We start from the raw sequence: 144,179 nt of genomic DNA, 5'->3' as shown, positions 1-144,179 counted from the left end.
CATTTGGGACAGTTCCTAGTGGAGCTGTGAGAAGGGGGATACTATTCTCCAGACCCCAGAATGGGAGATACACCAGACTTGCAACCTCAGTGTAGAAAAGCCACAAACTCTCAGCCTGCAAGAGCGACCATGGAACCTAAACCCTAAAAACCCAAAAGAGTGGAGCTGCCCAGTGCCTTGGGAGCCCACCCCTTGTACCAGCATGTCCTGGATGAGGGACATGGAAATAAAAGTGATTATAATATGTAATGACTGCCCTGCTAAGATTCAGACATGCATAGGGCCTGTATCCCCTTTTTTAAAAATCCAATTTCTTCCTTTCAGAATGAAAATGCTTACCTAATGCCAATACCCCCATTGCAATATGGAAGTAAATAGCTTGTTTTGATTTTACAGCTCATGGGTAAAAATAACTCATTTCCAGTTAAGACTTCAGATTTGGAACTTGAGACTTTTCAGCTAAGACTTTAAAGGCTATTGAGAAGGCATGATTGTGTTTTTTAAATGTGAGAAGGACATGAGATTTACGAGAGTCCAGGGCAGAATGAAAGTGTGAGGCACCTCCCTCTTCGACTCTCTTGCTTGTTTCTGCTTTCACTATGTGACATGCCTGTTCTCTCTTCACATTCTGCCATGACTGAAAGTTCCCTGAGGCTTCCCCAGAAGCCAAGCAGATGCCAGCCCCATGCTTCCTGTAAAGCCTGCAGAACTATGAGCCAATTAAACTGGTTTTTCTTTATAAATTACCTAATCTTCCCCATTTTTTTATAGCAATGCAAGAAAGGCCTAATACAAACTGTAACTAAGGTACAAGACAAATCCTCTTTACTTTTTACTGTGCTTTTCTCAATCAGATGGAGTCTTGGACCATAGCTTCCTCAGCTGGGAATGTGCTTGGTTAAAGCTACCATGCTTCAGAGCCTAAAGTCCACAGCATACTCCTTGGGTATCACTCCTGGTTATTAGGGTCTAAGGGCTCTTCAGTTAGCAGGTGATGAATGCTGGGAGGACTGGGTCCTCTCCTTGAAAGTAGTAGGTTCCCTTCTGGCCCAGGGAGCATCTAGAAATGTCATCTTGGCGGTAGGGCCTGGAATGGAGTCCTCACAACTCTGTCCAGTGCCCTGTCCTACTGTGGCTGAGCTGGTATCCAAGATGCAAGACAAAGTCCTCTTACTCTTCCCTCTCCTCTCTTAAAGCAGAAGGAAAGGGTAACTTCTTTGCTATGAGCTTCACTGCCTGGAGTTGGGGACGGGATGGAACAAGAACTCCTTCAGCTGCCTATCTGGTATCTCCCTAGGTCAAATGCCACCCGGGCTCTTAGCCCAGCTCAGCACTAGGATTTTCCTAGGAGTTGCAATCCTTGTGTCCTAGGCTATCTTTCCAGTTTACCTAGAACCCAAGAGCACTTCAGCCCACTGTGGCAAGGCTTCCTCGGAAAGTCGAGTTCTGACTGATGGGATGGGTTAGTCTCCTTTGGCTAGGTCTGATCCAAATGCTTCCTTTGTACATGGGTCCTGGCTGCATCCAGCATGGCTTTATTCTTGGCTGTGACAGAGAAGCACTGAGTTCACTGTAAAGTCCCCAGTCACTGCACTGCCCTTCCCCAAAGTGCACAGCTGATGCTGGGGGATGGGGAGGAGTGGCACCAGCAATTCAAGACTCTGTCTCCTGCCCTCCTTAATGCCTCTTACTGTGATATGGATTTAAAACTAGGTACTGTGATTGCTTCTCTGATTTTTGGTTCTCGTAATGGTGTTTTTCTACATGCAGATGGTTGTTAAAATGTTTGGCAGGGAGGATAAACAGTGTAAGCTTCTATTGCACCATGTTGCTCCACCTCTGGTTGATTTTTGATAATTCTTTATATATTCTATACGCAAGTACTTGTTGAATATATAGTTTGCAAGTATTTTCTCCCAGTTTATAGCTTGTTTTTTCATCTGCTTCAAATAAACCTTCAGGGAGAAAAATAGGCTTTTAAAAAATTTTTGTAAGTTCCAATGTATTTATTTACTATGCCTTTTATGAGCTGTACTTTTGATATCAAGCTTATTAACTATTTGCCTTCTCTTAAATCTCAAAGATTTTCTCCTAAGTTACACACACACACACACACACACACACACACACACACATTTAAATACGGTTTTGCCTGGTATATCGAAGACTGTGATCTATTGTAAGTTAAATATGTGAGGTACTGCTTAGTTAATTCTTGGGAGAGTGGTTTATGGGTGTCCAGTTACTCCAGCATCATTTGTTGAAAAGGTTTCCTCAGTTGAATTGCCCTTGCAAGTTCGTCCAAACTTTTTTGGGTATATTTGGGTTCTGTACTCTGCTCTATCGATCTATGTGTCTATCCCTCTGCCAGTCCCACACTGTCTTGGTTAATGTATGTATAAAATAATCTCTAATATGATAGACTGATTCTCAGTTTATGCTTCTTTATTAGTATAGCAATAGCTATTGGAGGGCCTATGTCTTCGCATGTTAATTTTTGAATATGCTTATATATGTCTACAACAGGAGGTGTCCAATCTTTTGGCTTCCCTGGGTGACATTGGAAGAATTCTCTTAGGCCACACATAAAATACTCTAACACTAACAATAGCTGATGAGCTAAAAAAAAAAAAAAAAAAAAAAAAAAAAAACATGAAAATTATAATGTTTTTAAAAAGTTTATGAATTTGTATTGGGCACATACAAAGCTGTCCTGGGCTGCCTGTGGCATGTGGGCTGGACAAGCTTGATCTACAGCCAACCTTGCTTTGATTTGCATAGAAATTTCATTCCGCCTTTAAGTAAATGTGGAGAAAGGTAATGTCCTTACTAAGTTATCTTCCTATGAATAAACACAGTGCACCTTTCTACTTGTTCAGGTCTTCTTTGATTCTTTTATTAACATATGTAATTTTTAGCATTAAGATGTGGATGTTTGCTAAATGTCATTGTAAAAGGCACCACGTTTTACATTTCACTTTCTAAAGATTCTTTCTTAGTATATAGAAATATGATTGATTCTTAGGTGTCGATCTTGTATCCTGCAACCCTAATGAACTAATTTTTTACATTTAGGATTTTTAAATGTTCTTTACTTTTGTTTTTGTTTTGTTTTGTAGATTCCTTGGGACTTTCTACCTTGGTAATCATGTTGTCTGTGAATAGAGATTATTTCTTTTATTCCTTCCCAATTTGTATGCCTTTTGTTTATTTTTCTTGACTTTCTTGCAGTGGCAAAGTCTTTAGAACTCTTTTTGAGGACGAGTTGTAAGAGTTGACATTTTTGCCTTGTTCCCAATTTTAAAGAGAAACTATTTACTTTCTCACCTTTAAGTATGAAGTTAGGTAGAAGTTTTTTGAAGATGGTTTTGTATCAAGTTGAGGTAATTCCTCTTTATCCCTAACTTGATGAGAGTCTTTATCATGAATGTGTGTTGGATTTTTTTCAAAATTTTTTTTCTGTGTAAACTGATATGATTATATGATTTTTCTTCTTTCACTTGTTAATGCAGATTACATTAATTTTAAAATATCTTAAATGAAACTACTTAGTCATGATCATAGTGTATAATTATTTTTGTATATTGATAGGTTTTATTTGGTAAAATTAGGTTAAGGGTTTTCGAATCCAGGTTCATGAGATTTATTGGTCTGTAGTCTTGTCTCTTTTTGTGCACTGTATTGGTCTGGATTAGATATCAAAGTAACACCGATCTCATAAAATGATTTGGGAAGAAAACTGTGGGTTTTTTTTTAAAGATGAGAAATAGCATAATCTGATCTTTGAAGTAACAATTCTGAGTGGAGACTGGAACAAAAAGGCTAGATGTTGTTAAGGAATCCAAAGGGAAAGCGCTAGATAGAAGCAATAAATGATGGTATTACATAAATAATGTAATTATTTATGCAACAAAATTAGGAAGAGAGAATTAGTTCTGTGAGGTGTGTAAATCTGGAAAATATTTATTTAAAGAAAAGGTGAAGAAAAGTAGAGCCGATGAAAAATCCTAAAATGGAAGAGTAGATGCATTAGTTATTTATTGTTAAGCAACAGTGTTACCACAAACTCTTGTAATGTTGGGATGGCACGTGGCAGAGCAGATGTGTAAGTGCCCAAGGCAAAGCCTTGCACACAGTAGGTGCTCGGTAATTATTTGACACAGAAATGGATGAAAATGAATAAGGAAATGAATAAAATTATAAAAGTCTACAGTTCAGCCAAGAAGCAGGACTGGTTGTCATCAGTAAATATGTATGAGAATCAAGCCTATGACATAGGAAAATATTTTTTATCTTCACAAAAGAATGCTTTCTTCTGAGAGAAAACTAGTCTAAGGATGAAATCTTCTTAAAAAAAAAGATATCAACTCTATATCCAGTTGGAAAAATCTTCTGAAAGTAGGAATTTCATATCCATGGGGTTGTTAATAATTTCTCATTAATTAGAGGCAATACATTGTAATTTCTTGCATAATTGCAAGAAATGAGATGAATATTTCCTATTTCCAAGTACAGGTTTATTCTTAGCTATCATCCAAACTCTTCTAATGTGCTGAGATCTGATTGGTGTTGACTTAAAGCCATTTTGTTATTGCTAATGTAAGTTTATTACCATATTTAGAGTTTGTGTCAAAAAAAGAACTCACAGATAATATTCCTGCTACCTTGTATTTTGAAGTGCAGAAAAAGCAAAACAAAACAGCATCATTATTTTTTTGACCTTTTTCCAGTGGCTTAAATATATACTACATAATGGGCATATGTGCCATATCACTGGCTAGTTAGGTTAAGTAAACTTTCATTTAATCAAATCAGCAAATATTTAGTGAGAGTCTGCCATGTGTAATGCACTGTAATAGCTTTGTGTAAATTTTTCTTCAATGTTCTAATACTCTTCTCTCTTCTAAATGGTATTCTAGTTTGTTTTGGGGAAACTTGGCAGGACAAATAAGGCTTTATGTAAATCTTTGAGTTAATTTGCATGTATCTATAACGCTGTTCCCGTGATGTGCCTCAAAAAGGATTTATAATCTCTTAAAAAAATTGGAAAAAATAAATTTCACCACATGGTATATAATGAAAACCAGATATCTAAATATAATATATATTGCTGTTACAAGTCTACATAAAGTATGCAACCAAAGAAAAACAATTCCAGATGAAAATAAGATAAATAAAGGGATAATTTTAGAATAGGGTTATTTTAGAGAATAATCCCTCAATTCAAATTGTTAGCATATTATATTTTCTTGTCTGCATATATGCACTGGCACTAACTATGTGTCCACTTTTATCAGTGAATTATATAACAAAATGAATTTTAGGTAATAAAATCATAAACATCTGGGTTTTGCAGCACATGGTCTGCATATGCTGCAGAGTTTGAATATGAAATGACCTTAATTTGATTTCCAATAATAAAAGGAAACAGGAGAGAATGAGATAATTTATGGTATTTTACTGCTTAGAAATAGTCTCATTTACACAATTGTTTACCGTCTTCTTTATGGTCACATACTGTTCCATGTCTGCAGTGCCCTTGAGAACTGAGTTATATCAGTTTCTATAGGACAGTGCTTGGCACACAATAGGCACTCAATAATATTTTATGAATGAATGAATAAATTGCACTGTGTAGCATTTCAGCATCAAATTTGAGAACCCGCTTCAGGCAGATAATGAGAATTTATCAACATTATCTTAATATCATTTTAATAGTCACAGATTTGTAAACTCAGTAAAGTGACAAAACTGCTAACAATAGTTACCCTCACCCACAGACAGGTACCAGAGCAGCCAAAGATAAAAACATACTAAATGTTTATAATTCTAGTTCCGGTGACTGAGAGTGCAGGTGGGTGAGAAGGCCCAGACCATGAATGTATAGCCTAGCTCTAGTTCATACAGCTGTGAAAGTACTGGAATAGTGGATGGCAGGATAAGAGAGATAGTATTCTTCCTCCTCCAAAGCTGCCAGCGATATTAATAAATAATTTCAAGAACCCTTCTTCTGTATATAATTTGTATGCCCTCACTGTATCATCAGTGTTTTACATGCTGTAGGCACTCAATAAAAATTTGCTAAGAAATAAGTAAATCAGAGGAGTTTGACAGGGTTATGAAGGCCAAGAACAGCAGTGACAGGAATCCTAGATTTCAAGGATGACCAAAAGAGTATGACAAAATTGATATGCAAAAACAGGTTCAGAAGTCTGTTGAAGGACAGAAGGACATGGGAAGTGGATTTCTGGCAAACAAAGGGAAAGTTTCAGAGAGGACCGAAATTGCTTCAATTACTCGAGCTCCCAGTGAGGTGAGGAGAGAATTAGGTTTGAATTGCAAAGGAATATTTAGTCCCAAATTTTGTTAGTGCGTGGTGATTTGCTCATAGATATCTACTAGGAATTCCGTGTCTATTTGCTGTCTACATGCTTAAGGCTGAATTGGTATTTTATCTTATGTTAATTAAAATTATTAAAGTAACATCATAATAAAAGTTTTTCCTACTTTACATATTGCTAGAGGTGTAAGAAATGGAAACGTAACTCCTTAATGCAATTTACCTTAGAAAATTCATGAAAATATGCACAAGAGGATATATAACATACACACATTTCTATTTTTTCTTTCTTCCATCTTAATCTAAACAGTTATTTTCTGTCTATACAGAAAATCTTTTGGGATATTTCACTTTAATTAGTAGTAACTCTAATAAGTACATCTAAGAAAATGTTTGATACTGGTCAAACCAGTAGATTTTTGACCATATAGCCAGGGTTTTAAATCTTTCATGTGCCACTTACTTTAGAAAAATGGTCCTCTGCTCTCAAGAAGCTTAAAAGCTGGTGGAGAGAAGACGTAAAGTGTACGATACATAACATCATCCACATAGTGATACATAATGATAATAAGAGTTATACTGAGTTATTGGGAAATGAGATGCTTTAAATAAAGATGGTCAAGGGAAGTTTCCATAGGAGTAAATATTTGAGTTGAGATTTGAATGGCCTGAAAGGGACAGCCCTGCTAAAGTGTGAGTAGAGCACTCCTAGTAGAGGGAAAGATAGTGCAATTGCCTTGAAACAGAAATCGTCTGTCGTATTTTAGGAACAATGAAAAAAGGGGAGCAGTGTGGTTAGAACAGAGTGAACAATGGGTATAGTACAGGATGACATGGGGAAGAAACACTGACAGGGAAAAAAAGAAAAAAACCTTGTGGAGCCATTGTAGGCCGGAGTTAGTGCTTCCAATTTTGTTCTACGTGTAGAAAAAGTCATTGAGGAGTGAGATGTTATGATTTTTGTTTATAAAAGATTACTCTGTTTATTCTGTAGATATCACTAGAAAAAGGAAACATGAATGGTGGAGAGGAGAGCAGTGGATGCATTGAGCTTTCATTTGGAAATAGAGTTCAAATAACTTGCTTATGGATTGGATATGTCTGTTAGTCAAGGTGACACAAATGAAAGATTCCAGAATGACTTCTAATTTTTCTGACATCAATAACAATAATGTTGATGCCATTTACTGCAACTGGGAAAGTGGGTAGGAAATTTGTTAGTAGATTGTGAGGTAGAGAGAGAATAAAAGTCTTCTTTGGAAATAACTCCCACAGCAGACATGATGGAGATCTGTAAAAGGAGCAAGAAAATTAAAAAAAAATAATAAGGAAGACAGCATATGGTATTTAAGAGGATTTGTAAAACATGTTAAAACATGCTAATAACTCCAAAAATGGTGGGAGGTTTCTTTTGTATGTGAAAAGCTGTAGTCTCATAATAGTGGGTAATAGACATACCTCTCCCCATTTCTGGTCCCCCCAAAAATTGTTACTGAGATTGTGAATTACTTTTTACACCCAAGCTAGTAGATCATATGTTGTTTAAATAATATATACATACATACATAACATGTATATATAGTTTTTGAAACAGCGTCTCCCTCTGTCACCCAGGCCGAAGTGCAGTGTTACAATCATGGCTCACTGCAGCCTCAACTTCCATGGGTTCAGGTGATTCTCCCACCTCAGCCTCCCAAGTAGCTGGGAATACAGCCATGTGTTGCCACACCTGCCTAATATTTTGCGTTTTTTATTGTGTGTGTGTATAGAGGGGTTTCACAATGTTGTCCAAGCTGGCCTTGTACTCCTGAACCCAAGTGATCCTCCTGCGTCGACCTCTCAAAGTCCTGGGATTACAGGTATGAGCCACCACACCCTGCAGAATTAATATTTGAAATCGTAGTAGCAGACAAATGAAGTAAAAAAATTTTACACAGGTATATACATGGAGACAATAAAAAGTAGGACAGGTTTAACGAATATAGACAATATGTATTCTGTGTCCTTTACAGGCATAACTAATCAAAAAAGTACCTTTTTGAAGTCATTATATGAAAAAGACACTTGCACACATATGTTGATAGCAGAACAATTCACAATTGCTCACATGTGGAACCAACATAAGTGTCCATCAACTAATGAGTAAAGAAAACGTGGTGTATATATATCATGGAATGCTACTTATCCTTTAAAAGAAAAAAAAATAATGTATTTTTGTAGCAACTTGAATGGAGCTGAAGGCGATTATTTTAAGAGAAGTAATACAGGAGTGTAAAACAAAAAGCTGTAGTTTGTCACTTAAAAGTGGGATTTAAGCTGTGAGTATGCTAAGGCATACAGAATGATACACTGGACTTTGGAGACTCAGAGGGGATGGGAGGAGGGAGTCTTTGGATAAAAAAACAACACATTATATACAACGTGTACCACTCAGGTGACAGGTACACTAAAATCTCAGAATTCCCCACTATAGAATTCATTGATAACAAAAATCCACTTGTACCCCAAATGCTATTGAAATAATTTTAAAAATAAAAACAAAAAATACCTTTTTTTCTTCTAAGTTTGGAAACATTATCAGATATTTTTAACCAAACATTGCAGAGAAGCATTTTTAAATAACTGGGGGACTTGGCAGTAAACAGTTGTAGTGGAACTGTGTGGCAATAAACCTGATTGACGTCAGTAGTTTTGAATAAAATGGAGACAGCAAATATAGACAATGTTTTCAAGAAGTTTGGCTATCAAGGCTGGGAGAAATATAAACATATACCAGAAGATGACTTGGGTTTTTTTTTTCTAATTTGGTATTAAGGTCTCTCTCTGCAAAGGGAGTATACATTCTAGCCCTTCCTTGCCAGGGCTCCAGAGGATTTGGTCATAGATGCTTACACTGGGACTTTCATGGGATAATTCTTTATCCTGTTATATCGTCTAAGGCTTAAGTGTCTAACATGTTTTCCTCTTAAAGGCAACTTGTTTACACTGACAGATGCTCTTGTGCCTCTTGTCTGACACATGTCCAGGTTAATCCTGACAAGATAGGCACTCTCTAGGACATCCTGGCCTGGGAGAAAAGTTAGGTCTGGGCATGTCAGTTGAGTAAGTCACAAACCAGACAATATAATAAAAACACAGGAAATACCAGGAACACTTTATTACTCATAGATCCAAGACAGGCGGGCACCGATGAGGGTTGATATGAAGGTTGCGGGGGCTATGTGCTTAACCCACAGGTGGGGAGCCAGAAAAAGGGATGGTCCTGTGGGCTCAGGCTTTGATTGGGGTCCAGGACGTTACCCAAACAGGTTTCCCATGGGGAATTCTTTTTTTTTTTTTTTTTTTTTGAGACGGAGTTTCACTCTTGTTACCCAGGCTGGAGTGCAATGGCGCGATCTCTGCTCACCGCAACCTCCGCCTCCTGGGTTCAGGCAATTCTCCTGCCTCAGCCTCCCGAGTAGCTGGGATTACAGACAGGTGCCACCATGCCCAGCTAATTTTTTGTATCTTTAGTAGAGATAGGGTTTCACCATGTTGACCAGGATGGTCTTGATATCTTGACCTCGTGATCCACCTGCCTCGGCCTCCCAAAGTGCTGGGATTACAGGCTTGAGCCACCGCGCCCGGCCTCCCATGGGGAATTCTAATTGATGGGGTAGAGGAAGCAGGTATGACTTCTGTGGGATCACTCTGTGACTTAGAGGTGGTCGCTGTGGCATATCTCTGCCATGCCCGCATCATCCATGCAGGATGAGGGGTCACTGGGTGTGTCAAGTAGGTTGTATCTATATGTTCTGAAGAGAGCTCGTCATCTGAATGCAATTTTATAAGGCAGATATCTGGATTGAGAAACTGGGAGGAGATGGAGAACTGGAAACCGGGGCAATGGTAACTAAACCTTGCTTCTGATATTGGAAAGTTGAACTTGTATTCAAAGAGAATGCTGAGACAACATAAAATTATAAGAATCACTACATTAGATCAATAAATTTTTTTATGCAGGAAATTAGACCATACAGGTTTTCAGAAATGAGTCATTAAAACATATAACAATTATTGAATGTTCACTCGGTGATTAGCACTGACCTTCGTGGTTTATATATATGTGCTACTAGTTCAACTCGTAATAAGGGTATGAGCATCTTATGTCAGATAAGAAAAATAAGGAAGTTGGAACAAGACAAGAGGGTTATAGAATTTGTCCAAAATTATTCGGCTGGTAAATAGCTGAATGTGTGCAAATTTGTGAGTCCATCCTCTCAGTCATTGCACTGTCATACTGCTTCTTACCAAGCATTAAGCTAAAGGGTGAAAATAGTGGAAAGAGAAAAGAGCATGTATAGCATGCAGTAGCTGGGAACCGAGGTGGATTCTGAATGATCTCTGATCATGACAGCTTTAGAGCATGGGAGAAAAAGTGGTTTCCACTGTAAGAGATACAGGGGTAAGATGATAATCCTTGGAGGAAAGCCAGGGGTTAGTTATTGTGGGAATAAGAGGCAGCATGTGGTAAAATGGAACAGGATCTAGAGATTTTTACTGCTAACAGAGAAGCTACAGAGGGCACACGCAGAGTTTAGCAGAGAGATGATAATCATTGGTTCGGTACAAGGAAGGGAATTATAGATAAAGATACTAAAAAAAATGTGCAAAAGGAAAGATAACCAAAGTAATGTACTTGGACCTGAATGTTAGAACATGTGGCTTTCAGGCATGGTTAGATTAATGAGTGGTAAGTTGGTGGGGACTTACTTCTTAAATTAAGATACCAGCCATAAGACTGGGAGGTGGTACAGAGAAGTAGGTTTCAAGGTGGTGTAAATAATGCCCAAAACGTCTCCCAGAAGCTAGTTGCTGGAGAATGTCCTCATTCTGTATTTCTTTTGATTCTGATTCTCTGTTTTCTTTACCTTACCTGTATCTCTATAGTGACCATAATTTATTGAGGCCATACTAGGTATCAACTCTATACCAGGCAGTTTACATCTTATTAATCCTGTATATTCTTTCTTGAAATAATTATTTCCTGTATATTATGAGATATATTATTTTCTTTTTCAGGAAGGGTCTGTTTCTTTTATGTTTATTGCAATAAAAATACAAAAGTTATTTCATAAATTCTACCATGCTATATTATTGTTTCATATTAATATAATATAAATGGTCATGATTTAAAGAGCTACAATTATTCCCTCCTTCTTGACAAGTACTTTCCCTTTTCATTTGAATTAGAAATCTCTAGCTTTATTGAAAGTCATCAGAATTAAACACAGAGAAAGCTGTCATTCACTGGCTTCTTTGATTTTTACTGTTTGGCAGACATTGTGATAGGATCTAGAAACACAGCAGTGAACAAAATTGAGCCACTGCCATCATGAGATTTACACTGTGCACACTGTGAAATATTTCAGTAGAAAGCAGCTCATCCACTCAAATCTTGGTGGCAAAGGCTTTCATGAAACATGCAAAAGTGTCCTATTTTATACATAATTCTTTTCAGAAGACTGTGTTCTAATATTTTGTTTTAATTACTTTCCTATCAGTATATTAATAATTATTTAAGAACCTAACTCAGTTTACTCAGAAAGGTAAAACAGTCATATAAAATATAGCTCTGGTAAACAAATGATTTCATAAACCTTTGAAATGATAGCATTACATATAATTTTACATAAAAATCATTGAAGAAGCATTTGAATTTCCATTTTTCTTGAGTGTATGAGTTCAAAGTCAGGTAAACACCATGCTTAGCTTTCAACGCCCCCTAAGTCTATACATACTGATAAATGCCAGTAATTTTTATTTAACTGAATTATACTGAAGGTCAAAAACATACTACTTCTGACTAAAAGTTAGTGAAAGGCTTAGAAAGTAAAAAGTATGTGTAAAGCAATGTCTATAAGGTATGTTTATAAGGCATGAGGTTAACAGTAAGTTTATATTTTCATCAAATGGGTGTGGTGGCATGTGCCTGTAATCCCAGCTGCTCGGGAGGCTGAGGCAGGAGAATCACTTGAACCCAGGAGGCAGAGGTTGCAGTGAGCCGAGATCGTAACACTGCACTCCAGCCTGGGCGACAGAGTGAGACTCCATTTCAAAAATAAATAAATACATACATAAAAAATAAATGTAATCAATGAGTGCAGATATCCTTACTTTCTCTCAAGTACTAAGGAAGAGAGCATTTTTTTCTACCAGAAATTATGATATTTGTATTGTTTTGTTGTAGTTGTTAATTTTGTTTTTTGCTGTTTTCTATCAGGAAGAAGTTACCTTTTATTCACAGCTTACTGAGGAATTGGTCATTCATAGGGGCTGATTTTTTCAAGTACTTTTCAGTATGATTCAAGATGATTATCTGGCTTTTGTCATTTTTTACATGAGTTAAATTGCATTAGTATTTGGATTTTATACCTGCCCTACATCCCTGGAACAAGCCTCACTGGGCTCTAATCATTATCCTTTTATATATTGCTTGATTAGTTTGCTAAAAGTTGTTTTTTAAAAATATGTGTGCTGGTGTTTATGGAAAATACCAATTTGTGGTTCACTTTCCTTCTGAGTCACTTGTCTAGTTTCAGAACCAAGATAACAGCAGCTTCAAAAATGAGTTGAAAATGTTTTCTCTTTATTTTCTATAAGAAATTGAGTAGATTTGCTATTATTGCTTTAATGTATGGTAGGATATGCTAGTGGAGCTGTATGGGTCCTGTAGGGCATATATAATAATAGAACTGTTTCAGGGAGTATAAGTAGGATGTGTGAGTGCGTGTGTGTGTGAAGATATTTATTGCAAAGAATTGACTTAAGTGATTGTTGGAGATAACTAGACAAGTCCGAAATTCATAGGCCAAGTCATCAGGAAAGGCTTGCTGTAACCCTTGAACTCAAGCTGAAGTTGATATCCACAGGTAGAATTTCTTCTTCTCCATGCAATCATTAGCTCTTCTGTTAAAAAATTCTATTGATGAATGAAGTTCATCCAGATTACCTAGGATAATCTCCCTTACCTAAAGTCAACTCATATAAACTTTAGTCACATCTACAAAATATTTTCAAACCAACGCCTAGATAGCATATGAATATCTGAAAACTGTAACCTTGCCAAGTTTATACATCAAAAAGACCATCATAGGCAAAAAATTTGTTTCATTGGAAGGGTACCTTTTTCCCACAGACTCTATATCTTTAATTAAAAGGAGCTATTCAGATTATCTTTTTTTCCTGATCTTTAGTAGTTTTTGTAATTCAAAGAATTTATATATTTTATGCAAGATGTCAAATTTATTGGCATCCAATATTCATAAAATCATTGTATCATCTTTTTAAATAAAAATATGCTAACCCATGTACACACAGGTATCTATAGGTTGTTTACAATAGATTTTTAGATTTTCTTATGAAGTTTCAAATCAGATTGGTGATATATACAAAATAGTTTCTATATGTAATTATCTGTTTCCATGTTAAGCTAAACACAAGTTCATATCTGGATATATGGAGAATGGATACCAACACTGAGATGAATCATGTTGCCCAAGGGTCAATGGCTACTATGTATAATTTTACATAATGTTATATCTGCTCTCATATATCTGGTATTACTTTATTTTTTAAAAATTTATCTTTACTTTGTGCTTTACTTTATTACTTGAATCTCCAGGCTTCGTTAATAATTCATTAGATCAGATATTTCCTAGTCAAATGACTGTGTTGTTTCTCTCCTTTTTCCTATTAAAGAAGGAAAATTTCAAGACTTTCAGGCATTGAGATGACTTTCTTTAGTATTCATTGTTGTTTCAATAAAAACTTATACACTAGGGATGATGTTTCTCCAACTTTCCCACTCCTGTATTTAAAAATACTTTCAGCCTGTGGCTGCTAAGTTCTTAAAAGTCCAATCTAAGACTGTGATTCTTCTTACTTGAATTTCCTTCTAACCCCTTAAGGCCATGTAATTAGCATGTAAATACATATGCAGGTACACAGTAATGTAATTAACATGCATAATACAATATGTGTTTAACATACGCAATGCATATGTATAAACAATGTATATGCAATTACATGTGTAATTAATATGCACAATACATATGCACATACATAATGTATATGCAATTACATGTATGTAATTAGTATGCATAATACATAGGCATATACATAATGCAGCTTCTTTTTAGTGCACACTTCTGTGAGTTTAGAGGAATATGAAATTTATAAAACAAAATTCAATTTTTAATACAAAAGGCCTTTAGGAATTGTTGGAGTCAAAACTTCTTTCAATCCTTGGACTCTAGAAATATTTGTTCTTCTATATTTTGTTGTACCAGGTTCAGTATTCCTAGGGAAATGCAGGTATCAAATAGCATGTGTGTTAGATAAAAAATGCAAAAACATGCTCTAAAACAACCTTACTCCAGGAAAAGACCAAGAATATTCATGAGCTGTGAGTTATATAAGGGCGTCTCTAGACCACAAGCTCATATCTATCTTGTAGATCACTTCCAGTGAGTAAAATGGGCTTCTTTTTACTCTGGAATCCAAGGAAGAAAATAAATTTCTACTGTCTCCACCACGGCAATCACAGATGATTTTCCTTCTTTTTGCTTTCAGGATCTTGTGTGCTTTCACCACTTACTTCGTGGCTCTAGAGTATAGGTAGGTAACTTAGGTAAAGGGCCTCAGATCTTTTAAGACTGGAGTTAAGCGTTTTCTCCTTAACCGTTGGAACTGAGACTGCAAACTGCTGATTCATTGCAAGAAAAGCATGCAAGGATGTTTCTTTCATGAGCAAGAGAACCTAGACAAAAAGGCTTAATGGTTCTGAGTTCTAAAAAGTGTCATGTAAAACCCATGACACATGAGGGAATAGCACTCAAGAGGGATGAATGAAGAGACAAGCGGAGTGAGTATGCATAGGTTATTTAGACAACTGTCAGCGGCTACTCACTGCCTGAAAACACTGAGTGGTTGTTTCAAAAGTGCACAAACGGATGCTTAGGGAGGGCTTCTGTCCTTAGACAAGTTGTCTGTGGTATCCTACTCCAAAGAGTGTCAGTCATATGTAATTCAATTTGATTGACACTTTTGTGAGTAGAGTAATGTGACAAGTATGACATAGACAATGGCACTGTGAGTGCATTGGGAGTGTTTTATTGCACACACAGGGAAGCTTTCTCTAAAGTGCAGGTATAACAACTCTTCAAAACCATAGTGCTAGCCTCCCTCACGGGAAGCCTCTTAAGTGCCTTTCAGAGGCAAGTCCTAGAAACTCCCATAGTTCTTCTGTGAGTCATATGCCTTTCCCCAAGTTGCTTGATGGAAATGAGAAAAAGACTTTCAGTGTGATGACAGTGTGCCTCTTTGCCTCTGTGGTAGCTTTTTTCTTCTTTTTGTAAAAACTTTCGCCTATGTTATCCCTCAAACCTTTAACCTGTTCCCCCATAACCATTCCCCTCACGGTTTTCAAGGCTTCTCCTTTAGCCCTCCCCAAATGCCCTCCCACTTTTAAGTTATCTACTCTGTTGAAGCTCAGATTTTTTGACTTTCTGATATTGAATCTGCTTCTTTCTTCGTGGGCCCAAAAGATTGTAGTTCTTTTGGAAAATATATTTGCATCCTCTACAAGTCATCAGTTTATTAAGGCTTATTCATAGTACCCAAGTAATTTTACTGATTGATATAATTTTGTTTCTTCACAAAAAGTTATATATCTTTTGGTTTTGTACAGAGGAGAGAGTTGGGGATGGTAAGCACCATAGGCTTGGGTGCTATCAGCTGGAATGGAAAAGTGTCTAAAGAGCAAGACACAACTCTTCTTCGTGTTGGACAAAAGGAAATAAGCTGGTGCCTCTTTCCTTTCATTCTGATCAGGGAGTTGAGTTGGAAATGGCTCTTTGTGATATTTTGTCTTCATCGATAAGGCATATGTATCACCATACTTCAATCCATTGTCAAAATTTACTTACCAAGACAGGAGAAATTTCTCTTTTATTTCTTACCATTGTGGCCACACTGCAAATATCTTCTGATTGCTGTTTGTTAATTATTCAGATTTTGTGGTAGTGGTGTTTTTTTTCATTTATTTTTTGCTGTGTGTTATTGAGGACGCTGAGGTTTTTGGATGTTTTGTGTACGGATTCTGGTGAAATATTTAAATTGCGTTTTCCTACTTAGTTGTTGTTGATTTCTCTGATCTTTAAAACATCTAGGACATAAAATGTCCCATGCCCTGGTACTTTCCCTGAATTCCAGAGAGTGTCAGAGACAGAATTCTGTTCTTGTGACACTGATTGTGAGAAATAAGCATTTAAAAAATTAAGAAGATTATTCAATTGTGGTGCAGTATACTATGGGTTTAAAAAAATTATAGTTCTGTATCTATTACCATGATCATAATATAGAAAAGTTACATTGCTCCCAAATTTACATCATTCTGCCTTTTAGGTAGTAAATCCCAAGCCCAGCCTAACATCTGGTAACCATTGCTCTATTTTCCACCTTTACAGTCTGTCTTTTCCAGACTGTATAGTTGGAGTCACACAACATGTTGTTCTTTGGTCTGATTCCCTTCACTTAAAATGCATTCAAAATTCGTCCATGTTTCTATAGGAACTAATATTCTCTTGTAATTGCTAAGTAGTATTACAGTCAAATGTGAATGAAATGAGTTATTTCCAGTTGTTGGTGATTATGCATAAAGCTACTGTAAATTTTGCATAAAGACATATGCGAGAAGACAAGTTTCATTTCACAGTTATAAATAGTTATAGTGGGATTGCTAGGTCTGTGAAAAGTTTGTTTAAATTGAATTTTTTAAAAAGCTTAAGACTGTATTCCAGAATGGCTTTACCATTTTGTGTTTCTATGAACAACGCATCATAGTTCCAGTTGCCTAAATCATCACCAAAACTTGGTATTGACAAATATTCTTAACCATTCTCTCTTGATTTATTATATTTTTGTTCCAACTTGCATTTTTAATTGCCTAATGATGTCGATCATTTTTTCATGTACTTATTGGCCATCCACAGTCTTCTATGATGAAGTGTCTATTGAGATTTGTTTTTTATTTTATTGGATTTTTTAATTTCTCATTGTGGAATTTTTTGTTTATTATGTATTCTAATTACGAATCCTTTAGCTGAAATGTGATTTGTATATATTTTCTCTCAGTCTCTATTGTTTTAATTCTCTCAACTTTGTCTTTATTTACAGAGCTCCTATTTTCAATCCTGATAGTGAAATGCTGTGTATGGCACCTTGCTCCAGACAGTGATAATCATGTATAATTAAATATGATTGACACCTCTACAAGTGGAGTAACACATATCATGTACAACATACGTGATGACACTACTGGGGGTATTTAGTTGCATGCAGAGAGATGGTTTCCCTAGAGTACATATATGCCAGCCCGTACACTTCTTTGTACCTCTTGCTGGTTTACTTTAGAGAACCCAATTAAGTGAATTCTCTGAGGCACACCTAAGGAATACAAGCAACAGAGAAAATATTCTCCTATGGAGAATTTCTTTTTTATTTCTTTTTTTTATTCCACCACCCTCCCCACAGATTCATAGACAGTTTTCCAAAATGGACTGACCAGAATAGGAACAGTGTTTCAGTGTGGTACGCAGTTCTTCTCTTCATAAAGAGTATGATTAATTTTGCAGAACCTATTTCCCGCCCCTACATCCAGATCTGTTAACCCATTCTCACTTTTCAGTTGCTCCCATTATCTTCAAAGCTTCTCCATGGTTCTTCCTAAATTCCTTTCTGTTTCCCAGGTCGTAATCTGCTTGAAGCCCAATGTCTTTTATTTCTATAGTATTAGAACTCCTTTTTCAGGGACCTGGAAAATGCTCATTCTTTTGAAAGCATGCTTGAATATAATGATAATTATCAATTTATTACAGTTTGTGTATCATACTGAGAAATTTATATTCTTTGATATGATTTTGTCACTTTTTAAAAAAAAAAGAAGTATGTAGTTTGACTCTTATTTTCCTTTTGGTGTCCCTTCCTAATGCAATGAAGTGAAAGAGAGAGAGAGAGTTGAACAGAGACATACATAGACCGACAAGGACAAAGAGAGAGACAGAGAAACAGAGGGAGGAGTCAGGAAGAGAATCAACAGCCTGCTTACTTTTATTACTGAGTAGAATATTAGTCATAAGTGAAGGCTATCTGGGTTCTTTCCAATGGTTAGTGATTATGAATAATGCTACAGTATATGTTTGCCTTCGGATATGTGTGTAAACACAAGTTTTATTTTGTGTTAATACCTCAACATGGGATTTATGTTAAGTATGTTATCTCTAAGTTAAATTTAAGAGAAATAGAAGAAAATACTCTTCAAGAATGGCATTAATTACTATGTTATACTGTTATGAACAATATTTCAGTGATCCACTTACCCAAATACTTATCTGCACTTGGTATCAGCATGGTTTTTGAGTGTGTTTACTTTTATAAATTAACGTGTGTTAATTTTTGTCAATATAGTTTCAGCTTGCATCTCTTTATTGACTGAAAATCTTAAGCCTCGTTTCTATAGTTATTTGCTATTCATAGATCTGCTTTTTTGAATTGTCTGTTGAGGTTTCTTTCCCATATTTATTGAGTTTGGGGAGTTTTCATGCATTCTGAATTCAATTTATTTGTCAGATATGTGATTTTCAAATATTTTTTTCTTAGTCTGTGGTTTACTTGTTCACTCACTTAACCATATATTGCACAGAGCAAACTTTTTATTTTCATAAAGGATGTTTCACCATTATTTTATGGATTATACTTTAATGCCATATCTTAGAGTGTCTAAATTTAGAAATATGATTCTTGGTTGACTATCTTGTCCTTTTAGCACTATAAATGTTATTCCAGTGTTTTCTGGCCTCTATGGTTTCTGATGGAAAGTCAGCAAAATATCTTGTAGAGAATCCTTTGTATGTATTGAGTTTCTTTTTTTCAGTAGATTTCAATATTCTCTCTTTTTTTTTTTTTTTGCTTTGTCACCGAAAAATAAATATGTGTCTCAGCTTGAGTTTATTTTGTTCATGCTACCTGTAGTGTTTTGCACTTCTTAGGTATAATGAAAAATGTTTTTCATCAAATTTAGATGTTTACAGCCATTAAAAAAAATACTTTTCTGCTCCTTTCTGTCTTTCACTTCTGCTACACTATTATGCATATTTTGGTGTGCATGCTAGTGTTTTGCCTTTCTCTGAGGCACTGTTCAATTTCTTTACTCATTTTATTCTTTTATTCTTATAGAATAATTATTATCAAGCTATCTTAAAGTTCACTGACCCTTTTTTCTCCTACTTGGTTTTTACTCTTGAGCCCCTGTAGAGAATTTTTCACTTCAATTATTTTGCTTGTGTACTCCATAAATTCCTTTTCCGTGAATATTTCTACCTCTTTACTGATAGACTCTTTTGATGAGCCATTGTCAACATAGCTGCCTTTACTCTTAAGCACCATTTGTTTACTGTTTTGAAAATACTTACAGTGGATGCATTAAAGAGTTGTTGTTTATTAAGTATAACTTTAGGCCCTGTTCCAAGCATTTTCTGTAATCTATTTGTCCTGTGTGTTATATTTTTATTTTTGCTGTATGTCTCAGAATGTCCAGTTGAGAACTGGATATTTTATTAATATAGAAATTTTGGATGTAGATCTTGCTTCTGGGGATTGTTGTTGTCTGATACATTTTTTTGTTGATTCAGTTGGCTGTGCTATTTTAGTAAAATCTGCTTTCTTTTTATTGTGAAAACCTAATATTGTTCCTTGCAGGGCATAGCTTTGGATGTGTACACAGTCACTCTAAACTGTCAGTCATTTTAGTAGAGTTCCTTGTTCTTTTGCTGATGTGTCTGTTAAGCTGCCTGACTCTGCGGTATCACACATAGGTAATAAGCTTCAGTGCTTGCAGGTCGATTATTTTATAGCTTTTGAGAATACCATGGGCAAAAATTGCTCCAGAATTTGATCCAAATACTTTGCACAGATAGGTTTTGGGGCAGGTGTCTAAAGACAAGTTCTCCTACCAGAAGGGCTCTTATTAACTGCCAATTTCCTGATTCCAGTTCCATCCTAATTACTTGGCACCACAACCTACATTGTTTGTAAGATCTTTCCCATCTTCCACTAGAGCTAAGTCATTTTTTGAGAAGGAAAGCTTTGATGCTTTTTCTCTTAGGGCTAGCCTCTCCCAATGGACAAATCCCTGAGCAATTGCGCCAAAATGAGAATAAGGCACCACCTTGCTTCTTATACATTGACACCCCTGGCTTTACAACCAGGTTGATGAGTGATAGCAGTGGATTCTGGTATTCTGGTTTGTGTCTCCCAATGTGGAAGCTCCCCTGATTGGGCTGGGATGAGGAGTATTACCTACTCAATACTCTCAGCCAGCTGCACCTGGTATAGAGACTAAACTCTATGATGAGGAATGGCTATAGTAGCAGGGCCCCTGACCTCTAGCCTCACATGCCTGGTATATAGCCTCTGAAACACTAAACTAGGTTTGTGGAGTGGATGAGAAATTATGGAGGCTTCTTACACTCACAGGTATATTATTGCTTTTGATTAGGAAATAGGGGGACAGGTAATTTTTCTTTTTTCTTTTTACTTTTTTTTTGAGACAGAGTCTTACTCAGTCGTCAGGTGCCAGGCTGGAGTGCAGTGGCACAATCTCAGCTCACTGCAACCTCTGCCTCCCGGATTCAAGCAATTCTCCTGCCTCAGCCCCCCGAGTAGCTGGGACTACAGGCGTGTGCCACCACGCGCGCTAATTTTTCTATTTTTAGTAGAGACAGGGTTTCACCATGTTGACCAGGATGGTCTCGATCTGTTGACCTTGTGATCCACCTGTCTCGGCCTCCCAAAGTGCTGGGATTACAGGCTTGAGCCACTGCGCCCAGCCTCTTCAGGGATTCTTTAATGAAATGCCAGTGGCCACTCATGGAGTGAAAACATTTAAGGGGTTGTTCGAAAAGTGCGTGATTGAATATTTAGGCTGTGTTCCCACTCTCAGGCATGCTATATGTGTGTGGTGCTCTACTCCAGAGAGTAGCAATCATGTATAATTAAGGGTGATTGAAACCTCTGAGAGTAGAGTAACGCAAGACACATACTACACATGCAGTGACATTGCAGGTATTTAGTTGCATGCAGAGACATGCTTTCCATAGAGCATCGATAGTCCACCTGGGACCCTCCCCGGTACTGAACTAGCCTGGGGGCTTCTGGATTAACTTCCAAAGACAAGACATACAAAATAAAGGTCTTGGAAAAAAGCATTTCATTGAGTTCTTATGGTCTTCCTATCCTTCTTTACAAAGGATAGGAAACCCATAAGAACTCAATGGTGTTCCTATCTGCCTGTGAACTTTTTTTTTTTGTATAACACTTACCTTACCCTAAACTCCAAATGTGATAAAATGTTCTCACATATTAGCTCCTCTCACCATTTTTAAGGCTTCTTCGTTAGGCCTTCTCAAATACTCTCCTGAATCGCTTACCATAATGAATTTCAAATGTTTTACTCTCATTTACTGAAGGCCTTTCTTTTATTCATTGGCCTAGAAGCATTCATTCGTTAGGAAAATAGTTTTCTCATTCTGCAGTTGTGTTTTCGCTCTGTTGATTGTTTCCTTTGCTGTGCAGAAACTTATTTTGATTTAATCTTATTTGTCTATTTCTACTTTCCCTGCCTGTGCTTTTGAGCTGATATCTAAAAATACTTTTGCCCAACACAATGTAATGGAGCTTTCCCTCTATGCTTTCTTCTAGTAGTTTCATAGTTGGCGGGGTGACCTTTAAGCCTTTAATCCATTTTGACTTGATTTTTGAATATGGCATGAGGTAAGGGTCCAATTTCATTCTCCTGCATATAGGTAGTTTTCCTACTATAATTGAAGAGTCTGTCTTTAACCCATTGTGTCTTCTTGACACCTTTGTCAGAAATCAGTTGGGTATAGATATGTGGATTTATTTCTGGTCTCTCTATTCTGTTTCACTAGTCTATATTTCTGTTTTTATTCCAGTACCATGCTATTTTAATTCCTATTGCTTTGTAGTGTATTTTGTAATGAGGTATGCCTCCAGTTACTTTCTCTTTACTCAAGTTTTCTCTGTGGGGTCATTTGTATTTCCATAAGAATTTAAAGATTGTTTTTTCAATTTCCTTTTGTTTTAGAATGAGGTAGGGTCTCACTCTGTCATCCAGGATGGAGTGCAGTGGTGCAATCATGGTTCACTGAAGGCTTGATCTCCTGGGCTCAAGTGATCCTCCTACCTCTGCCTCACGAATAGCTGGGGCTACAGGCATGAGCCAGCATGGCTGGCTAATATTCTGATGATGATGATGATTATTATTTTTGTAAAGCAGAAGTCTCCTAATTTTGCCCAGGCTAGTCTCAAACTTCTGGGCTCAAGCAATCCTCCAGCCTCTGCCTCCCAAAGTGCTAGGATTACAAGTGTGATCCACCTGTTTTTTCTATTTATATGAAGAATGTCATTGGTGTTTTGATAAGGATTGCATGGAACCTGTAAATTGCTTTGAGAAGCATGGAAATGTTAAATATATATTTATTCAGACAGTCTGGTTCTGCTGCCGAAGCTGTAATATACAGTGGGGCAATCTTGGCTTACTGCAACCTCTGCCTGCCAGGCCCAAGCCATCCTCCCACTTCAGCCTCATGAGTAGCTGGGACTATAGGTACATGCCATCACATGCAGCTAATTTTTGTATTAATATCTTTTGTAGTGATGGGGTCTCACTTTGTTGCCCAGGCTGGTCTCCTCATACTTGTGAATGCAAGCAGTTAACCCACCTCGGCCTTCCAAAGTGCTGGGATCACAGGCATGAGCCACCCCACGCAAAAACAAGGTACTTTTATAAATTCATGAATATGGGATGTCTTTGCATTTGTTTCTGTCTTTTCAATTTCTTTCATCAGTGTTTCATGGTCTCACTCATATGTGGAATCTGAAAATGTTGATCTCATAAAAATAGAGAGTAGAATGGGGGTTACCAGAGGCATGGTGTTCAGTGTGAATGAAAGGATAAGGAAATGTTAGTCAAATAATATATAGAGATAGATAGTAATAGTAAGTTCGTGAGATCTATTGCACAGCATGGTGATTATAATTAATGATGATATATTGTATTCTTGAAAAATCCAAAGATGGTGAATGTTTAGTGTTCTCACTACTTAAAAAAAGGTAACTCTATGAGGTAACACATTTGATAATTAGCTAGATTTAATTATTGCACTATGGATATATTCTTCAAAGCATCATATCATACATGATAACTACATACCATTTTATCTATTAGTTTTAAGAGACATGTAAGTACAAAAGAAAGGAAAGAAGACATTTAGAAAAACTGTTTTCCAGGATGTCTTTAATATTTTATGATGCTGTGAACAGTATGGCCGAGTTCCAGTTAACCAAATCCCTACCAGCACTTGCTGTCAGCAGTTTCGCGGCTTATTTTTTATTAGACGTTTTAGTACCTGTCATTGTGGTTTTAGTTTGCATCTCCTCATTGTCTGAAAATGTTGGAAATTGCCTCATATACTTATTTGCCATTCACATATCTTCTCTGGCAAACTGTGGAGATGTGGATACTTTTTCCATTTTTATTGAGTTCTTTGATTTACTGTTATTGAGTTTAAGAGTTTTTATTATAATCATACTTTAAATTATTTTTACAGAAATGTCATTTGCATATATTTTCAGTCTGTCTTTGTTTTTCACTCTTATTACCACTGTGCTATGCAGAACAAAGGTTATTATATTTATTCTGATATATTGTAATTGGTAATTCTTTTTTATTTCTGAATTGTGCCCCCCACCTAAGAGCTTTTAGTCTTAGATATAAGAACCTTGGTTAACATGTTATTTTTTCAGCACTTTGAATATGTCATCCCACTGTCTTATGGCCTGTATGGTTTCTGATGAAACGTTCACTGTTAATCTTAGTGAGGATTTACTTTATGCAATGAACTTTTTCTGTTACAGCTTTCTAAATCCCCTTTTTATCATCTCCAACAGATTCAATATAATTAAATATCTGTCCATTTGCATCTCCTCATGTTAGTTCTACTTTGTATTTGTTGCATATCTTTGATGTGCAGGTTACTGTTTTTTTTTTATTACATTTGGGATATTTTTAACCATTATTTTGAAGATTTTTCACTGCTCTTTTCCTGTTCTCTCTCCTTCTGTTACTCCTACTATGTATTTTATTGTGTCTTGTCCTGTTCCACTTTTATCTGAGGCTCTGCTTTTTACTCTCATTCATTTTAATGTATATTCTCTGTAAAGGATTGTCATTGTCAATCTGTTTTCTAGTCTTTCTTCTGCTAGTTCGAATCTACTGTTTATCACATTTGTTGATTTTTTTCATTTCAGATATTGTGCTTTTAAATTCCAGAATATTCTATTTAAAACATTTTCTACCTCTTTTTTGATATATGTGTCTGATAAGACATTGTCACAATAACTTCCTTTACTTCTCAAAAAATGATTTATTTCTTTGTAAATATTTATATTTGGATTAAAGTATGTATCCATTACTGTGATATTTGGACCTTTTCACAGGAATACTTTGGATTCTATTGTCTGTTTTTCTCCTGTGTTTCAGATACATTTTTCCTTTTATTTTCATGTCTTAGAATTTTTACTGAAAGCTAGACATTTTAGATGATTTACTCTAGCAATTCCAGATAATGGTCTCCCTTCCTAGAGATTGTTTTGTCTGTCTTTTGTTTATTGAATTTAAAATACCATACTAGTAAAGATTTGTCTCCAGTATGAAGTCTCTTACATTGTTTTCTGTAGAGCATAGCCTTCAGTATGCACTTAGTCATTCTAAGAAGACAGCAGGATTTTTTGTTGTTGTTTGCTTTTTGTGTGTTTGGTTTTAGTTTGTAGAGATGGGGCTTCACTGTGTTGCCCAGGCTGGTCTTCAATGCCTAGCCTTAAGCAATCCTCTGACTTCAGCCTCTCAATATGCTGGGATTATAGGTGAGAGCAGCCAGCATGCCCAGCAGTTTTGTTGGTGTTCTCTTTGATCAAGCTTTTGTTTCTGCTCTCTTTGTCAAGCTGTCTGGCTAAGGGTGTATTTATACATAGCCTGTAGGCTCCCTAATTTTAGGTAATTATTATATATTTCTTAAATGCCATGGAGAAAACTGTTCCAGAGTTTTATTCAAATAACTTTGATGCTTTTCCACAGCTAGCTTTTGAGGAATGTTTTTAAGGTTTGTGCAGATACAAATAGGGCTTTCATTATTTATCTCTTTCCCTGGTTCATTCTGGTTTCTTGCTCTCAGGGAGCATCATCTTACTTACTAATTACCAAAATCTACATTGTTTTTGAGAAGGCCTTAGTATTGATCTTTCCCATACTCTGTTACAAATAAAGTCAGATTCTTTAGGGCAGTGGTTCCCAGCCTTTTTGGCATCAGGAACTGGTTTCATGGAAGACAATTTTTCCACAGACCAAGTTAGAGGGGATGGTTTTGGGATGAAAGTGTTCTATCGCAGATCATCAGGCATTAGATTCTCATAAGGAATATGCAACCTAGATCTTTTACATGAGTAGTTCACCGTAGGGTGCTTGCTTCTATGAGAATCTAATGCTACTGCTGATCTAAGAGTAGCTGGAGCTCAGGCAGTAATACTCGCTTGCTTGCACACCACTCACCTCCTGCTGTGTGGCCTGGTTCATAACAGGTCACGGACCTGTACTGGTTCACAGCCTAGGGGATAGGGACCCCTGCTGTAAGGCGAGCTTTAATATTCTATATTAGTCAGGCCAGCATCTCACCCTAGGCAAAATTTTAGAATCACTGATCTGGAGCTGGCATTAAGGGAAGTAGCTTGCTTCCCTCACAGTGACACTCTGCTTTATGAATATGTTGCTAATCAATGGTGTTAGAACATGTTTTCATAAGCCACATCTGCAGTGTATAGTAGTGGTCTAAGCATTGGAACAGTGCCCCTAACTTCTTACCACATAGACATGGTGTTTTTTTCTCCAAACCATTAAGCTGGGTGTGTGGGATGGTTGAGAAATGCTGAAGGCCTATAACTTCAATGAATATGCCATAGCACTTATTGGATGCTAGAGAGAAAATTCCTTTTGTAGGCCACGGTCACCTAAAATTCTCAATCCTCATCCTCTGGCATTTATTCACCATATTTGTATGCCTATAGCTTGACGTACCAGGTTCAGTTTTTCCAGGGAGATGCATACACCATATAGTATATCTCAGAATGGAAAAATACAATAGCATGCTCAAAACAAACTGGTTCCAAGAAAAGACCCTGAAAACCTAGAAAACCTAGGCAAGAATTTGAGGGCATCCTTAGGCAATAGGTACAGTTTTAATCTTATAGATTACTTCTGATAAGTAAAATGGGATTTTTACATACTAGTGGCTGAGGAAGAAAGGACATTTCTGCTCTCTTTATCTCATCATTCACTGATTATTCTCCTATTCTTTAATTCCAGGATTATGTATGTTTTTCTTGTTTATTCTATGTCTCAGGACTTGAGGTATATAACTCAAGACTTAGAGGGACTCATATCTTCAGGTGACAAGTATGGTGTATTAGTTAGTTTTCATGCTGCTAATAAAGATGTACCCAAGACTAGACAATTTACAAAGGAAAGAGGTTTAATGGAAAACTCACAGTTCCATGTGGCTGGGGAAACTTCACAATCATGGCAGAAGGCAAGGAGGAGCAAGTACCATCCTACATGGATAGCAGCAGGCCAAGAGAGAGAGCTTGCGCCAGAAAACTCCCATTTTTAAACTATCAGATCTTGTGAGACGTAGTCACAAGAACAGCACAGGAAACACCTGCCCCCATGATTCAATCATCTTCCAGTGGGTTCCTCCAACAACACATGAGAATCATGGGAGCTACAAGATGAGATTTGGATGGGGACACAAAGCCAAACCATATCATTCCACCCCGGCCCCTCCCAAATCTCATCTTCTCATAGTTTGAAACACAATCATGCCCTCCCAACACTCCCCCAAAGTCTTCACTCATTTCAGCATTAACTAAAGAGTCCACAGTCTGAGGTCTTACCTGAGACAAGGCAAGTCCCTTCCACCTATGAGCCTGTAAAATCAAAAACAGGTTAGTTACTTCCTAGATACAGCGGGGGTAAAGGCATTGGGTAAATACAGTCAATCCAAATTGGATAAATTAGCCAAAACAAAGGGGCTACAGTGCCCATGCAAGTCCAAAATCCAGCAGGGCAGTCAAATCTTAAAGCTCCAAAATGATCTCCTTTGACTGAATGTCTCACATCCAGGTCACACTGACACAAGAGGTGGGTTCCCATGGTCTTGAGCATCTCCGCTTCTGTGATTTTTCAGGATACAGCCTCCTTCCTGGCTGTTTTCATGCTCCAATGTTGAGTGTCTGTGTCTCTGATCCCACATTTCCCTTCTGCACTGCCCTAACAGAGGTTCTCCATGAGAGTCCTGCCTGTGCAGCAAACTTTTGCCTGGACATCTAGGCATTTCTACACATCCTCTAAAATCTAAGTGGAGGTTCCCAAACCTCAGTTATTGACTTCTCTGCACCCACGTTCTCAACACCTTATGGAAGCTGCCAGGGCTTGGGGCTTGCACCCTCCAAAGCCATGGCCTAAGCTGTACCTTGACCCCTTTTAGCCATGGTTGGAGTGGATAGGATGCAGGGCACCAAGTCCCTAGACTGCACACAGCATGGGGTCTGGGCCTGGCCCACAAAACCACTTTCCCCTCCTAGGCCCCCAGGCCTGTGATGGAAGGGGCTTCCATGAAGACTTCTTACATGCCCTGGAGATACTTTCCCTGTTGTCTTGGGGATTCACATTCGGTGCCTCATTACTTATGCAAATTTCTGTAGCCAGCTTGGATTTCTCCTCAGAAAATGAGTTTTTCCTTTCTATTGCATTGTCAGGCTGCAAATTTTCTAAATTTTTATGTTCTGCCTCCTTTATAAAATGGAATTCCTTTAACAGCACCCAAGTCACCTCTTGAATGCTATGCTGCTTAGAAATGTCTTCCACCGGACACCCTAAATCATCTCTCTCAACTTCAAAGTTCCATAAGTCTCTAGGGCAAGGCCAAGATGCCACCAGTCTCTTTGCTAAAACATATCAATAGTCGCATTTGCTCTTGTTTCCAACAAGTTCCTTATCTCCATCTGAGACCGCATCAACCTGGATTTCATTGTCCATATCATTATCAGCATTTTGGGCAAAGCTATTTCACAAGTCTCTAGGGAGTTCCAAACTTTCCCACATTATCCTGTCTTCTTCTGAGCTCTCTGACATATTCTAACCCCTGCCTGTTACCCAGTTCCAAAGTCAATTCCACATTTTCAGGTATCTTTTCAGCAGCATCCCACTCCACTGGTATCAATTTACTGTACTAGTCCATTTTCATCTTGCTGATAAAGACATACCCAAGACTGGTATTTTCAGTTTACAAAGGAAAGAGGTTTAATGCAGGTTTTCAATTTATGGGTTATGCTTTTACAAAGGAAAGAGGTTTACTTTACAGAGGAAAGAGCCACAGTTCCTTGTGACTGGGGAAGCCTCACAATCTGGTAGAAGGCAAGGAGGAGCATGTCACAACTTATATGGATGGTGGCAGGCAAAAAGAGAGAGCTTGTACAGGAAAACTCCCATATTTAAAACCAACAGATCTCATGAGATTTAGTCACTATTACCAGAACAGCACAGGAAAACCCTGCCCCCATGATTCAGTCGTCTGCCACTGGGTCCCTTCCATAACACATGGGAATCATGGAAGCTACATGATGAAATTTGGGTGTGGCCACAGAGCTAAACCATGTCATATGAGATTGATGAGATGGAGGATTATTTACTACTGAATTAATGGATCTGGAGAATGCAAACTGGTTGTTAATGCTTCACATGTAGCAATGTGAAAAGGAACAGGATAGGACATGCAAGGATATTTCTTCTGTGAGCAACAGAACCTAACAGAAATGTTTAGTATTTCTCTGAAGACTGTCATGTGAAAGCTGCAACATGTGAGTGGACAGCACTCAGAGAGGGAAATGTAAGGAAAGATAGTGGATTGTATTTTATAGAAATCCTTTGTCCAAATTTCAATGGCCACTCACAGCTTGTAAATATTGAATGGTTGTTTCAGAGGTGAATGGGTGGGTGTTAAGGCAAAGTTGCCATCCTCAGACATGCTGTGTGTGGTACCCTGCTGCAGAGAGTGGCAATCATTTATAATAAAAAATGATTGACACGTCTGCAGGTAGAGTAATGCATGACACATGCAACATACATGATGGCACTGTGTGTGTTGGAAGTATTTAGTTGCATGCAGTGGGATGCTTTTCTTATAGTGCAGGTATTTTACCCTCGCAAACCCTCCACTTCCGTGCTGGACTACTTCAGCGAACTCCCTTAGGTGCCTGATCAGAGGCACAATCTAGGAATGTAAGGTCCTAGAAAAAAACCTCCCATTGAGTTCTTCTGAGATTAATAGTCATTCCTATAATGTTGCCTCATTAAAACAAGGTTTATTTTGCCATTATACAGTTCTTTTTGCCTTAAGAGTATTATTTGTATTGAAATTTGTATTGTGTTTTTTTTTTTTTTTTTTTTGCATTTACCCCAAAACATTTTTGTATCTCTAGTTTTTCATTTACTTCCTTTATGGTGTTTCTTTCTCATTTAGTGATGAGGGAGGGTGGTTGGAAGTGGGAAAGGGGAAAACAGAAGAGAGTGGGAATGAGAGCAAGATGAAGAGTAAGAATAATCTGGTATTTTTTTAATTATCAAATAGGGTACAAGTCACAGGTGGACATCTAGGTTTTATTCCAGTTATTCATGGCTATAAGTAAAGCTACTTTGTATATTTGCATAGAGATGAATATGTGAACAGAAGCTTCATTTTCCTATTATAAATTGCTAGGAGTAGAATGCTGTGTGTGGTACCCTGCTGCAGAGTGGGCAATCATTTATAATAAAAAATGATTGACACATCTGCAGGTAGAGTACTGCATGACACATGCAGCATACATGATGGCACCGTGTGTGTCGGAGGCATTTAGTTGCATGCAGTGGGATGCTTTTCTAACAGTGCAGGTATTTTACCCTCACAAACTGAAATTTAAACTTAAGTTTAAATTTAAAATTAATTAAAATGTAATTTCCAGAATGGTTTTACAATTTTTTGCTGCCATAAGCAATGTATTTGTGATCCAATTACCCAAATCCTCATCAGCACTTTGTCTTGAAAGGTTTTTGTTTTGTTTCTATTAGCAATTCTAATATGTATATAGTTCCCTGTGAGTTGTGGTTTTAATTTACATCACCTTATTGACTGAAAATATTGAGCACCTGTGCATGTACTTACTTGTCAATCATGTATCTTCTTTGGTGAAGTGCCTTTGGGATTTTTCTCACCTTTATTGAGTTGTTCATTTGTTATTGTTGAGGTTCAAGATAACAGATATAGATAGAGATATATAGGTATACTGCATACAATTCCTTGGCCAGAAATATGATTTGCAAATACTATCTCAGTCCGTTTTTTTTTTTCATTTTTCAACTGTGTTTAATGCAGAGCAAATGTTTTCAATTTTGGTAAAGTACAACTTACTAGTTTTTCAATTTATGGATTATGCTTTCAATGCTATTTCTAACAACATTTAGCCTCAGATGTGAGATTCATGTTTTTCTTTCAGCATTTTGAATATGTTCTTCAACTGATTCTAGCTTCCATGGTTTCTCATGAAAAGTCATAGTCAATCTTGTAAGAATCCCTTGTACGAAATATGCTCCCTTTCTTTTGCAGTTATAAAGGTATTTTTTTCTTGTACAAATTCTGTCTCTCTCCTCTTTCTCTCCATTAACAGATTGAATACAATGTCTTTAACTCTGGATATCTTCATGTGTATCTCACTTTGAGTTTGTCTTATTTTTGATGTATAAATTAATGTTTTTTATAAAATTTGAAATTTTTAGCATTATTTCTTTCAACACTATTTTTTCTGGTTTTCTCTCTCCTGTCCTAATGGTATTTCCATTAGGCATATTTTGGTATGACTCTGGTGTTTCACTTTTCTGAGGCCCTGCTTATGCCATGTTACTCAATGGAAAAGTGTAAAAAAAAAGCTTTAAACTATTTTGTTCTGGGAAAATGCTCAGAAAACTCAGGAACAAAAAGTGTATAAGAATGTCCCAAGATGCCAAGACCATTTCATGTTTTGTTGATCACTCCTGGTAAGTAAAATGGGCTTTTTCCATTTCAGGGTCTGGAAAGAAAAATGAGTTTCTACTCTTTCCATTTCACTACCTACTGATTATCTTGTTATTTACTTAGTTGATCTGGTCTTTATCTGCTTATTCTGTGATTCAGAAATTGAGGAACATATCTCAGAGGGACTCAGATCTTTGGGTGACAAGGCAAGAGTGGTGAGGTGGAGTGTATTTACTGCTTAAGTATTGGATCTAAAGAAGATAAATGATTTGTTAATGGTTTATATATAATAATGGGGGGAAAAAAGGACAAGGAACTCAGGGATACCTCTTATATATGCAAGAGAACATTGATGATCCCAGCACCTTGTGAAGCCGAGACAGGCTGAGGTCATGAGTTTGAGACCAGCCTGGCCAACATAGTGAAACCCCATCTCTACTAAAAATACAAAAATTAGCTGGGCATGGTGGCAGGCACCTTTAATCCCAGCTACTCAGGAGGCTGAGGCTGGAGGATCACTTGAACCTGAGAGGCAGAGGTTGCAGTGAGCCGAGATTGTGCCACTACACTCCAGCCTGGGCAACAGAGTGATACTCTGTTTCAAAAAAAAATCAAAAAGAGAGAGAGAAAGGTTTAATGGACAACACTTCAGAGAAGAAGGGATGAGAAAAAAACAGTGGAGTGTTCACTGTAGAGGTATTTTGAACCAATGCTGATAGCCACTCATAGCCTGAAAACATTGAGTGGCTTTTTAAAAGGTCCATGAATGGGTGTTTAAGCAGGGCTTCCATCGTTAGACATGATGTCTGTGGTATATTACTCGAGAGAGTAGCAATCACATATGGTAATTACATATGATTGAAACCTCTGTGAGTAGCATGACACATGACATATACAGCATATGCAGTACAACTATGGGTGCACTTGAGGGAAGGTTAGTTGCATGCAGAGAGCTGTTTTCCATCGAGTACATCTATGCTGTTCACACACCTCCCCCACCTTGCTGCACTATCTCATGGAATCATCTTATGTAAATTTGCAGAGGCAAGTCCTAGGAACTAAAGGTCCTAGAAAAAAGCCTTTTCTTGTTTTAATTTTTTCCTGGGATTTATATCTATTTTTACAAAGTTGCCTGACAAAAATGAAAACCAGGTTTTCAGTGTGGCTACGTTTTTATTCTCTGCTGTAGAGTGTTAAGCTGTTAAAGATCTTTCTTGATGCTCAAATCAGTTTACAAATTCTTACATACTACTTCCCATCCTCACTTTCAAGCCTTGTTTTTAGGCCTTTCCAAATCCCCTTCTACTACTCAGATCCCAACTTGCTGACAACATATTTTCTGTCTCAAATATAAAAGCTCATTGTTTTCTTCATTAGCTGAAGAGGTAATCATTATTTGAAAAGCATTTGAATCCTTTATCAGCCACCAATTTATAAGAGGTTGTACATAGCACACAGAAACTTGTACTCTATTTTATTTCATTTTGTTTTGCTATTACTATTTATTTTTACTTACATATCTTAGTTTTCCTTTCATTTTTCACGATGTCATTTCCTAACACTGTGATGAGAGTGAGGGTGAGAGGAAAAAAAAGACAGAGAGAGAGGGAGAAACAGAGAGGCAGGGAGAGGGAATGCAAGAAAAGGTGACAAGACTCAATTGCTTCCGTGTTTTTATTAATGAGTTGGGTACAAGTCAGGCGATGGGTGATCTTGTTTTTGTTAAAGTCACTGGACATTACAAATTATTGTACCGTGCACAGTTGCATACAGATATGTGTATAAACATGTTTCATTTTACTTGTGGAACTAGCTAGCAGTGCAATTTATGAGTTTTATGGCAAATGTAAATGTAAATTTAAAAGCAATATAAAAAAACTTATTCCATAACTTTTAAAATTTTTTGCTGCCATGAAAAACGTCTAACATCTCTAGTTACTCATATTCTTACCAGTGTATTTTAATGACAATTTTTGTGTTGTTTTGTTTTTATTAGCCATTGTAAAATTTGTATAGATTTTTTTATTGTAGTTTTAATTTGCACACTCATATTGACAAGTACTGAGTGTCTCTTAATATTTTATTTGCCATGTATACATTTTCCCAGTGAAGTATCTGCTGAGGAATTTTTACAAATTTTACTGCACTGAGTTATTAATGATATTTAAGAGTTCTTATATGTTCTGAATACAACTCCCTTAAAAATGTGATTTGCATGTATATCTCAACAATCTATTTTTTCATTTTCTTAACTGTGTTTCATACAAAACAAGTGTTTTTAATTTTAATAAAGAATAATTTATTGATTTTTTTTAAGTTGTGTTTTTAGTGCCATAGTGAACAGCTGTTAGCCTTAAATATATTATTCTTGCTTGACTATATTTTTGTTTTAGCTCATTGAATATACCCTCCCACTGCTTTCTGGCCTGCATACTTTCTTATGAAAAGTCAGCTGTTAACCTTACCAAAATCCCTTGTGTGCAGTGAGTTGCTTTTCTCCTGCATCTATTGATATTAACTATTTTTCATAGGTATCAACTGATTGCATATGATGTCTGTTAATACAAGTTTCTTGTATTTGTCCTACTTGAAGTTTGTTTTACTTCTTGGATGTGTAACATTTTTCATCAAATTTAGGAAGTGTTCATTCCTCAGGTTTCTTGTTTCCTTCTCTCTCTCTCCTTCTGGTGATTCCATAATGCAGATCTCCAGCCCTTTCTGGTGTTTTACTTCCTTGATGTTTTGTTCATTTTCCTCATTCATTTTACTTTGAGTTCTTCATAAGGCATTACTACTATTAATATACAATTTATTATTTATTCTGATAGTTGAAATCTACTGTTGAGACACTCTATTGATTTCTTTATATAAGTTATACTTTTAAAATCTCTATTTTCCTTTTTAATAAGCACTTTGGTAGACCAAGGCAGGCAGATCACCTGAGGTCAGGAGTTCAAGACCAGCCTGGCCAATGTGGTAAAACTCTGTCTCTACAAAATACAAAAATTAGCTAGGCATGATGGCAGGTGCCTCTAATCCCAGCTACTTGGGAGGCTGAGGTGGAAGAATCACTTGAACCCAGGAGGTGAAGATTGCAGTGAGCCAAGATTGTGCCATTGCACTCCAGCCTGGGTGACAGAAGAAACTGTCTCAAAAACAAAAAACTGTTTTCTTCCTTTTTATTATTATAAACTTAAGATGAGATACTGCCATCATTACTTCCTTTGTATCTAAAATATTTTTTATTTCTTTGAAGTCTTTAATTGTCGTGGTAAAGTCTTTATCTGTTAGTATGACTTCTGTGCCCTCTCGTGGGTATTTTCTGTTCTATATTTTTGTTATCTCTAAAGGCTACATTATCTTTTCTTTGCATATATTATGATTTTCTGTAAAACAGGTCATTTAAGATCAAGTATTGTATTCTGGATAATAACCACTTCCTTTGAGGAATTATATTGTTGTTGTCTGTTTTTTATTTGTTTATTGAATTGGCTGGAGTTTGTTTATTTGCTGTGAATTTTCTAATACAGTTCTTTAGAGAACAAAGCCTATGTATGCACATAGTAACTCTAAGATGACAGTGGTTTTAGTAGCAATCTTTTTGTTTCTTTTCCTAATCTCTCTATCCAGCTGGCGTTCTCTGTGTATCACACAGACATGTTCGGTTTTCTCATTTAATGCTGATTTTTCTCTATTTTTTTTTTAATTTCAAGGGAAAAATACATCAGAGTTTGATCAAAATAATTTGAACCACTTTGAACGTGTTTTTAAGGCAAGTCTTTCTGGTTTGCTCTGATACAAGGAAGGCTCTTATTAGCTATCAGTTTATCGGATACTCTCTGGTAAATAAGCTGGCCTGCGGTTTAGCATGTTGCTTTCATATAGCTACCAAATCCATCTTATTTACTTACCTCAAAACTCCGTGTTGTTATCTGGAGCACCAGTAAGCCTGAGCTTTTCCTGAATCCGTTATAAATAAAGTCATATATTTTTAGGAGAGCTATAATGCCATCTTTTATTCAAATTCACTTCTCACCCTGGGGAAAAAAAATCTCTGATTCACTGCTCTGAAGTTTTGGGTAGGTGCCGTGACCTGCTTCTCTGACAACACATCTGCTTTATGTATAGGGTGAAGATTGGTAGTCATAGATTCTGGTCTTCTCAGCCTGCTTGTACCAGTGTTGAAACTCTGTGGTATAATCATTCTGGGGTGAAGATGATCAGAGATCCCATATTCTCAACCTGCCAAAACCAGAGGAAGGCCTCCACCCTACCAAAGTGAGTGGAGTGTAGGAACAGTGCCCCTGACATACGCACCTGTGGGTTAGCCACAGGAACACAAAATTAGGGGCAGGGTATATGACAAATGCTGGGAACTCGCTTCTTCCATTAGGATATAATTTTGATGGCTAACAACCTCACATTTTAGGCTACTTACAATCACCTCTTTCTTCAGTCCCAATTCGTTGATATCCATTTACCATATTTGTGTTCTGATATTTTGGTGTCCCAGATTTAGTTTGTCCAGGAAAATGAAGACACATAGTTGCATGTATCCAAATGGAGAAAAATGCAAACAAAAATGCGTGAAAAGACCATGCTCAAGGGAAAGACTCAGATATCTCACAAACTGGAAGCGGTATTAATGGCAGTTTTGCAATTCGTTCCTGGTAAGCAACATGTTTTTTTTTTTTTTTCTCCAGGATTTAAGGAAAAACAGATATTTCTACTCTCCATCACACTAATCAGTGATTACCATCCTAGCCTAGAATCTTGTGTTTTTTCCTCTGCTTATTCAGTTTTTCAGGAGTTGAGTGATATAACTCAGGTAGGGCGACTCATCTTCAGGTGACAAGCATGGATGACATAGAGTAAAATTTCCTGTTAACTATTATATCTGAGGAATGTAAACTGCTAACACTTTATGACAATGGAAAAATAAACAGGGTAAGACATGCAAGGATTTTTCTTCCATTCATAAGAGAATCTAGCAGCAAAGCTTAATGGTTCAAGTTCTGAAAACTGCCGTGTCATAACTCCATAACTGTTTTATGATTGGACAACACAGGAAAGGATGGATGAAGAAAATGGTGGTGTGCATGCTACAGAGCCCCTTTGTACCAACAGCAGTCACCATTCACATTGAAAACATTGACATATTTTTGAAAGATGCACGTTGGTCAGAGTATTATGTTATAAATAAGCTCTGGCTATCTAATGTATAGCATGGTGATTATATTTAATAATGCTGTATTGTTCACTGGAAATTTGATAAGAGCAGATTTTAAGGGTCCTCACCACACCTCCATAACACACACACAAATGGTAACTAAAGGTGGTGAATGATACGTTAATTTTACTATGGTAATCAGTACATGTGTGTGTGTGCGTGTGTGTGTGTATATATATATGTGTGTATATATGTATATATATACACACACACACACACACATATATACCAAATCATCACATTGCACACCTTGAATGTATACAAATTTAATTTGTCAATTACATATTTTAAAATATAAAAAGAAAGGTACGTGAGTTGATGATTAGGCTGGGCTGCTATCCTTGAATGTTCTATTCTTCGTGTGGTACTCTACTCAAGAGGGGGCAATCATGTGTAATTAGTTATGATTGACACCTCTGTGAGTGGAGTAACACATGATATATACATCAAAGGACATGGCATGGTGGATACATGGGGGGTGTTAGATTGCAAGCAGTATAATACTTTCCCTAGAGTGCAGACATTTCTACTGACACCCTCCCTGGACTGGACTAGCTCAGGTAATTCTCTAAATTAATTATCAGATGTGAGTCCTAGAAACTGAAAGTCTGCGGAATACCTCCCCATTGAGTTTCTTCTGAGATTCAGATTCCTTTTGCCAAAGTTGCTTGACCAAAATGGTACAGGCCTTTCAAGAGTCTTCATGGTGTTCCTGTCACCTATGAAGTATTTTTCCTTTTGTAAGAACCTATTCATAACCATAATCTGCAAATCTCTTATCACTGATTGACATTCCTCTTCATTTTCAAGATTTTACCCTTCCATTTCCCTCCCTCCTCAGTTCCTTCCCTTCTTTCATTCATCAGTTCCCTCCCTTCTTACCCTACTGAAGATCAAAGTAGTTTTTACTCCCATGTATTAAAGCTCCCTTTTTTTGTAATTATTTCTAGTCTTTCTTTTTTCTCATTTTTTTTAACTTTTATTTTCAGTTGTGGATGTGCAGGTTTGTTACATAGGTAAACATGTGTCATGTGGGTTTGCTGTACAGATTATTTCATCATCCAGGTATCAAGCCTAGTATCCATTAGTTATTTTGCTGGATCCTGCCCTTCCTCCACCTTCCACCCTTCGATAGGCCCCAGTTTGTGTTGTTCCCTTCTATGTGTCCATGTGGTCTCATCATTTAGTGCCCACTTATGAATGAGACCATGCCATATTTGGTTTTCTGCTCCTGTGCTAGTTTGCTGAGGATAATGGTCTCCAGCTCTATCTATGTCTCTCTAAAGGACATGATCTCATTCTTTTTTATGGCTGCATAGTATTTCATGATGCATATAAACATTTTCTTTATGCAGTCTAATTTGTGGACATTTAGGTGAATTCCATGTCTTTGCCATTGTGACTAGTGTTGCAGTGAACATACTTGTGCATGTGTCTTTATAATAGAATAATTTATATTCCTTTGGGTATATACCCAGTAATGGGATGGCTTGGTTGAATGGTATTTGTCTTTAGGTCTTTGAGGAATCATCACACTGTCTTCCACCAATGGTTGAACTAAAATTTATACTCCCACCTACAGAGTATAAGCGTTCATGTTGTTTTTGTTTTTATTTTGTTTATGTGATGAATTCTAATCTCTGAATGTACAGGAATTTAGTGAATCTTTAGAAGAACCTTACGAAGTAGGAGTTATTATATCCACTCTAATTTTACTAATGAGAAAAGAGAAGAAAAATTATTTTAATAAATGCCTTAGGATCACACAGCTGTCCAGAAGCAGAGCTTGTATTTGAACCCAAGAAGTCACTCTCCAGTGTCCCTTCTTTACATCAACTCACTGCCCTACATTAGTTTCTTCCAAATTCAGTACTAGAACATATTAAACATTTGAGTCAGCTGATAGGTCACAGTTCCTTATGTAGGGCTTTGATAATGGCCCTGCTCACAAAACGAAGGGGCTCTGAGAAAACTCACAGAAGTACTCACATCAGAAGGGTGAAAGGGATCTGGATTGGAATGGACTACACTTGCATCCAGTATCTTCAGCCCTCATCAGAGGACACCAGGATGTCTGGTTATGTCTGTCTACTAATATCTCATTCAGGTTGAGCCATTGGGTATGATAAAGTTAGATAGCAGGTTTAATTTTTGAACAAACACATAGATACTTAAATTATTTTTGTTTACTGGTCCACATCCAGGTTTCAGGCTAAAGTATATCCCAACTTTTACATGGTTATGTTATTGTGAGGGTTAAAACCAGAATAATGTTCTAGTTGTTGGTTGACATTAAGACAGGAGCAGTCCTTACCTCAAAACATAGGAAAAACTCACCTTTCTCTGTCTTGCTAGAGAGGGAGGCCAGCCTTCAACCCTGCCTTCCTTCCTGTTACAGTGGGTGATGAAAGCTATAAATAGGTATTAATTGTTGAAACTACCATCATCTCATTACTTATGTATTTAATGATGGCTAAAGATAAATCCACAGTTTTTGCTTTATCTTTTCATTGTATATGTCTATTCCTGTTCCTAATGAATTAGATGAATAAACTACATTTAAATGTAGAATGTAAAGAAGAGTGGAGTGGCAGTGGGTGGGAGAAGCTGATAACAAATTCTCTACCAACCAGCCCTTTCAGATCTGAAGTGTCAATAGATACTAGAGCAATTTCTTGTCTACTCCTTTTTGTTGTTGTTAATATTCCTACTGGAAATTAAAGGATAAGTGACTATGACCACAAATGGGAGTTAATTTGCAGACCAAAGATGATTTGGTGAATGTAAATATTTTGAGTCTTCTTTATTTCTGGATGTGAGACTTCGTACAGTTCCGTGAGATGCAAACTTGACTCATATTCTAGGTTATGAAAGGCAAGATAGGACCCTGAATTCTGGAGAACTTATGGAAGTCCAGTTTCAGTGCCACTGACCTCTTAAACATTCTTCACAGTGAGTAACTTGGAGAGGTATATATTTTTCCAGATTTCCCAACTTCACAATTCACAACATTTTTCATAATCTGGTTTTTGTGCTATTAAACAAAAAATGTTTTTTAGTCTTGGAATCAATTTACCTTCTTCCTTCCATGTTATCTGGGGGCATTTGAGAAGGGCAGAAAAATACAAACACATGGAGTCCTGTGACTCAGAATGGAAAGTTGGATAGATTCTCTCTACAACCAGAGCTCTAAAGAAAGACTGAAAATTTCAGGGTGAGAGGAGAAACAGGACACCTCTAGGCTCTGAGCCTATTTTTTCTTTTGAAGATCAATTCAAGTAAACTTTATATTTTGTTTCCTTTCTAGAGAAGGAAGAGGTAAAGGGGTCTCTGCCCTTGACCTGTTGGCAACTCTTGACTTCTCTCCCTCGAGATTCCTGCATGTTTTCTATGCTTCTTCGCAGTTTGCTTTTTCATTAAGGTATGTAACTCCAGACAAGGGTGTATTGATTTTCAATATATGCATAACAAATTACTCGAAATTTAAGCAGCTTAAAAGAGTTCACATTTATCATACCACAGTCGCTATGAGTCAGGAGTCTGCACGCAGTTTAGCAGGGTCCTTGGCTTAGAGTCTTAAAAGACTGACATCAAGATTTCAACTAGGGTTGTGATCTCATCTGGAGCTCAAGGACTTCTTTCAAAATTGGCACAAAGGTATTTCCTTGCACCTATAAGACTGAGGCGCTCAGCTCCAAGAATGCCACTTGACATTACTTACCATGTCACACGATCCACAGTATGGCAGTTTGATTCTTCAAGGCTGCTCTTTCTTGTCTCTGGTCTCTTTATCCTCTTTTAAACAGCTTATTTGATTAGTTCAGGGCCACTCAAGATACTCTGTCTTTGATTAAATCAAATTCAGCAGATCAGTGACCTTAATTACATCTGTAACATTCCACTGGTTCTACAACATAATATAATCATGGGAGTGATTCTGTGAAAGTCAAAGCTGCTGCTCTCACTAAATGGGAGATTTTATAGGGCATATACATGGGAGCTCATCTTCAGGACTATCTTAGAACTCTGCCTTTCACAAAAGGGCTTGGAAATTTCAGGTGGAAGTTTGGACTAGAGAAGGATGAGGTGGGTATGTTGATGAGTCCTTTCATCTTTGGAGGAAAGTAAGTAATACATAAATATCTCTTAAGATGAAATTCAACAGATTAACACAGATGGGAATATACCTGATGTGAGTGAGAAAAGAAAAAATTATTATTCTCTCTCAACATGAAAATCTGCAAATCATGCATGCAGCAGGTAAAGAGATACTAATGCAGGGAGGGATGAGAGAGTGAGGGTAACAGGAGTGTGTGTTTCATAGGTCTTTTATATAATTGGAAGGGCCACATATGCACTGGGAGAATAAAGCAACTGCATGAAAGTAATATGACTTGGGAGCATTTGGGCAGGGCTGCATTTCATCCTGCTTTGTGTAGTACTTGACTCCAAAAGGTGTCATTCAGGTATGCTAAAATATGATTGGAACTTCTTTGAACATGGTAATTCATATCATGTACAACCACATGTGGTGGCCCTGTGGGGAGGCAGTGTGGCTGTCCACACATAGATGTACTCACTTTGGACAAATTGCTATCCTTGAAGAGGACTCTTAAGTGCTTCTAGAGAGTCTAGACCTAGGATCTGAGGGCTCCTCTAATCCCTCGAGGTATTTGAGGATTCACAGTTTTTTTGTCCAAAATGGATCTGTATACCTTGGGTAAAGATGTGGGTTGGATCTCCCTCTTTTGACTTTTCCCTCACATGCACTAATGCCACTTCTTTTTATAGGAACCAAGGAGGAATTTCTTCCTTAATATCTTACCTGATATCATTCCATCAGCAGCAATTCATATGGTTTCCCAAAATTTTAATTCATTTAATCTCTTTACACATTTAATCTTAACTTTTAAAAAACAATCTAGGTAAAATGCAACCTTTATTTTCACTGGCATGAGTATTATTTATTTTTCTTCACCTTCTATTTGAAATTCCAGGGTACATGTGCAGTATGTGCAGGTTACATAGGTGAACGAGTGGCATGGAGGTTTGCTGCACAGATCGCCCCGTCACAAAGGTATTAAGCCCAGCATCCATTAGCTATTCTTCCTGATGATCTACCTCCTCTGTCCTCTGACATGCCCCCGTGTGTTATTCCCTCCATGTGTCCATGTTGTTCTTATCATTCCGCTCCTAAGTGAGAACATGCAGTGTTTCGTTTTCTTTTCCTGTGTTAGTTTGCATGGTGTATATGTACCGTATTTTCTTTATCCAGTCTGTCATTGATAGGCATTTAGGTTGATTCCATGTCTTTGCTATTGTGATTAGTACTGGAGTGAACATACAAGTGCATGTGTCTTGATAATATAATGAGTTATATGATTATATTCCTTTGGCATATACCCAGTAATGGGATTGCTGGGTCAAATGGTATTTCTGCTTCTAGATCTTTGAGGAATCACCACACCGTCTTCCACAGTGGTTGAACTAATTTACACACTCACCTAGAAGCATTCCTTTTTCTCCACAACCTTGCCAGCATTTATTTTTTGACTTTTTAATAATAGCCTTTCTGACTGGTGTGAAATGGTATCTCATTGTGGTTTGCATTTTTTGAATGGTGATGTTAAGCTTTTATTCATATGTCTGTTTGCCACATGTATGTCCTCTTTTGGGAAGTGTCTGCTCATGTCCTTTGTCCACTTCTTAATGGGGCTGTTTTTTTCTGGTGAATTTGTTTAAATTCATTGTAGACTCTGGATATTAGACCTTTGTCAGGTGTATAGATTGCAAAAACTTTCTTCCATTCTGTAGCCTATCTGTTCACTCTGGCGATAGTTTCTTTTGCTGTGTCAAAGCTCTTCCATTTAATTAGATCCCATTTGTTAATTTTTGCTTTTGTTGCAATTGCTTTTGGCATCTTCATCATGAAATCTTTGCCTGTGTCTACGTCCTGAATGGTGTTGCCTAAATTTTCTTCTTGAGTTTTTAGTTTTAGAGTTCACATTTAAGGTTTTAATCTATCTTAATTTTTGTATATGGTATAAAGCAGGAGTCCAGCTTCAGTTTTCTGTATATGGCTAGCCAGTTCTCCCAGCACCATTTATTGACTACAGAATTCTTTCCCCATTGCCGTTTTTGTCAGGTTTGTCAAAGATTAGATGGTTGTAGGTGTGTAGACTTATTTTTGAGTTCTCTATTGTGTTAACTTTTTTGAGGACATTTTGTGTCAAACATAATTTGTTGAAGTGATGAGAGATTTTACTTCTCACACCTTTGGAACTGTATAAATATTTCTTTTTTTAAATTGAATTTTAGGTTTTGGGGTACATATGCAGAACATGCAAGACAGTTGCATAGGTACACACATGGCAGTGTGTTTTGCTGCCTTCCTCTCCTTCACCCACATTTGGCATTTCTCCCCAGGCTATTTCTCCCCAGCTCCCCACCCCCGCTGTCCCTCCCCATACCCCCGAATAGACTCCAGTGTGTAGTACTCCCTTCCCTGTGTCCATATGTTCTCATGTTTCATCACCCGCCTATGAGTGAGAATATGCGGTATTTCATTTTCTGTTCTTGTGTCAGTTTGCTGAGAATGATGTTCTCCAGATTCATCCATGTCCCTACAAAGGACACGAACTCATCATTTTTGATTGCTGCATAATATTCAATGGTGTATATGTGCCACATTTTCCCAGTCCAGTCTATTATCGATGGGCATTTGGGTTGGTTCCAGGTCTTTGCTATTGTAAACAGTGCTGCAATGAACATTCGTGTGCATGTGTCCTTATAGTAGAATGATTTATAGTCCTTTGGATATATACCCAGTAATGGGATTGCTGGGTCAAATGGAATTTCTATTTCTAAGGCCTTGAGGAATCGCCACACTGTCTTCCACAATGGTTGAACTAGTTTATACTCCCACCAACAGTGTAAAAGTGTTCCTATTTCTCCACAGCCTTTCCAGCATCTGTTGTCTCCAGATTTTTTAATGATCGCCATTCTAACTGGCATGAGATGGTATCTCAATGTGATTTTGATTTGCATCTCTCTAATGACCAATTATTATAATTTTTTAATGATGAGCATTAAAAATTCTATTGAGGCTGGGTGCGGTGGCTCAAGCCTATTATCCCAGCACTTTGGGAGGCCGAGGCGGGTGGATCACGAGGTCAAGAGATTGAGTCCATCCTGGTCAAAATGGTGAAACCCCATCTTTACTAAGGATACAAAAAATTAGCTGGGCATGGTGGCGCGTACCTGTAATCCCAGCTACTTTGGAGGTTGAGGCAGGAGAATTGCCTGAACCCAGGAGGCGGAGGTTGCAGTGAGCCGAGATCGCGCCATTGCACTCCAGCCTGGGTAACAAGAGCGAGACTCCGTCTGAAAAAAAAATCATTCTATTGAATCTCCAGGTTGAAGCCACTTCTTTCTTCATGGACCTACAAGTATTCAATTCCTTTGGCTATACTTTGGATTTTATATGACATTACCAAATAATTCAATTTTCCTAAAACTTTTATTCTTTTCTGACACTTGTGCTTTTATTTTTTTCCCTCAAGTATATATGTGAAGAGAGTAATGTCAAGGTAGGATCAATCCTTAGAGTGCCTTATAATGATGAAGTGCTAAGTTAGTTTTTGTATCATATTTTCTGTCTGGTGTCTCTTCTTAACCTCGTGGAGGGGAGAGACAGGAGAAGAGTGAGAGAGAGAGAGGATGAAGAGCACAAAAGAGAGCTATGAGCTTTAAGCGTAAGGGGCCTGGTGACAACAAGCAAGATAGGAATCTAGTCTGGGAATCGGTATGTATTTTACCTTCCTGTGTCGGGGAATGGGGCTTTCTAATGCATCTTTTCTTTTAATCTATATGAGGGGGTTTACTTGATAACCTTTTGTTAAAGGAAATTTGTTGCCTACCTTAAATGAGAATTTAGGTAAATATCAAGAAGAGGAAATGTCTTCTATTTTATTTACTAGTGTTGCTAATACTGTACAACATGTGTCTACTTAGAGTGGTTTTATTTTGCTTTATGGTTGCATTTTATTATTATAATTATTGCTTTGTTGCTGATTGTTTTAGTTTTGGTATCTGTTTTGCAGCTGGGTGCTTATAGTTTCAGAGGTATTTGGAATTATTTGGAGGTGAATTCTTTTTATTTTAAAATGTATATAACATAAAATTTACCATTTAATGATTTTTTAAATGTACAATTCAGTGGAATTAAGTAAATTCACAGTGGTATGAAATGATCACCAGAGTTCATCTCTAGAAATAATTCATTATCCTAAATTAAAATTCTGTAACCATTAAACACTGACCTCCCCATCCCCAGCTTTTGGTAACCTCTATTCTAATTTCTGTCTCTACTAGTTTACCTATTCCAGGTACCAAATAGAAGTAAAATCATACAGTATTTGTCCTTTTGTGACTGGTTTATTTTACTCAGCATAATGTCTTCAAGGTTAATCTATGTTATAGCATGTGTCAGAATTTTATTTTTAAGTTGGACATGGGGACACATGCCCGTAGTCCCAGCTACTCAGAAGGCTGAGGCGGGAGGATTGCTTGGGTCCAAGAGTTAGATTCTAGCCTGAACAACATAAGACCAAGTTTAAAAGAAAATTATTTCCTTTTGGAGGGCAAGAAAATATTATTTGCCATACAAAAGGAAATAATTTTCTTTTATGCATATACCACAATTTGCATATCACTTTATCTATTGAAGAACACTTGTATTGCTTCCACCTTTTGTCTATTATAAATAATGCTGTGTTGAACATGGGGCACATATGTGCCTTTGAAATACTGATTTCAGTTCTTTTTGGTATATACCCAGAATTGCAATTGCTGAAATATGGTAATTCTATCTTTAATTTTTTGAAGAAACATCATACTCTTTTCTATTGTGACTGCACCATTTTACTTTCCTACCAGCATGGGATTACAATTTCTCCACTTGTCAACACTTGTTTTCTGTTTGTTTGTTGATGAGAATGATTCGAATGAATGTGACATGGTATCACGTTGTCATTTTGATTGCATTTCTCTAATGGTTAGTGATATTGAGGCTTGTTTCGTGTACTTATGAGGTTGAACTGATTTTAAAATATTTTTGTTTAGTGATACTGAGCCATGTTTTGTGTACTTATGAGGTTGAACTGATTTTAAAATATTATTATTTAAGTTTTGATTTATTGCTGTTTAGATGTAGACTTGGGTCACTTTGGACTATTGATACTGGTGGAGGTTCCTGAATGCTGGGAGACTTGGACACTTCCAGATTAAATGTCCCACACCATATTCTCCCTTTCTCTTGTTCCATGGTAAGTAATTTAGCTAGCTAATCCTTTAATGATTCAGTACACCTCCATCTCTCTTTACAGATGTTTAACTTGGCTTCCTAGCAATTAAAACAACTGGTTGCTTCCACCTTTCTTCAGTCTCAGTATTTGAAAAAAAAAAAAGATTCCTGGAAGGTCTGTGTCTCCAAATGAAAATTTTGAAAGAGACTCTCTTGACAAGAACATTAGGAAATGTTGAGAAAGCCCAGGGCTGAGAAGGAAGAATAAGATAGATATATCTAGGTTCTAAAGCCAATTGCCATCTTGGAAATGATTCTAGGCAAGGTAAACGATCTGTATAATCTCCAGGAATGGTGGAAAAAATGAGATTTTTGCCTTGTGAATCCTGGCACTACCTCAATGATCTACCTCTTTTGCTTGAGTTCTCTGCTTGTTAACCTTGCTCTCTCTGATTTTTTGGTGTTGTTAGGTTATATAACTCTGAACCAAAGGGCTAGGAAGTTTGGGGCACAGAGGATGGGGAGACCTTTAACACTGGTGGAAAGCAAATAATTTTTTAATATGCTATTCCTAATGACTTGAAAATAAACAAGAAAATGGTGACATTATTTGTTACCAACCGAAAAGAAAAAGACCTCAACATCAGCACATTAAATATGCAGCAAGCAAGAGTACACTCACTCAAGCATGGTTAGAGAGTGGCAGTGGAGTAGCAAACATATGCTAGAAATTCTTCATTGTATCATCTAAACTTCATATGTGTATTTGAGCAGAGCTACCACCTTCATCTGAGTGTAGGGCCCTACTCCAGAGGGTGTCGATCACATAAACTAAAACACGATTGTCAGCTTTTTGAGTAGAGTAATACACATCACATACAACATATTTGGTGGCCATGGGTGTGAGTGTGTATAGCTGCATGCAGAGAGCGGCCCTCCCTTGTGCCCAAGCACCACCCCCTTCTTGTTGGGCTACCTCAATTGACTCCCATAGGCAGGTCTTGAAAGGCAAATACCAGGGATTGAGGGCTCCCAGGAATAATCGCCTATGTAGGCTTTTGAGAGATTCATATACCTTTGTCCAAAGGAGGCATGCCCACACAGGTAAGAAAATTTGTGGTGAGAATGTGGCTTTTTCTCTGTGTATATTCACAGCTTCCACTGCTACAGAACCTAACTATTCATATTGCCTCAAAAACTCTCCAACCTATTTTTTACACACAACATTTCTTTTACTTTCCAATACTTCATTTCCCAGTGGGCTCTTCAAGTTCCCTCCTGCCTCAAAAGCATCCTTCTGCATCACAAAGCTCTTGCTCTTTCAGTATTGAAGACAAGTCTTTCCTTAAGAGTTTGCATGTTCTTCCCTTACTTGGTAAAAAGCATTATTTCCAAAAGCATTTGTATGTGAAAAATATAAATATACACATATATTTTAAGTATTTAGTGAAAAATACGGGTATATAAATCCTTTCTAAATTCACCATAACCATAATGGTTAAGAAGATGCCTAGAATATTTGTTTTGTTAGTTTTCTGTTAATTCTTTTTAACGCTTTATTTTAAAAATTATGTGAAGGAGTAAAAAGAAATGAAGGTATTCACCTCAGATTATTGAGAAGAATAACATGTATATTTGTCTCTTCCCTTCCACTTTCCTTAAGTTGCTCCTTCTTAACCTAAGGTCTTCACAAAGAAAACTCGAGAATCACAGACAAAAGATGGCCAGCACTGGGTTCCTGGAGACCATCATCAGGACTGCAACAGTGACTAGGAAGCAGGTTGTATATACACTATAGTGCTGGAAAATGGAGGTAGAGTGGGGTTGGAGGGTAGTCATCCTGGTAACCCCTTCGGATTAACTCCTGCAAAACACCTTGAGTGAGCAACTTGAAGTTTATGGAATTTTGTTGTCATCTCAAATCGGTGACATGTCTCACTCCATTCCAAATTGCGGCAAAAATGTAGATGGTAATCACCTATGTACAGGCGGTGTCTACTGCTCATGGTGTCTGCCCCCCTACTGCATGAGCTCTAAGAGTTCCTAGGCAGAAAGTCTCACCACTGTAGATGTGTCTGGAGCACTGACGGTGGCATCATTGCAAGTTGTTCTCAAATTTGTGTGCTTATTTTTGTGAAGGTGTGAGAGTTTACGTGTATGTGTGTGTTGGTTTTTATAAGTTAATTTAGTTAGTTGACTGGTTCATGTGCATATTGTGTTTTGGGTTTGGTGGGACCTTTCAAATTATTTATCTAGACATTGGTACCGTATTGTGGTTTTGATTTTTTGTGATACTCTTTTGTCTATAATTGTGCTTTCATCTCCAAAGTCTGTGTGCATTTATTGTTTACATTTGGTTTTTGCTTTTTTAGGTTCATTTTCTTTGCTTGTTTATTTTTAACTGACACATCATATGTATTTGAGTACAGTGTGATATTTGTATTGTTTGCATTTCACTGTGCATGGCACTGCTGTTTGGTGTTTCCTTGCACACTTGAAGTTTGGTTTTTTAAGTTAGAATTGTGGTTTGTGTTTCAGTGCATGTTTTACTCCTGTTTGGGGGGGCTGTCATGATTGAATTATTAGGTTTTGGTTCATATCTGAGTTTTCTTCTTTGGTTTTGATTTGGTTTTATGTGTTTGGTTTGATTTGTACTGAGAGGTGCTTAGGAGTTTTAGTTGTAGTTTCATTCGTGTGTTTAGACATGTTTGCTTCCTTCCTGTTGTTTTGCCATATTTTTGTTGTTTTCTCTAGTATATGTTTTTCAGCTTGCCTTTTTTTGTGTGTGTATATGTGAGTGGGTGGGTGGGTGGATGGATGTGGGTGTGTATGCATGTATTTCTGTGACTATGTTTTATTTCTGAATGGTGTTGACATTTTAAAAAGTCTTTTGTTATTTTCCATGTATTTTCGGTTTGTGTTGATTCTTTTGTGTATGTATCTTCATTTTCCTTGTGTTTGGGATATTTACATTTGTACTTTTTTCCCTTTTAACATTTGTGGGGCTCATAAAGTTTTGTTTTGCATATCTATGTGCATTTTATTGGGGATATGGCTTTTTTGTAAGTAAGTTGTGCAAGTTTGCTTGGATTTAGCATAATTATATTGAAATTCATCTACATTGTTATTTGCATCAATCGTTCATTTGTTTTTATGGCTGAGTAGTCCATTGATAGCTATTCCACAGTTTTTAAAAAAATGCATTCACCTGTTAATGGCCATTTGTCTCCAGTTTGTATCTATTTTGGCTTTGACTACTAGAAATAAAGTAGCTATGAACCTTGATATAAAAATATCTGTATGGAAGGGAAGAGGGAGGGGGAGAGGGTAGAAGAGAGAAATAGAGAGATGGGGGGCGGGGGGAGAAGAAAGTAGATGGGTAGGGAGACCCAATTCCCAGAGCCCATAGGAAGCACAACCTAGGAAGCAAGGTATAAATGTTACATGTCCATATCAGAGGATGGGACAGAATTTGATAATCTGCTCTTTTAAATCATGTCTTTGTGTTTAGTTGGCAACTGATGTGTATGGATTTTGTTTTCCAAGTGGCCAAATACCTCATCTCACCCAAAGCCATGCTTTGGGTGAGGTGAGTTTGAGAGAAGCCTGGCCAACATAGTGATACCCCACCTCTACTGAAAATACAAAAAATTAGCTGGGTGTGGTGGCATGTGCCTGTAATCCAAGCTACTTGGGAGGCTGAAGCAGGAGAATCACTTGAACCTGGGAGGCAGAGGTTGCAGTGAGCCAAGATTGCGCCACTGCATTCCAGCCTGGGTGACAGAGCAAGACTCCGTCTGAAAAAAAAATTGTTACTCCTTTATTTCTTTTTTTAATTGACGCATAATTGCAAATATTGATGGAATATAGTGGATATAGTGAGATATGTTGATACATATATGCATAATCTAATAATCAAATCAGAGATTTAGCATTTTCATTACCTCAAACATCCATCGTTTCTTTGTGGGGAGAAGATTCAAAATCCTCTCTTCTAGTGATTTTGAAATATACCGTAAAATATTGGTAACTGTTATCACTGTTCTGCTCAATAACACATTGGAACTTAGCCCTCCTAACTGTGACCCTCTACACATAAACCAATTTTTTTTCAAGCCCCCTTTCCCTTCCCTTCCTCAGACTCGTAACCTCATTCTACTCTCTACTCTTATGAGATCAAGTTTCTTAGACTCTACCTATGAGTAAGATTATGCAGTATTTGTCTCTGTGTTTGCATTTCACTATTTTGTGCACATTAGTTATTGGGTTGTTTCATTGTTTACATATGTATTTGCATGCATTGCATATATTTCTTGGTGTAAACATTTATTTGCAAGTGCATGACTGTGGTGACTTCTGTTGCTGCAGGCCTTCATCTCTGAACAGAGGATGCCAAGCCAAGGCCCACAGGATATAAGGAAGTTTCAAATTGGAAAGAAGGTAACTCTCTCCAGCATTGTTTCAACTGAGCTCTATCTGGCCTGCAATAGATAGATATGATGAGTCACTTGAGTGGTCTTTTCTATCTAAGGAGTGACCTTTGAGGCATACAAAGTAGTTGTTCATGTGCCAACTATATTAAATTGAAAATTAGCAGAACAATTCAGTCAAGTATGCTGTCTGAGGAGGAGGGAAAAAGGACAATGGTTATTCTCTCTGTCCTGAAATCTGTCTCATTAAATGTGCAGCAGGTAAAGTAATTAGCAGTCAGGGAAACACACAGGAGGCAGAAGGGAGAGGGAAGAGGGTTTTGTTTCTTTTTTAATCTACTGAGTGTATATTCTGCCTATTCCTAATGGACTGAGAGCATTGGGATTCTGACTGAAATGGCATAGTGAGGTGGAGTGATGGATATTTCAGCGGTGCTGTGTGTAGTGCTTCACTTCAATAAGTGCCATACATGTGTCTAAAAATTTGTTTGGCACTTCTTTGAGTGAAATAATGCACAACAGGTACAACCTCAGTGCTTGCCCTGGGGACAGGAACATGGCTACCTGCACACAGGTGCCATTTCCTAAGTGTCACAACTACCCACTCAGTGATGGGTCAACTCATAAAAACCCCTTTAAGAGCATTCTGTGGGGTAAAACCTAGAAAAGGAGCTTCTCTGGGAATAGCCTCATCTGTAGCTTCCTTAGGGCTTCATATCACTGTTAAGATGGTCAGGGCCACCAGCATCAGCCATGCTCTGCATAGTGCCTTGTTCAGGAAGGTGTTTTTCATACAGATGAATGTTTGAATGGCACCCTTCTGAGCAGAGTAATGTGCAACATGGACGACATTTGTGGTGGCATTGGTAATGATGAGTGGAATTTCAGTCACAATACTGCACTGCCTTGTGCCTTGGTGCCCAGGCTTTAGTGATGAACCATTTCCAGTTACTTTCTGAAGTACCTCTCGAGCAATCTGATCCAGACTGAGGGTGCCTGGGAAAAGTCTCTCATGAGATTTTTCAATTATTTATTGCTTTTTCTCCACAAAATAACAGACTACACAGGAAATAAGATTTGAGGGAGGAACATGATACTTTTTCTCTTGTACCTCTTAATCTTTACTCTCTATACAGCAAAAATACACTTCTTGCCTTAAAAACCTGTGAAACGTTTACACTGATCTTCTTTTCTCATAATATTTAAGCCTTCATTTTAGGTAGTGCAAATAACATTCTGCTGAACTCCAAACTACATAAACCATCTTACCAAGTGATCTCCTCAGGGCTTAGATATCTCAAATTCCCTCTAATATTCCTGTGTATTCATGATGATATTATCGTATCAGTAGAGTTTGATATCATACCCCAAATTTGCTTTCATTTGAACTATTTACATTTTTTAGGGGGTCTTTTTGTTAAGTATTATGTGAACGGATGAAGTGATGATATATAGATATGTATGAACATGTGTGTATATATAATTATGGAAACTTTACATATGCAAAAGTTATATGTATATATACAGACATGTTGATACATAGTCTCATCACTTTATCTGTTCACATAATACTTAAAAAGACCAACTGAAAAACATAAATAGTATCTGTATGTATATTATATATATGACATTCACAGAAAAAGGAAAACAACCATGTTCCTGTCACAAATCTTGTTCCTAGTGTAGTAGTTCTTTTGTGGAGAAAAAGCAATAAATGCTCAAAAAACCTACATGAGATACTTTTCACAGGCACCCCAGGCACCCTCAGATTCTGGATCAAGTCTTATAAGACCTTCAAAGACACACCCAGAATAATGATTGATGAAATATGGAAGTCTATGTAAAACATAAATGTCTTAAGATATTTATTATAAGGATACTGTAAGGAATTACCTTAGGCAATTATGGAGGCTGGCGAGTTCCAGGATCTGCAGGGGATGAATCAGCAAGCTGGGGACCCAGGAGAGCTGATGGTATCATTGCATTTCAAGTCCCGAGATCAAAGAATCAGGGGAACCATTTTGTAGATCAAGTCCAAAGGCCAGCAGGCTTGAGACCAAGGAAGAGCCAAGGTTTTAATTTGGGTACAGTGATTAAAAAAAAAGGAGATGCCCCAGTTTAAAGGCAGTCAGGGAGGAGGAATTCTCTCTAACTCAGGGGAGAGTCAGCCCTTTTGTTCCATTTAGACCTTCATCTGATTGGTGCAGGCCTACTCACGTTAGGGAGGGCAATCTGCTTTACTCTTTCTACTGATTGATTTAAATGCTAATCTCATTCAAAAAGACCTTCATGGAAACACCCAGAATAATGACTGACCAAATGTCTGGGTACTCCATGACTCAGTGAGGTTGAAACATAGAATTAATCATCACAAGTTTACCCCATGTCATACTGACACTTCTACACATCTCCTTAAATTATATTTAATCATCACACGATAAAAATACCAAGGTCATAATTTCATTTAATGTGATAAAACTACCATTTGTACAACCCAGAATTCACTAACCACTTCGCCAGAAGAGGACATAAAGTCCTGGAGTGATGTTTACTCTTCTCTGTGACATTCCATAACATAAATACTGTGATTTAAAGTTAACAATGTTTAATAACTATGATATTATATTGGTACATCTTACGTTACATGATGAGGAGATAAGAGAGACAAGAAAACAAATAGAGAAATATATTAATAAAAATATAAGTAGAAAATGCTCATGAGAACTACAGTTCTCATTTATGTAACTGTCATTTGGTGGTAGCTGGTATTTGCAACTCCTTTTCTTTACCACCTGTTTTGCATTCCCTTTGTCTTCAGCAAGTATCTCAGACAGCCATGATTTTGTACCTGGTGGAGTAACCTAAACTTTCCTTTCTGAAGGGTCTGGGCCATGAGTAGTCCTGCCAGGATTGGGTTGTCATCATTTTCTATTGACTTTAATCACAAGGCATAGTAATGCTAAGAGCCATCTGATGTATTTCAGACATACTCTCCCTTACCTCCATTGTAGAGTACTACTCCCCATTTTCCCTTGGTAGTCAGGATCACCTGCTCCAGGCCACACGCTAACTCCCTTCTCAGACCTCTTAAAAATTCGGAAATTTTATATTGACTTTTCTCTTTCCATGTTTTCAGGGTATCTTTTCTTAAACTATAGCTGTTATGAGAGAAAGAGAAAGACAAAGAGACAGGACTGGAGCAGTACCTCTTTTACACTTCTGTGCTGAAAAATGAGAGACAGCCTGATGCCCCCTTTCAGGTAAACTACATTAAATTACAATCAAGTGTTGGCAAATGTGGATTGTAAAGTTTTAATTTGTTTCCCATCTCAAAACAACCATATGCCCCCTCCCTGACTCAAGAACTTGACGGGAAATGTAGGTTATAATGAAACAGAAGAAAACTACTCTGTTTCCTTTCTTAACAGTATTACCATTCAACGTCATGTGGCTACTCATCATTGTAAGTATTTCTGTCCTTCTTGCACTCATAGGATTTCCTTGGTCACTGAGAGTCCCAGATACTCCTGGTATATTTGTTGGCCACTGTGACTTTTTAAAATTTGTCTTAGCACATTTGTTGGTGTTTATATCGTGATGGGGGGAGTGATATATGTATTCGTGTGTGCCTTGGTTTATGTGCCCATACATTTTTGTGTGCATGTAGTGTGGGGATTTTGTGGTTTTTATTGTTTGAGGTTTGATCTGTGTTTTTGTCTTGCTTTTGCTATTCTCACCAGTTTGCTTCATGTGTACGGTTTTGCTTTGTTTGCCTTTGGCTCCTTCGGGATTATATGTGTTTGAATTTGTTTACAGATTTGGTGTACATTTTGTTATTAGTGTTTTGATTGGTATTTCTTTATGTACATTGCTTGGAATTCTGAATTTTCTTTTTGTTATTTGCATATTAATTTGTGCATATGTTGTTGGAACTTTGCATTATATGTTGCTAGAGTTCTTTTAGATGGCTTAATATTGTTTATAGTTAGTTTTATGTTTTTTTTTTTTGTATTTTAGTTCTTTTTAATCTTGTTTACTTTGGTCTGTGTCTGTGTGTGTGGTTTCATGGAGCAGTGGGTCTTAGACTCTCTTGCTATGTGCTAGGTTGTTGTAAAGACTACTTTGAAGCTACTGAGGAATGGGTGATGCAAAGGAACCAAAGTAGTACTTGTACTAATGTTTCAGGGGGAGAGTATTGTTTTCGGCCTATTTTTTTTCCCTTGAGAACTTTGGGGAGCTACATCAAGGGCCCAAATATTTAAGAGAAAAGGTAAGTGGACAAAGGGAAAATTGATGTGTGTAAATATTTCTATAGAATCTAACTTTGGTTGCTTTTCATGGATTTCAAACAATTCAGTAAAAGGGCTGAGATATTTAGAATCATTTTATTCACTGAACAAAAGAAACACTTGTGACAGAATATTCATTATTATCCATTACAAACTCAAAAGAAGTACAGGGCTACTGTGTAAGATGGCTCCGATAATTTACTCTTACTAAACTAAATGCAGAGTGATTAAGCCCAGGGCCACATGGTAGCATACATCTGGAAGAAGGAATTTCTAACTCTGCCAGCACAGCTTCATTACATCTATAGTGTCTATACTGGATGGAGTTCTTCTCTATTTTGTCAAATTTTTTATATTAGAAAGCCTGTGAAAAATGAGGACAAAAGTCCTCTATAGAATTGGGACTGGGAAGAAAGAAGACAGTGTTTAGATGGCCAGTTTGTCTTGAGAGCACATCTTTAGGGGCACAGGCTATCATAAGTCTTCCTGTAATGCACAGAAATATTAAGGAATATGCGATGTTCTCTGCATTTAATGGAGAGGACAAACTTCCTTCTGGACAGTTGCAAGCAAGGGAACATGAGCAGAAGTCTCAGATATCCAAATCTCAGATAACTGGCAGAATTGTTATCTTCAAATTAGATTGCTGGGAGTGGTGGCTCACGCCTGTAAACCCAGCACTTTGGGAGGTGAAGGCAGGTGGATACCTTGAGATCAGGAGTTCAAGACCAGCCTGGGGCAACATGGTGAAACCTTGTCTCTACTAAAAATACAAAAAATTAGTCAGATGTGGTGGCAGGAGAGGCTGAGGCAGGAGAATCGCTTGAACAAGGTGGTGGAGGATGCAGTAAGCCAAGTTCTCACCACTGCACTCCAGCCTGGGTAAAAGAGCCAGTCTCCATCTCAAAAAAAAAAAAAAAAAAAAAAAAAAAAACTCTAGATTAATTACCTTAGATCCGTAGTAAACGAGATTATGAGATGGGAGTCAAGAGAGATAACAACATAGCAATGTGGGACATCAGGGATTGTTGGTGAGTAATCCTGAAGTACTGAAATTTATCATTTGCTCATTGTGAAAGGAACCTACCTTGTTCTCATCAATCAGTTTTGCTTATAGTATTTAAGTATCCTTTAAGAGAATTGCTCAAATTCTGTCCCTACACAAATACCTTTCCATCTGAACCCCAAATACCTTTACCCTTTCACTCATTGATAGTACTGTCCTTTCTCAAAGCCTATTACTTTGCCAGTGCTCAGAAAATCTTCTCTCATGTCAACATGTAATTAGAAATGAAGACAGTGCTGAAAACTTTTTTTTCAGTTGGTCTCCTTACCTTTTTAATGTGAACATTTTTACATTATATGTGAATGAATGATGTGACTAAAGAATCACTTGAGAATGAATAAATGTTGCAAGCCTTTTGAGTAGGACTAAATACTGCGTTTGCTTTTTTCCCTAATTTTTCTTGGGTTCTTATTAACATATGACTTAATGAGAGAGACGATGTCAAGAGCCACTCTCTTTTGGACTTAATCAATCATAGCACTGGGCCAGTGCCTGAGGAGTAAATTGTAAATTTTACATTCTTCTGTTGAGAAATGATGTAGAAACTGGTGTCATTTCTGATACAAGCTCCTTTAAATCATTTTAGGATTTGTTGAGTTGACAACTTGTATTTGTGAATTTCTTTGCCTAAAGCTAGTAACTGTATATCATATGTCAACCTAAGCTGTGTCAGAAAATTTAGGTTGTAATATAAATTAGAGACATTGCTGTTCTCTGTCACCTAACATAGTAGTTAGAATGGTACGGAGTGCAGGCTGGTACCATTATCTTCCCCATTCCTTCCTGTACTCTAGCATTTCCCATAGACTTGTCTATGTAACTACTCTGAGTTTCTCTTCACTTTTGCATGTTTATATGGTAGTGGTCAGAGTAATCTATGTGTACGGTTGGTGTGGAATTGTAATTGGATGTGCATGTGCTTATGTTGTATGGATATTATTGTTGGGTTAGTGTTAATATTTAGTTGAAATATTCTTTAGCCTCTCTTGTATTATGTTGCATATATAAATTTGGTTTTAATATGTTATTGGATTCAGTTTGCTGGTATTTTGTGGAGGTTTAGTTTAGAACTCTTGAGAAAGAGATTTTACATGGGCTTAATTTACTTTTATATTTTCCTTTGAGTTTCCCTACTCATACCAAAGACCCCACAGAGACTGAAACGTTATATGTTTTATATACCTACATTAGAAAGTACAATATTATTTCCTGTTGTCTGCTAACCCCATCTCCACCAGGTGATTATTCTTAATCTACATAATATGTTTGCCTTGGATACTGCTAATTGTTATGCTTTTGTTTTCAGAAGATAAGGTATGTACTCTTTTGGCTAGCTTCTTTAATCATATTTTTTATGGTTGTATATTATATACCATGAATTGTTCATCTGTATACCTGCTGATGACATTTCAGCTGTGTGAAATTTTTGGCTACCGTGAATGCTGCCGCTGTGAACACTCATGTAGAAGGTACTGTTTTGACATTTTCCTTGGAATGGCAAGATAATATGGTGGATTTATGATTAACTTAAAAAAAAAAAAAAAACTAAAATCTGCTTTCCAAAGTTTTACAGTTCCAGATTTCCAGTTTCTCATCTTTAGCAGCACTTAGTGTATTTAACCTTTCAAAAATTTTGGCTCCTAGTGGGAGTAACGTATTACCTGATTATGGTTTTAATGTGTACTTCCATAATAACTAATGATGCTAAGCCTTGTTATGTGCTTAATTTCCATTCATATATGTTATTTAGAAGGCAAAAACACCATAAACAACTCAAATTTCCTTCAATGGGTATGGTACATCCATTCACTGGAATACTATTTCATAACAACTTGATTCATCTCAAAGATTTTGCTGAGTGCAAGAAACCAGTCTGAAAAATGTGCCATGTTGCATGATTCCATTTATATGAGATCCCTTAAATGATGACTTATATTAATAGAAAATAGTTTACTTACTGTCAGGGCTTAAGGGTAGCTTCACTACAAAGTGACAGCAGAAGGAAACTATTTACTGTGATGTAACTGTTTTCTATCTTGAAAGTGGTGATGTTTATACATGTGTTAAAATTCATAGGAGTATATGCATACAAAAAACTTTAATTTTACTGTGCATGTTTAAAGAATATCCTATGACTACTAATAATTTCTGTTGCAAATCCTTTCACCACATTCCAGTCTTAGCCAAGGTAAATAGCTTCTGGAATATAAAGACGGCAAAGTATTATTTTAAATATCATACCTCAAATATTAGCTTTTATACTTCATTCTCTAATAAAAGAAACCTAGAATTGTTAGAAAGATTGGTGATTCTAGGTCTAGAGCAGGAAAATTACAAGAGAATTACAAACTTGAGGAATCTGAAGTACCAGAAAATAAGAGAGTATTCTAAAAATAAGGATAAAATGATGCACTCTAAAAGAGCTTCCAGTTTGCCAAAGCTGAATAATTAGTAACAACAGTATTTGATTAAAATGCAAATAATAAAATTAATACCTAGCAGTACATAGTACATAAATAAACTATTGAATAATTGCATGTGGGATAAGGTAGTGTTATAGATTGTTTATATCCTTCCCAGATTTATATGTTCAAATCCTAATTTTCAATGTGAATGCTATTAGGAGGTGGTACTTTGGGAGGTGATTAGGTCATGAGGGTGGAGCTTTCACCATTGGGATTGGTGCCCTTACAAAAAAGGCTCCCAGAGAGTTCTGTCACCTCTTTTCTGCTGTGTGAGGACATAACAAGAAGTCTGTAGTAGTTTGAACCCCAGAAAAGGACCCTAACCAAATCTTGATCCAGTTGGCACCCTAATCTCAGACTTCCAGAAACCAGAACTGTGAAAAATAAATTTTTGTTGTTTATGTGCCAACAGATTTATGGTAACCTGAATTGACTAAGTTACAAAACTACCTTACAAAATAATTCTGAATTATATGTGTAGATACTCTCCTTATTTCCCAAGAGGTGGAATGTATTGCCTCTCTACTTGAATGTAGGCTGGGCTCTATGACTCATTTCCAAAGAATTATGTGAGTAAAGGGAAAAAAGTAGTGATGTTACAGTATAGAAACTGGAAAACATACCACCTTAACCAAATATTTATAGGTTAACACCACTGGTGTTAAGTCATGTTGACTTACTGTCTGATATGATACAGTGAGAAGGCCACTTCATTTTCATGGTATTCCACCCCAAAAATCTCAGAACCATAATGAAATCAAAAGAAAATATCAGAAAAACTCAATCTGAGGGGCATTCTAGAATATGGCTGAACGGACAGATTTGACTCTTCAAAACTGTCATGGACATTAAAACCAAAGGAAAACTGATATATTTCACTACTTAAGGAAACAATAAAATCACATTTGTGGGAAAAAGGGTGGAAATGTAAATGTCTATAGTTCTGTTAATGTTATTGTGCCACTCTGAGTTTTCACAGATGTATCATTGTTATGTAAGATGATAACCTTAGGGGAAGATGGGTGATGCTATATGGGAACTCTCGGTAATGTGTTTACAACTTTTACATGAACCTAAAATTATTCTAAAATAAACAAAAGAGGAGCAAAGAATGAAAGGAAAGAAACAAAAACAAAACATAAATCCAGTTCCTCTTCTGCCTAGTGTGTATGAAAGAGGAAGGAATGTGAATTTCAACTTAACAACGCATATACATATTGCATGTGTGAAAAATTCAGATGAACACCAAATTCATGATTTTTCTTCAACAACTCAGTACTACAGGTTAAAGATCTATTAGTCAGCTTGATCTTAAGGAAGAGCATGCCCTGCCAATGAGAAATGGCATACAGAGACTGGCTCATCTATGACAAAGAAAGTAAGGTAATTTGCAGTGGCCTAGCAAGCCCTAAGGAGTAAGCAAGGAAAGTCTACCACTGGGGAAAGAGATGCAACATGGAGACATATTCCGATGTGCTTTCCATGTGCGCAGATGTCAAAGATCAATGCGTAAGCCCGGAAGACAGAGAAAATGTCTCTGGAACCTAAATTATCACCCTATGCACAAAGCAATGCTGGAGAAATTTGAAGACTGTATTACTCTTAAGGTAATTAACAGAACAACAAAACCCAATACCAAGTTAATAACTGACAAGATTGATTCAAATGCCACTATCACATAATCAGAGCCTGAGGGGGAAAAAAAGACATGTTTCTTTCCAGGTGAAATTATTTACTACTTTCTTTACTATTATATAAACAATGTTCAGCATCAAATGCAAATTTCAAAATGCATTTACAAAGAAACATGAGAAAACTTACTATCAAGAGACAAATAAAATCAGACCGAGAGATGATCCAGTTGTCAGGATGGTTAGAAAGAGAGACTTTACCATAGCTATAATTAATATATTTAGTTATTTAGTTGTATTACTCTGTTTTCCACTGCTACAAAGAAATAACTGAGATGGGGTCATTTATTAAAATAAGAGGTATAACTGGCTCAAGGTTTTACAGGCTGTATAGGAAGAGGAGGGAAAGCTCATAAAGCTTATAATTATGGCAGAAGGCAGAGATGCGTGAGCACCTCACATGGCCAGAACAGGAGGAAAAGAGAGATGGGGGAGGTACTACACACTTTTAAACAGACTACTGTGAGAACTCACTATCGTGAGAACAGCACCAAAGGGACGGGGTTAGACCATTCATGAGAATTTCACCCCGATGATCCAATCACCTCCCACCAGGACCCACGTCCAACATTGGGGATTACAATTTAACCTGAGATTTAGGTGGGGACACACATCCAAGCCATAAAATTCTGCCCTGCCCCCTCCCAAATCTCATGTCCTTCTCATTAAAAATACAATCATGTCTTCCCTATAGTCCCTACAGCTTAACCAGTGGCTCAAGCTGTACCGGGGCCATTTAGGCCGAGGTTGGTACTGGAGCAGCGTCCAGATACTTCACAGGGCAGTGGGGATGCTAGGTATAGCCCAGGAAAGCATTCTCCCCTCCTAGGCTTCTTGCCCTGTGATGGGAGAAGGGATTACTACAGAGGTCTCTGAGGCCTTCCCATTGTCTTGGTTATTAACATTCAGCTCTGCTTTACTTATGCAGATTTCTGCAGTTGGTCTGAATTTTTCGCCAGAAAATGGGTTTTTCTTTTCTACCTTGTGGCCAGGCTTCACATTTTCAAAACCTTTATACTTGCTTTCCTTCTTTTAAATATAAGATCCAGTTTTACATCATTTTTTTGTTGGTGCATATGAGCATAAGCTATTAGAAATGACCTGGATCCATATTGAATGCTATGCTGCTTAGGATTTTCCTCTACTAGAAACCCTAAATCATCACTGTCAAGTTAAAAAATTCCACAGATTGCTAGGGCAGGGCCACAATGCCACCAATTTCTTGGCTAATTCATAACAAAGGTGACCTTTACCCCACTTCCCAATAAGTTCCTCATTTCCATCTGAGACCTCCTCAACTTTGCCTTAAGTGTCCATATCACTATCAGCAATGTAGTGACAAGCATTTAACAAGACTTTGGGAAAATTGAACTTTGCCTTCATCTTTCAGTCTTCCCCTGAGTCCTCCAAAATATTTTAACTTCTGCCTGTTATCCAATGCAAAAGCTTTTTCAACATTTTTAGGTATCTTTATTTGGCTCATAGTTCTGTAGGCTATACAGGAAACATGGCTGGGAGACCCCAGGAAACTTTCATCTGTGGCAAAGGAGGAACTAGCACCTCACATGGTTGGAAAAGAAGGGAGAGAGAGATTGGGGAGATTCTACACACTTTACCAACCAGATCTTGTAAGAACTAACTACTCACTATATTGAAAACAGTATCAAAGGGATGGTGCTAGACAGTTCATGAGAATTTCACTCCCATGTTACAAACACCTTCACCAGGCCCCACCTCCAACATTACTCATTACAGTTCAATCTCAGATTTGGGTAGGAGCACAGATCCAAACCACATCAGTAGTGGAAAAAGCAGACATCATGGATGAGCAAATGAGGAATTTTAGCACAGAGATAGGAAGAGTAGATATCTTAGAAATTTACAGTTAGGAAAAAGCAAACTATTTTGAGAGAGAAATATTTCTTTTGTTGGGTCACAATTATCTGTAATAAACACAAAAATGACATTTTTTTTTCAAAGAACATTTAGGTTATTCACTACAGTAGAAATGCATTACAAGACATGTTAACACATTTTTGTCAGGCAGAAAAAATAGGCAGAATTGTGAATCTACACAAATTAAAAACTGAGAAAGTAATAAAGATGAAGATATGGTTGGTTGTAAACGGGAAAGATCACAGCCCCCAAATCACTAAGTTAAAGGGAAAAGTCAGGCTGGGAAGTGCTCAGGGCAAACCTGCCTCCCATTCTGTTCACAGTCAGCCCTCTGCTCACTGAGATAGATGCTTATCTGACTGCCTCCTTTGCAAAGGTTAATCAGTAACTCAAAAAAAAATCCAACCTTTTGTCTGTCACCTACCTGTGACCTTAAAGTCTCCTCCCCACTTTGAGGTGTCCCACTTTTGCTTAGGGTTGTCCCTCCTTTCCAGACGAGACTGAACAAATGTTCATCTTACATAAGTTGACCTATGTCTTATTTCTCCTTAAAATGTATAAAACCAAGCTGTGCTCTGACCACCTTGGGCACCTGTCACCAGGACCTCCTGAGGCTGTGTCGTGGGTGCACATCCTCACCCTTGGCAAAATTCACTTTCTAAATTACCTGAGACCTGTCTTAAATTTTTGGGGTTCACATAGAGGACATTTTATTAATCAGTCAATAAAAGTAATTAACAAAAATATGACAAAGGATGGGGTGAATTGTAAGCGTACTATCAAAGTTTTCAAACTATACACGAACTAGTAAAATATTCCTTGAAGATAGACTGTGATGAATTAAATATGAACTTTGTAAACCCTAGAGCAACTGCTATTTTTTTAGAGGGACCTAATTAATAAGCCAAGAGTGGAGAAAATATAACCGAATGATATAAATACTAAGAAAAAAACTAGAAAGCCAACCAGTTTCAATGCATGTATATAATCATACTAACAAATGATCTAAATGCTTCCATTAAGACAGAAATTATCAAATTATATAGAAATAAGAAACAACTATATACTTTCTAAAACAAACATTTTAAATATAAAGACCTATGTGCAAGTTAGGTAAAAGTAAAAGCATGGAAAATATATTAATGCAAACAGTAAATCTTAGAGCTCAAAAGCTTAGAGCTGTATTTAACTGTTAATAACACCCATACACAGAGAGAGAGTTCCCCCAAATAAATGAACTATAAAGCAGCATGAAGCTACGAGAAATAAAGTAGCATGTCTTATCTTCCAGCCCATCATCTGTCTTGTCTGTCTCTCGTATTAATTTCTATGGGTTCTTTACACTCCATACCCTGAAGAATAAATGAAATTTCTGCTCTCTCCAACCTGGCACCCTCTGACTCTTCTCTGCTTCTTTACATCCAGGTTGTTGTATTCTGTGGTTTTTCTGTTGGAAACTGGGTCTGTGCAGCACAGCTGGAGTTTTAGGACAACAGAAACTTTGGTGGCTGGTTCGTCCTGTATATTTAACCAGTAATTTTAAGGGGTTTTTTTTGTTTTTGTTTTTATGAGACAGGGTGTCACTTTGAAATTCAGGCTGGAGTACAGTGGCGCAATCTTTGCTCACTATAACATCTGTCTCCCAGATTCAAGGGGGTCTCCTGCATCAAACTCCTGAGTAGCTGGGATTACAGGCACAAGCCACCATACCTGGCCAATTTCGTACTTTTAGTAGAGACAGGGTTTTACCATGTTGGCCAGGCTGATTTCGAACTCCTGACCTCACTTGATCTGCCTGCCTCGGCCTCCCAAAGTGCTGGGAACAGAGGCATAAGCCACTGCCCCTGGCCCATGAAGATGTTTAATGAGACAAGTAAAATAACGTGAAAACCAATGGGATAATCCAGACAAGGATTACTCTCCTCTAAGGAAAAGAAGTGAAAAGCTCTATTCTTGCTAACACTAAAAATGTGCATGTTAATTATCTGTTCATGGTGTTGTATGCCTTTAATCCCAGCTACTCGGGAGGCTGAGGCAGTAGAATCGCTTCAACGTGGGAGGTGGAACTTGCAGTGAGCCGATATTGCAACAATGCATGCAGGTCTAGGTGACAGAGCCAGACTCTGTCTCAAAACAATAACAAAAATAAAAAACAAACGTCTGCATGTAAAAATCTCACTCAGGGCAGGATGAAAAGGGGAGTGCTGGGGGCTAGAAGTGTCATAGTTCACTGGCAGAAATCTTGGTGGCCATGCAAAGCCATAATACACCTATAGGGACTCGAATAAAAGCTGTATGAATGGGGAGCATTTGGTCTGGGATGCCACATTCAGCCATTCAGCGTGCAGTGCCCTTCGCAGGGAGGTGTCATTCATGTGGACTAAATCATGAATGTCGCCTTCTTGAGAAGAGCAATGTACAGCATGTACTGCGCACGTGGTGTCCCTGGGGATGGGGCTGTAGCTGCAAGCACAGCAATGCCTGTTTTGGGTCCTGTGCACCCTCTCTTCAGTGCGGGGCTACTTCAAGGAACTTTTTGTGCCTTCTAGGAGACTATACATAGGAACAGTGGACTCCTGAGAAAACACATCCACTCAGGTTCTTCAAGAATTTCTCTCTTTTTGCCAAATGAGGCTTGGCTCAAATGAGAAAGACACTGTATAGAGGCCACAGCCATTGTTCGTCACCTGAGAGGTTTTACTCCAGATGCCCAAATTCTCTAAACTTTTCTCACCTATCAACTAGTCATCATTTGCAAGGCTCCTCCTTTAGAGCTCCCAAAAGACTCTCCTGCTCTCAGGTTCCTTCATTGCTGATACACAGTGTCCATTTTTTCACAAAAACTAAAACATTTTCTGATTGACTTAAAATACCTTTCAAATTGTATGTCACCAATTTGTGAAGAGGTAAGCATAGTCCACTCAAGAGTATTTCACTCTTTTTCTTTTTTCCCCATTTTTTAAGGGTATATTTGAAGATAGGAAGGGTATGATAGAATTGATACTCAAGAGATATCTCCTAGGCTTCTTTCCCCATTTCCTTGTGGTGACATTTCTTAACTCTTAACCTAATAGAGAGACAGAGGAAAACACACACACACAGAGAGCAAGAGAAAGACAAGCAGCAGATTGTGAGGCCATCTGCAGCATGAAACTAGAATGCATGTTTGGGAAGTAGGTTATAAATAAGCTACTTATATTGTGGAAATGTGTAAAAAAAATTATAAATAGTAAGTGATTAATACAATTTTTATTCCAACTGAAATAGAGGCTACAGCATAAAAACCGAAAGGGAAAAGCTAGAAAAAAAATTACTATATAGTTACAGGCAGGATTTTTATTTTTTAGATTCAGAATGTATGGATACATACAAGACCATTAATGTTTGAAACTAAAAAAAATCTGTTGAAGTATCTTTTCTGTAATGAAAACAATTGTACTAATACAATACATAGAATCTTTGAGGGGGGCGGCGGCGGCATTCAACTGTCAAAAAATTCTTTCAGTTGGAACTACTGTATGTACACAGAATCTTCCAATTTTTAGTATATAATTTCTAAAACTGTATCATAGTGAATGCATGTTTACTTATATAGCTTTAAATGATATCCTAAAATGAAAGAAAAGGGACTTTAGTTGTTATCGTATCTCTTTATGAATTCTCAAAAAGAGCAGTATTCACTGGTATTTATGGTTTTTCTAATAGTGAAATACTTTTTTGTATTCAGCATTTTTTTCTTCCAACTTATTAAGGTTTATGTGTTATAAATATTGTATCTAATTAAGGTGTACAACATGAAGTATTGATATATGCATACATAATGCAATGATTAAATCAAGCTAATTAAAACATAAAATAATCTAAAAGTAAAATGCTTAGGTAAAACTCTACAGAAAATGTACAAGATCTCTGTGGTAGGCAGAATGATAGCCCCCCCACCCCGCACCCTGCCAAACGATGTTTACAGAGTACCCCTGAATTCAAAAACAACACGTTTTATGATAGAAAGAACCTGGCAGATATGATTAAATTAAATATTTTGAGATTGGAATTATCCTAGATTATCTAAGGTGACCCCAAGAGAATCACAAGGACTGTTAGAAAGAGGAGGAAGCTGGGCAGAATGACAGAAACATTGGAAAATGCTATAGTATTGACTAGAGGTGAAGGTAAATGCCATGAGCAAAAGAATGGAGAAAGGAACTAGAATCCAAAAATTGCAATCAACTAGATTCTCCTGTAGAGCCAACAGAAGGAACAATGCCCTGCCAATGCCTTAATTTTAGCCAAGATAGACCTATTTTAGATTTCTGATCTTTAGGCTCTAGTATAATAATGTTATGTTGTAAACACCCAAATTTATGTGAATTTGTTACAGTATCAATAGGAAACCAAAAACATCTGTATGATAAGAGTGTAAATACCCTAAGAAAATAATTACTAGTTAAGTGGACTATCATATTTATGGATTGAAGGATTCAAATCTATGGATTTACAGAGTTCTACTGATCTATAGAGTTAATGCAATTCCAACCAATGTCCCCCCCAAAAATCTGCAGATGTTAGCATGATGATTCTAAAATTGATCTAAAGGGAAATAAAATAAAATATCCAAAGCAACCTGAAAGAGAATCACAAAGTTGGAGAATTTACAGTTGTAATTTCTAGAATTACTGTCAAACTAGATTAGCCAATATAGTGTGGTACTGAAAAAGGATGGAGAAGTGGAATAGAAGGACCAGGAATATCCATACATGTCACCAGTTGATTTTGACTCAGCTATAAAGTCAATCTAATGAAGTAATAATAGTATTTACACAATAAGATGCAGGCAAATGTTATATACATATATGAACCTTGGTCCATATTTCAAACCACATGCAGAAATTAACACAATCTTAGACCAAAATGGCAAACTATCAAATTTCATAAAACAGAAAATGTTTGACCATTATTATATGATATCAAAGTATAAAAATAAAATTGACTCATAAGTTGATAAAATAGACTTTGAAAACATTAAAATTTGTCTTCAAATAAGACCACTAAGACAATAAAATGGCAAACTAGAGAATACTTAAAATATATGTAATTTTATAAAGTGATAAATATTTCCAGCATAAATAACTACATATAATTCAGCACTTCTGTGTATACTAAAAATTTTACTAGTTACCATATTGTAGTCCTAGCACATGAAAAAAACTGGTTTAATTGTTACATACTCATTCTAGACCTTTCTTCCTATTGTATAATTTTGTCCCATTGTTAATGTGAATCAATTAGTTTATCCTCAATAATTTAAAATAAGTTTACATTTATAAGGGTTAGGAGTCAGGAACATGGAAAGGCAAGAACTCTAACTGTACAGAGCTCAAAAGAGGAAAAATAACTGCCAAAAACAAATTTTATACTTTTCCTAGTTATTATTACATCAGAATTCTGTCAAAGAAAAATATATTTTTGTTGATCCCTTTTTTTTCTTACCATGAGCATATTTCCTATGTATTCCAGAACAACTTGCAAAACACATAAAAGGTATGAAACATATGAACTACAGTAATTAAATGTTATCATAACACTAACATCATGATGTGGATACAATATTTGATAAAATTTAGATATGGAACTTTCCACACACTTATCTGTGTTTATACTTAGATTTTAGGTCTGGGTCAACAATTTTGTGCCATTCTCCTATAAACGATTTCAAATAATGCATCATCAATATTTTACAAAAACACTGAGTAGCCTAGTAAATGATTCTGAAACATGATTTGATGTGCCATCTTTCACTCTATCATACAATTGTTTTAATTGATTTTTGACTTGCTTTTATAGCATTTTCAGTATTTTAAATGTTTTCTAAGTCTTTTCTAGTTTCTCTCAAATTTGCTAAAATATTCCATTTTAAATAATGGTTTATTTCCACTTTTTAATTCCACCAGAATTCTACCCCAATGATCCAATCGCCTCTCACCAGGCCCCCACCACCAACATTGGGGGTTACAAGGCAACCTGATATTTGGGTGGGGACACAGATCCCACCCTTACAATTCTGCCCTGGCCCCTCTCAAATCTCATGTCCTTCTCACTTTGCAAAATACAATCCCATCAGTCCCCCAAAGTTTTACCTCACTAAAGCATTAACTCAGAAGTCCACAATCCAAAGTCTCATCTGATTCAATTCTAATCCCTTCTACCTATCAGCCTATAAAATAAAAACAAGTTAATTAGTTAAATGGAGGTAGAAGCACTAGGTAAATACTCATGAGAAATCAGCCAATAGAAAGGCTACAAGTCCTGTACACATCTGAAACCCAGCAGAGAAGTCTTTAACTCTTAAATCACCAAAATGATCTCCTTTGATTCCAATGTACCACATCCAGGGCACACTGGGGCAAGTGTTGGGCTCCCAAAGCCTTCGGGAGCTCCAACCCTGTAGCTTTGTAGGGTCCAGTCCACAGTGGGCTGGCACTGAATACATATGCCTTTTCCAGGCTCAAATTACAAGCTGTCAGTAGATCGAGGGGCTAGAGGATAGTGGCCCACTTCTCACACCTGCACTAGGCAATGCTCCAGTGTAGACTCTGTGTGGGAGCTCCAACCCCACATTTCCACTCTGCACTGCCCTAGTAAAGGTTCTCCAAGAGGACTTCATCCTTACAGCAGGCTTCCACCTGGATAGCCATGCTTCTCCATACATCCTCAGAAATCTAGGTGAAGCTCAGAAGCCTCAACTCTTTCTCTGTGCACCCACAGGCTTAACACAAAGTGGAAGCCACCAAAGATCAGTTTGTTCCAACTGAACCAGCGGCTAAAGCTGTATGGGAGACACTTTCGGCCAAGGCTGGCACTGGAGCAGCCACAATATTGAGAGGTGTGTTCACAGTACAAGGCACTGGGTCCCTGGGTGTAGCACACGAAAACACTGTCCCCTCCAAGGCTTCTTGGCTTGTAATGGGAGGAGGGGCTACTGCAGAGGTCTCTGAAATGCCTTTGATGCCTCCCCATTGTCTTGGCTATTACCATTCAGCTCCTTGTTACTTAAACAGATTTTCGCAGCTAGCTTGAATTCCTCCCCAGAAAATGGGTTGTTATTTTCTACCATGTGGCCAGCCTGCAAATATTTAAAACCTTTACACCCTGCTTTCCTTTTAAATATAAGTGCCAGTTTTACATCTTTTTTGTTGACACACATGAGCATAGGCTGTTAGAAGCAACCAGGCACCACCTTGAATGCTGTGCTGCTTAGGAATTTCTTCTATCAGAAACCCTACATCAACACTGCCGGGTTGAAAAGTTCCACGGATCCCGAGCGCAGGACCACAATGCCGCAGTTGTTTGCTAATCTAGAACAAAGGTGACATTTACTCCACTTCCCAATAAGTTCCTCATTTCCATATGAGACCTCAGTCTGGTGTTTAGTGTCCATATGACTATCAGCCATCACAAGTCTTTAGGAAATTTCAACTTTTCCTTCATCTTTCTGTCTTCCTCTGAGGCCTCCAAACTCTTTCAACCTCTGCCTGTTACCCAATGCAAAAGCTGGTTCCACATTTTTGGTATCCGTAATTGGCTCATGGTTCTGTAGGCTGTAGAGGAAGCCTGGCTGGGAAGGCCTCAGGAAACTTTCAGATATCCAAGAGGCAAGGGAGGACCTAGCTCCTCACATGGCCAGAAAAGAAAGAAGAGAAATGTGGGAGGTGCTACACACTTTTAAACAACCACATTTCCTGACAACTCACTATCATATGAACAGCACCAAAGAGATGGTGCTAGAACATTCATGGGAATTCCATCCCCATGATCCAATCAAGTCCCCCCAGGCCCCACCTCCAACATTGGGGATTGCTACTTAGCATGAGATGTGGGTGGGAACACAGACCCAAACAATATCACTATTGAAAAAGGTAGACTTCACGTTGAGCAAATGAGGAGTTTCAGCACAGGGATAGGAACTATGAGAAATGGCTATGTTAGAAAAAAGCAAACAAACAATTTTGAGACAAATATTTTTTTTGATGGGCTCATAGTTATCTCTATTATAAACACAAAAATGACATAATTTTTTTCAGATAAAGAACATTTCGATTATTCACCCCAGTAGAAATGCATTACAAGACATGTTAACACATTTCCTCAGGCAGAAAACATACCAGGCATAAACATGAATCTACAAAAACAAAAACTCAGAAAATAATCAAGATGAAGATTTGGTTGTAAAAGGGAAATATCACAGCCCCAAAATCACTAAGTTAAAGGGGAAAGTCAAGCTGGGAAGTGCTCAGGGCAAACCTGCCTCCCATTCTGTTCACAGTCAGCCCTCTGCTCACTGAGATAGATGCTTATCTGACTGCCTCCTTTGCAAAGGTTAATCAGTAACTCAAAAGGATGTGACCTTTTGTCTGTCACCTACCTATGACATGAAAGCCTCCCCATCACACTGAGGTGTTCCACTTTTGCTTTCAGTTGTCCCTCCTTTCTGGACCAGACTGAACAAATATTCATCTTACATATGTTGATTGATGTCTCGTGTCTGCCTAAAATATATTAAACCAAGCTGTGCTGGCCAGAAGTGGTGGCTCATGCCTGTAATCCCAGCACCCTGGGAGGCCAATGCAGGCAGATCACCTGAAGACAGGATTTTGAGATCAGCCTGGCCACCATGGCGAAACCCCATCTCTACTAAAATCAGAAAAACTAGTCTGGCGTGGTGGTGGGTGCCTGTAATCCCAGCTACTTGGGAAATAGAGGTGGGAGAAATGCTTGAACCTAGAAGGCAGATGTTGCAGTGAGCCCAGATCATGCTGCTGCACTCCAGCCTGTATGACAGAGCAAGACTCCACCAAAAACAAATACAATAAAGAACAAATCCAAGCTGTGCTCTGACCACCTTGGGCACATGTCACCAGGACCTCCTGAGGCCGCGTCATGGGAGTATATCCTCAACCTTGGTAAAATTATCTTTCTAAATTAACTGAGGCCCATCTCAGATTTTGGGGGTTCACACAGAGGCATTTTATTACTCTTCTATTAATCACTCAATAATTAACAGTGAAATTAACTGTACATCAACTAGTACAATATTCTTTGAGGACAGACTGATAAATTAAATATGAACTTTGTAAACACTAGAGCAACTGCTATTTTTTTTAAAGTGACCTAACTAATAAGCCAAGAATAGAAAAAATGTAACTAAATGATAAATACTAAATCCATCATCAGGCAGAAAAACAAGAAAATTAGGAATAAGAAAAAGATGAAACATAGAAAAAAACTAGACAGCCAGTAGATTTAAATGTATGTATATAAATAACTATACTATTATAATGATCTAAATTGCTTCAATTAAGACAAATTGTCAAATTACATAAAAATAAGAAAGTACATACTTTCTAAAACAAACACTTTTAAATATGAAGACCTATGTCAAAGTTGGTAAAAGTCAATGGATGGAAAACATATTAATGCAAATTCTAAATCTTAGAGTTAAAAAATCTTAGAGCTATTAACACACACACACACAGCGCAAACACACACTAAAATAAATGAACTATAAAGAAGCATGGAGCTAAGAGAAATAAAATAGCATTTCTTGTTTTCCAGCCCATCGTCTGTCTTGTGGGTCTCTTGTATTAATTTCTATGAGTTCTTCCCCATGAATAGCCTCAAGAAGAAATGAAATTTCTGCTCTCTCCAACCTGGTATCCTCTGACTCTTCTCCACTTATTCGCATCTAGGTTATTGTATTCTGTGATTTTTCCATTGGAATTCAGGTTTCTGCAGCACAGCTGGAGCTTTCGGACAACAGAAGGATTTGCTGAGTGGTTGGTTCTTTCTACTTAACCAGTAAGTTTAAGTTTTTTCTGTTTGATTTTTTTTTTTTTTTGAGACAAGTCTCACTTTGTAATTCAGGCTGCAGTACAGTGGCAAGATCTCTGCTGACCAAACCTCTGCCTCCCAGGTTCAAGGGATTCTCCTGCCTCAGCCTCCTGATTAGGTGAGATTACAACAAACCAAAACAAAAATCTACATGTTAAAATCTCACTCCAGGCAGAATGAAAAGGGGAATGCCGGGGGCTAGAAGTTGCCTAGTTCCTGGGCATAAATCTTGGTGGCCATGCAAACACATAATACTCCTATAAGGACGTCAATAAAAACTGCATGAATGGGGAACATTTGGTCTGGGATGCCACATTCAGCCATTCAGCGTGCAGTGCCTTTCTCAAGAAGGTGGCATTCATGTGAGCTAAAACATGAATGTCGCCTTTTTGAGAAGAGTAATGTACAGCATGTACTGCGCATGTGGTGTCCCTGGGGATGGGGCTGTAGCTGCAAGCACAGCGATGCCTGTTTTGGATCCTGTGCACCCTCTCTTCAGTGTGGGGCTACTTCAAGGAACTTTTTGTGCCTTCTAGGAGGCTATACATAGGAACAGTGGACTCCTGAGAAAACACACCCACTCAGGTTCTTTAAGAATTTATCTCTCTCTGCTAAATGTGGCTTGAATCAAATAACAGATTGCATTGAGGCCACAGCCATTGTTTGTCACCTAAGGTTTCACTCCAGATTCCCAGATTCTCTAAATTTTTCCACTTATCAACTAGTCATCATTTGTAAGGCTCCTCCTTTAGAGCTCCCAGTAGACTCTCCAGCCTCTTAGGTCTCTTCATTGTTGATCCAGTGTCCATTTTCTCTCAAATATAAAAATATTTTCTGATTGACTTTTAAAATACCTTTCAAAGCTTTAAGTCATTCATTAATGAAGGGTTAAGCATAGTCCACCCAAGAGTATTTCACTCTTTTTAATTAACTTTTTTCTCGATTTCTTAGGAATATATTTGAAGAATGGAAAACTAAGAATTGATACTCTTCAATTATTATTGAGATATCTCCTAGGTTTCTCTCCCCATTTGATTGTGGTGACACTTCTTAACTCTTAACCTTATGGAGACAGACATGGGGAAACACACACACACAGAGTGGGAGACGGGGAGAGGAAGACAGAGGGAGCAGGGAGAGGGAGAGGGGAGAGAGAGAGAGAGAATGAGAGAACACGCAAGCAAGAAAAAGACAAGCACCAGACTGTGTGAGGAGATCTGCAGTATAAAACTAGTACCCATGTTTGGGTAGTAGGTTATAAATAAGCTGCTTATATTGTGGAAATGTGTAAAAAAATTTTTACAAATAGTAAATGATTAATACAATTTTGATTCCAGCTGAAATAGAGGCTATAGCAGATACACCAAAAGGGAAAAACTATAAACAACACTTGCTATATGGTTACAGGCAGGATTTTTGTTAATTTGTTTTAGATTCAGCATGTATGAATATGTATAAGACCATTAATGTCTTCACATAAAAAAAGTTGAAATATCTTTTCCATTATGAAAACAATTTTTTGTGGGGTGTGTGGCATTCTGAACAGTAGAAAACGTCTGTCAGTTGGAAGTACTCTATGTAGATAGAATTTTCCAAAGTGATAACTATATGTAGTATATAATTTCTAAATCTCTATTAAAATTTAGATGTAGATCTTTCCACACATTTATCTGTATTTATACTTACATTTTAGGATGGGGTAAAAAATTCGTGCCATTCTCTTATAAATGATTTTAAATAATACATCATGAATATTTTATGAAAACACTGAGTATCCGAGTGGATAATTTTGAAACATGATTTTATGCACCATCTTTAATTCTATCATACAATTGTTTTCTGATTGATTTTTGACTTGCTTTTATACCATTTTCAGTATTTTAAATATTTTCTAAGTCTTTTCTTCTTTCTCTCAGATTTACTAAAATATTCCATTTTAAGTAGTAGTTTGTTTCCACTATTAAATTCCATCAGAATTCCACTCATGATTCAGTCATCTCCCGAGAGGCCCCACCTCCAACACTGGGGCTTACAATTCAACCTAAGATTTGGGTGGGGACAGAGATCCAAATTTTATCATTCTGCCCTGGCCCCTCCCAAATCTCATGTCCTTCACACTTTGCAAAATAAAATCCCAACAGCCCTCCGAGGTCTTAACTCATTGAAGAATTAACTAAAAAATCCCCAAACCAAAGTCCCATCTGGGACAAGGCTATTGCTTTCTACCTATCAGCCTATAAAATAAAATCAAGTTACTTCTAAGGTACAATGGAGCCATAAGCATTGGGTAAATACTTGTGAGAAATCAGCCAATAGAAAGGGGCTGCAGGTCCTGTGAAAGTCTGAAACCCAGCAGGGAAGTCTTTAATCTTAAATCTCCAAAATGACCTCCTTTGATTTCATATCCAACATCCAGAGCACACTGGTGCAAGGGTTGGGCTCCCAAAGCCATGGGCAGCTCTAATCCTATGGGTTTGCAGGGTCCAGCTCCCAATGGGCTGGCATTGAGTACCTATGCCTTTTCTAGGCTCAATTACAAGCTGTCAATGGATCTAGCATTCCAGGGTCTGGAGGATGTTGGTCCTCCTCTCACAGCTCCAATAGGCAGTGCTCCAGTGTGGTCTCTCTGGCAGCTCCAACATTACATTTCCCCTCTGCACTGTCCTGCTAAAGGTTCTCCATGAGGACTACACACCTGCATTAGGATTCTGTCTGGACATCCATGGTTTTCCACACATCCTCTGAAATCTAGGCTGAGGCTCCCAAGCCTCAACCCTTGCTCTGTGCACCCACAGGATTATCACCAAGTAGAAGCCACCAAGTATCATGGTTTGTACCATCTGAACCTGTCACTGAAGCTGTATCGGGCAAACTTTGGGCCAAGGCAGGTGCTGGAGCAGCCAGGATATTAGGAGCAGTGTCCAGACACTGTACAGGGCAGTGCAAGCCTGGGTGTGGCCCATAAAAACATTCTCCCCTCCTAGGCTTCTTGGCCTGTGATGGGAGGTGGGGCTACTGCAGAGGTCTCTGAAATGCCTTTGAGGCCTCCTCATTGTTGTGGCTATTACCATTCAGCTCCTTGTTACTTAATCAGATTTCTATAGCTAGCTTGAATTCCTCCCCATAAAATGGGTTGTTCTTTTCTACCATGTGGCCAGGCTGCAAATTTTCAAAACCTTTACACTCTGCTTTCCTTTTAAATGTAACTGCCTGTTTTACATCATATTTTTGTTTTTGTTGACACACATGAGCATAGGCTATTAGAAGCAACAGGGCCCCATCTTGAATGCTGTGCTACTTAGGAAATTCTTTTACCAGAAACCCTAAGTCACCACTCTCAAAATCAATAGTTCCACAGATCCCTAGGGCAGGGCCACAATGCCACCAGTTTTTTGCTAATCCATAACATAGGTGACCTTACTCCACTTCCTGATAAGTTCCTCATTTCTATCTGAGACCTCCTCAGCCTGGTCTTCAGTGTCCATATCACTATCAACCAACAAGTTTTTAGGAAATTTCAACTTTTCCTTCATCTTTCTGTCTTCCTCTGAGCCCTTCACACTGTTTTGGCCTCTGCCTGATACTGAGTGCAAATGCTGGTTCCACATTTTTGGTATCTGTAATTGGCTCATGGTTCTCTAGGCTGTACAGGAAGCACGGCTGGGAGGCCCCAGGAAATTTTCAATCATCGAAGAGGCAAGGGAGGAGCTTCCCCCTCACATGGCCAGAAAACAAGGAAGAGAGATGGGGAGATGCTACACACTTTTTAACAACCACTTTTCGTGAGATCTCACTATCATGAGAACAGCACCATAGGGACATGGTAGACCATTCCTGAGATTTTCACCCCCAAGATCCAATCACCTCCCACCAGGTGTCACCTCCAATATTGGGGATTACAATTCATCATGAGATGTGGGTGGGAACACAGATGCAAACAATGTCACTATTGGACAAAGTAGACATCACAGATGAGCAGATAAGGAATTTAGAAACAGATAGGAACTATGAGAAATGTTTATGTTAGAAAAAAGCAAACTATTCTGAGAGAGAAGTATTTCTTTTGATGAACTTACAATTATCACTATAATAAACACAAAAAGACATGATAATTTTTTTAGACAAAGAACATTTTGATTCAGTAGAAAATGCATTACCAGACATGTTAACACATTTTCTCAAGCAGAAAAAATAACAGGCAGAAACGTGAATCTACACAAACAAATTATAAACCCAGAAAATTGTAAAGATGTAGATATGGAAGTGAAAGAGAAATATCATGGCCTCCAAATCACTAAGTTAAGGGACAATGCAAGCTGGCATCTGCTTAGGGTAAACAGGTTTCCCAAACTATTCATTGTCATCCCTCTGCTCACTGAGGTAAATGCATATCTGATTGCCTCCTTCAGAAGGGTTAATCAGTAAGTCAAAAGAATGCAATGATTGGTCACCTACCTATGACCTGGAAGCCTCCTATCTAATTTGAGATGTTCCACTTTTGCTTCGAGTTATTCCTCCTCCCCTAACTAGACTGAACAAATGTTCATTTTACATATGTTGTTCCATGTCTCAAGTCTCCCAAAATGTAAAAAATCAAGCTGTGCTCTGACCACCTTGGGCACATGTCACCGGTATCACCTGAGGCCTTGTCATGGCTGTGCATCTTTACCATTGGCAAAAATAACTTTCTAAATTGGCTGAGACCTATATCAAATTTTGGGGGGTTCACATGGAGGACATTTTTTTATTTTATTGATCAGGCACTAATAATTCATAGTATAAACAAATATGTGTGTGGGGATTACAACTTTAAAAGTAATAAGAATACGATAAAGAATGGGGTGAAGTGTAAGCATAATATAAGATTTTTAAACTGTACATAAACTAGTATATTCTTTAAAGATAGAGTGTGATGAATCAAATATGAACTTTTAAACCGTGGAGCAACCACTATTTTTTGAAAGTGACCTAACTAATAAGCCAAGAGTAGAGAAAATGTAAATGACTGATAAAAATACTAAATCCACCACTAGGCAGAACAACAGGAAAATTAGGAATAAGAAAAGGATGAAACATCGAAAACATCTAGAAAGCCAGTTGACTTAAAGGCATGTATATAAAAAATTATATTAATGATGAAAATGCTTCAATTAAGACAAATTGTCAAATTACATAAAAAACAACAGTATACTTTCTAAAACAAATCCATTTTAAATTTGAAGACCTTTGTGAAAGTTGGGTAAAAAGATAGAAAATACACTAATACAGTCACTAAATCTTATAGCTACAACATCTTAGAGCTATTACTTGTTAATAACACACACACACACACACACACACAGAAAAAGAGAGACCAAATGAAGTATAAAATAAGCACAAAATCTTAGAGCTATTACTTGTGAACACACACACACACACACACACACACACACACACACAGTGTGATCAAGTAAATGAAGTATAAAGAACAATGGATGTAAGAGAAATAAAATAGCATTTCATGTCTTCTAGCCAATTATCTTTCTTGATTTTCTTAATTTCTATGGGTTTTTGGAACTCCATAGCCTGAAAAATAAATGAAATTTCGACTCCCTCCAACCTGGTACCCTCTGACTCTTCGCCATTTCTTTGCACCCAGGTTGTTGTATTCTGTGTCTGTGCGTCACAACTGGAGATTTAGGACAACAAAAAGCTTTGCTGAGTGGTTGGTCCTTTCTACTTAATTAGCAATTAAATTTTTTTTTTCTGATGATTTGGTTTTTGTTTTCTTGAGATAGGGTCCCACTTTGAAATTCATGCTGGATTACAGTGGCACAATCTCCACTCACTGAAACACCAGCCTCTCAGATTCAAGGGAGTCTCCTGCATCAGCCTCCTGAGTGGCCAGGATTACAACAAAACAAAACCAAAATCTGCATGTTCACATCTCACTGAGGGCAGGATGTAAAGGTGAGTGCTGGGGGCTAGAAGCTGCATAGTTTCTTGGCATATGTCTTGGTGGCCATGCAAAGGCATACACCTATACGGACTTGAATAAAAGCTACATGAATGGGGAGCATTTGGTCTGGGATGCCACATCCAGCTATCAAGCGTGCAGTGCCCTTCACAAGGAGCTGTCATTCATGTGGACTAAAACCTGAATGCCGCCTTCTTGAGAAGAGTAATGTACAGCATGTACTGTGCACGTGGTGTCCCTGGGGATGGGGCTGTAGCTGCAAGCACAGTGATGCCTGTTTTGGGTCCTGTGCACCCACTCTTCAGTGCAGGGCTACTTCAAGGAACTAGTCATCATTTTCAAGGCTCCTCCTTTAGAATCTTTTAGGAAAAAGACTCTCTGCCTCTAAGGTCCCTTCATTGCTAATCTACAGTGTCCATTTTCTCTCAAAGACAAATTTTCTGATTGACTTTTAAAATACATTTCAAAGCTTTATGTCACCAATTTAGGAAGGGGTAAGCATAGTCCACCCAAGAATATTTGCCTCTTTTTAATTATCTTTCTGTCTACATTTTTTAAAAATATATTTGAAGAATGGAAGGGTAGGAGAATTGATGCTCACGAGATAGCTCCTAAGCTTCCCTCCCCATTTGCTTGTAGTGACACTTCTTAACTCTTAAACTAATGGAACTAGATAGAGGGACATACACACCCACACCCACCCATACTCATACCCTGAGAGAGAGAGACAGAGTGAGAGAGAGAATGAAAAAGCATAGAAGAGAAAGATAAGTGCCAGACTGTGTGAGGCCATATCCAGCATGAAACTAGTACACATGTTTGGGAAGTAGGTTATAAATAAGCTGCTTATATTGTAGAAACGTGTAAAGAATGTTATACATAGTACATGATTAATACAATTTTGATTCCGACTGAATTAGAGGCTACAGCAGATATACCAAAAGGAAGAAACTAAAAAAACATTTGCAATATGGCTACAAGTAGGATTTTAGTTTAAGTTTTTTTAGATTACGAATGTGTGAATATCTATGAGACCATTAGCACGCCTGTGTATACTAAGAAAGTTACTAGTTACATTTTAAAAATTATGTGTTTTTAATAAAACGTCAGTTCTATGAGCATGTTTTGAGGCTGTTCTGAGCCCTGTTGTAGTCCTAGCACAGGAAAACCCTGGATTAATGGTTACGTATTCATTCTGCACCTTCCTTGCTGTAGTATAATTCTGTCACATCGTTAATGTGAATATATCAGTTTATCCTGATAATTGATAATAAATTAGCATTTATTACGGTTAGGAGTCAGGAACATGGAAAGGCAAGAACTCTAATGAACAGGCTGACTATACATAGATCTAAAAACCTCAGAAGAGGAAAAATACTGTCAAAAACAAATTTTACACTTTTCCAAGTTATTCTGCTATCAGAATTCTGTCAATGAAAAACACATTTTTGTTGGTATCTTTTTCTGACCACGAGCATAATTCATATTTACTGCAGAACAACTTGGAAAACACATAAAGGTATGAAAACATGAATGACAGTATTCAAATACCAACTTCATACCAGCAATATCATAGTGTAGATACAGTGTTTGATAAAATGTAGATGTGGGTATTTCCACACATTTATCTGCATTTATACTTAGGTTTTAGGTTGGGGTCAACAATTTTCTACCTTTCTCTTATAAATGATTTCAAATAATGAAACATGAGTGTTTTATAAAAACACTGAGTACCCTAGTAAATACTTTTGGAAACATAATTTTATGTGCCATCCTTCATTCTAACATACAATTTTTTGGTTGATTTTTGACTTGATTTTATAGCATTTTCAATATTTTAACTGTTTTCTAAGTCTTTGCTTCTTTCTCTCAGATGTACTAAAATATTCCACTTTAAGTAGTGGCTTGTTTCCACTATTTAATTCCACCAGAATTCCACCCCCATGATACTGTCACCTCTCACCAGGCCCCACCTCCAACATTAGGGATTATTACTCAAACATGAGGTGTGGGTGGGAATAAAGATCCAAACACTATCATCACTACTGGAAAAAGTAGACATCACGGATGAGCAAATGAAGGGTTTCAGCACAGAGACAGGAACTGTAACAAATGGTTATGTTAGAAAAAAGCAAAGTTTTTTGAGAGATCAATATTTCTTTGATGGGCTTATAATTATCTCTGTAATTAACACAAAAATAACATGATAATATTTTCAGACAAAGAATATTTCCATTATTCGCCCCAGTAGAAATGCATTACCAGACACATTAGCACATTTTCTCAGGCAGAGAAAATACCAGGCAGAAACCCAGAATGGTAAAGATTAGGATATGAATGTGATAGGGAAGTATCTGGAGCCCCCAAATCACTACATTAATGGGAAATTCAAGCTGGGAACTGCTTAGGGCAAACAGGTCTCCCAGTCCATTCATAGCCATCCCTCTGCTCACTGTAATTAATACATATCTGATTGCCTCCTTTTGAAAGGTTAATCATAACTCAAAGGAATGCAATTGTTTCTCTGTCACCTACCTGTGACCTGGAGGCCTCCTCCCCTCTTTCATATGTACCACTTCTGCTTCAAGTTGTCCCTGCTTTCCAGGGACCAGACTGAACAAATGTTCATCTTACATAAGTTGATCTATGCCTCATGTCTCCCAAAATGTATAAAACCAAGCTGTGCTCTGACCACCTTGGGCACCTGTCACCAGGACCTCCTGAGGCCGTGACATGGGTGTGCGTCCTCACCCTTGGCAAAATTCACTTTTTAAATTGCTCGAGACCTGTCTCAAATATTGGGTGTTCACACAGAGGACAATTTAATATTTTATTAATCAGTCTGTAATAATTCATAGTGTAAACAAATATGTGTGTGGGGAGTAGAGCTTTAATAAAACTTTTAAAAATATGACAAAGGATGGGTAAATTACATGCATTCTTTGTTTTCAGTGTCTATAAACTAGTGTAATATTGTTTCAAGATAGAGTATGATTAACTAAATAAGAACTTTGTAAACTCTAGAGAAACTGCAGTTTTTTTTTTTTAAAGTGACCTAGGTAATAAGTCAAGAGTAGAGAAAATATAACTGAATGATAAAAATACTATATTCACCATCAGGCAGAAAAACAGGAAAATTAAGAATAAGAAAAGGATGAAACATGGAAAACAACTAGAAAGCTAGTTGACTTTAATGCATGTATATCAAATTATTCTAATATACTTGATCTAAATGCTTCAGTTAAGACAGAAATTGTCAAATTACATAAAAATAGGAAATGACATTATACATTGTAAAACAACCCATTTTAAATATGAAGACCTACATGAAAGTTGGGTAAAAGTATGGAAATATATTAATGTAATCACTAAATCTTACAACTGTGAAATCTTAAAGCTATTATTAATTGTTAATAACACAGAGAGAAACAGAGAGCAACAGATTGAGAGAGAGAGAGAGAGAAACAAGTGAGTAACTGAAACATAAAGAACCTTGGAGGTAAGAGAAATAAAATGGCACTTCTTGTCTTCCAGACCATTACCTGTCTTGATTTTCTCTCCTATTAATTTCTATGGGTTCTTGTAACTCCATAGCCTGAGAAATAAAGGAAATTTCTGCTCTCTCCAACCTGGTACCCTCTGACTTCTCTACTTCTTTGCATCCAGGTCATTGTATTGTGTGATTTTTCCATTGGAATTTAGGTCTGTGCATAATAGCTGGAGATTTATGACAACAGAAAGCTTGGCTGAGTGGTTGGTCCTTTCTACTTAACCAGTAATTAAATTTTTTTTTTTCTGTTTGATTTTGTTTTTACTTTTGTTTCTTTGAGAGAGGGTCTCACTATGAAATTCAGGCTGGAATACAGTGGTGCAATCTCTTCTCCCTGAAACATCGGCCTCTCAGATTCCAGGGAGTCTCCTGCATCAGCCTCCTGAGTGGCCAGGATTACAACAAAACAAAACAAACCAAAATCTGCATGTTCACATCTCACCGAGGGCAGGATGTAAAGGTGAGTGCTGGGGGCTAGAAGCTGCATAGTTTCTCGGCATACATTTTGGTGGCCATACAAAGGCATACACCTATACGGACTTGAATGAAAACTCCATGAATGGGGAGCATTTGGTCTGGGATGCCAAATCCAGCCATCCAGCGTGCAGTGCCCTTCGCAGGGAGGTGTCATTCATGTGGACTAAATCATGAATGTCGCCTTCTTGAGAAGAGTAATGTACAGCATGTACTGCGCACGTGGTGTCCCTGGGGATGGGGCTGTAGCTGCAAGCACAGTTATGCCTGTTTTGGGTCCTGTGCACCCTCTCTTCAGTGCGGGGCTACTTCAAGGAACATTTTGTGCCTTTTAGGAGACTATACATAGGAAAAGTGGACTTCTGAGAAAACACATCCACTCAGGTTCTTCAAGAATTTATTTCTTTTTGCAAAATGAGGCTTGGCTTAAATGAGAAAGACACTGTACAGAGGCCACAGCCATTTCTGTCAGCTGAGAGATTTTACTCCAGATTCCCAAATTCTCTAAACTTTTCTCAATTATCAACTAGTCATCATTTGCAAGGCTCCTCCTTTAGAGCTCCCAGAAGACTCTCCTGCTCTCAGGTTCCTTCACTGCTGATACACAGTGTCCATTTTCTCTCAAAGACTGAAACATTCTTTTAAAATACCTTTCAAAGCTTTATATTACCAATTAATAAAGAGTTAAGCATAGTCTTCCCAAGAATATTTCCCTGTTTTTCATTACCTGTTTTCCTCATTTTGAAAAGAATATATTTGAAGATTAGAGGGGTATGACTTAATTGATAGTGAAGAGAGACCTCCTAGACTTCTTAACTCTTAACCTAATAGGGACAGATATAGGGAAACACACACACACACACACACACACACACACACACACACACACACACAGTGTGTGTGCAGCAGAAAGATGAGCACCAGGCTGTGTGAGGCCATCCACAGCATGAAACTAGTGTGCATGTTTGGGAAGCAGGTTATAAGTAAGCTACTTATATTGTGAAAATGTGTAGAAAATATTATAAATAGGAAGTGATTAATACACTGATAGGAAAAACTATAAAAAACAATTTCTGTATAAGGACAGGCAAGATTAGAGTTTCTGTTTTTTTTTTTTAGTTTCAGTATGTCTGAATATCTATAAGACCATTAATGTCTGAAAGTAAAACCCAAATGAGTGGAAGTATCTTTTCCATAATGAAAGCAATTGTACTAATAGAATACATAAAATCTTTGTTTTTTAAGGTGGGGTATGGTATTCTGAACAGTAAAAAATTGTCATTGCATATATTGTATGTACATAGAATTAGAAGTATATAATTTCTAAAACTGTATTATAGTGAATGCATGTTTACTTATATAAATTTAAGTGACATCCTAAACTGAAAGAAAGAAAGGTAAGAGAATGTAGTTGATATAGCTCTTTTATGATTTCTCAAAAAGAGTAGTATATTTATGGCATTTATGGTTTTCCTTTAAGTGAAATAGGGTTTTGTATCACCTAATTTTCTTCCAGTTTATTAAGGTTTACCTGATGTATAAATTCTATATATTTAATATATACAACATGATGTTTTGTTATAATTATATATCATTCAATGATTAAGCTAATTGAAGCATAAAATAATATAAACAGGAAATATTTAGGTGAAACTCTATGGAAAAATGACAAGATCTCTGTGGTACGCAGAATCATAGCCCCCCTCCAAAAGATGTTACAGAATAACTCCTGAACTCAAAAACATCACATTTTATGAAAGAAATTAGCAGATATGATTAAATTAAATATTTTTAGATTGAGATTATGCTAGGTAATCTAGGTGAGCCCAACAGAATCAGAAGGCTGGTTTAAGTAGGAGGAATGTGGTTAGAATAAGAGAAACACTGGAAAATGCTATAGTATTGACTACAAGTGGAGGTAAAGGCCATGAGCCAAACTGGAATCTAATAAAGGCAAGTAGATTTTCATCTAGAGCCAGCAGAAGGAACAAAGCCCTGACAAGTCTTTAATTTTAGCTGAGATACACCTAGTTTAGATCTCTGACATTTACAGTCTAATGTAATACATTTGTGTTGTAGTAAACAACTAAATTTGTGGCAATTTGTTACAGTATCAATAGAAAACAAAAACATGTATATGCTCAAAGTATAAATCCACTAAGAAAATCAAGTAATTACTAATTAAGTGGAGAAGAGTATCATCTTTATGGATTTAAGAATTCAAATCTATAGATTTATAGGGTTCTGTTGATCTATAGAGTTAATGCAATTCCAACCAAAGTCTCAGGAAAACATTTGCAGATATTAGCATGATGATTCAAAAGCTGATATAAAAGGCAATTAAACTAGAATATGCAAAACCATCTGAAAGAGAATCACAAAGCTGGAGAATTTACACTTGTTTTTTCTGATTTACTGTGTATCTAGTTCAGCCAATGTAATATGGTTCTGAAGAAAGGATAGAAGAATTGAAGGAACAGAAATAATCATGTGTCCCCAATTCTTTTTGACTAAGCTGTAAGTCTAATGAAGAAATAATAGTATTTAAACAATAAGATGTTGTAAAATGTGACATACATATGAAAAAATATGACCCTGATCTGTCTTTCAAACCATATACAGAAATTGACACAATCTTGGGCCAAAAGATACTATCGTAAGATATTTAAACTATACTTAAAGTAGTATAATGGTCTTTGTAGACTGTGATGAGTTAAACGTGAGCTTTGTAAACCCTAGAACAATGCTAGTTTTTTTCAAGTGATGTCACTAATAAGCCAAAAGTGGAGAAAATATCACTGAATGATACAAATACTAAATCCACCATCAGGTAGAAAAACAGGTAATTTAGGAATAAGAAAAGGATGAAACACAGAAAACAACTAGAAAGCCAATAGATTTAAATGCATGTATATAATTATATTAAGTAAATGCTTCAATTAAGACAGATTGTCTAATTAAATAAAAATGAACTATATACATTCTAAGACAAACATTTTAAATATGAAGACCTATGTGAAATTTGGGTAAAAGGATGGAAAATATATTAATGCAAACAGTAAATCTTAGAGTTAAAAAATCTTAGCAGTATTAATTGTTAATACACACACACACACACACACACACACACACACACACACACACACAGCCTAAATAAATGAACTACAAAGAGGCATGTAGCTAAGAGAAATTAAATAGCATTTCTCATCTTCCAGTCCATTATCTGTCTTGTCTGTCTCTCCCATTAATTTCTATGGGTCCTTTCCATTCCATAGCCTGAAGAAATAATGAAATTTCTGCTCTCTCCAGCCTGGTACCCTCTGCCTCTTCTCCACTTCTTTGCCTCCAGGTTAATGTATTCTTTGGTTTTTCTGTTGGAATTTAGGTTTCTGCAGCACAGCTGGACTTTCAGGACAACAGAACGCTTTGGTGAGTGGTTGGTTTCATCTACTTAACCAGTAATTTTAAGTTGTTTTCTGTTTGATTTTGTTTTTTTGAGACAGGGTCTCAAATTGTAATTGAGGCTGGAGTACAGTGGCATGACCTATATGGAATGAAACCTCCTCCTCCCAGGTTCAAGGGCTTCTTCTGCCTCAGCCTCCTCAGTAGCTGGGATTACAACAAAATGAAACAAAAATCTACATGTTAACATCTCACTCAGGGCTGGACGAAAAGGTGAGCGCTCGGGCTACAAGTTACCTAGTTCCCTGGCATAAATCTTGGCGGCAATGTGAAGGCAAACACTTATAAGGACTTAAATAAAAACTGCATGAATAAGGAGCATTTGGTCTGGGATGCCATACTCAGCCATTTAGCGAGAAGTGCCCTTCACAAGGAGGTGTCATTTATGTGAACTAAAATATGATGTCACTTTTTTGAGAAGAGTAATGTACAGCCTGTACTGTGCACATGGTGTCCCTGGGGATGGGGCTGTAGCTGCAAGCACAGCGATGCCTGTTTTGGATCCTGTGCACCCTCTCTTCAGTGCGGGGCTACTTCAAGGAACTTTTTGTGCCTTCTAGGAGACTATACATAGGAACAGTGGACGCCTTAGAAAACACATCCACTCAGGTTCTTGAAGAATTTATCTATTTTTGCCAAATGAGTCTTGGATTAAATAAGAAAGACATTACATTGAGGCCACAGCCATTGTTCATCACCTAAGGTTTCACTCCAGATTCCCAGATGCTCTAAATTTTCTCACTTATCAACTAGTCATCATTTGCAAGGCTCCTCCTTTACAGCTCCCAACAGACTCTCCTGCTCTCAGGTCCCTTCATTGCTGATCCACAGTGTCCATTTTCTCTCAAAGACAAAAACATTATCTGATTGACTTTTAAAATACCTTTCAAAGCTTTATGTCACCAATTAAAGAAGAGTTAAGCATAGTCCACCCAAGAGTATTCCTCCTCGGCTTCTCTCCCCATTTTCTTGTGGTGACACTTCTTAACTCTTAACCTAATGGACAGAGGTGGATGTACGGAAATACAGACACACACACACACACACACACACACACACACACACACACACACACACACACAGAGAGAGAAAGAGAGAGAGAGAGAGAGAGAGAGAGAAGCGCTTGACTGGGTGAGGCCATCTGCAGCATGAAACTAGTTACGTGTGTTTGGAAAGTAGGTTGTAAATAAGCTACTTATATTGTGGAAATGTGTAAAAAAATGTTATAAATAGTAAGTGATTAATACAATTTTGATTCCAACTGAAATAGAAGCTGCTGCATATACACCAAAAGGGAGAAACTGTAAGAAAACAATTACTGTTTGGTTGCAGGCAGGATTTTAGTCAGTTTTTTCTAGATTCAGAATGTATGAATATCCATAAGACCATTAATGTCTGTAAGTAAAAAAAAAAAATCAGTTGAAGTATCTTTTCTACTATGATAACAATTGTACTAATAGAATACACAGATCTTTTTCCAGGGGACATGGGGTAGGTGTAGGCATTCTAAACAGTAAAAAAATTCTGTCAGTTGGAAATGCTGTATATACATAGAATTTTCCAAAGTGGTAACTCTTTTTCGTTTATTATTTCAAAAACTGTATTATAGTGAATGCATGTTCTTATATACCTATAAGTGATATCCTATAATGAAAGAAAAGAGAATTTAATTGTTAATCATATCCCTTTTAGATTTCTCCAAAAGAGTAGTATATTCACTGGCATTTATGATTTTTCTTTCAGTGAAACCCTGTTTTGTATTATTCAGGCTTTGCTCTTCCCATTTATTAAGGTGTACAACATAATGTTTTGTATATGTATTTATATGCAATGATTAAATTAAGCTAATTGAAAAACAAAATATTTAAGTGAAACTCTATGGAAAAATTACAAGATTTCTGTGGTAGGCAAAATACAGCTACCCCACCCCCCAGAAACTGTTTACAGAGTAACCCTTCAACTGGTAAATATCACATTTTACCATAGAAAGAAATTAGCAGGTATGATTAAATTATATATTTTCAGATTGGGATTATCCTGGATTATCTAGGTGAACCCAACATAATCACAAGGAAACTTAATAAGTAGGAGCAAGGTGGTTAGAATAAGAAACATTCAAAATGCTATAGTGTTAACTAGAGGTGGAGATAAAGTCCATGAGCCAAAGAATGGAGAAAGCAACTAGAATCTAAAATACACAATCAAGTAGATTCTCCTCTAGATCCACAGGAAAGAACAAAGCTGTGCCAAGGCCTTAATTTTAGTCAAGATAAACCTAATTTACATTTCTGACCTTTGGACTCTAATAGAGTAAATTTATGTTGTTGTAAACAATTAAGTGTGTGGCAATAATACGTTACAGTATCATTAGAAAATCAAAAACATCTGTATGCTAAAGAGTGTAAATACACTAAGAAAATCAAATGATTATTAAGTGGAGAGGAGTACTATATTTATGTATTTAAGGATTGAAATCTATAGATTTATAAAGTTCTACTGATCTATAGAGATCATACAATTCCAACCAATGTCTCAGAAAAATATTTGCAGATATTAGCATGACGATTCTAAAGCTGATATAAAAGGCAAATAAACTAGAATATGCAAAACCATCTGAAAGAGAATCACAAAGTTGGAGAATTCACACTTCTATTTTCTATATTTACTGTGTAACTAGATTAGCCAATGTACTGTGCTTCTGAAGAAAGGATGGACCAATACAATAGAAGGACCAGAAATATCCATATATGTCCTCCATTCACTTTGGCTAAGCTGTAATGAAGACAATAGTATATGATCAACAAGATGCTGGGAAATGTGATATTGGTATGAAAAATATGAACCTTGATCCATATTTCAAACCATATACCGAAATTAACACAATCTTAGGTCAAAATGTCAAACTACCAAATTTTATGCAAAGAAAGGAGACAAAATATTTTGGGCCATTAAATTATTATATCTGGGCCGGGCGCGGTGGCTCATGCCTGTAATCCCAGCACTTTGGGAGGCCGAGGCGGGTGGATCACGAGGTCAAGAGATCAAGACCATCCTGGTCAACACGGTGAAACCCCATCTCTACTAAAAATACAAAAAATTAGCTGAGCATGGTGGCATGTGCCTGTAATCCCAGCTACTCAGGAGGCTGAGGCAGGAGAATTGCCTGAACCCAGGAGGCGGAGGTTGCGGTGAGCCGAGATTGCGCCATTGCACTCCAGCCTGGGTAACAGGAGTGAAACTCCGTCTCAAAAAAAAGTATTATATGTTGTATCAAAATATAAAATAAAATTAAATATAAGATAGATACTGAAAAAAAATTTGTTGTCAAATAAGACCACTGAAATAAAAGGCAAGCTACAGAATACTAAAAATATATGTCATTTAATAATGTGATAAATAACATATATCCAGTATCAATAACTACGTATAATTTAGCATTCCCCACATACACTAAGAATTTTACTAGTTACTTTTTAAAAATAATCTGTGTTTCTTAATAAAATGTCAGTTATATGGGCATGTCTTGAGTCTCTTTTGATCTATGTTGTGGTCCTAGCACATGGATAAACCTGGTTTAATAGTTATGTATTCATTCTGGACCTTCTGTGCTATGGTATAATTTTGTCACATTGTTAATGTGAATGTATTAGTTTATTCTCATAATTTATAATAAATTAATATTTATTAGGATTAGAAGTCAGGAACATGGAAAGGGAAGAACTCTAACTGAACAAGCTGACTATATATAGATTTAGGGAGCTCAAAGGAAGACAATTAACTGCCAAAAACAAATCTTTTACTTTTCCAAGTTATTCTTATATCAGAATTCTGTTAAAGAAAAATATATTTAGTTGATAACTTTATTACTCTGACCATGAGCGTAATTCCTATTTATTATAGAACAACTTGGAAAACACATAAAAGGTATGAAACACATGAACAGCAGTAATGAAATAATACCATAATACCAGTAAGATCACAGTGTGGACACAGTATTTGATAAGATTTAAATGCAGATCTTTCCATGCATTTATCTGTATTTCTACTTAGGTTGTAGGTCAACAATTTTGTGCCATTCTCTTATAAACGATTTCAAATAATGCATCATGAATATTCTATAAAAACTGAGTAGCCTAGTAAATAATTTTGAAACATGCTTTTGGTGCCATCTTTCATTCTATCATGTAATCTTTTTTTCTGATCAATATTTGACTTGATTTTATAGCACTAAATATTTTAAATGTTTTCTAAGACTTTTGTACCTCCTCTCAGATTTACTAAAATATATGATTTTAAATAGTGGTTTTCCCCGGTATTTAATTCCACCAGAATTCCACCCCTATGATCCAATAACTTCCCACCAGGCCCTACCTCCAACATTGAGAATTACAGTGCAACCTGAGATTTGGATAGGGACACAGATCCAAACCTTGTATTTCTGCCCTTGCCCCTCCCAAATCTCACGTCCTTCTCACTTTGCAAAATAAAACCCAAGAATGCCCCAAAGTTGCAACTCATTGACGCATTAATGCAAGAGTCCCAAATCAAGGTCCCATCTGAGACAAGGCTAAACCCTTTTGCCTATCAGCCTATAAAATAAAAAACAAGTTAATTACTTCTAAGATACAATGGAGGTAGAAGCACTGGGTATATTCTCTGGAGAAATCAGCCAATAGAAAGGAGCTCAAGGTCCTGTGCAAGTTTGAAACCCAGAAGGAAAATCATTGAATATTAAAGCTCCAAAATGACCTCCTTCAATTTAATGTTTCATATCCAGGGCACCCTTTGCAGGGTTCATTCCCCAGTTGGCTGGCATTGAGTACCTATGCCTTTTCCAGGCACAATCAAAATCTGTCAGTGGATCTACCTTTCTGTGGTCTGGAGGATGGTGGCCATCTTCTCAAAACTCCACTGGAAATTTCTCCAGTGTGGATTCTGTGTTGGTGCTCTAACCCCACATTTCCCCTCTACACTGCCCTAGACAAGATTCTCCATTAGGACTCCACCTCTGTAGCAGGATTCTGCTTGGACATCCATGCTTCTCCATATATCCTCAGAAATCTAGGCTGAGGCTCCCAAGCCTCAACACTTTCCCTGTGTACCCACAGGCTTAACACAAAGTGGAAGCCACCAAGGATCATGGTTTGTACCTTATGAACCCACAGCTGAAGCTGTATTGGAGACACTTTGGAATGAGGCTGTTGCTAGAGTGACCAGGATATCAAGAGCAGTGTCTAAACACTGCACAGGGCAATGGGGCCCTGGGTATGGCCCAAGAAAACATTCTCCCTTCCTAGGCTTCTCAGCCTGTGATGGGAGGAGGGGCTACTGCAGAGCTCTCTGAAATGCCTTTGAAGCCTCCACATAGTCTTGGCGATTAACATTCAGCACCTTATACTTAAGCAGATTTCTGTAGCTGGCTTGAATTCCTCCCCAGAAAGTGAGGTTTTCTGTTCTACCATGTGGCCAGGCAGCAACTTTTCATAACATTTACAGTGTGCTTTCCTTTTAAATATAAGTACCAGTTTTACATCATTATTTTGTTGACACACATGATCATGGGCCATTAGAAGCAACCAGGTTCCATCTTGAATGCTATACTGCTTTGGAATTTCTTCTACCAGAAACACTAAACCATGACTGTCAAGTTCAAAAGTTCCCAAAATCCCTAGGGCAGGGGCATAATGCCATCAGTTTTTTGCTAATCCATAACAAAGGTGACTTTTATTCCACTTCCCAATAAGTTCATCATTTATATCTAAGACCTCCTCAGGCTGCTGTTCAGTGTCCATATCGCTATCAGCCACCTAGTGGCAACCCATTTAACAAGTATTTAGGAAATTTCAACTTTTCCTTCATTTTTCTGTCTTCCTCTGAGTCCTCCAAACTCTTTCAACCTGTGCCTACTACCCAATGCAAAAGTTGGTTCCACATTTTTAGGTATCTGTAAATGGCTCAGGTTTTGTAGGCTGTACAGGAAGCATGGCTGGGAAGGCCTCAGGTAACTTTCAAATATCCAAGAGGCAAGGGAGGACCTAGCTTCTCACATGGCCAGAAAAGGATGAAATGATGGGGGAGGTGCTACACACTTTTTAACAGCCATATCTCATGAGAACAGCACCATAGAGATGGTGGCTAGACCATTCATGAGAATTCCGCCCCCATGATTCAACCAACTCCCATCAAGCCCCACCTCCAACATTGGGGATTACTACTCAACATGAGATGTGGGTGGGAACACAGACCCAAATAGCATCACTATCAGAAAAAGTAGACTTCATGATGAGCAAATGAGGAATTTCAGCACAGAGACAGAAACTGTGAGAAATGGTTATGTTTGAAAAAAGCAAACCAACTATTTTGAGATTTTTTTTTGATGGGCTCACAATTATGTCTCTAATAATCACAAAAATGACATTTTTTTTTCAGATAAAGAACATTTTGATTATTCACCCCAGTAGAAATGCATCACAAGACATTTTAACACATGTCCTCAGGCAGAATACATACCAGGTAGAAACATGAATCTACACAAACAAAAACCCAGAAAATAATCAAGATGAAGATTTGGATGTAAAAGGGAAATATCTCAGACCCCAAAGTCACTAACTTAAAGGGAAAAGTCAAGCTGGGAAGTGCTCAGGGCAAACCTGCCTCCCATTCTGTTCACAGTCAGCCCTCTGCTCACTGAGATAGATGCTTATCTGATTGCATCTTTTGCAAAGGTTAATCAGTAACTCAAAAGGATGTGACCTTTTCTCTGTCACCTACCTATGACATGAAAGCCTCCCCATCACACTGAGGTGTTCCACTTTTGCTCTGAGTTGTCCCTCCTTTCCAGACCAGACTGAACAAATATTCATCTTACATATGTTAACCGATGTCTCATGTCTCCCTAAAATATATAAAACCAAGCTGTGCTGGCCAAACGTGGTGGCTCATGCCTGAAATCCCTTCTATTTGGGAGGCTGATGGACGCAGATCACCTGAGGTCAGGATTTTGAGACCAGCCTTGCCAACATAGTGATACCCCATCTCTACTAAAAACAGAAATCTTAGCCTGGCATGGTGATGGGTGCCTATAACCCCAGCTATTTGGGAACCTGAGGTGGCAGAATCACTTGAATCTGGAAGCCAGAGGTTGCAGTGAGCCCAGATCATGGCCCTGGCACTCCAGTCTGTGCACAGAACGAGACTGTACCGCCACCACCACCAAAAAAACCCAAACCAAGCTGTGCTCTGAGTACCTTGGGCACATGTCACCGGGACCTCCTGAGGTGGTCATGCTTCCATATCCTCAGCATTGGCAAAAGTAACTTTCTAAATCAAGTGAGATCTGTCTCAAATTTTGGGGGTTCCCACAGAGGACATTTTATTACTATTGTATTAGTAATTAATAGTGTAAACAAACAATGTGTGTGTGGATTAGAACTTTCATAAAATTAATTAACAGTATGACAAAGTATAGGGTAAATTGTAAGCGTACCATTATAAGATTTTTTAACCTGTATATAAACTAGTATAATATTATTTGAAGACAGACTGTGATGAATTAAATACGAACTTTGTAAACCCTGGAGAAACCACTACATTTTTAAAGTGATGTAACTAGTAAGCCAAGAGTGGAGAAAATATAGCTGAATGATAAAAACACTAAATCCACTATAAGGTAGAAAAACAGAAAAATTAGGAATAAGAAAAAGATGAAACATAGAAAACAACTTGTAATGCAGATTTAAATGCATGTATATAAATCATTATGCTAATATAAATGATCTAAGTGCTTCAATTAACATATAAATTGTGAAATTCCATAATAATAATAAACAACCATATGCTTTCTAAAAGAAACCCATGTTAAATATGAAGACTGATGTGAAAGTTGGGTAAAAGCCAAAAAGGATGGAAAATAAACTAATGCAATCACCAAATCTTAGAGTTAAAAAACTATTAGGGCCATTATTCACACACACACACACACACACACACACACACACAGAGAGAGAGAGAGAGAGAGAGAGAGAGAGAGAGAGAGAGAGAGAGAGAGAGAGAGAGAGAGAGAGCGCATGAGCCCAATTAAATGAACTAAAAGGAAGCATGGAGCTAAGAGAAATAAAATAGCATTTCTTATCTTCCAGCCCATCGTCTGTCTTGTGGGTCTCTTGTATTAATTTCTATGAGTTCTTCCCCATGAATAGCTTTAAGAAGAAATGAAATTTCTGCTCTCTCCAACCTGGTATCCTCCGACTTTTCTCCACTTATTGCTTCTAGGTTATTGTATTCTGTGATTTTTCCATTGGAATTTAGGTTTCTGCAGCACAGCTAGAGCTTTCGGACACAAAAGGATTTGCTGAGTGGTTGGTTCTTTCTATTTAACCAGTAATTTTAAGTTTTTTTTTCTATTTGATTTTGTTTTTGTTTTTTTGAGACAAGTCTCACTTTGTAATTCAGGCTGCAGTACAGTGGCAAGATCTCTGCTGACCAAACCTCTGCCTCCCAGGTTCAAGGGATTGTCCTGCCTCAGCCTCCTGATTAGGTGAGATTACAACAAACCAAAACAAAAATCTACATGTTAAAATCTCACTCCAGGCAGGATGAAAAGGGGAATGCTGGGGGCTAGAAGCTGCAGAGTTCCTTGGCATAAATCTTGGTGGCCAGGCAAACGTATAATACTCCTATAAGGACATCAATAAAAACTGCATGAATGGGGAGCATTTAGTCTGGGATGCCACATTCAGCCATTCAGCGTGCAGTGCCTTTCTCAAGAAGGTGGCATTCATGTGAGCTAAAATATGATGTCACCTTCTTGAGAGGAGTAATGTACAGCATGTACTGCGCATGTGGTGTCCCTGGGGATGGGACTGTAGCTGCAAGCACAGCGATGCCTGTTTTGGATCCTGTGCACCCTCTCTTCAGTGTGGGGCTACTTCAAGGAGCTTTTTGTGCCTTCTAGGAGACTATACATAGGAACAGTGGATGCCTTAGAAAACACATCCTCTCAGGTTCTTGAAGAATTTATCTATTTTTGCCAAATGAGTCTTGGATTAAATAAGAAAGACATTGCATTGAGGCCACAGCCATTGTTCATCACCTAAGGTTTCACTCCAGATTCCCAGATTCTCTAAATTTTCTCACTTATCAACTAGTCATCATTTGCAAGGCTCCTCCTTTACAGCTCCCAACAGACTCTCCTGCTCTCAGGTCCCTTCATTGCTGATCCACAGTGTCCATTTTCTCTCAAAGACAAAAACATTATCTGATTGACTTTTAAAATACTTTTCAAAGCTTTATGTCACTCATTAATGAAAGGTTATGCACAGTTCACCCAAAGTATTTCACTTTTTAATTATCATTTTTCCTCATTTTTTAAGGAATATATTTGAAGAATGGAAGACTATGATAGAATTGATACTCTTCAGTATTATTGAGATAGCTCCTAGGCTTCTCTCCCCATTTGTTTCTGGCAACACTTCTTAACTCTTAACCTAATAGAGAGGGACACAGGGAAATACACACACACACACACACAGAGGGGAGGGTGGGAGTTGGGGAGAAAAAGGGAGAGAGAAAGAGACAAGAGCCAGACTGGCGTGAGGCAGTCTGCAGCAGGAAACTAGTTACGCATATATGGGAAGCAGGTTATCAATAAGCTGCTTATATTGTGGAAATGTGTAAAAAAATGTTAGTAGTAGTAAGTGATTCAAACAATTTTGATTCCAGCTGAAATGGAGGCTACCGCATATACACCAAAAGAAAGTATAAAAAAAAATTGCTATATGGTTACAGGTGGATTTTTGTTAATTTTCTTTAGATTCAGAATGTTTGAATATGTGTAAGACCATTAATGTCTTCACATTAAAAAATCACTTGATGTATCTTTTCCCCAATGAAAAAAATAGGACTAATAGAATACACAGAATCTTTATTTTTGGAGGGGTGGCATTCTGAACAGTAAAACAAAATCTGTCACTTGGAAATACTGTATGTACGTAGAATTTTCCAAAGTGATAACTCTTTGTATTATATAATTTCTAAAATTCTATTATAGTGAATTTGTTTACTTATATACTTTTAAGTAATATCCAGAAATGAAAGGAAAGAGAATTTAGTTGTTATCATATATCTTTTATGATTTCTCCAAAAGAGTAGTATATTCACTAGTATTTATGGTTCTTCTTTCAGTGAAATACTTTTTTGTATTATTTAGCCTTTTTACTTCCAATTTATTCAGGTTTACGTGATATAACAATTATATATACTTAAGGGGTACAACATGTTTGGAAGTATGTATATATTATAAAATGATTAAATCAAGGTAATTGAAACATAAATAATATACATATAAAATATTTAGGTGAAACTCTGTAGAAAAATGACAAGATCTCTGTGGTAGGCAGAATAATAGTTCCCCTCCAAAACATGTTTACAGAGTAACCCCTGAACTCAAACACATCATAATTTATGGTAGAAAGAAATTAGCAGGTGTGATTAAATATTTTGAGATTGGAATTATCCTAGATTATCTAGGTGAGCCCAAAAGAATCACAAATGCCCTTATAAGAAGGAGGAAGGTGGACAGAGTAAGAGAAACATTGGAAAATGTTACAGTGTTGACTCCAAAGAATACAGAAAGGAACTAGAATCTAAAAAACACAATCAAGTAGATTCTCCCCTAGAGCCAACAGGAGGAACAAAGCCCTGCCAATGCCTTAGTTTTAGTGGAGATAAACCCAATTTAGATTTTCTGAACTTTAGACGCTATTATAATAAATGTGTGTTGTTGTAAACAACTAAATTTGTGGCAATTTGTTCTAGTATCAGTAGGAAATCATTTATAAAACATTTATATAAGAGTGTAAAGACACTAAGGTAATCAAATAATTACTAAGTGTATTGAAGTATATTTATGGATTGAAGGATTCAAATCTATAGATTTAAGGAGGTCTACTGATCTATAGAGTTAATGCAATTCCAACCATTGTCCCAGAATAATATTTGCAGATATTAGCAGGATGATCCTAAAACTGATATAAAGGCAAATAAACTAGAATATTCAAAACAATATGAAAGAGAATCCCAAAGTGGAGAATTCACACTTGTAATTTCCAGAATCAGTGCCTAACTCGATTAGCCAGTGTAGTGTGTTACTGAAAAAGAATGGAAAAGTAGAATAGAAGGACCAGAAATATCCATACCTGTCACTAATTCATTCTGCCTAAGCTGTAAAGTCAATCTAATGAGGAAATAGTAGTATTTCAACAAGATGACGCTGGGAAATGTCATATATATTTAAAAATACGAACCTTAGTCCATATTTCACACCACATACAGAAATTAACACAATCTTAAGCCAAAATGTCAAGCTATCAAATTTCATAACAAAAAATGTTTGACCATTAATTATATATCAAAATATTAAAAATTCATTAAAAATAAGATAAAATAGACTCTGAAAAAATTAAAATTTGTCTTCAAATAAGACCACTGAGATAATAAGAAGGCAAACTACAGAATACTAAAAATGTATGTAATTTAATAATGTGATAACTAACATATATCCAGCAAAGATAACTACATACAATTTAGCACTCCTGTGTATTCTAAGAATTTTACTACTTACCTTTTAAAAATCACTTGTGTTTTTAAATAAAACATTAGTTCTAGGAGCATAATTTTAATCTGTTTTGATCTGTGTTGTAGTCTTGGCACATGAAAAATCCTGGTGAAATGGTTACATATTCATTCTGGGCATTCCTCGCTATAGAATAATTTTGTCACTTCATTAATGTGAATATATTAGATTATACTCCATAATTTATAATAAGCTTACATTTATTAGGGTTAGGAGTCAGGAACATGGAAAGGCAAGAACTCTAACTCAACTGGCTGAGGATTCGTAAATTAAGGGAGCTCAAAAGAGGAACAATAACTGCCCCAAACAAATTTTGCACTTTTCCTAATTATTCTTATATCAGAATTTTGTCAAATAAAAATACATTTTTGTTGATATCTTTTTTTTTCTGACCATGAGCATAATCCCTATTTATCGCAGAATAGCCTGGAAAACACAGAAGGTATAACCTATGTGAATAGGAGTAATTAAAGAACACCATCATAACAGTAACATCATAATGTGGATACAGTATTTGATAAAATTTAGATGGGATCTTTCCACACATTTATCTGTACTCAGACTTAGATTTTAGGTTGGGATAAAAAATTTGTGCCATTCTCTTCTAAATGATTATAAATAATGCATCATGGATATTTTATAAAAACACTGAGTAGCCTAGTAATTTTAAAATATGATTTTATGTGCCATCGTTTATTCTATCATACAGTTGTTTTCTGATTCAGTTGACTTGCTTTTATAGCATTTTCAATATTTTAAATATTTTCTAAGTCTTTTCTTCTTTCTCTCAGATTTACTAAAATATTCAATTTTAAATAGTGGTTTTTTCCAATACTTAATTTTGCCATTATTCCACCCCCATGATTCATTCACCTCCTGAGAGTCCCCACCTCCAACACTGGGGATTACAATTCAACCTGAGATTTAGGTCAGGACAGAGATCCAAACTTTATAATTCCACCCTGGCCCCTCTCATATCTCATGTCCTTCATATTTTGCAAAGTACATTCCCCAACTTCTCTAAACTCTTAACTAGTTGAAGCATTAACTCAAAAGTTCCCATTCCAATGTCTCATCTGAGACAAGGTTAATCCCTTCTGCTTGTCAGTCCATAAAATAAAATCAAGTTACTTACTTCTAAGATACAATGGAGGCATAAACATTGGGTAAATACTTGTGAGAAATCAGCCAATAGAAAGGGGCTGTAGGTGCTGTGCAAGTCTGAAACTAAGCGGGAAGTCTTTAAATCTTAAATCTCCAAAGTGATCTCCTATGATTTCATATCCAACATCCAGAGCACACTGGTGCAAGGGTTGGGCTCCCAAAGCCTTGGGCAGCTCTAACCCTGTGGCGTTGCAGGGTCCAGCCCTCACTGGGCTGGCATTGAGTACCTATGCCTTTACCAGACTCAATTACAAGCTGTCAATGGATCTAGCATTCTAGGATCTAGAGGATGTTGGCTCTCTTCTCACAGGTGCACTAGCTCCAGTGTGGACTCTGTGTGGCAGCTCTAAAACATTTCTCCTCTGCATTGCCCTAGTAAAGATTCTCCATGAGGACTACGCCACTGCATTAGGCTTCTGCCTGGACATCCATGGTTTTCCATATATCCTCTGAAATCTAGTTTGAGGATTCCAAGCCTCAATTCTTGCTCTGTCCATCCACAGGCTTAACACCTAATGGAAGCCACCAAGAATCATGGTTCACACCATAGAAACCTGCAGCTAAAGCTGTATGGGGGACACATTGGGCCAATTCAGGTGCTGCAGCAGCTAGGATATCAGGAGCAGTGTACAGGGCAGTAGGGCCCTGGGTGTGGCCCATGAAAGCATTCTCCCATCCTAGGCTTCTGAGCCTCTGATAGGAGGAGAGGCTACTGCAGAGGTCTCTGAAATGCCTTTTAGGCCTCCCCATTATCTCGGCTATTACCATTCAGTCACTTGTTACTTAAGCAGATTTTTGCAGCTAGCTTGAATTCCTCCTCAGAAAATACGTTGTTATTTTCCATCATGTGGCCAGGCTGAAAATTTTCAAAACCTTTACACTCTGCTTTCCTTTTAAATACAAGTGACAGTTTTATATCATTTTTTTTTTTTTTTTTTTTTTTTTTGTCAACACACATGAGCGTAGGCTGTTAGAAGCAACCAGGTCCCATCTTGAATGCTATGCTACTTAGGAATTTCTTCTACCCGAAATCCTAAATAATCACTCTCAAGTTTAAAAGTTCTACAGATCCCTAGGGCAGGGGCACAAGGCCACCATTATGGCTAATTCATAAGAAAAGTGACCTTTACTCCACTTTCATATAAGTTCCAAATTTCCATCTGAGACCTCTTCAGCCTGGTGTTCAGTGTCCATCTGACTATCAGCCACCTAGTGGTAACCTAAACAAGACTTTAGGAAACTTCAATGTTTCCTTCATTTTTCTGTCTTCTTCTGAGCCCTCCAGACTGTTTCAGCCTCTGCCTGATACCCAATGCAAAAGTTGCTTCCACATTTTTAGGTGTCTGTAATTGGCTCATGGTTCTGTAGGCTGTACAGGAAGCATGGCTGGGAGGCCTCAGGAAACTTTCAATCATAGAAGAGGCAAGGGAAGAGCTTCCCCCTCACATGGCCAGAAACGAAGAAGAGAGAGTGGGGTGGTGCTACACACTTTTTAGTAAGCACTTTTCATAAGAACTTACTATCATGAGAACAGCTCGACAGGGATGGTGCTAGACCATTCCTGAGAATTCCACCCCATTGATCCAGTCACCTCCCACCAGGCACCACCTCCAACATTGGGGTTACATTTAATCATGAGATGTGGGTGGGAATACAGATCGAAACAATATCACTATTTGACAAAGTAGACATCAAGGATGAGTAAATAAGGAATTTCAGCACTGAGATAGAAACTGTAACAAATAGTTATGTTAGAAAATAGAAAACTATTGTGAGAGAGAAATATTTCTTTCAGTGGGCTTAAAATTATCACTCTAATAAACACAAAATGACATAATTTTTTCAGACAAATAACGTTTCAATTATTCACCCCAGTAGAAATGCATTACCAGACATGTTAACACATTTTCTCAGGCAGAAACGTCAATCTACACAAAAAAATTACAAACCCAGAAAATTGTAAAGATATAGATATGGATGTGAAAGGGATATATCTAGGCCCCTAAATCACTAAGTTAAGGGAAAATTCAAGCTGGGAACTGCTTAGGTTAAACCAGTTTCCCAATCTATTCACTGTCATTCCTCTGCTCACTGAAATAAATGCTTATCTGATTGGCTCCTTTAGAAGTATTAATCAGTAAGTCAAAATAATACAATTGTTTGTCTGTCACCAACCTGTGACTGGAAAACCTCCAATCTAATGTGAGATGTTCCACTTTTGCTTCAAGTTGACCCTCCTTTTTAGAACAGATTGAAGAAATGTTCATCTTACATATGTTGCTCCATGTCTGGTGTCACCCAAAATGTGATAAACCAAGTTGTACTCAGACCACCTTGGGCACATGTCACCAGTACCTTCTGGGGCCATGTCATGGGTGTGCATCCTCACCCTTGGAAAAATAACTTTCTAAATTGCCTGAGACCTGTATCCAATTTTGGGGTCCACACAGAGGATATTTTATTATTTTATTGATCAGTCACTAATAATTCATAGTGTAAACAAAGATGTGTTTGGGGATTACAACTTTAATAAAAGTAATAACCATATGATAAAGAATGGGGTGAAATGTAAGCATATAATAAGATGTTTTAACTGTACATAAAGTACTATAATATTCTTTGAGGACAGAGTGTGATGAATTAAATATGAACTTTGTTAACCCTGGAGCAATCACTATTTTTTTTAAAGTGACTTAACTAATAAGCCAAGAGTAGAGAAAATATAAATGAATGATAATAATACTAAATCCACCATCAGGCAGGAAAACAGGAAAATTAGGAATAAGGATGAAACATGGAAAACAACTAGAAAGCCAGTTGACTTAAATGAATGTATATAAAATTAGTTTAATATACATGATCTAAATGCTTCAGTTAAGACAGAAATTGTCAAATTACATAAGAATACCAAACAAAATTATATTTTGTAAAACAATCCCATTTTAAAAATGAAAATCTTTGTGAAAGTTGGGTAAAAGTTAAAGGATGGAAAATATATTGATGCAATTACTAAATCTTACAGCTACAAAATCTTAGAGCTATTATTATTTGTTAATAACACACACAAACAGAGAGACAGAGACAGAGACAGAGAGAGAGGCCAACCAAATAAATGAAGTATAAGGAACCATGGAGGTAAGAGAAATAAAATAGCATTGCTTGTCTTCCAGCCCATTATCTGTCCTGATTTTCTCTCATATTAATTTCTACAGGTTCTTGTAACTCCATAGCCTGAGAGATAAATGAAATTTCTGCTCTCTCCACCCTGGTACCCTCTGACTCTTCTCCACCTCTTCGCATCCAGGTTGTTGTATTGTGTGATTTTCCATTGGAATTTAGGTCTGTGCATAATAGCTGGAGATTTATGACAACAGAAAGCTTGGCTGAGTGGATGGTCCTTTGTACTTAACCAATAATTAAATTTTTTTTTCTGTTTAAATTTATTTTCAGTTTTTTTCTTTGAGACAGAGTCTCAGTTATAAATTCAGGCAGGAAAACAGTGGCACAATCTACGCTCCTGGAAACATCAGCCTCCTAGATTGAAGGGAGTCTCCTGCATCAGCCTCCTGAGTGGCCAGGATTATAACAAAATAAAACCAAAATCTGCATGTTAATATCTCACTGAGGGCAGGATGTAAAGGTGAGTGCTGGGTCTAGAAGCTGCAAAGTTTCTTGGCATAAGTCTTGGTGGCCATGAGAAGGCATACACCTATATGGACTTGAATAAAAGCTGCATAAATGGGGACCATTTGGTCTGGGATGCCACATTCAGCCATCCAGCGTGCAGTGCCCTTCACAAGGTGGTGTCATTCATGTGGACTAAAATGTGAATGCCACCTTTTTGAGAAGAGTAATGTACAGCATGTACTGCGCAGGTGGTGTCCCTGGGGATGGGGATGTAGCTACAAGCATAGCGATGCCTGTTTTGGGTCCTGTGCACCCTCTCTTCAGTGCGGGGCTACTTCAAGGAACTTTTTATGCCTTCTAGGAGATTATACATAGGAACAGTGGACTCCTGAGAAAACAGATCCACTCAGGTTCTTCAAGAATTATCTCTTTTTGGCAAATGAGGCTTGGCTTAAATCAGAAAGACACTGTATAGAGGCCACAGCCATTTTTGTCAGCTGAGAGGTTTTACTCCAGATTCCCAAATTCTCTAAATTTTTCTCACTTATCAACTAGTCATCATTTGCAAGGCTCCTCCTTTAGAGCTCTTGAGAGACTCTCCTTCTTAGATCCCTTCATTGCTGATCCCACAGTGTTCGTTTTCTCTCAAATACTAAATGATATTCTGGGTAACCTTTAAAATACGTATCTAAGCTTTATGCCACCAATTCATGAAGGGCTAAGCATAGTCCACCCAAGAATATTTCCCTCTTTAATTATGTTTTCGTTCTCATTTTTAAAGAATATATTGGAAGGGTATGATAGAATTGATATTCAAGAGATAGCTCCTAGGCTTCTCTCCCCATTTGCTTATGGTGACACTTCTTAACTGTTAACCTCATGGGGAGAGAGAGAGGGAAATGCACACATGCACACACATCCACAGAGAGAGAGAGGGGGGAGAGAAAGAGAGAGACAGAGACAGAGAGAGAGAGAGAAGGAGAGAAAGAGAGAGAGAGAGAGAGAGAGACGGCATGCGCAAGAGAAAGACAAGGGCCAGACTGGGTGAGACCCTCTGCAGCATGAAACTAGTATACATGTTTGGGAAGTAAGTAATAAATAAGGTACTTATACTATGGAAATGTGTCAAAAATGTTATAAACAGTAAGTGATTACTACAATTTTGATTGCAACTGAATTAGAGGCTACAACAAATACTCCAAAAGTAAAAAACTATAAAAAACAATTTCTATATAATTACAGGCAGGATTTTACTTTATGTTTTTTTTAGATTCAGAACGTATGAATAAGTATAAGACGATTAGTATTTTAACATAAAAAATCTGTTGAAATCTCTTTTCCATAGTGAAAACAACTATAGTAACAGAATACATACAATATTTGCTTTTTGGGGTGTGGGGCTGCATTTTAAACAGTAAAAAAATTCTGGCAGTTGGGAATACTGTATATATACACAGAATTTTTCTAAGTGATAACTTTTTAGTATATAATTTCTAAAAATGTATTACAGTGAATACATGTTTACTTACATAACTTGAAGTGATAGCCTAAAATCAAAGAAAAGTAAGAATTTGTTGATACAGCTAGTTTATGATTTCTCTAAAGTAATAGTGTATTCACTGGTACTTATGGTTTTTCTTTGAAAGACTTTTTTGTATTACTCATCCAATTTTCTTCCTATTTCTAAAGGTTTACCTGATATAACAATTGTATATTTTTATAGTGTACAACATGAGGTTTTGATATATGTATACATTATGCAATAATTAAATCAGCTAATTGAAACATAAAATAATATAAACATAAACTATTTAAGTGTAACTCTACAGAAAAATTACCAGATCTCTGTGGTAGGCAGAATAATAAACCCCCTCCAAAAGATGTTTACAGAGTAAACCATGAACTCAAAAATATCACGTTTTACATTGGGGAAAATATTGGCAGATATTATTAAATTAAAGATTTTTAGATTGGGATTATCCTACTTTGTATAAGTGCACCCACCATATTCGCAAGGGCTATTATAAGTTGGAGGAAGGTGGTTAGACTAAGAGAAACATTGGCAAATGCTATAGTGTTGACTAGAGGTGGAGGTAAAGGCCATGAGCCATGAATGGAGAAAGGAACTAGAATCTAAAAAACACAATCAAGTAGATTCTCCCCTACAGCCAACAGGAGGAACAAAGCCCTGCCAATGCCTTCATTTCAGGCAAGATCAATCGATTTTAGATGTCTGACATTTAGACTCTAATACAATAAATTTGGGTTGTTGTAAATAACTAAATTGGTGGCAATTTGTTACGGTATCAATAGAAAACCAAAATACCTGTATACTAAAAGTGTAAATACACTACTGAAATCGAGTAATTATTAAGTGGAGAGGAGTATCACATTTATGAATTGAAGGATTCAAATCTATAGATTTAAAGACGTCTATTATCTACAGATTTAGTGCAATTCCAACCAATGTCTTAGATAATAATTGTGTATATTAGCGTGATGATTCTAAAGGTGATATAAATGCAAATAAACTAGAATATGCAAAACCATCTGAGAGAGCATCACAAAGTTGGAAAATTCACAATTGTATTTCCTAAGTTTACTGTGTAACTAGATTAGCCAATGCACTGTGGTTCTGAAGAAAGGATGAATGAACACAGTAGAAGGACCAGAAATATTCATGCCTGTCCCCAGTTCATTTTGACTAAGCCTTAACGTCAGTGTAATGAAGTCATAACAGAATTTAAACAGTAAGATGTGCAAAATGTGACATCAATATGAAAAGCATGAACCTTGATCCATATTTCCAATAATATACAGAAATTAACACAACCTTAGGCCAAAAGTCAAACTACAAAATTTTATGAACAAAATTACAGAAAATATTTTTGACCATTAAATTATTATATGTATTAAAATACAAAAATAAAATTAAAAGTTGATAAAATAGACTTTCAAAAACTTAAAATTGGTCTTCAAATAAGACCTTTGAGATCATAAAAGGCAAACTACAGAATACTTAAACTCTATGTAATTTAATATTGTAATACATAACATATATCCAGCATAAATAACTACATATAATTGAGCACTCCTGTGTTTACTGAGAATTTTACTAGTTACTTTTTAAAACTTACGTGTTTTTCAATAAAACGTCAGTTCTATGAGCATGTTTTGAGTCTGTTCTGATCCCTGCTGTAGTCCTAGCACAGGAAAACCCTGGATTAATGGTTACATATTCATTCTGCACCTTCCTTGCTATAGTATAATTTTGTCACATCGTTAATGTGAATGTATCAGTTTATCCTCATAATTGATAATAAATTAGCATTTATTACGGTTAGGAGTCAGGAACATGGAAAGGCAAGAACTCTAATGAACAGGCTGACTATACATAGATCTAAAAACCTCAGAAGAGGAAAAATACTGTCAAAAACAAATTTTACACTTTTCCAAGTTATTCTGCTATCAAAATTCTGTCAATGAAAAACATATTTTTGTTGGTATCTTTTTCTGACCACGAGCATAATTCATATTTATTGCAGAACAACTTGGAAAACACATAAAGGTATGAAAACTCGAATGACAGTATTCAAATACCAACTTCATACCAGCAATATCATAGTGTAGATACAGTGTTTGATAAAATGTAGATGTGGGTATTTCCACACATTTATCTGCATTTATACTTAGGTTTTAGGTTGGGGTCAACAATTTTCTACCTTTCTCTTATAAATGATTTCAAATAATGAAACATGAGTGTTTTATAAAAACACTGAGTAGCCTAGTAAATAATATTGAAACATAATTTTATGTGCCATCCTTCATTCTAACATACAATTTTTTGGTTGATTTTTGACTTGATTTTATAGCATTTTCGATATTTTAACTGTTTTCTAAGTCTTCTCTTCTTTCTCTTAGATGTACTAAAATATTCCAGTTTAAGTAGTGGCTTGTTTCCACTATTTAATTCCACCAGAATTCCACCCCCATGATGCAGTCACCTCTCACCAGGCCCCACCTCCAACATTAGGGATTATTACTCAAACATGAGGTGTGGGTGGGAAAACAGATCTAAACACTATCACTACTGGAGAAAGTAGACATCACGGATGAGGAAATGAGGAGTTTCAGCACAGAGACAGGAACTGTAACAAATGGTTATGTTAGAAAAAAGCAAAGTTTTTTGAGAGATAAATATTTCATCAGATGGGCTTACAATTATCTCTGTAATTAACACAAAAATAACATGATACTTTTTTCAAAGAATATTTTGATTATTCACTCCAGTAGAAATGCATTACCAGATACATTAGCACATTTTCTCAGGCAGAGAAAATACCAGGCAGAAAGTTGAATCTACAAAAACAAATTAAAAACCCAGAAAATGGTAAAGATGAAGATACGAATGTGAAAGGGAAGTATCTGGAGCCCCCAAAGTCACTATGTTAATGGGAAATTCAAGCTGGGAACTGCTTAGGGCAAACAGGTCTCCCAGTCCATTCATAGCCATCCCTCTGCTCACTGTAATTAATACATATCTGATTGCCTCCTTTTGAAAGGTTAATCATAACTCAAAGGAATGCAATTGTTTCTCTGTCACCTACCTGTGACCTGGAGGCCTCCTCCCCACTTTCATATGTACCACTTCTGCTTCAAGTTGTCCCTGCTTTCCAGGGACCAGACTGAACAAATGTTCATCTTACATAAGTTGATCTATGCCTCACGTCTCCCAAAATGTATAAAACCAAGCTGTGCTCTGACCACCTTGGGCACCTGTCACCAGGACCTCCTGAGGCCGTGTCATGGGTGTGCGTCCTCACCCTTGGCAAAATTCACTTTTTAAATTGCTCGAGACCTGTCTCAAATATTGGGTGTTCACACAGAGGACAATTTAATATTTTATTAATCAGTCTGTAATAATTCATAGTGTAAACAAATATGTGTGTGGGGAGTAGACCTTCAATAAAATTTAAAAATATATATGACAAAGGATGGGTAAATTGTACACATTCTATGTTTTCACTGTACATAAACTAGTATAATATTCTTTGAACACAGACTGTGATGAATTAAATAAGAACTTTGTAAACCCTGGAGGAACGACAATTTTTTTTAAAGTGACCTAACTAATAAGTCAAGAGTTGAGAAAATATCACTGAATCATAAAAATACTAAATCCACCATCAGGCAGAAAAACAGGAAAAGTAGGAATAAGAAAAGATGAGACATGGAAAACAAGTAGAAAGCCGGTAAATTTAATGCATGTATATAAAAAAATTATATTAATATATATGATCTAAATGCCTCAAGACACAAATTGTCGAATTACATAAAAATAAGAAACAACAGTGTGCTTTCTAAAACAAACCCATTTTAAATATGAAAACCTATGTGAAAGTTGGGTAAAAGTATGGAAAACATATTAATGTAGTCACTAAATTTTAAAGCTACAAAATCTTAGAGCTACTATTAATTGTTAAAAATATAGAGAGCCAGAGAGAGAGAGAGACAGAGAGAGCGCAAGTGAGTAAATGAAACATAAAGAACCATGGAGGTAAGAGAAATAAAATGGCACTTCTTGTCTTCCAGCCCATTATCTGTCCTGATTGTCTCTCATATTAATGTCTATGGGTCATGTAGCTCCATAGCCTGAGAAATAAATGAAATTTCTGCTCTCTCCAACCTGGTACCCTCTGACTCTTCTCTACTTCTTTGCATCCAGGTTGTTGTATTTTGTCATTTTTCCGTTGGAATTTATTTCTTTGCATCATAGCTGGAGATTTAGGACAACAGAAAGCTTGGCTGAGTGGTTGGTCCTTTCTACTTCGCCAATAATTTAAATGTTTTTTCCTGTTTGATTTTGTTTTTACTTTTGTTTCTTTGAGACAGGGTCTCCCTGTGAATTTCAGGCTGGAATACAGTGGTGCAATCTCTGCTCCCTGAAACATCGGCCTCTCAGAGTCAAGGGAGTCTCCTGCATCAGCCTCCTGAGTGGCCAGGATTACAACAAAACAAAACAAACCAAAATCTGCATGTTCACATCTCACCGAGGGCAGGATGTAAAGGTGAGTGCTGGGGGCTAGAAGCTGCATAGTTTCTTGGCATACATTTTGGTGGCCATGCAAAGGCATACACCTATAGGGACTCGAATAAAAGCTGCATGAATGGGGACCATTTGGTCTGGGATGCCACATTCAGCCATCCAGCGTGCAGTGCCCTTCGCAGGGAGGTGTCATTCATGTGGACTAAATCATGAACGTCACCTTCTTGAGAAGAGTAATGTACAGCATGTACTGCGCAGGTGGTGTCCCTGGGGATGGGGCTATAGCAGCAAGCACAGCGATGCCTGTTTTGGATCCTGTGCACCCTCTCTTCAGTGCGGGGCTACTTCAAGGAACTTTTTGTGCCTTCTAGGAGACTATACATAGGAACAGTGGACTCCTGAGAAAACACATCCACTCAGGTTCTTCAAGAATTTATCTATTTTTGCCAAATGAGGCTTCGCTTAAATGAGAAAGACATTGTATCGAGGCCACAGCCATTTTTGTCAGCTGAGAGGTTTTACTCCAGATTCCCAAATTCTCTAAACTTTTCTCAATTATCAACTAGTCATCATTTGCAAGGCTCCTCCTTTAGAGCTCCCGAGAGACTCTCCAGCCTCTCATTGCTGATTCAGTGACCATTTTCTCTCAAAGACTAAAAGATTTTCTCACTGACTTTTAAAATCCGTTCAAAGTTGTACATCACCAATTAATAAATGGTTAAGCATAGTCCACCCAGTAATATTTCACTCTTTTTCATTACCTGTTTTTTCTCCTTTTTAACAGAATGTATTTTAAGATTGGAAAGGTATGATAGAGTTGACACTCAAGAGGTATCTCCTAGACTTCTCTTCCCATTTGCTTGTGGAGACACTTCTTAACTCTTAATCTAATTAAGTGAGATATTGTGGAATTGTGCAAAAAAGCTATAAATAGTAAGTTTTTAATACAATTTCAATTCCAGCTGAAATAGAAGCTACAGTATATACACCAAAAGGGAGAAACTATAAAAAACAATTACTGTTTGGTTGCAGGCAGGATTTTAGTCCATTTTGTTTTTTAGATTCAGAATGTATGAATATGTATAAGACAATTAATGTCTGTAAGTAAAAAAACAATCAGTTGAAATATCTTTCCCATGATGAAAACAACTGTACTAATAGAATACATAAAATATTGTGTTTTCTGGGGGGAGGGCAGCATTCTGAACAGCAAAAAAAGTCTGTCAGTTGGAAATACTGTATATACATAAAATTTTCCAAAGTGATAACTCTTTTTAGTATATAATTTCTGAAACTGTATTGTAGTGAATGCATGTTTATGGACATACCTTTAAGTGGTATCCTAAAATGAAAAATAAGAGAATTTAATTGTTATCATATCCCTTTTAAGATTTCTCCAAAAGAGTAGGATATTCACCAGCGTTTATGGTTTTTCCTTTAGTGAAATACTGCATTATTTAGCCTCTTTTCTTTCCATTTATTAAGGTTTACATGATATAAAAATTGTATCTATTTAAGGTGTACACCACGAGGTTTTGTGTGTATATATTATACACTATGACTAAATTAAGCTAAGAGAAACGTAAAATAATTTAAGCATAAAATATTTAGGTGAAACTATGGAAAAATTACAAGATCTCTGTGGTAGGCAGAATAAAACCCCACCCCCACCCCCACCCCCACCACAAACAGTGTTTACAGAGTAACCCCTCAACTCATAAATACAGCATTTCATCATACAAGGAAACTAGTACGTATGATTAAATTATGTATTTTTAGATTTGGATTAACCTGATTATCTAGGTGAGCCCAACGTAATCACAAGGGCACTTATAAGTAGGAGCAAGGTGGTTAGAATAAGAGAAGCAGTGGAAAATGCAATAGTGTTGACGAGACGTGGGGATAAAGTCCATGAGCCGAAGAATGGAGAAAGCTACGAGAATCTAAAATACACAATCAAGTAGATTCTCCTCTAGATCCACAGGAAAGAACAAAGCCCTGCCAATGCCTTAATTTTAGTCAAGATAAGCCTAATTTACATTTCTGACCTTTAGACTCTAATACAGTAAATTTGTGTTGTTGTAAACAACTAAATTTGAAGCAATACCTTATAATACCATTAGAAAATAAAAACATCTGTATGCTAAGAGTGTAAATACACTCAGAAAATCAAATGACTACTAAGTAAGTGGAGAGGAGTATTATATTTATATATTTAAGGATTGAAATCTATAGATTTATAAAGTTCTATTGATCTATAGAGATCATACAATTCCAACCAATGTCTCAGAAAAATATTTGCAGATATTAGCATGATGATTCTAAAGCTGATATAAAAGGCAAATAAACTAGAAAATGCAAAGCCATCTGAAAGAGAATCACAAAGTTGGAGAATTTACCCTTCTATTTTCTATATTTACTGTGTAACTAGATTAGCCAATGTACTGTGCTTCTGAAGAAAGGATGGACCAAATAGAATAGAAGAACAGAAATATCCATACATGTCCTCAATTCATTTTAACTAAGCTGTAAGTCAATCTAATGAAGTAATAGTATTTAAACAAGATGCTGGGAAATGTGAAATTCATATGAAAAATATAAATGGTGATCCATATTTCAAACCAGATACAGAAATTAACACAACCTTAGGCCAAAATGTCAAACTATCAAATTTTATGCAAAAACAAATTTTTGACCATTAAATTATTATATATGGCATCAAAATATAAAATAAAATTGATTAAATATAAGTTGATAAGATAGACTTTGAAAAAATTAAAATGTGCCTTCAAATAAGATCACTCAGAAAAAAAAGGCAAACTACAGAATACTAAAAAGCCATGTAATTTAATGTGATAAATAACATATATCAAGTAACTACATATAATTTAGTACTCCTGTGTACACTAAGATGTTTACTAGTCACTTTTTAAAGTCATCTTTATTTTTTAATAAGATGTCAGTTCTGTCAGTGTGTTATGAGTCTGTTTTGATCTGCGTTGTGGTCCTAGCAGATGGATAAACCTAGTTTAATGGTTACGTATTCATTCTGGACCTTCCTTGCTATAGTATAATTTTGTCACACAGTTAATGTGAATGTCTAGTTTATCCTCATAATTTAAAACAAATCAACATTTATTATGGTTAGGGGTCAGGAACATGGAAAGGCAAAAACTCTAACTGAACAGGCTGACTCTATATAGATATAGGGAGCTCAAAGAAGGAAAAATAACTGCTGAAAACAAATTATACACTTTTCCAAGTTATTCTAATATCAGAATTCTGTCAAACAAAAATAAATTGTTGTTGATATGTCTTTTATTCTGACCAAGAGTCTAATTCCTATGTATTATAGAACAACTTGGAAAACACATAAAATGTATGAAACATATGAATAGCAGTAATTAAATAATACCATAATACCAGTAAGATCACAATGTGGACACAGTATTTCATAAGATTTAGATGTAGATCTTTCTACACATTTATCTGTGTTTCTACTTACTTAGGTTTCAGGTTGGGGTCAAAAATTTTGTACCACTCTTCTATAAACAATTTCAAATAATAATGCATTATGGATATTTTATAAAAACATTGAGTAGCCTAGTAAATAATTCTGAAACATAATTTTCAGTGCCGTCTTTCATTCTATCATACAATTCTTTACTGATTCATATTTAACTTGTTTTTATAGCATTTTAAATATTTTAAATGTTTTCTAAGGCTTTTATACTTTCTCTCATATTTACTAAAATATATGACTTTAAATAGTGGTTTTTCCCAGGATTTAATTCCACCAGAATTCCACCTCTATGATCCAATAACTTACCAGGCCCTACCTCCAACATTGAGGATTACAATGCAACCTGAGATTTGGGTAGGGACACAGATCCAAACCTTCTAATTCTGCCCTTGCCCCTTCCAAATCTCACATCCTTCTCACTTTGCAAAATGTAACCCAGCAGTCCCCCAAAGTCGCAACTTATTGAAGCATTAACTCGAAAGTCCCAAATCAAGGTCTCAGCTGAACAAGGCTAATCCCTTCTGCTTATCAGCCTATAAAATAAAAAACAAGTTAATTACTTCTAAGATACAATGGAGATAGAAGCATTGGGTATATTCTCCGGATATATCAGCCAATATAAAGGGGCTAATGGTCCTGTGCAAGTTTGAAACCCAGTAGGAAAGTCATTGAATCTTATTGCTCCAAAATGACCTCCTTCAATTCAATGTTTCACATCCAGGGCACACTGGTGCAAGTGGTGGGCTCACAAAGCCTTGGGCAGCTGTAACCCTGTGACTTTGCAGGGTTCAGTCCCCAGTTGGCTGGCACTGAGTACCTATGCCTTTTCCAGGCACAATTAAAAGCTGTCAGTGGATCTCCTATTCTGGGGTCTGGAGGATGGTGGCCTTCTCACAACCCCACTGGGAAGTTCTCCAGTGTGGACTCTGTGTTGGTGCTCTAAACCCATATTTCCCCTCTGCACTGCCCTAGTCAACATTCTCCATTAGGACTTCACCCCTGTAGCAGGATTCTGCTTGGACATCCATGCTTCTCCATACATCCTCAGAAATCTAGGTTGAGGCTCCCAAGCCTCAACTCTTTCTCTGTATACCCATGGGCTTAACACAAAGTAGAAGCCACCAAGGATCATGGTTTGTAGCTTCTGAACCAGCAGCTGAAGCTGTATTGGAGGCACTGGACTGGCCAGGGTATGAGGAGCAGTATCCAGACACTGTACAGGGCACTGGGACTCTGAGTGTCGCCCATGAAATCATTCTCCCCTCCTAGGCTTCATGTCCTGTGATGGAAGGAGGGGCTACTGCAGAGGTCTCTGAAATGCCTTTGAGACTTCTCCATTGTCTTGGATGTTAACATTCAGCTCCTCGTTACTTAAGCAGATTTCTGCAACTGGCTTGAATTCCTCCCCAGAAAACAGGATTTTGTTTTCTGTGGCCAGGCTGCAAATTTTCAAAACCTTTACACAGTGCTTTCCTTTTAAATATAAGTGCCAGTTTTCATCATTTTGTTGTTGTTGACACACATGAGCATGGGCTATTAGAAGCAACCAGGCTCCATCTTGAATGCTGTGCTGCTTAGGAATTTCTTCTACTAGAAACACGAAACCATCACTCTCAAGTTCAAAGTTCCCAAATCCCTAGGGCAGAGCCACAATGCCACCAGAGTTTTGCTAATGTATAACAAAGGTGACCTTTACTCCACTTCCCAGTGAGTTCCTCATTTCCATCTGACACCTCCTGAGCCTGGTGTTCAGTGTTCATATCAGTATCAGCCACCTAGTGACAACCCATTAAACAAGTATTTAGGAAGTTTCAACTTTTCCTTCATCTTTCTGCCTTCCTATGACCCCTCCAAACTCTTTCAACCTCTGCCTACTATCCATGGAAAAGCAGCTTCCATATTTTTAGATATTTGTAAATGGCTGCGGTTATATAGGCTGTACAGGATGCATGGCAAGGAGGGCCTCATTTAACTTTGAAATATTCAAGAGGTGAGGGAGGACCTAGCTCCTCACATGGCCAGAATAGGATGAAGATATGAGGGAGGTGCTACACACTGTTTAACAACCACTTTTCATAGAACTCACGGTAATTAGAACAGCACCACAGGGATAGTGCTAGACCATTCCTGAGAATTCTACTCCCATGATCTAAACACCTCCCACCAGGTTCCACCTCCAACAATGGGGATTACAATTCAAAGGAGATGTGGGTGGGAACACAGATGCAAATCGTATCACTATTAGAAAAAGTAGACATCACGGATGAGCAAATAAGGAATTTCAGCACTGAGATAGAAACTGTAACAAATGTTTATGTTAGAAAATAGAAAACTATTTTAAGAGAGAAATATTTCTTTCAGTGGGCTTAAAATTATCACTCTAATAAACACAAAATGACATGATAATTTTTTCAGACAAATAACGTTTCAATTATTCACCCCAGTAGAAATGCATTACCAAGCATGTTAACACATTTTCTCAGGCAGAAAAAATAACAGGCAGAAACATGAATCTACACAAATGAATTACAAACCCAGAAAATGGTGAAGACATAGATATGGATGTGAACGGGAAATATCTCTGCCCCCAAATCACTAAGTTAAGAGAAAATTCAAGCTGGGAACTGCTTAGGGTAAACCAGGCTCCCAATCTATTCATCATCATTCCTCTGCTCACTGAGATAAATGTGTATCTGATTGCCTCCTTTGGAAGGGTTATTCAGTAAGTCAAAAAATGCAATGGTCTGTTTGTCACCTACCTGTGACCTGGAAGCCTCCTATTTACTGTGAGATGGTCCACTTTTGCTTTGAGTTGTCCCTACTTTCCAGAACAGACTGAAGAAATGTTGATCTTACATATGTTGCTCCATGTCTGGTGTCTCCCAAAATATAAAAACCAAGCTGTGCTCGGACCACCTTGGGCACATGTCACCAGTACCTCCTGAGGCCATGTCATGGGTGCGCATCCTCACCCTTGGCTAAAATAACTTTCTAAATTGCCTGAGACCTGTATCCAATTTTTGGGGTCCACACAGAGGACATTTTTTTTTAATTTTATTGATCAGTCACTAATAATTCACAGTGTAAACAAATATGTGTGTGGAGATTACAACTTTAATAAAAGTAATAATATGATAAAGAATGTAGTGAATTGTAAGCATACTATAATAAAATTTTTTATCTGTACATAAACTACTATAATATTCTTTGAGGACAGAGTATGATGAATTACCTATGAACTTTGTAAAGCCTAGAGCAAGCAGTATTTTTTAAAAAATGACCTAACTAATAAGCCAAGAGTAGAGAAAATATAACTGAATGATAAATATACTAAATCCACCATCAGGCAGAAAAACAGGAAAATTAAGAATAAGAAAAGGATGAAACATGGAAAACAACTAGACAGCCAGTTGACTTAAATGCATGTATATCAAATTATTCTAATATACTTGATCTGAATGCGTCAGTTAAGACAGAAATTGTCAAATTACATAAAAATAGGAAACGACATTATACATTGTAAAACAACCCCATTTTAAAAATGAAGACCTTTGTGAAAGTTGGGTAAAAGTTAAAGGGTGGAAAATATATTAATGTAATCAGTAAACCTTACAGCTACAAAATCTTAGAGCTATTATTGTTAATAACACATACAAACTGAGAGAGGGAGGGGGAGAGAGAGAGAGAAGCCAACCAAATAAATGAAGTATAAAGAATCACAGAGGTAAGAGAAATAAAATAGCATTTCTTGTCTTCCAGCCCGTTATCTGTCTTGATTTTCTCTCGTATTAATTTCTATGGGTTCTCGTAACTCTATAGCCTGAGAAACAAATGCAATTTCTGCTCTCTCCAACCTGGTACCCTCTGACTCTTCTCCACCTCTTTGCATCCAGGTTGTTGTATTCTGTGATTTTTCCATTGGAATTTAGGTCTGTGCGTAATAGCTGGAGATTTAGGACAACAGAAAGCTTTGCTGAGTGGATGGTCTCTCTACTTAACCACCAATTAAAAATTTTTTTCTCTGTTTGATTTTGTTTTTACTTTTGTTTCTTTGAGACAGGGTCTCAGTTTGAAATTCAGGCAGGAAAACAGTGGCACAATCTATGCTCCCGGAAACATCAGCCTCCTAGATGGAAGGGAGTCTCCTGCATCAGCCTCCTGAGTGGCCAGGATTACAACAAAACAAAACCAAAATCTGCACGTTCACATCTCACTGAGGGTAGGATGTAAAGGTGAGTGCTGGGGGCTAGAAGCTGCAAAGTTTCTTGGCATAAGTCTTGGTGGCCATGCGAAGGCATACACCTATATGGACTTGAATAAAAGCTGCATGAATGGGGACCATTTGGTCTGGGATGCCACATTCAGCCATCCAGCGTGCAGTGCCCTTCACAAGGAGGTGTCATTCATGTGGACTAAAACCTGAATGCTGCCTTCTTGAGAAGAGTAATGTACAGCATGTACTGCGCACGTGGTGTCCCTGGGGATGGGGCTGTAGCTACAAGCACAGTGATGCCTATTTTGGGTCCTGTGCACCCTCTCTTCAGTGTGGGGCTACTTCAAGGAACTTTGCTGCCTTGTAGGAGACTATACATGGGAACAGTGGACTCCTGAGAAAACACATCCACTCAGGTTCTTCAAGAATTTATCTATTTTTGCCAAATGAGTCTTGGTTCGAGCAATAGAGACATTTTGTTGAGGCCACTGCCATTGTTCGTCAGCTGAGAAGTTTTACTCCAGATTCCCAATTTCTCTAAACTTTTCTTACCTATCAACTAGTCATCATTTGCAAGGCTCCTCCTTTAGAGCTCCCAACAGACTCTCCTGCTTCTCAGATCCCTTCATTACTCATCAACAGTGTTTGTTTTCTCTGAAGTACTAAAAGATTTTCTGGTTAACCTTTAAAATACATTTCTAAGCTGTATGTCACCAATTCATGAAGGGGTAAGCATAGTCCACCCAAGAATATTTCCCTCTTTTTAATTATCTTTTTGTCCCTACTTTTTAAGAATACATTTGAAGCATGGAAGGGTATGATAGAATCGATACTCAAGAGATAGCTGCTAGGCTTCTCTCCCCATTTGCTTGTGGTGACACTTCTTAACCTCATGGGGAGAGATAGAGGGCAATGCATATACGCGCACGTGCACACACACACACACACACACACACACACACAGATAGAAACAGAAATGGTTATGTTAGAAAAAGCAAACAAATTATTTTGAGACATTTTTTTTTATGGGCTCACAATGATCTCTATAATAACCACAAAAATGACACAATTTTTTCAGATAAAGAACATTTTGATTATTCACCCCAGTAGAAATGCATTTCAAGACATGTTAACACATTTCCTCAGGCAGAAAACATACCAGGTAGAAACGTGAATCTACACAAATAAAAACCCAGAAAATAATCAAGATGAAGATTTGGATGTAAATGGGAAATATCACAGCCCCAAAATCACTAAGTTAAAGGGAAAAGTCAAGCTGGGAAGTGCTCAGGGCAAACCTGCCTCCCATTCCATTCACAGTCAGCCCTCTGCTCACTGAGATAGATGCTTATCTGACTGCCTCCTTTGCAAAGCTTAATCAGTAACTCAAAAGGATGTGACATTTTGTCTGTCACCTACCTATGACATGAAAGCCTCCCCATCACACTGAGGTGTTCCACTTTTGCTCTGAGTTGTCCCTCCTTTCCGGTCCAGACTGAACAAATATTCATCTTACATATGTTGATTGATGTCTCCTGTCTGCCTAAAATGTATTAAACCAAGCTGTGCTGGCCAGAAGCGGTGGCTCATGCCTGTAATTCCAGCACCCTGGGAGGCCAATGCAGGCAGATCACCTGAAGACAGGATTTTGAGACCAGCCTGGCCAACATGGTGATACCCGATCTCTACTAAAAACAGAAACCTTAGCCTGGCATGGAGGTACGTGCCTATAACCCCAGCTATTTGGGAACCTGAGGTGGCAGAATCACTTGAATCTGGAAGCCAGAGGTTGCAGTGAGCTCAGATCATGCCCCTGGCACTCCAGCCTGTGCACAGAACAAGATTCTACCACCACCACCACCACCACCACCACCACCACCAAAAAAACCCAAACCAAGCTGTGCTCTGAGCACCTTGGGCACATGTCACTGGGACCTCCTGAGGTTGTCATGCTTCCATATTCTCACCATTGGCAAAAGTAACTTTCTAAATCAAGTGAGACCTGTCTCAAGTTTTGGGGGTTCCCACAGAGGACATTTTATTACTACTGTATTAGTCAATAATTAATAGCGTAAACAATGTATGTGTGGATTAGAACTTTCATAAAATTAATTAACAACAATATGACAAAGGATGGGGTGAATTGTAAGCGTACTATCATAAGATTTTTAAACTGTACATAAACTAGTATAATATTCTTTGAAGACAGACTGTGATGAATTAAATATGAACTTTGTAAACCCTGGAGAAACCACTACATTTTTAAAGTGACCTACCTAATAAGCAAAGAGTGGAGAAAATATAACTGAAGCGTATAAACACCAACTCCACTGTAAGGCCGAAAAACAGGAAAATTAGGAATAAGAAAAATAAGAAACACAGAAAACAACTTGAAATGCAGTAGATTTAAATGCATGTATATAAATCATTATGCTAATATAAATGGTCTAAGTGCTTCAATTAACATAGAGATTGTCAAATTCCATCATAATAACAAACAACCATATACTTTGTAAAATAAACCCATGTTAAATATGAAGACCTATATGAAAGTTGGGTAAAAGCAAAAAAGGATGGAAAATGTATTAATGCAAACACTAAATCTTAAAGTTAAAAAAAATCATAGAGCTATTCTTGTTAACATACACAAAGTGGGGGGAGAGAGGGAGAGAGGGAGGGGGAGGGGGGGAGAGAGAGAAAAAAAAAGAGAGAGAGAGAGAGACAGAGAGAAACACCAAATAAATGAACTATAAAGAAGCATGGAGCTAAGAGAAATTAAATAGCATTTCTTGTCTTCTAGCCCATCGTCTGTCTTGTGGGTCTCTCATATTAATTTCTGTGGGTTCTTCACCCTGAATAGCCTGAAGAACAAATGAAATTTCTGCTCTCTCCAACCTGGTATCCTCTGACTCTTCACTTATTTGCATCTAGATTATTGTATTCTGTGGTTCTTTCATTGGAATTTAGGTTTCTGCAGCACAGCTGGAATTTTAGGATGACAGGGGGATTTGCTGAGTGGCTGGTTCTTTCTACTTAACCAGTACTTTTAAGGTTTTTTCTGTTTAATTTTGTTTCTGTTTTTGTTTTGAGACAGAGTCTCACTTTGTAATTCAGGCTGCAGTACAGTGGCAGGATCTCTGCTGACCAAACCTCTGCCTTCCAGGTTCAAGGGATTCTCCTGCCTCAGCCTTCTCAGTAGCTGAGATTAAAACAACCCAAAACAGAAATCTACATGTTAAAATCTCACTCCAGGCAGGATGAAAAGGAGAGCACTAGGGGCTGGAATTTCCCTAGTTCCTTGACATAAATCTTGGTGGCCAGGCAAACACATAATAATACTCCTATAAGGACATCAATAAAACTGCACGAATGGGGAGCATTTGGTCTGGGATGCCACATTCAGCCATTCAGCGTGCAGTGCCTTTCTCAAGAAGGTGGTATTCATGTGTACTAAACTATGATATCACCTTTTTGAGAAGAGTAATGTACAGCCTGTACTGCGCACGTGGTGTCCCTGGGGATGGGCCTGTAGCTGCAAGCACAGCGATGCCTGTTTTGGATCCTGTGCACCCTCTCTTCAGTGTGGGGCTACTTCAAGGAACTTTTTGTGCCTTCTAGGAGACTATACATAGGAACAGTGGACGCCTTAGAAAACACATCCACTCAGGTTCTTGAAGAATTTATCTACTTTTTTCAAATGAGGCTTGAATCAAATAAGAAAGACATTCCATGGAGGCCACAGCCATTGTTCATCACCTAAGGTTTCACTCCAGATTCCCAGATTCTCTGTATTTTCTCACTTATCAACTAGTCATCATTTGCAAGGCTCCTTCTTTACAGCTCCTAACAGACTCTCCTGCCTCTTAGGTACTTTCATTTCTGATCCACCATGTCTGTTTTCTCTCAAAAACAAATACATTTTCTGATTGACTTTTAAAATACCTTTCAAAGCTTTATGTACCTATGCTTTTCCAGACTCAATTACAAGCTGTCAGTGGATCTAGTATTCTAGGGGCTGGAGGATGTTGGTCCTCCTCTCACAGCTCCACTAGGCAGTGCTCCAGTGTGGACTCTGTATGGTGGCTCCAACACCACATTTCTCCTCTGCATTGCCCTAGTAAAGGTTCTCCATAAGGACTACACCCCCTACATTGAGCTTCTGCCTGGACATTCATGGTTTTCCATATATCCTCTGAAATCTAGGCCAAGGATTCCAAGTCTCAGCTCTTGCTCTGTGCACCCGCTGGCTTAACACCTAGTGGAAGCCATCAAGTGTCATCATTTGCACCAACTAAACCTGCAATGAAAGCTTTTTGGGAGACACTTTGTGCTCATTCAGGCAATGCAGCAGCTAGGATATTAGGAGGAGTATATAGGGCAGTAGGGCCCTGGGTGTCCCCATGAAAGCATGCTCCCATCCTAGGCTTCTCAGCCTGTGATAGGAGGAGGGGCTACTGCAGAGGTCTCTGAAATGCCTTTTAGGCCTCCCCATTGTATTGGCTGTTAACATTCAGCTCCTTGTTACTTAAGCAGATTTTTGCAGCTAGCTTCAATTCCTCCCCAGAAAATAGGTTGTTCTTTTCTACCACATGGCCAGGCTGCAGATTTTCAAAACCTTTACACTCTGCTTTCCTTTTAAATACAAGTGACAGTTTTCCATCATTTTTTTGCCAAAACACATGAGCATAGGCTGTTAGAAGCAACCAGGCCCCATGTTGAATGCTATGGTGCTTAGGAATTTCTTCTACCCGAAACCCTACATCACCAGTCTCAAGCTCAAAAGTTCCCCAAATCCCTAGGGCAGGGGCAAAATGCCACCAGTTTATAGCTATTCCATAAGAAAAGTAACCTTTACTCCACTTCCATATAAGTTCCAAATTTCCATCTGAGACCTCCTCATTCTAGTCTTCAGTGTCCATATGACTATCAGCCACTTAGGGACAACCCATTAAACAAGACTTTAAGAAACTTCACTCTTCCTTTATTTTTCTGTCTTCTTCTGAGCGCTCCATACTGTTTCAGCCTCTGCCTGTTACCCAATGCAAAAACTGCTTTCACATTTTTAGATATCTATAATTGACTCATGGTTCTGTAGACTGTACAGGAAGCATGGCTGGGAGGCCTCAGGAAACTTTCAATCATAGAAGAGGCAAGGGAAGAGCTTCCCCCTCACATGGCCAGAAACGAAGAAGAGAGACGGTGGAGGGGGGGCGGTGCTACACACTTTTTAACAAGCACGTTTCATGAGAACAGCACGAAAGGGATAGTGCTAGACCATTCCTGAGAATTCCACCCCCTTGACCAAATCACATCCCACCAGGTGCCACCTCCATCATTGGGGATTACAATTCAACATGAGATGTGGGTGGGAACACAGATAACAAACCATATCACTATTGGAAAAAGTAGACATCACGGATTAGAAAATAAGGAATTTCAGCACTGAGATAGGAACTGTAACAAATAGTTATGTCAGAAAACAAATAACTTTTGAGAGAGAAATATTTCTATCAGTAGGCTTACAATTATCACTCTAATAAACACAAAATGACATAATTTTTTCAGACAAGTAACATTTTGATTATTCACCCCAATAGAAATGCATTACCAGACATGTTAACACATTTCCTCAGGCAGAAAAAATAACAGGCAGAAACGTGAATCTACACAAACGAATTACAAACCCGGAAAATGGTGAAGATACAGATGTGGATGTGAAAGGGAAATATCTCGGCCGCCAAATCACTAAGTTAAGGGGAAATTCAGGGTGGGAACTGCTTAGGGTAATCCAGGCTCCCAATCTATTGATCATCACTCCTCTGCTCACTGAGATAAATGCATATCTGATTGCCTCCTTTGGAAGGGTTAATCAGTAAGTCATAAGAATATAGTTGTTTGTTATCTACCTGTGACCTGGAAGCCTCCTATTTACTGTGAGATGTTCCACTTTTGCTTCGAGTTGTCCCTCCTTTCCAGACCAGACTGAAGAAGGGTTCATCTTATATGTGTTGCTCCATGTCTTATGTCTCCCAAAATGTAAAAACCAAGCTGTGCTCGGACCAACTTGGGCACATGTCACCAGTACCCCCTGAGGCCTTGCAAGGGGTGCGCATCCTCAGCCTTGGCAAAAGTATTCTAAATTGCCTGAGACCTGTATCCAATTTTGGGGTCCACACAGAGGACATGTTATTATTATCATATTGATCAGTCAGTAATAATTCGTAGTGTAAACAAAGATGTGTGTGGGGATTACAATTTTAATAAAAGTAATAACAATATGATAAAGAATGTAGTGAAGTGTAAGCATACTCTCATAAGATGTTTAACCTGTACATAAACTACTATAATATTCTTTGAGGACAGAGTGTGATGAATTAAATATGAACTTTGTTAACCCTAGAGCAACCACTATTTTTTTTAAAGTGACCTAACTAATAAGCCAAGAGTAAATAATCACACTGCCACGTGTGTACCTATGCAGCTATCTTGCATGTTCTGCACATGTACCCCAAAACCTAAAATGCAAATTAAAAAAAAGAAAAGAAAATATAACTGAATGATAAATATACTAAATCCACCATCAGGCAGAAAAACAGGAAAATTAAGAATAAGAAAAGGATGAAACATGGAAAACAACTAACATGTCTCAGGCTGTGGAGTTACAAGACCCATAGAAATTAATACGAAAATCAAGACAGGTAAGGGGCTGGAAGACAAGAAGTGCCATTTTATTTCATGGAAAGCCAGTTGACTTAAATGCATATATATCAAAATTATTTTAATATACATGATCTAAATGCATCAGTTAAGAAAGAAATTGTCAAATTACTTAAAAATACCAAACAACATTATACTTTGTAAAATAATCTCATTTTAAAAATGAAGACCTTTGTGAGAGTTAGGTAAAAGTTAAAGGATGGAAAATATATTAATGTAATCACTAAATCTTACAGCTACAAAATCGTAGAGCTATTATTACCTGTTAATAACACACACAAACAGAGAGAGAGAGAGACAGAGACAGAGAGAGAGGCCAACCAAATAAATGAAGTATAAAGAACCATGGAGGTAAGAGAAATAAAATCGCATTTCTTGTCTTCCAGCCCCTTATCTGTCTTGATTTTCTCTCGTATTAATTTCTATGGGTCTTGTAACTGCACAGCCTGAAAAATAAATGAAATTTCTGCTCTCTCCACCCTGGTACTCTCTGACTCTTCTGCACTTCTTTCCATCCAGGTTGTTGTATCCTGTGATTTTTCCATTGAAATTCAGTTCTGTGCATCATAGCTGTAGATTTAGGACAACAGAGACCTTGGCTGAGTGTTAAATTTATTTTTTCTGTTTGATTTTGTTTTTACTTTCGTTTCTCTGAGACAGGGTCTCAGTTTGAAATTCAGGTGGGAATACAGTGCTGCATTCTCCACTCCCTGAAACACCAGCCTCTCAGATTCCAGGGAATCTCCTGCATCAGCCTCCTGAGTGGCCAGGATTATAACGAAACAAAACCAAAATCTGCATGTTAACGTCTCACTGAGGGCAGGATGTAAAGGTGAGTGCTGGGGGCTAGAAGCTGCAAAGTTTCTTGGCATAAGTTTTACTGGCCATGAGAAGGCATACACCTATATGGACTTGAATAAAAGCTGCATGAATGGGGACCATTTGGTCTGGGATGCCACATTCAGCCATTCAGCGTGCAGTGCCCTTCACAAGGAGGTGTCATTCATGTGGACGAAATCATGAATCCCACCTTCTTGAGAAGAGTAATGTACAGCATATACTGCCCACGTGGTGTCCCTGGGGATGGGGCTGTAGCTGCAAGCACAGTGATGCCTGATGTGGATCCTGTGCACCCTCTCTTCAGTGCGGGGCTACTTCAAGGAACTTTTTGTGCCTTCTAGGACACTATACATAGGAACAGTGGACTCTGAGAAAACACGTCTACTCAGGTTCTTCAAGAATTTATCTCTTTTTGCTAAGACTCAAATGAGAAAGACACTGTATAGAGGCCACAGCCATTGTTCGTCAGCTGAGAGGTTTTACTCCAGATGCCCAAATTTCCTAAAACTTTCCTCACCTATCCACTAGTCATCATTTGCGAGGCTCCTCCTTTAGAGCTCCCAAAAGACTCTCCTGCTTCTTAGATCCCTTCATTGCTGATCCACAGTGTTCATTCTCTAACAAATTCTAAAAGATTTTCTGATTAACATTTAAAATATGTTTTCTAAGCTTTACCAATCATAAAGTGGTAAGCATAGACCACCCAAGAATATTTTCCTCCTTTTAATTATCTTTTTTCCCCATTTTTTAAGAATATATTTGAAGAATGGAAGGGTATGTAGAATTGATACTTAAGAGATAGCTCTTAGGGTTCTCTCTTCATTTGCTTGTCGTGACACTTCTTAACTCGTAACCTCCTGGGTAGAGAGAGAGGGAAATGTACACACAGACAGAAACACACACACACACACACACACACACAGAGAGAGAGAGAGAGGGAGACAGAGACAGAGAGAGACAGAGATTCAGAGAAAGACAAGTGCCACAGTGTGTGAGGCAATCTGCAGAATGAAACTAGTATGCATGTTCGGGAAGCAAGTTATAAACAAGCTGCTTATATTGTGGAAATGTGTAAAGAATGTTACAAGTAGTAAGTGATTAATACAATTTTGATTCCAACTGAAATAGAGGCTACTGCATATACACCAAAAGACAGAAAGTATTAAAAAATAATTGCTATATGGTTACATTCAGGATTTTTGTTGTTTTAGATTCAAAATTTATGAGTATGTATAAGACCATTAATGTCTTCACATTAAAAAAAAATCAGTTGAAGTATCCTTTTCATAATGAAAACAATTCTACTAATAGAATACATAGAATCTTTATATTTGGAGGGGTGGCATTCCGAAAAGTAAAACAGTTCTGTCAGCTGGAAGTCTTGTATGTACATAAAATTTTCCAAAGTGATAACTCTCTGTACTATATAATTTCTAAAACTCTATTATAGTGAATTTATGTTTACTTATATAACTTTAAGTGATATCCAGAAATGAAAGAAAAGAGAATTTAGTTGTTATCATATGTCCTTAATGATTTCACCAGAAGAGTAGTATATTCACTGCTATTTATGGTTTTTCCTTCAGTGAAACACTGTTTTATACTATTCAGCCTTTATCTTGCAAATTATTAAGGTTTATGTGATATAACAACTGTATATATTTAAGGGGTACAACATTTTTTGAAATATGTGTACATTATGAAATGATTAAATCAAGCTAATTGAAACATAAACTAATATACACATAAAATATTTTGGTGAAACTTTATAGAAAAACGACAAGATCTCTGTGGTAGGCAGAATAATAGTTCCCCTCCAAAAGATGTTTACAGAGAAACCCCTGAACTCAAACACATCACATTTTATGGTAGAAAGAAATTAGCAGGTATGATTAAATATTTTGAGATTGGAATTATCCTAGATTATCTAGGTGAGCCCAAAAGAATCACAAGGGCCCTTATAAGTAGGAGGAAGGTGGACAGAGTAAGAGAAACATTGGAAAATGTTATAGTGTTGACTAGAGGTGAAGGTAAAGGCCATGAGCCAAAGAATAGAAAAAGGAACTAGAATCTAAAAAACACAATCAAGTAGATTCTCCCCTAGAGCCAACAGGAGGAACAAAGCCCTGCCAACACCTTAGTTTTAGTGGAGATAAACCCAATTTAGATTTTCAGAACTTTAGATGCTATTATAATAAATGTGTGTTGTTGTAAACAACTAAATTTGTGGCAATTTGTTCTAGTATCAGTAGGAAATCATTTATAAAACATTTATATAAGAGTGTAAAGACACTAAGGTAATCAAATAATCACTAAGTGTATTGGAGTATATTTATGGATTGAAGGATTCAAATCTATAGATTTAAGGAGGTCTACTGATCTATAGAGTTAATGCAATTCCAACCATTGTCCCAGAATAATATTTGCAGATATTAGCAGGATGATCCTAAAACTCATATAAAGGCAAATAAACTAGAATATTCAAAACAATATGAAAGAGAATCACAAAGTTGGAGAATTCACACTTGTAATTTCCAGAATCAGTGCCTAACTCGATTAGCCAGTGTAGTGTGTTACTGAAAAAGAATGGAAAAGTAGAATAGAAGGACCAGAAATATCCATACCTGTCACTAATTCATTCTGCCTAAGCTGTAAAGTCAATCTAATGAGGAAATAGTAGTATTTCAACAAGATGACGCTGGGAAATGTCATATATATACAAAAAATATGAACCTTGCTCCATATTTCATACCACATAGGGAAATTAACACAATCTTAGGTCAAAATGTCAAACTATCAAATTTCATAACAAAGAAAATATGTTTGACCATTATTATATATGATATCAAAATATAAAAATAAAATTTATTAAAAATAAGTTGATAAAATAGATTGAAAAGATTAAAATTTGTCTTCAAATAAGACCAGAGATAACAAAAAAGCAAACTACAGAATACTAAAAACGTATATAATTTAATGTTATAACAAAAACATATCCAGCATAAATAACTACATACAATTTAGCACTCCGGTGTATACTAAGAATTTTACTACTTTTTAAAAATCATCTGTTTTTTAATAAAATGTTAGCTCTATGAGCATGATTTGAATCTGTTTTGATCTGTGTTGTAGTCCTAGCACATGAAAAACCTGGTGAAATGGTTATTCTTTCTGGGCCTTCCTTGCCATAGAATAATTTCGTCACTTCATTAACGTGAATATATTAGTTTATCCTCCATAATTTATAATAAGTTAACATTTATTAGGGTTAGGAGTCAGGAACATGAAACTCAAGAACACTTACCGAACAGGCTGAGGACATATAAATTTAGGGATTTCCAAAGAGGAAAAATAATGGTCAAAAACAAATCTTACACTTTTCCTAATTATTCTTTTATCAGAATTTTGTCAAAGAAAAACATATTTTTGTTGATATCTTTTTTCTAACCATGAGCATAATTCCTATTTATTTCAGAACAACATGGAAGACACATAAAAGGTATGAAACCTGTGAACGGGAATAATGAAATAACACCATCATAGCAGTAACATCAAAATGTGGATATAATATTTGATAAAATTTAGATGTGGATCTTTCCACACATGTTTCTGTATTTAGACTTAGATTTTAGGTTGGTGTCAAAAATTTGTGCAATTCTCTTATAAATGATTTTAAATAATGCATATTTTATAAAAACATTGAGTAGCCTAGATGATTTTGAAACATGATTTTTATGTGTCATCTTTTGTTCTATCATGTAATGTTCTTCTGATTTTTACATGATTTTATAGCATTTTAAATATTTTCAATGTTTTCTAAGCCTTTTCTTCTTTCTCTCAGATTTACTAAAATATTCCATTTTTAGTAGTAGTTTATTTCCACTGTTTAATTCCACCAGAATTCCACCCCCATGATTCAGTCACCTCCTGAGAGGCCCCACCTCCAACACTGGGGATTACAATTCAACCTAAGATTTGGGTGGGGACAGTGATCCAAACTTTATAATTCTGCCCTGGCCCCTCCCAAATCTCATGTCCTTCACACTTCGCAAAATAAAATCCCAACAGTCCTCTGAAGTCTTAACTCATTGAGGGATTAACTCAAAAGTCCCAAATCCAAAGTCCTATCTGAGACAAGGCTATTGCTTTCTACCTATCAGTCTATAAAATAAAAGCAAATTAGTGACTTCTGAGGTACAATGGAGGCATAAGCATTGGGTAAATACTTGTGAGAAATCAGCCAACAGAAAGGGGCTTCAGGACCTGTGCAAGTCTGAAACCCAGTGGGGAAGTCGTTAAATCTTAAATCTCCAAAATGATCTCCTTTGATTTCATGTCCAGGGCACACTGGTGCAAGGGCTGGGCTCCCAAAGCCATGGGCAGCTCTAACCCTATGGCTTTGCAGGGTCCAGCCCCCAGTGGGCTGGCATTCTGTATGTATGCCTTTTCCAGGCTCAGTTACAAGATGTTAATGGAACTAGCATTCTAGGGTCTGGAGGATGTTGGTCCTCCTCTGACAGCTCCAATAGGCAGTACTCCAGTGTGGACTCTATGTCGTGGCTCTACCACCACATTTCCCCTTTGCATTGCCCTAGTAAAGGTTCTCCATGAGGACTAGACCCCTGTATTAGGCTTCTGCCTGGACATCCATGGTTTTCCACACATCTTCTGAAATCTAGGCTGAGGCTCCCAAGCCTCAACTGTTGCTCTGTGAACCCACAGGATTAACACGCAGTGGAAGCCACCAAGTATCACGGCTTGCACCATCTGAACCTGTGGCTGAAGCTGTACTGGGGACACTTTGGGCTGAGGCAGGCACTGGAGCAGCCAGGATATCAGGAGCAGTGTACAGGGCAGTGGGGCCCTGGTTGTGGCCCATGAAAGCATTCTCCCCTCCAAGGATCCTCAGACAGTGATAGGAGGAGGGGCTACTGCAGAGGTCTCTAAAATGCCTACCCCGCCTCCCCATTGTCTTGGCTGTTAACATTCAGCTCCTTGTTACTTAAGCAGATTTCTGCAGCTAGCTTGAATTCCTCCCAAGAGAACAGGTTATTTTCTACCATGTGGCCAGGCTGCAAATTTTTAAAAACCTTTACACCCTGCTTTCCCTTTTAAATATAAGTGCCAGTTTTACATCATTTTTTGTTGACACACATTAGCATAGGCTGTTAGCAGCAACCAGGCTCCATCTTGAATGCTGTGCTGCTTAGGAATTTCTTCTACCAGAAACCCTACATCACCAGTCTCAAGTTCAAAAGTTCTACAGATCCCTAGGGCAGGGGCACAAAGCCACCAGTTTATGGCTAATCCATAAGAATACTGGAAGTTCCATGTAAGTTCCTCATTTCCATCTGAGACCTCCTCAGCCTGGTCTTCAGTGTCCATATGATTATCGGCCACCTAGGGACAACCCATTAAAAAAGTCTTTAGGAAATTTCAACTTTTACTTCATCTTTCTGTCTTCTTGTGAGCCCTCCATACCATTTCAGCCTCTGCCTGATACCCATTGCAGAAGGTGCTTCCACATTTTTAGGTGTCTGTAATTGACTCATGGTTCTGTAGGCTATACAGGAAGCATGGCTGGGAGGCCCCAGGGAACTTTCAATCATAGAAGAGGCAAGGGAGGAGCTTGCTGCTCTCATGGCCAGAAAAGGAGTAAGAGAGATGGGGGAGGTGCTACACACTGTTTAACAACCACATCTCCTGAGAACTCACTATCAAGAGAACATTACCATAGGAATAGTGCCTGATCATTCCTGAGAATTTCATCCCCACCAGGCGCCACCTCCAACACTGGGGATTACAATTCAACATAAGATATGGGACGGAACACAGATGCAAACTGCCTGATAATTGGGCAAAGGAGACATCACAGGTGAGCAAATAAGGAATTTCAGCACTGAGACAGGAACTGTAACAAATGGTTATGTTAGAAAATAGAAAACTTTTGAGAGAGAAATATTTCTATCAGTGGACTTACAATTATCACTCTAATAAACACAAAATGACATGATAATTTTTTCAGACAAATAACATTTCGATTATTCACCCCAGTAGAAATGCATTACCAGGCATGTTAACACATTTTCTCGGGCAGAAAAAACAGGCAGAAATGTGAATCTACACAAACGAATTACAAACCTAGAAAATGGTAAAGACGTAGATATGGATGTGAAAGGGAAATATCTCGGCCCCCAAATCACTAAGTTAAGGGAAAATTCAGGGTGGGAACTGCTTAGGGTAAACCAGGCTCCCAATCTATTCATCAACATTCCTCTGCTCACTGAGATAAATGTGTATCTGATTGCCTCCTTTGGAAGGGTTATTCAGTAAGTAAAAAAATGCAATGGTCTGTTTGTCACCTACCTGTGACCTGGAAGCCTCCTATTTACTGTGAGATGTTCCACTTTTGCTTTGAGTTGTCCCTCCTTTCCAGACCAGACTGAAGAAATGTTGATCTTACATATGTTGCTCCATGTCTGGTGTCTCCCAAAATATAAAAACCAAGCTGTGCTCAGACCACCTTGGGCACATGTCACCAGTACCTCCTGAGGCCATGTCATGGGTGCGCATCCTCACCCTTGGCTAAAATAACTTTCTAAATTGCCTGAGACCTGTATCCAATTTTTGGGGTCCACACAGAGGACATTTTTTTTTATTTTATTGATCAGTCACTAATAATTCATAGTGTAAACAAATATGTGTGTGGAGATTACAACTTTAATAAAAGTAATAACAATATGATAAAGAATGTAGTGAATTGTAAGCATATAATAAGATGTTTTAAATGTACATAAACTACTATAATATTCTTTGAGGATAGAGTGTAATGTATTAAATATGAACTTTGTTTTTTTTGGAAGAAAGAGAGAAAGAGAAAGGGGGAGAGAGAAGAAGAGTCCTGCTCTATTGCCCAGGCTGGAATGCCATCTAAAAATAGGTATTAAAAACCTCTTTTATGCCGATAATTGTGCTTAACAGTGGAGACATGAAGGAATAAGGGAAGAAAATAACAAACAGCCAACCAATATTTCATTTAAGTCTGTGAAATGCTATGCAAATGCTGAAGAGTGATTTACTTCCAATTATGTGGTCACTTTCAAAATAGGTGTAATGTGATACTGAGAAAAATGTATGTTCTGTGGACCTGGGGTGAAGAATTCTATAAATATTCACTGAGTTTACCGGTTCCAGGTCTGAGTTCAAATCATAGATGCCCCTGTTAACTTTCCATCTCATTGATCCGTCGAATATTAACAATGTGGTGTCAAAGTCTCCCTCTATTATTGTGTGGGAGTCCAAGTCTCTTTTATAAGTCATTAAGAACTTGTCTTACGTATCTGGGTGTTCCTATATTGGGTGCATATGTATTTATGATCATTGACTTCTGTTGTTGCATTGATCCTTTTACCATTATGTAATATCCTTCTTTGTTTCTTTTAGTCTTTGCTACTATTAAAGTCTATTTTGTCAGAGATGGAAGTTACAACTCCTGTTTTTTTGTTTTCTTTTTCTCTCCATTTGATTGGTAAGTCTTCCACCAACCCTTTGAGTCTTTGTGTGTCCTTGTTTATGAGATGGATCTGGATACAGCATACCAATGGGTTTTGACTTTTTATTCAATTTGCCTGTGTCTTTGATTGGGGTGTTTAATCCATTTAAATTTAGGATTAATATTGATATTTGTGAGTTTAATATTGTCGTTTAATGCTAGCTGGCTATTTTGCCCATTAGTTGATATAGATCCTTTATTATGGAGATATTCTTCACCTTTTGGTAAGTTTTTGGGATGACTGATACTGGTTGTTCCTTTCTGTGTATAGTGCTTCTTTTAGAAGCTCTTGTAAAGCAGGCCTGGTGGTGATGAATCTCCGAGTCCTTGCTTGTTCATGAAAAATTGTATTTTTCCTTTATTTATGAAGCTTAATTTGGCTGGATATGAGATTCTGGGTTGAAAATTCTTTTCTTTGAGGATATTGAATATTGACCCCCACTCTCTTCTAGTTTGTAGGGTTTCAGCTGAGAGATATGCTGTGAGTCTGATAGGCTGCCCTTTATGGGTAACCTGGCTTTCTCTCTAGCTGCCCTTAGTATTTTCTCCTTTAGTTCAACCCTGGTGAATCTAACGATTATGTGTCTTGGGGTTGCTCTACTTGAGGAATATCTTTGTGGTATTCTCTGTATTACTTGGAGTTGAGTATTGTCCTGCCTTACTAGGTTAAGAAAGTTTTCCTGAATGATATCCTGAAGAATATTTTCCAGCTTGGATTCATTCTCTTCATGAAATTCAGGTACACCTATCAAACATAAATTAGGTCTTTTCACATAGTCCCATATTTCTTGGAGACTTTGCTCATTCCTTTTCACTCTTTCTTCTCTAATCTTGTCTTCTCATTTCATTTAAGTTGGTCTTCGACCTCTGATATACTTTCTTCTGCTTGATCAATTCTACTGTTAAAAGCTGTGCATACTTTGCGGTGTTCTCCTACTGTATTCTCCAGTTCCATTAATTCACTTATATTCCTCTCTAGATTGTCTATTCTCATCGGGATTTCATCAAACCTTTTTTCAAGGTTCTTAGTTTCTTTATATTGGGCTAGAACATGTTCTTTTAACTCACAGAAGTTTCTCATTATCCATCTTCTGAAGCCTAACCCTGTTATTGGACCACACTCCTTCTCCATCAGGCCTTGTTCCCCTGTTATGAGGAACTGTGATCTTCTTTAGAGGGAGAGGCATTCTGATTTTGGGTATTCTCAGCCTTTTTATGCTGGTTTCTTCCCGTCATTGTAAATTTATCCACCTGTTGTCTTTGTAATTACTGACTTTCAAATTAGGTCTCTGAGTGGACATCCAACTTGTTGATTCCCAGCACCAGAATCTGAGCAACCCACTGTGCCGGCTAAAACAGCGGTGTTAAGGTTCATCATGCTTTTCTACCCAGGAATCTCTGGTCTGGCTTCCTTCTGGAGTCTCTTTTTCAATCAGCTGAATAGGCGATTTTGCCTTCCCAGAGCTCCAAACGTCGACCAAAAGGGGACCCAATCCCGTTTATTCTGCAACAAGAACTGCCGCGCCAAGGTGCCAGCAAAACTGCCGTACAGGTCACAAGAGTCCTGCTGGCGACCCCTGGGGCTCCTCCGCTGGGAATCTCCTGGTTCATAAGCAACAAAAATTTGTCTGAAAGTGTGGCATCCTCTCGTTCTCTGAACTTCTACTGGGAGCTACAATCCTGAGCTGCTATTAATCAGCTATCTTGGATCTCTCTAGAGCAACCACTTTTTGTTTTTTAAAGTGACCTAACTAATAAGCCAAGAATAGAGAAAATATAACTGAATGACAAATATACTAAATCCACCATCAGGCAGAAAAACAGGAAATTAGGAATAAGAAAAGGATGAAACATGAAAACAACTAGAAAGCCAGTTGACTTAAATGCATATATATCAAAATTATTTTAATATACATGATATAAATGCTTCAATTAAGACAGAAAATGTCAAATTACATAAAAATACAAAACAACATTATACTTTGTATAACAATCCCATTATAAAAATGAAGACATTTGTGACAGGTAAAAGTTATAGGATGGAAAATATATTAATGTAATCACTAAATCTTACAGCTACAAAATCTTAGAGCTATTATTAACTGTTAATAACACACACAAACTGAGGGGGGGGGAGAGAGAGAAAAGCCAACCAAATAAATGAAGCATAAAAAAATCACAGAGGGAAGAGAAATAAAATAGCATTTCTTGTCTTCCAGCCCGTTATCTGTCTTGATTTTCTCTCTATTTATTTCTATGGGTTCTTGTATCTCTATAGCCTGAGAAATAAATGCAATTTCTGCTCTCTCCAAGCTGGTACCCTCTGACTCTTCTCCACCTCTTTGCATCCAGGTTGTTGTATTCTGTGATTTTTCCATTGGAATTTAGGTCTGTGCGTAATAGCTGGAGATTTAGGACAACAGAAAGCTTTGCTGAGTGGATGGTCTCTCTACTTAACCACCAATTAAAAATTTCTTTTTTCTGTTTGATTTTGTATTTACTTTTGTTTCTTTGAGACAGGGTCTCAGTTTGAAATTCAGGCAGGAAAACAGTGGCACAATCTATGCTCCTGGAAACATCAGCCTCCTAGATGGAAGGGAGTTTCCTGCTTCAGCCTCCTGAGTGGCCAGGATTATAACAAAAAACTGAAATCTGCATGTTAATATCTCACTGAGGGCAGGATGTAAAGGTGAGTGCTGGGAGCTGGGGGCTAGAAGCTGCAAAGTTTCTTGGCATAAGTCTTGGTAGCCATGCGAAGGCATACACCTATATGGACTTGAATAAAAGCTGCATGAATGGGGCCCCTTTGGTCTGGGATGCCACATCCAGCCATCCAGCGTGCAGTGCCCTCCGCAGGGAGGTGTCATTCATGTGGACTAAATCCTGAATGCCGCCTTCTTGAGAAGAGTAATGTACAGCATGTACTGCACATGTGGTGTCCCTGGGGGTGGGGCTGTAGCTGCAAGCACAGCGATGCCTGTTTTGGATCCTGTGCACCCTCTCTTCAGTGTGGGGCTACTTCAAGGAACTTTTGGTGCCTTGTAGGAGACTATACATGGGAACAGTGGACTCCTGAGAAAACACATCCACTTAGGTTTTTCAAGAATTTATCTATTTTTCCCAAATGAGGCATGGCTTAAATGAGAAAAACACTGTGTAGAGGCCACAGCCATTGTTCGTCAGCTGAGAGGTTTTACTCCAGGCAGGATGAAAAGGAGAGGGCTAGGGGCTAGGAGTGCCCTAGTTCCTTGACATAAATCTTGGTGGCCATGCAAACGTGTAATACTCCTATAAGGACATCAATAAAAACTGCATGAATGGGGACCATTTGGTCTGGGATGCCACATTCAGCCATTCAGCGTGCAGTGCCTTTCTCAAGAAGGTGGTATTCATGTGTACTAAACTATGATATCACCTTTTTGAGAAGAGTAATGTACAGCATGTACTGCGCACGTGGTGTCCCTGGGGATGGGCCTGTAGCTGCAAGCACAGCGATGCCTGTTTTGGGTCCTGTGCACCCTGTCTTCAGTGCGGGGCTACTTCAAGGAACTTTTTGTGCCTTCTACGACACTATATATAGGAACAGTGGACTCCTGAGGAAACATATCCACTCAACTTCTTTAAGAATTTATCTATTTTTGCCAAATGAGGCTTGAACCAAATAAGAAAGACATTCCACGGAGGCCACAGCCATTGTTCATGACCTGAGAGGTTTTACTCCAGATTCCCAAACTCTCTAAACTTTTCTCACCTATCAACTAGTCATCATTTGCAAGGCTCCTCCTTTAGAGCTCCCAAAAGACTCTACTGCTTCTTAGATCCCTTCTTTGCTGATCCACAGTGTCAATCTTCTCTCAACGACTAATACATTTTCTCATTAACCTTTAAAATTTGTTTCTAAGCTTTATGTTACCAATTCATGAAGTGGTAAGCATAGTCCACCAAGAGTATTTCCCTCTTTTTATTTATCATTTTGTCCCCATTATTTAAGAATATATTTGAAGAATGGAAGGGTATGATAGAATTGATACTCAAGAGATAGCTGCTAGGCTTCTCTCCCCATTTGCTTGTGGTGACACTTCTTAACTGGTAACCTCATGGAGAGACATAGAGGGAGACACACACACACACAGAGAGAGAGAGAGAGCACGCGAGCGAGCTAGATGCGGTGAGAACCTCTATGGCATGAAACTAGTATGCATGTTTGGGAAGTAGGTAATAAATAAGCTACTTTTATTGTGGAAAAGCGTATAAAATGTTATAAATAACAAGTGATTACTGCAATTTTGATTCCAACTCAATTAGCAAATATACCAAAAGAAAGAAACTGTTAAAAAAATTTAAATACAGTTACAGGCAGGATTTTACTTAATGATTTTTTTTAGATTCTGAGTGTATGAATATGTATAAGACCATTAATATTTTAACATAAAAATCTGTTGAAATATCTTTTCCATAATGAAAACAATTGTAGTGATAGAATACACAGAATCTTTGCTTTTTGGGGTGTGGGGCGGCATTCTAAACAGTAAAAAAAATTGTCAGTTCGGAATAATGTATGTACATAGAATTTTTGAAAGTGATAACTTTTTAGTATATAATTTCTAAAAATGTATTACAGTAAATACATGTTTACTTATATAACTTGAAGTGATAGCCTAAAATCAAAGAAGAGTAAGAGTTTTTTGATACAGCTCATTTATGATTTCTCTAAAGGAATAGTGTATTCACTGGTACTTATGGTTTTTCTTTGACTGAAAGACATTTTTTGTATTACTCATCCAATTTCCTTCCTATTTCTTAAGGTTTACCTGATATAACAATTTTATATATTTAAGGTTTAAAACATGATGTTTTGATATATGTATACATTACACAATGATTAAATCAGCTAAATGAAACATAAAATAATATAAACTATTTAAGTGTAACTCTATAGAAAAACTACCAGATCTCTGTGGTAGGCAGAATAATAACCCCCCTCCAAAAGATGTTTACGGAGTAAACCATGAACTCAAAAAAATCACATTTTACTTGGAAAAAAATGTGGCAGATATGATTAAAGATTTTTAGATTGGGATTATCCTACTTTATCTAAGTGCGCCCAGCATAATCACAACGGCTATTATAAGTAGGAGAAAGGTGGACAGAATAAGAGAAACATCGGGAAATGCTACAGTTTTGACTAGAGGTAGAGGTAAAGGCCATGAGCCATGAATGGAGAAAGGAACTAGAATCTAAAAAACACAATCAAGTAGATTCTCCCCTACAGCCAACAGGAGGAACAAAGCCCTGCCTTCATTTCAGGCAAGATCAATCGATTTTAGATGTCTGACATTTAGACTCTAATACAATAAATTTGGGTTGTTGTAAATAACTAAATTGGTGGCAATTTGTTACGGTATCAATAGAAAACCAAAATACCTGTAAACTAAAAGTGTAAATACACTACTGAAATCGAGTAATTATTAAGTGGAGAGTAGTATCACCTTTATGAATTGAAGGATTCAAATCTATAGAATTAAAGAGTTCTATTGATCTACAAAGTTAATGCAATTCCAACCAATGTCTTAGATAATAATTGTGTATATTAGCGTGATGATTCTAAAGCTGATATAAACGCAAATAAACTAGAATATGCAAAACCATCTGAGAGAGCATCACAAAGTTGGAAAATTCACAATTGTATTTCCTAAGTTTACTGTGTAACTAGATTAGCCAATGCACTGTGGTTCTGAAGAAAGGATGAACGAACACAGTAGAAGGACCAGAAATATTCACGCCTGTCCCCAGTTCATTTTGACTAAGCCTTAACGTCAGTGTAATGAAGTCATAACAGAATTTAAACAATAAGATGCTGCAAAATGTGATATACTTATGAAAAATATGAACCTTGATCCTTATTTCCAATCATATATAGAAATTAACACAACCTTAGGCCAAAAGTCAAACTATAAAATTTTATGAACAAAATTAGACAAAACATTTTTGACCATTAAATTATGTGTATTAAAATGTAAAAATAAAAAGTTGATAAAACAGACTTTGAAAAAGTAAATTTGTCTTCAAATAAGACCATTGAGATCATAAAAGGCAAACTACAGAATACTTAAACTCTATGTAATTTAATATTGTGATACATATTTGCAGCATAAATAACTACATATAATTGAGCACTCCTGTGTTTACTAAGAATTTTACTAGTTATTTTTAAAACCTACTTGTTTTTCAATAAAAACGTCAGTTCTAGGAGCATGTTTTGAGTCTGTTCTGGTCCCTTTTGTAGTCCTAACACAGGAACACCCTGGATTAATGGTTATGTATTCATTCTGCACCTTCCTTGCTATAGTATAATTTTGTTACATCGTTAATGTGAATGTATCAGTTTATCCTCATAATTGATAATAAATTAGCATTTATTATGGTTAGGAGTCAGGAACATGGAAAGGCAAGAACTCTAATGAACAGGCTGACTATACATAGATCTAAAAACCTCAGAGAGGAAAAATACTGTCAAAAACAAATTTTACACTTTTCCAAGTTATTCTGCTATCAGAATTCTGTCAAGGAAAAACACATTTTTGTTGGTATCTTTTTCTGACCACGAGCATAATTCATATTTATTGCAGAACAACTTGGAAAACACATAAAGGTATGAAGACATGAATGACAGTATTCAAATACTGCCTTCATACCAGCAATATCATAGTGTAGATACAGTGTTTGATAAAACGTAGATGTGGGTATTTCCACACATTTATCTGCATTTATACTTAGGTTTTAGGTTGGGGTCAACAATTTTCTACCTTTCTCTTATAAATGATTTCAAATAATGAAACATGAGTGTTTTATAAAAACACTGAGTAGCCTAGTAAATAATATTGAAACATAATTTTATGTGCCATCCTTCATTGTAACATACAAGTTTTTGGTTGATTTTTGACTTGATTTTATAGCATTTTCAATATTTTAACTGTTTTCTAAGTCTTTGCTTCTTTCTCTCAGATGTACTAAAATATTCCATTTTAAGTAGTGGCTTGTTTCCACTATTTAATTCCACCAGAATTCCACCCCCATGATGCAGTCACCTCCCACCAGGCCCCACCTCCAACATTAGGGATTATTACTCAAACACGAGGTGTGTGTGGGAAAACAGATCCAACCACTATCACTACTGGAAAAAGTAGACATCACGGATGAGGAAATGAGGAGTTTCAGCACAGAGACAGGAACTGTAACAAATGGTTATGTTAGAAAAAAGCAAACTTTTTTGAGAGATCAATATTTCTTTTGATGGGCTTATAATTATCTCTGTAATTAACACAAAAATAACATGATAATATTTTCAGACAAGGAATAGTTCCATTATTCACCCCAGTAGAAATGCATTACCAGACACATTAGCACATTTTCTCAGGCAGAGAAAATTCCAGGCAGAAACCCAGAATGGTAAAGATTGGGATATGAATGTGAAAGGGAAGTATCTGGAGTCCCCAAATCACTATGTTAATGGGAAATTCAAGCTGGGAACTGCTGAGGGCAAACAGGTCTCCCAGTCCATTCATAGCCATCCCTCTGCTCACTGTAATTAATACATATCTTATTGCCTCCTTTTGAAAGGTTAATCATAACTCAAAGGAATGCAATTGTTTCTCTGTCACCTACCTGTGACCTGGAAGCCTCCTCCCCACTTTCAGATGTACCACTTTGCTTCAAGTTGTTCCTGCTTTCCAGGGACCAGACTGAACAAATGTTCATCTTACATAAGTTGATCTATGCCTCATGTCTCCCAATATGTATAAAACCAAGCTGTGCTCTGACCACCTTGGGCACCTGTCACCAGGACCTCCTGAGGCCGTGACATGGGTGTGCATCCTCACCCTTGGCAAAATTCACTTTCTGAATTCCTCCAGACCTGTCTGAAATACCGGGGGTTCACACAGAGGACAATTTATTATTTTATTATTCAGTCTGTAATAATTCATAGTGTAAACAAATATGTATGAGAATTAGAGCTTTAATAAAATTTTAAAAATATGACAAAGGATGGGTAAATTGTACAGCCACTATGTTTTCACTGTACATAAACTAGGACAATATTCTTTGAAGACAGACTGTGATGAATTAAATAAGAACTCTGTGAACCCTAGAGCAACCACTATTTTTTATTAAAGTGACCTAACTAATAAGCCAAGAGTTGAGAACATAGTACTGAATGATAAAAATACTAAATCCACCATCAGACAGAAAAACAGAAAAGTTAGGAATAAGAAAAGGATAAAACACAGAAAACAAGTAGAAAGCCAGTAAATTTAATGCATGTGTATAAAAAATTATATTAATATTTATGATCTAACTGCTTCAGTTAAGACAAATTGTCAAATTACATAAAAACAACACTGTACTTTCTAAAACAAACCCATTTTAAATATGAAGACCTATGTGAAAATTGGGTAAAAGTATGAAAAATATATTAATGTAATAATTAAATCTTACAGCTACAAAATCTTAGAGCTATTATTGTTAATAACACAGAGAGCCAGAGAGAGAGAGAGAGAGCGCGCAAGAGAGAACAAGAGCGCGCGCGCACGTATGCACAAGTAAATGAAGTATAAAGAACAATGGAGGTAAGAGAAATAAAATGGCACTTCTTGTCTTCCAGCCCATTATCTGTCTTAATTTTCTCTTGTATCAATGTCTATGGGTCTTGTAACTCCACAGCCTGAAAAATAAATGCAATTTCTGCTCTCTCCAACCTGGTTCCCTCTGACTCTTTCCACTTCTTTGCATACAGGTTGTTGTATTCTGTGTTTTTTCTGTTGGAATTAGGTCTGTGCATCACAGCTGGAATTTCAGGACAACAGAAAGCTTTGTTGACTGGTTGGTCCTTTCCACTAAACCAGTAATTTAAATTTTTTTTTCTGTTTGATTTTGTTTTTACTTTTGTTTCTTTGAGACAGTGTCTCAGTTTGAAATTCAGGCTGGAATACAGTGGTGCAATCTCTGCTCCCTGAAACATCGGCCTCCCAGATTCAAGGGAGTCTCCTGCATCAGCCTCCTGAGTGGCCAGGATTACAACAAAACAAAACAAACCAAAATCTGCATGTTCACGTCTCACTGAGGGCAGGATGTAAAGGTAAGTGCTGGGGCTAGAAGCTGCATAGTTTCTCGGCATACATTTTGGTGGCCATGCAAAGGCATACACCTATAGGGACTTGAATGAAAATTCCATGAATGGGGAGCATTCGGTCTGGGATGCCACATCCAGCCATCCAGCGTGCAGTGCCCTTACAAGAAGGTGCCATTCATGTGAACTAATATATGAATGTCGCCTTCTTGAGAAGAGTAATGTACAGCATGTACTGCGCATGTGGTGTCCCTGGGGATGGGGCTGTAGCTGCAAGCACAGTGATGCCTGTTTTAGATCCTGTGTACCCTCTCTTCAGTGCGGGGCTACTTCAAGGAAGTTTTTGTGCCGTCTAGGAAATTATACATAGGAACAGGGGACTCCTCAAAAAACACATCCACTCAGGTTCTTTAAGAATTATCTATTTTTGCCAAATGAGGTTTGGCTCCAATGAGAAATATATTGTATAGCGGCCACAGCCATTGTTCGTCAGCTGCGAGATTTTACTCTAGATTCCCAAATTCTCGAAACTCTTCTCGTTTATCAACTAGTTATCACTTGCAAGGCTCCTCCTTTAGAGCTCCCAAAAGACTCTCCAGCCTCTTAGATACTTTCATTGCTGATTCACAGTGTCCATTTTCTCTCAAAGACTAAAAGATTTTCTGATTGACTTTTAAAATTCATTTTTTAAGATTCAGATTGTATGAATATGTATAAGAAAATTAATTGCTATAAGTAAAAAAAAATCAGTTGAAGTATCTTTCCCATGATGAAAACAACTGTACTAATAGAATACATACAATATTGTTTTTTGGGGGGAGGGCAGCACTGAACAGTAAAAAAATTCTGTCAGTTGGAAATACTGTACATACACAGAATTTTCCAAAGTGATAACTCTTTTTAGTATATAATTTCTGAAACTGTATAGTAGTGAATGCATGTTTACTTATATACCTTTAAATGATATCCTAAAATGCAAAAAAAAGTAAGAGAATTTAGTTGTTATCATCTCTCTTTTAAGATTTCTCCAAAAGAGTAGGATATTCACCAGCATTTATGGTTTTTCCTTTAGTGAAATACTGCTTTATATTATTTAGCCTCTTTTCTTTCCATTTATTAAGGTTTACATGATATAAAAATTGTATCTATTTAAGGTGTACACCACGAGGTTTTGTGTATATATATATATGTATATATACGTATATATATATATATATATATATATATATACACACATTATGTAATGACTAAATTAAGCTAAGAGAAACATAAAATAATTTAAGCATAAAATATTTAGGTGAAACTCTATGGAAAAATTACAAGATCTCTGTGGTAGGCAGAATAAAACCCCACCCCCACCACAAACAGTGTTTACAGAGTAACCCCTCAACTCATAAATACAGCATTTCATCATACAAGGAAACTAGTACGTATGATTAAATTATGTATTTTTAGATTTGGATTACCCTGATTATCTAGGTGAGCCCAACGTAATCACAAGGGCACCTATAAGTAGGAGCAAGGTGGTTAGAATAAGAGAAGCAGTGGAAAATGCAATAGTGTTGACGAGACGTGGGGATAAAGTCCATGAGCCGAAGAATGGAGAAAGCTACGAGAATCTAAAATACACAATCAAGTAGATTCTCCTCTAGATCCACAGGAAAGAACAAAGCCCTGCCAATGCCTTAATTTTAGTCAAGATAAGCCTAATTTACATTTCTGACCTTTAGACTCTAATACAGTAAATTTGTGTTGTTGTAAACAACTAAATTTGAAGCAATACCTTATAATACCATTAGAAAATAAAAACATCTGTATGCTAACAGTGTAAATACACTCAGAAAATCAAATGATTACTAAGTAAGTGGAGAAGAGTACTATATTTATGTATTTAAGAATTCAAATCTATAGATTTATAAAGTTCTATTGATCTATAGAGATCATACAATTCCAACCAATGTCACAGAAAAATATTTGCAGATATTAGCATGATGATTCTAAAGCTGATATAAAAGGCAAATAAACTAGAATATGCAAAGCCATCTGAAAGAGCATCACAAAGCTGGAGAATTCACACTTCTATTTTCTATATTTACTGCATAACTACATTAGCCAATGTACTGTGCTTTTGAAGAAAGGATGGACCAATAGAATAGAAGAACCACAAATATCCATACATGTCCTCAATTCATTTTAACTAAGCTGTAAGTCAATCTAATGAAGTAATAGTATTTAAACAACAAGATGCTGGGAAATGTGATATTCATATTCTTCATATCACTATTTTATGAGTCAGTAATTAACAGTGTAAACGAAAACGTGTGTGGATTAAAACTTTAATGAAATTAATTAACAACAATCTGACAAAGATGGGATAAACTGTAATCATACAATAATAAGATTTTTAAACTGTACATAAACTAGTATAATATTATTTGAAGATAGACTGTGATGAATTAAATATGAACTTTTTAAACCCTGGAGAAACCACTACATTTTTAAAGTGACCTACGTAGTAAGCCAAGAGTGGAGAAAATATAACTGAAACATAAAACACTAAATCCACTATAAGACAGAAAATCAGGAAAACTAGAAATAAGAAAAAGATGAAACATAGAAAACAACTTGTAATGAAGTAGATTTAAATGCGTATATATAAATCATTATGCTAATATAAATGGTCTAAGTGCTTCAATTAACATAGAGATTGTCAAATTCCATCATAATAACAAACAACCATATACTTTGTAAAATAAACCCATGTTAAATATGAAGACCTATATGAAAGCTGGGTAAAAGCAAAAAAGGATAGAAAATGTATTAATGCAAACACTAAATCTTAAAGTCAAAAAAAATTATAGAGCTATTCTTGTTAACATACACAAAAGGTGGGGAGAGAGGGGGGAGAGGGAGAGGGGGAGAGAGAGAGAGAGAGAAGGAGAGAGAGGGACAGAGGCGGGGGGGGGAGAGAGAGAAAGAAAAAAAGAGAGAGAGAGAGAGAGAGACAGACAGAAACACCAAATAAATGAACTATAAAGAAGCATGGAGCTAAGAGAAATTAAATAGCATTTCTTGTCTTCTAGCCCATCGTCTGTCTTGTGGGTCTCTCATATTAATTTCTGTGGGTTCTTCACCCTGAATAGCCTGAAGAACAAATGAAATTTCTGCTCTCTCCAACCTGGTATCCTCTGACTCTTCACTTATTTGCATCTAGATTATTGTATTCTGTGGTTCTTTCATTGGAATTTAGGTTTCTGCAGCACAGCTGGAGTTTTAGGACGACAGGGGGATTTGCTGAGTGGCTGGTTCTTTCTACTTAACCAGTACTTTTAAGGTTTTTTCTGTTTAATTTTGTTTCTGTTTTTGTTTTGAGACAGAGTCTCACTTTGTAATTCAGGCTGCAGTACAGTGGCAGGATCTCTGCTGACCAAACCTCTGCCTTCCAGGTTCAAGGGATTCTCCTGCCTCAGCCCTCTCAGTAGCTGAGATTAAAACAACCCAAAACAAAAATCTACATGTTAAAATCTCACTCCAGGCAGGATGAAAAGGAGAGCACTAGGGGCTGGAATTTCCCTAGTTCCTTGGCATAAATCTTGGTGGCCATGCAAACACATAATACTCCTATAAGGATGTCAATAAAACTGCACGAATGGGGAGCATTTGGTCTGGGATGCCACATTCAGCCATTCAGCGTGCAGTGCCTTTCTCAAGAAGGTGGTATTCATGTGTACTAAACTATGATATCACCTTTTTGAGAAGAGTAATGTACAGCCTGTACTGCGCACGTGGTGTCCCTGGGGATGGGCCTGTAGCTGCAAGCACAGCGATGCCTGTTTTGGGTCCTGTGCACCCTCTCTTCAGTGTGGGGCTACTTCAAGGAGCTTTTTGGGCCTTCTAGGAGGCTATACATAGGAACAGTGGACTCCTGAGAAAACACATTCATTAAGGTTTTTTTTAAGACTTTCTTTTTGCTAAATGAGGCTTGAACCAAATAAGAAAGACATTCCATGGAGGCCACAGCCATTGTTCATGACCTGAGAGGTTTTACTCCAGATTCCCAAACTCTCTAAACTTTTCTCACCTATCAACTAGTCATCATTTGCAAGGCTCCTCCTTTAGAGCTCCCAGAAGACTCTCCTGCCTTTTAGGAACCTTCACTGCTGATCCACAGTGTCCATTTCCTCTCAAAGAGAAAAGCATTTTCTGATTGACTTTTAAAACACTTTTCAAAGTTTTATGTCACTTATTAATGAAGGGTTTAGTGCACCCAGATGTATTTCACTCTTTTTATTTATCATGTTCCCCATTTTTCAGGAATATATTTGAAGAATGGAAGGCTATGATAACATTGATACTCTTCAATTATTCTTGAGATATCTCCTAGGCTTCTCTTCCCATTTGATTGTGGTGACACTTCTTAACT

General features: G+C 37.2%; 2 long non-coding RNA genes across 4 annotated transcripts; both read left to right on the top strand.

The window, feature by feature from the left end:
- The first annotated feature begins 24,929 nt into the window (after nucleotides 1-24,929).
- Nucleotides 24,930-93,367, top strand: LOC144581165 (uncharacterized). Of its 2 annotated transcripts, XR_013531694.1 has the most exons (5): nucleotides 24,930-39,799; nucleotides 40,155-40,268; nucleotides 41,845-47,931; nucleotides 50,520-50,591; nucleotides 53,718-93,367. It is a non-coding gene; the product is annotated as an uncharacterized LOC144581165 (long non-coding RNA). The 2 variants fall into 2 exon arrangements; XR_013531693.1 differs by having other exon boundaries at nucleotides 24,930-40,268.
- An 11,366-nt stretch (nucleotides 93,368-104,733) lies between these two features.
- On the top strand, nucleotides 104,734-124,265 carry LOC118150550 (uncharacterized). 2 transcript variants are annotated; one of them, XR_004738648.3, is made up of 3 exons: nucleotides 104,734-107,806; nucleotides 115,368-115,539; nucleotides 122,898-124,265. It is a non-coding gene; the product is annotated as an uncharacterized LOC118150550 (long non-coding RNA). The 2 variants fall into 2 exon arrangements; XR_008478860.2 differs by lacking the exon at nucleotides 122,898-124,265 and having other exon boundaries at nucleotides 115,368-122,067.
- The last annotated feature ends 19,914 nt before the right edge of the window (nucleotides 124,266-144,179 follow it).

This window comes from Callithrix jacchus, chromosome X, assembly GCF_049354715.1.
Source record: "Callithrix jacchus isolate 240 chromosome X, calJac240_pri, whole genome shotgun sequence".
Taxonomy (NCBI): Eukaryota; Metazoa; Chordata; class Mammalia; order Primates; family Cebidae; genus Callithrix; species Callithrix jacchus.
Note: the sequence above shows the minus strand (reverse complement) of the source record. Positions and strands in the feature narration are given on the sequence as shown.